Source organism: Amblyomma americanum, chromosome 1, assembly GCF_052857255.1.
Source record: "Amblyomma americanum isolate KBUSLIRL-KWMA chromosome 1, ASM5285725v1, whole genome shotgun sequence".
Taxonomy (NCBI): domain Eukaryota; kingdom Metazoa; phylum Arthropoda; class Arachnida; order Ixodida; family Ixodidae; genus Amblyomma; species Amblyomma americanum.
The window spans coordinates 144409740-144553918 of NC_135497.1; the positions used below are offsets into that span (position 1 = coordinate 144409740).

Consider the following 144179-nt stretch of genomic DNA (forward strand, 5'->3'; position numbering starts at 1 on the left):
ACCATCAGAAATTTTGCAGGGGTTGAAAATATTGCGATGCAGTCACCTATCTTTTTGCTGTAATAGTCTGTGACAGTTAATGCTCATGTGAACTACATGCTGACTTCAAAACAGATTTGTTAATGGTCTGGCTTTGATACACTGACTATGGTATCATTTTTGTCAAATATTAGAACACCTGCTTGAAAGACCTCCATCATTGATTTGTCTAGCTTCTAAAGTGCTTCCAACCAAATCAGTAAAGTGTATCCCTGTTTAGAAAACATGGTTTTAAACATTGTGCAGGCTCGGTCGGCACTGGGAGTGCAAGCAGTCCAAAGAAATCGCAAGCGGGCCGGCAACGGTTTGTGTGCCATGAGTGCGGCTATTCCACAGCGGTTCACACCAACTTCAAGACCCACCTGAGAACACACACCGGGGCATGCCCTTTCCAGTGCAGACTTTGCAACAAGACCTTTACTAGGAAGCGGCACCTGGTGGATCACCTTCATGCTCATGCAGACGAGAGACGATTTAAGTGCGTGCATTGCAGCAAGAGCTTCATCAGGAAGGCCAGTGTGATCAGCCATATTCGTATCCACACAGGCGATAAGCCATTCCAGTGCACTCATTGCAGCAAAAGCTTCACCGAGCGGTCCACTATGACGAAACACATTCGCACCCACACAGGCGACAAGCCATTCCAGTGCCCTCATTGCAGCAAGAGCTTCACCCAGAAGACGAATATGGTGACACACATTCGCACCCACACAGGCGAGAAGCCATTCCAGTGCCCTCATTGCAGCAAGAGCTTCACCCAGAAGATGAATATGGTGACACACGTTCGCACCCACACAGGCGAGAGGCCATACCAGTGTAACCTATGCCCCGAGGCTTTTGCACAAAAGGGGCACCTAGAGAGGCATGTGAAAACCCACAAGAAGTGAGCACTTCTGTAATATTTACTTTAGGGCACTTTGTAAACAAGAATTTAAATAAAAGCTGCACTCTTCTATTAAGCTCTTGCCTCGTTTGTAAGCATCCAGGGACGCACATGTAGACTGCCTTCATGCATTGCACTGATTGACAAGCTTCGCTGCCTTTTCATATTGCATTGGGCTCATTTTTTTGGAGACGTCTTCCACCAAGGACTTTTCTATGCTGCATTTTGCCATGTTTGCAAGAAGTGTAAAATTTTGGGGCCCGCATTTGCAGACAACAGTCGTCTAAGAAATCTCGTCATAAGCATAAACACTACATTGAACCTATTTGTGCCCGGTGTCTTCAGCTTTGTGTACTGGAAAACGTACGTTCTCGAGGTGCTTTCATATGTGCACATAATGAACCCCTAATTTTTCTGCTTCTGTATGTTCTCTGGAAGAGACATTTTTGGGTAGAAATCGGGTTTAAACGAAGTTTTAAAACATTTGTTCATGGTGCAAGAATTTGATAAAATCGGGTTTTAGCCAAAACCAAAGGGCCCTAAACATTTGAAGATGCGCATTCAGTATGAAGTATCGAGTAAACAGAGCTGGGACACTGCTGCATTAGTGTGCACATCAGTGATAGTGATAGCTGGGAGTTCAATCTTGTTGCTTGTCGTATTCGCATTTTTTAAAAATGTGTTTGAGGCAAAGTGTTGCGGAAAAAAATTCTGTGCTTACAATGCAACGTGTTGTGGGAAGCTCTCTGTAAACTTTGGGAGTAATAAATGCGTGCTCCTCTCTTAATAAGCCATGCCAGGCACTCATAAAAAGTCATACAGTGGCATATAACATTAGTTTTAAGCCACAGTGTTAGCAGTGTTTTTTTAATGACATGCTGTTTATTGCTGTCATGTGGGTGAGAAATGCATGCCAATTTTATAAGGGAACATCTATTTTTTTAGTAGTGTGTTGACTTAACGTTTAATCCATTGTGGGTCAGCGGCACGTAACGTCTGTTTTTTCATGAAATGAAAAATTGAAAACTGGTTCTTGGGGAAAGGAAATGGCACTGTATCTGTCCCATCTGGGAAGGAATAAACGAGGGAATGAAAGAAGAAAGGAAGAGGCGCCATAGTGGAGGGCTCTGGCATAATTTCGACTACATGGGGATCTATAACGTGCACTGACATCGCACAGCACACGGATGCCTTTGCGTTGTGCCTCCATCTAAACGCGGCCGGGTTTGAACCCGGGTACTCCGGATCAGTAGCCGTGCGCCCTAACCGCCACGAAATGTGGTTAAAACCGCATTCAGGAATACCACTTCGATGCATTAGTGAACAGTTCTTATTAGGGGCCGCAGCGGTGGCTCGGTTGCTGACCCAAAAGACATGGGCTCGATCCCGGCCGTGACAGACGCATTTAAATCGAGGAAAAACGTTAAGTGCCAACTCCAAGGGCCCTTCTTGGGCGTACATGCTCAGTGTCGGCGCTCTCGGCGTACGCCAGAACCGCTCTGCGCATGCGCACTGCAAGAGATGCGAGCGAACCTTGGCGAGGCGCCGATATCTGACCGTGCTAGATATTGGCGCGAGCTCACGGGCGTTCGCGTATGCGTCGGAAGCGGGTTCCGGTTTACAACAATCTGAGGATCGCGAGGCTCGCGGTGACTCTTTTCTTCATATGGCTTGAAGCTCTTTCAGGTCCCCCGAACTTTTCTTCGCAGTTTATGTTGTCCTTTCATCGCCCCCCCCCCAACTTCACAGCTTGAAATTCTCCCCGTCGGCTCGAGAGGGGAAGCGAGCCTGCGCCAGGAATATGGAGATGCATGCCTCTTTTCGACGCCCGTTCTTGCGTACGCCAAGAGCTCCGACGCTGGGCGCGTACGCCCGGGAAGTACCATTGGAGTTGGCACTTCAGATGCCCATGTGCTGCGCTGTCAGTGCACGTTAGCAAGCCCCGCGTCGTCGAAATTATCAGTAGCCCTACCACTACGGCGTCTTTCATAGCCTGAACAGTCACTTTGTGGCGTTAAACCCTATAAATAAAACCAAACCACTTCTCTACCAGGATATGTAATTGGGAAAGGTTATTAAAGCGACAGGGTTAGGGAGGATGTTCGGAGGAAACACCGTGTGCATTTTTGCGCAAATTCAGGACTGGTCAGCAAAGTTGTGACGTCACACGTTGTACTGTGGAATAAAAATGATTAAAACTGGAGTTACACTGTGACATGTGGTCATAGCATTACTAAAATCTCAATGTGCTATGTAAGGATGTAAAATACATTAATTACATTGAAAAGAAAATGGTGTACTTAGTTTGGAATTAATTGAGCCTATGAAGCTTGGGTCGCGAGTCAGACATGCTGCGCCTAGGATATTGAGGCATGCATGTTCGTACGTCTTGGCTAAGTGGTGACGTTGTGCGTCTTTGGTGTATCACGTGGTCTGGTATACCTACTTATGCATGCTAATGAGTCTGTGTAAGAGACAAGAAAGAGTGCATTTCCTGCATCGATCATGGCACCTTGATGTGCTGCCTTTACGTCTGCACCATTGTCCATTTGACGCATTCACATCCCTGGGCTAATGTTTTCCCCCTTGATAATGCGTTGTGTTTGTCAGCAGCTGCTTAGCGTTGTGGGGCTGGTTTGAAACCATCTATGGGCTTTTGTTGCTTTATAGGCCGCTCTTCGGAGGTGCTTGAGTACATACGACTAAGCTATTGGTAACATCAGTCTGAAAGGCAAGGAAATTTAATGTGCCTGTATCTGTAGTTCTGTTCGCATCTGAGTTTTCCTAATGAACTGTTGTAAGAAGGAGAAGAAACAAACTATGAAATGAGCCGCACCAGTTATTTCCTCGTTCTTCTGCGAGGAGATGAAGCGGCATTAAAAATATTGCTTGCAAAACTCCCAGCAAAGTACTGGGAGTTTTGCCGTTGCCGAAAATAAGCAGTTGCCAACACATATATTCCATAGTAGGGTACAACTAAAAAAAAAAGAAACAGTTCCTAACACTGGGCCACGGTCCGCGGCATACTGTGTTACTCCGCTGGCCAATCGCAGAAATAAAAAGGTATCAAATTTTTAATATTTGACTTTATTAAACAAGACAGGTATTAAAATTTTATAGCTTATAATTTTTCTCGTTGGTTTTTTGTTTAGATAACAAGAAAGGTTTTAATAACGGACTACATTTTTGTAGTGGAGGAAGCTTGTGCAGTGGTCGTGAATGTGGGCAGAGCTTCACTGCAGACTACAGAAGAAATATTCTGGAAGTAGTAAATAAATGCAATAACCAATATCATCTAGCTTACAGTGTTTTCTGATGACACCATCAGAGATCTTCACTGGCACGATGTCCATTCCGCAACATTTTAAGGGTTCATTGAGAAGATATTCTACTGATTTATTCTTTTGTTGTAACAATGCTATCTCTCATGTAATACCCCATACCAGAGGCCTTTAAGATGTTTTCTAAATATAAATAAAATAACACTTCAGTGGTGCATGCCTTTGCGTGCAGTACTTGCTCATGAAAGCGGCACATCAGGGCAAGGAAAATTTTTGAAATTTCTGGCAGTAAAATTGTGCACAATTATCGAAGCAAAACTTCGGAAGTTTATGGCAGTGCTTTTTTTGTGCGTCACTGAAAATTGGAGCACCGTTTCCACTTTGGCTCAATTCCACGTTTTGTATCTTAATATGCACCAGTCAAAAGCAGTTGAAAACATAATGTGCGCATAAAAGAGCTACTAACTCGTCCCACCATAAGTGTGTCGACGTCCATATTTGTTCCTTATTTTCAAATACATTTCGCTGTATCTGCAACAGATATAACTAAAACTTAGTGGAATTCAGAGTGGAAATTCGTTTCGTATAAAATAATAAGATTAGCTTCTGAACGTGTCCACAATCTTGAAGCCTGTATGAATTATAGAAATGGCCACGTTTCCAGTTTAGCTCTATAATCACAGCAGTTAAAGAGGCTGTGAAGGGGGCTTTAATAAAGTTGCGGCATGCGTGGGATATTGAAGCACGCCGCTTTACGAATAGTGTCCAGCAAGGATTTTTTAAATGCGCTTTGTAAAAGCTGAGTTATCTGTAGTTAAAATATGAATTTCAGCGTCTTCGCGCCTTTCCCTCTCCTCTGGTCACTCTTTGCACGCTGGAAGGTAGGCGCTCCTTCGCCGACCCCCCTCTGGGAGCGGAGCTTCCCGATCCGCCGGAGATAAGAGGCTTATTGGCCGCGGCCACGGTAGCTGCCTGACGTCTGAAAGAATCTAACCAATGGCCACCTCTCACCTTGTCTGCGCAGATGCGGGGGGCGGAGAAGGGTGCGAGTATGAAAAAGTCGCCGGGAAGGGCTCACCAACTTTGACGCGTTATTGTGGGTCGTCTGCTGCGTGTAGAAGAGTATTATTTGGCTCTGGTTTTCATGGCAACACAGTGCAGTGATTAAGTGAGTTAATGTGCTCTCCTCAGAAGGTGTTTCAGAGCCCCTTTAAGGACGCCCGTGATGGATGGCAGCCGCCTTGGAAAACATGCAGTAATTCCTCACAGTTGGTACACGTATATTGGTTTTTGATAAAACCGAGAGCGTCAGAAGTAACTAGGTCTATTCAGAGACTGCAACAGTTAGAGAAGCTTTCTACTCTGCAATCATATTTCTTTATCTGTGTTGAGTGTGTCACTTGGTTGGCATAGAGGAACATCTCAGTGCACTTTTGGTATCTGTGAGACTTGAAGGACCAATTTTCATGAATGGTGATGTCTGTAAACTTAACTCCGGTGTGTTCTTCAATGCGTCGTGTTTCTGCATTAAGTGCGCAGAGGCTAGTTGTGCTTTTGTCGGATACAACTTAAGTCTGCAGTGAAGCGCCGCCCACATTTAGGTCCGGTGCGCAGAATTCCGTTGTTCTGCACAATTACGTAGTCAGTTGTCAAAACTTCTCTTGTCAACTAAACAAGAAGCTAATCATGAGAAAAAAAAGTTATAAGCTGTAGAATTTTGATATCTAGCTTGTTTAATAAAGTCAAACAGTAGACAACTGATTTCGTTAACTTTTGAGACCGGCTAGCAAAGTTATACAGTATGCCGCGGATCGTGCCCCAGTGTTAACTGCTGTTATTTTAAAGTTATATCCTACTATAGTTGCTCCACAGAACACGCGAGAAACTGATGTTATTTTTCGAGTGATCACAAAAAACTTTAAATATTGCTCCTGGCCAATGAGAATGGAGAGGTAAGCACACTTTTGTTATGTTTGATGTTATCCTTGAAGCACCGATAGCCGTGGGAAGTCTTTTCTGATGTTTCTTTTGTAGCGCCACATCTACGGCATGCACAGTACTCCTTCCCACAGCTTCCCAAAGCACTGTTTTGGGGGGATGTCCAATCCATAAAGTCGTGGCAGTGAGCGGTGGTTCGCAAGCACACGACAGCAGCAGTATCGCGGAAGCCATTCGCCTCACACTCTCAGCTCCTTGCTGGTAGACAACCTCCGGATGGCGCGGAGAATCTCTCTCCCCCATTCGAAGTCTGACGCCTTGTCCATGAGCCCTGTAATTATGATTAAGCTCTGATTACAAGTAAACCTCTATTCGCAGAGCAAAGGATTACACAAGAACTCAACATGATACACAACACAGCCGGAATATACAATACAATTTACATGACACGTCAGTGATGTTTACAGGGAATGGGATAAAAAAATTGAGATCTAACTAGAGCAATAATAAGCAAAAGCGGACTGGTTGGAGTGGTAGGCCTCATTTTGATGTTTCCCAAGCATCTGCCCTGTTGGGCGTCTCGGAGGCTAGTTTTTGTGTCTTAACGCTCATGTGCATGCCCGGCCTTCTTCCGCTTGCGGTCTTCGATCTTTCGCGTTTCAGGCACATTTCACACAATCTAGGGCTTGCCTACATGAAGCAAACAGTCTAGTTCCCAGTGCTGTCTTATTTGCAGTCTAAACCCGCCGTTGGCTTTGAGGAAAGAAAAGGCGCACAACTGGCTCACTGGATCAGTGAACAGTGACACCATAGTCGAACTTTAAAGTACGTGGCGGTGTCCAGCCAACGTGTTTCGCATAACGCATTACTCAATCGGCACATAAATTGCTTCTATTAAATGACCTGTACAAAGCTATTACAGCTCTCGCTGTATAGAGGCACCTTTTCAGTTATCAACTGCTGCTTACATGTTCATTTGAATAAAAATAGAATATTGGCTTTGAGGTAGAGCATGTGAAAGATTTAAAATGCGAACGCGAAATACTTAGAGGGACCAGCGTAAAGTGGCCGAAGAACTACCGAGCTTGCCGTGTTACGCGGGCTTTATGGGCCATTTGTAAAAGAATTGAAAGCCTTACGGCGCACATGCTGGTGTAGATTTCTGAATTAGATGATAGCTAATATGCACAGGAACGAAGCGAAATGCTAGTCAGCATATCGCAAATACAGTAAACAGAGCTTTGGACTGGTTCGCGTTTATGTTATTTGAAAATAAACTAAAGAATAAAAACGTTAAGAAAACTGCCCTAAAATAATGCACTAATATAATAAACATTTAATATTATTGTAACTTCGTTACAAAACGGTTCCATTAAGCGACTACATTACAAAGCGTCGTCTTAATTTATGACGCGGTATTTCAAGTGGGTTATGTTAATATCTTTTAGGGCTGTTTTCTTTGCACACTGTAGTTTTCATTTAGACTGCATTTTTATCATTTGCAGCATATTTTTCTTTACTTTTTTATGTTTGCTTTTACGTTTCTTCACGTCCACCTACAGCCATCGTTGGCCGGCGTTATTTCCACTTGGGGCCGGATTACGCAGCTGTCAAAAATTCTGTCAAAAGTTATTGACAATGACATCAAAATGACGAAACGAAGAGACGTCACCGTTTGACGCAACGAGGAATCAGCCAATTACAGCAGCGCGGCACCTTGAGAGCATTTATCTGCACGGTGAGGGGCCGTCTGCTAAATTTTTGTAAAAAGACCAGAAATACTCAGCAATAAAAGTAACTAATATTTTATTTTGCCAAAAAATTGTGTTTAAAGTTGTAAAATATTAAGCAAAACAAAAAGCCTCCGAAGATGTACTTTTAAATTTGCTGGTGGGTAACTTTTGCTGCGCGGGGATGCGCTGACGGCGGTAAAACGTCAAGCCGCTTTGCACGAAAGCAGCCGATTCCACGCCGTGTTGTTTTTTTACGTGGCGTCTGAAATCGAGCTACTGTGCGGTTGACCGAAGTGCGCAGATTAATTTGAACGAATGCAGTGGAGGCTACGTGCCTACCGAGCGAACTTGCAAGGAGCACACGGAACGAAATCGACGAAGACAACTCGTTGAAGTCTGTGTTGTTCGGCTCTTTCGATCGATGACAAAAATGCCAATAGGTGAGATGTTGCAGTATGTGATGTGCGGTTGTTTGTTTCTTTTCCCTTGGGAAACAGAAGACGACCACGAAGTGCGATTGCTGGGTAAAAAAAATTGCTTTTCCAGCATAAGCGTGTTTTAAATTATTTGTAGCTGTGGCACAGAGGTGACCGCAGGAACCCATCCCTTCTGCGTGCTAATTTAGCAGATTGCCTCCAGCACCTACCGCACGCATTTGCTTACCATCGGTTGTGTGATGGGTTGTGTGATGCCGACGTGCGCCTCGTTACCAATGGCAGGCTGAAAGCCGCCCGTGGCAAATAACTGCAGTGCACACAACACCTGCCGCCACACCGACAACGCACCCGCACCTCCCAGTTCATCGGCGACTTCGTCGCACAGCCACTTCACAGTCTGCTTCTCCAGTCGAAAAAGGCGTTGAAACAGCTTGTCTGGCAAGTAAAACATCGCGTGTCTTCGTGTGCTCTCCTTCGCCATGCTCGGGCCGGCGCAGCTGCCTTGTATCGTCGCGTACATCACCGTCATTTTCTGTCACAAACGCAACGGTCAAATTGACTGCCTCGGGGCTGTCACAAAAGACTGTCAATTTGCTCCTGCATAATTAAGTGTGCAACATCACCACTTCTGTCACATCCGTGACGTAATCTGCAGCCACCAATGACGAAAAAAGCAATATGGCCGCCGGTCGCGTGGCTAATTGACCCGCTTTTGACAACTTTGCTATTTTACAGTTCCGTAATACGGTCTCTGGCCACCAAACCAATTCATTTGCTTTTGCTCTGCATCGAATGATGCATTGCATGGTGTCCTTGATGTATTTGTACAATCATTTTTTTCCCACATCACGGAACTACAATCTATGAGCATCCCTTAGCAAGAGTTCGTTGCAAACTGAAATGTTACCACGGGCAGGCCAGAGGACTGTTCCAGAACTGCTGGTAGCTTTTCTTTTCTTGGCCACCCTTGCTTGCAGGGTTTAAACAATGATGAACACTAATGATCTTTTCGTTGCTCTGCTCGTATGACGTCAAGCATGCCTTCTTTATGTCGACAAAAACTGATACGTTAACTTCAGTCAGGGCGCCAGTACATTATTAGCGCTGGTCTGTCGTAGTCTTGATAAGGTGTCTGTAGTTGCAATGTTTTTGCCTAGAACGTGTGCTAGTGTGAAGCATTAATTCTGAACCTTTGGATCTGTGGCGGCGGCGTCCAGAGGATCACGGCCTAGCAACGAGCTAGAGGTTTGTGATCTATTTTGAACAAATTTCATACCTTTCAAAAACTCGTAAAAACATTCAGCTGCTATCATCAGTGCGCCGGCCGGGTGGTGAAATTTGAAAGTATTTTTGTTCAGTCTTTGCCAACGATCTCGAGGCATATGTAACTGGTCGTCATTCCCCGGATAGCTGGAATACAGCACCAAGACCATATATGTGACGAAGCATCTGCCGAGACTATTGTGCCGTAACACGGGTGGTACTTGGCGAGGCACCTGTCCAAGCTGATTGCTTCCTTGGTCTACCAGGATGCTTGTTCTTTTTGTGGTCTTTAAGACCTGTTGTGGTCTTTGCATAGAAGGATATATGTAGAGGTGCACTCACTGATGCTGCATCTGGAAGGAACCTCGCGAAATGGTTCATAATTCCCGGAAGAGAATGAACGTCTGCTATGTTCTGTGGTCGGGGAAATTCTGTGATGGCCCACATTTTTTCAGTATGTGACTGCACACCCGCAGTGCCAAAAACCATGCCAAGGAAGAATCCTTCTTGGACCGATCTGCGTGAACTTCCTATGAAGAATTTCTGGTGTCGAGGTTATACCACAGGGCAGTCTTTGGTAATGGTACCTGCTGTGCGGTGTTTGAAGGTGGTGAGGATTTGGCACCAAAATCCTGAGCTTGCACCCAATTTTGAGAACATGATGGCTTCCTGAAAGCTTCCTATGATCAGCTTTACAGTTGGTAGTTGGAGTCGCTCTCATCACGAACTTGTTTAGTTCAGAGAGGTCAACACAAGTCCTGACTGCACTGGCTGACATCAGCACTATATCTTCTCTTCTTGCAGCGTCTACGTCTCTATTCTTAATTGTATCAGCCGTATTTATCTTTGTTTCGTGTCTTGCAGGTTCAGCGGTCGCTCCCGATTTGTTTTTCGGGCGACGATGGCAGCGCTTCGCGATTTCGGCAGTTCTTCGTGGCGTCTCAAACTGGCGCGCCGTTATCTCTCTCTCAAACTCGTTAGCGCGCTTATATCTTTTCGTTTGCGCGCGGCGTCTATCATCGCCTCTGGTATCAGCTATAGCTTTATTGTATATCTTTGCTTTTTTCTCTTGCAGGCTCAGCGATCGCTGACGACGCCTGTGTCCCGTTTCACATGCATGCGATTTTCGCCTGCGACACTGCAAATTCTGTCGGCCTGCGACTGGGGAGAGCCGTCGGTCTTGTCGCAGACGGCTTGCGATCGAGTTCCGTCCGGTTGGTATTCAGATTTCTGACTCTAGTGCCACACTCGCAAAGTGGCGACTCTGCAGCGGCGTCGTCTGCTTCTTGTCTGCTGCGCATGCGCACGAGTGCTGAGGCTTCAAAAAAATGTGACGTAACAGCCTCTCAATTCTTTTCTTCCTCCATGAGGCAACGCGATCCCGGCAATCCCGCCGACGACGGCGACGCCTAGCCACAGCCAGCCTAGCCCTAGCTGGCCTTGTCGCCTTGCGCGTTGCCCTTACGTATACGTGTTTACGATTTGACTACCGCTGTGTGCACTGTCCCTGTGCCGCTGAGGTGTACCGTACTTGCGCAGCAGCTGCATTTACGGGCTACGAATGTTCGGAGCTGCTGCTTAATTGTAGCGCTTAGGCTACAATAAATTGGAAGGCTTTCGCGAAGCTCACCCTGGCTCAGTTTCGGTCGGCGTTGCAGGCACACACGCACGTAGCAACGAGATTAGGGTCTTCCTATCGTGCATCGGTCGCCAATGGAAAGTTAAACACAGCGCGAACGGTCAATTTCCAAAACCCAAAGACCACAACATCGTCTGGTAGATTGCCAGCCGTCATGCCAAAAAAGGTGGGTGGCTATAATTAGCCGAAAACGCCTGAACGCCCTAAACATCCGGCACTCGGGCGCTCGCTGCAGGTAGAGTTCTACCAAGGTTATGTTTATTACAAATCTTGTTTTGGCCCACAGTTTTGACGTCCATGAGTTTTCTCGGCTGCGACAACAGCTTCGCTATGAGGGGACTGCACCAGATCCTGGTCGAAGTCAAACCTGAACTGAAGCCGCTACCCGGCGTCGCCCTGCTGGCCAAGTCGCACGGCCTCAAAGCACCGCCGACTGATCGCTATTCGTACGGGGTTGACTGCGACGAGGTCTACCCGGGCATATTCGTCGGTGACGAGTGAGTCCGTCGTCTTCAATTTTGATAGCGCGCCTGCACTGCTGCACGGAGCGGGCGTTCGTTCTGAATGTCGACCCTGTACTGCAGATATGCATTTGAACTTCGGCAACTGCTTGGCGCACCTTGTGGCTAACAGTGTTTTTGCATGCCGCGGTATGAATACTTCATCATGGGCGCGAACAAGTTTTGTTGCGGATTATGCTCGGCGAAAGCGCCGCGGTCAACTTATAGCGTCGCAGTTGTTCAGCATAAAGCTGGCACCATTTGGTTATTTGGGATATGTCGCTCTGTGACCACATGTAGTATTGAGCACACTTTCAACTGCTTGTGCACCTGCGATGGACAAGCCAAGTGGAAGTGTGTCAGTATGGATTTTCTCCATGGTTTGGGTTATACTGTGGATGTTGATGAACACCTTTTATTTGCCAGTTACAAACACCACATTATTACTCAGTGAAGTACAGCTATGCAAAAATCTACATGCTGTAAAGCTATTGTCCTACTACTAGCTGGACTGCCTTCCCACAAGTGACTGGATCACATATTAAACTAAAATAAGTGAGATTTTAATGAGAGTATTTTTCTTTCATATTGCCCCATTTGTGTCAGGGGTGGCACAAATAGCTAATGCCGTGGAAAGTGTCTGCACATCACTATAATTGAGAGGTGTGTGCTTATTGTCAATGGAATAGCAGTGGCATATGTAAGCTGAAGAGTAACCGAATTTCTTGTCATATTCAATAGTAAATCAACGTACCCGAAGGGTTTTATCAGGGGAAAAAAAGACCTGAATACTTTTACTTCTGCAATGGGAATATTTGCAAGTCTCTTGCTTTTAATTAATTGCTCTTCACTGCTTAAGTGTTGTGTGCATGGACTTTGTAGAGATGTATCTTATGATAGATGGGACCAATGTGCAGGGGTGCCGCACGCAACAAGCGCTACCTGCGTGGCCTTGGGGTGACTCATGTTCTCAACGCGGCAGAAGGCCCCCAGTTCGGTCAGGTGGACACCAACCAGGCATTTTATGACAGCCACGCCATTTCCTACTTGGGCCTGCGTCTTGTTGACATACCACAAGAAGACATAGCTGCACACTTCGATAAATGTGCTGACTTCATTGAGGACTGCCTTGAGCACAATGGTAAGTTGTCCCGTGCAATCATCACTGCTGATACAGCATTTCAAATCTGTGCAAATAACTTTATCCAAAATTGTGCTTACTGTGCTTGATGCAATGCGATAATGCTGTTGTGGTGATGAAGTAACATTGTATGGTATTTCAGTCATAAAGTAGTGCTCTTGTTGGCACTTGCTCCTTTACGCTCATGAGTTCTATAGACGTTTCTAGTCTCCATGGTTGGTACATCTCCATGCGAGGCTAACTGTATGCTGAAAATGATAGGCAACTTCAAATTTTTAAGAGCAGCACAAGCATGTCTGTTGTTTTAATGCACGAAATCCTGGTGGTGGAAACAGGTTTTAAATACCCACTGCGGTGCCTAAGTGGCTTTGGCATTTGACTGCCGATTCCAAGGTTGCAGGATCGAACCCGACCGTGGTGGCTGCATTTTGATGGAGGCGAAATGCAAAAAAACGCCCGTGAGCTGTATGATGTCAGAACATATTAAATAACCCCAAGTGGTCTAAATTAATCAGAGCCCTCCACTACGGCATCACTCATAGCCTGCATTGCACTGGAATATTGAACCCCACATACCAGCTACTACAGATTTCAGATCTGCAACCTTTGTCTAAATTTTAGATGCAGTTTACGGGCATACTTGTCGCATACTATAGCACTACGCTGCACTAGTTGAAAGCATATGCATAGCTATACCAATGACTGAAGGGAGTACTTTGGTTTTTAAACCCTAAAAATGTTTTCAAGTTTGCACATTTAATGGTGAGAATACAGCAGTTATGGCAACTGTGCCATAATGGCAGTCTGTAAACATCCTATGTGATGCTACAGTACGTGAGGAGCTTTTTGTTTTGCTTGTGCCTGCACTACCAGAATATGCAATTGAAGCTACCAACAGAGGTGTAGCAACAAACAGGAGGCTTAGCAACCAACAGGAAGCTTAGCAACCAACAGGAAGCATAGCAACCAACAGGAGGCTTAGCAACCAACAGGAGGCTTAGCAACCAATAGGTGGGTGGAGCTAATGCTTGATTTGAATAGTATGCAATTCATTCATATCATTTGTAGTGAAAGGAGTGACGAACAGTAAAGGTCGATCTGTCACAAATTTTGCTGGGTAGTTAGTGTAGTGTGCTCAGGTTTCACATCTTGGCCCCACTGACACACCTTTACTCTTGCCACTGCATCCAAAACTAGTACGGTTGATTCACAAGCTTAGAAAAAACACTTAAAAGACTCATAAGGGGACATAATTGGATTGCTGCCCCGTACTTTGCTTGTTTGTACTGCTGCACACACTGCTGCTGTCAGCTGTTCGCATGCACCGACTTTGTGCTGCTACCTCTGGTTATTGCCACTTTATGTCACATTCTTTCTCTTATACTTTTTTTGTGGCCACCCATTAAGGATGGAAATACAGTGCGCAGAATTGCTGGGGGTCAAATTGGCACAGACAGCTCTTTGTGTGTCTGTATTCTGGTTCCTTGTGTTCCTGCGCACTGCTTTTCTTGCGTGAACAAGTACGGACACAAAGTTCTGTTCTCCTTCTAACCTTCACGTTCCTGCCATTCAGTCTGCTGTTAATGCCTCCAACTTCTCACTACAAGTGCACGTTAAAGAACCCCAGGTGGTTGAAATTTCCGGAGCCCTCCACAACGGCGTCCCTCATAGCCTGAGTCGCTTTGAGACGTTAAACACCATAAACCAAACCAAGCTTCTCACTTCTGAGATGTCACGTCTCTGTGGGTTGCCCACACCCATCTGTCCTGTCCTGTTGCACTTTCTAATACATTGGTTTTGGGTCCTTGTTGCATATCTTCTCTCCTTGTTGAGCACAATATGGATGGCAGTGCACCAGTGAGTTACTTCCACACGTGACGTCACCTGGCCATAGTGAAGCTCAAGCCCTGTCATGATCGGAAGCATGCTCTTTCCTTCCAATCACTGTCTTGTGCCTTCATTAGCAGTTGCATTCTTTATAACATATATGTAAGAAACCAAGCACACTGCAAGTTCCTTGGCTTATGGTTTCATGTCTTGGAATTTGTTGGAACTGACTGCATCTGGAAGTGTCCAGTTGTTGAGTTATTGGGGTGTGAAGCTGGAAATTTTCAGTGACTTTAATAGGGGCTGATCAGTAATATTTACTAGACTAAGAATGCTTGCAGATCTGCCAGAAACTGTGAAAAGAAGGTATGAATGCAACATGATTGTTATGTGCAACAGAGGGGCTCACTTTCAAGGTGACAGTTTTATCTGCGACTTTCTTCGACCGAGTGTCATCTCGAATGTCTGCAGGAAAGGGAGGGGAAAGGGTGTAAGGGAAAGCACAGTGGCACGCACAGTGGCGACCACCTGCATCACGTGCACTTTGCTGAGCACCGGTGTGAGTAAGGGAAAGCACAGTGGAAACTGAGGGGAGGGGAGATTTGCAGCCACCCATGGTGCACATTCTCGGTTTGCACAGCAGGGGCAAGTACAGTGAAAGCTACAAGGCAGGGGAGTGTCGACATTACCCCACTATCTGCATTACATTACATCTGCGTGACATTACCCCACTAACCTGAACGCACAAGCGTCGACTGCCGCCGGGAGAAGGAGGGGAGAAAGCCTGCGAGGGCAAGGGCACGCCCACAATTCTTGCTGCTGGAGTAAGCTTCGTCTGCTAGGCTGTTCTCTTTAGTGTGAAGCAACCCCTGTGCACCATCTGCTTTTATGCATCGGAGGCCCAAGAAGCTACGAGCAATTGTTTTTATCTGCTGCATATAGCATGGTGATTCTGAAAAGAGCGTACATTTGGGAACTGCCTAGCATGCCCAAGAAACCAGTTGCAATCATTACTTATGAAAAGCTGATTGAAGAGGACCCTCGATTTTGCCGTGTTAATTTCGTTAAAGCAAATTCTCTCGACACGCTGCCCACAAATACAACCGGGGCCTGTACAGTCATGCTTGGAACGCTGCGTGTTTGCACCAGTCCAAAGCCGCAAGCACGCAGCAGATAGAACACGAAAAGAACACTCTCAAAACTCGGCAATAAATCTTGCTTCGCGGGGGGGGGGGTACGGAACAGAACAGACCAGCAGACGACGCTAGCTACAGCGGCATGATCGGCGCGCATGCCACGTTCCCTCTCCCGATTTCCGCTCTGCTTTGCCTCGGCACTGCTCCACCGGTCAGTTGACGCTTGCGTGTTCATGTTAAAAAATTGGACGGGTTGTACCCTGTGACACCTCATCCATCCATACCACATGACCCAGCCCCATTGAGTTCCTCAATATTACCCAGAGGGAATAGTGGCACTACCGTCTGTGAGAGTTTAAAGTCGTGTTTAAAACGTTTCATGTGAGGCTTTAGTATGTACAGCTGCATTTGCAACCTTATTTTTACTGAAGCTTTTTCATAGAATGTGAGCCAGGAATGAGACCACTGCTAATCCATGTTGTTCAACAGGGAAGGTGCTGGTGAACTGCCGCATGGGGATGTCGCGGTCTGCAACCATAGCCATTGCATACCTGATGATCAAGAAAGGAATGACTGTTGATGATGGTCTGCGCACCCTTCGCATGAACCGGGCAGTACGGCCCAACAATGGCTTCCTCTTGCAGTTGGTCCAGCTGGATGCCAAGCTGCGCAGCTAAGATTTCTTAACTTCTCTGGGACTGCATCAGTGTCTCATGCTCAGCAGGTGCATTGTGCAGGCAGTGTTCTGGGAAGGATTTCAAAACTGCTTCATGGCAACGATTCGTTCCTCTTCTTTATGTGTCCTGTTTGGTTGCTCTGTGATGCTTTTGTTGCTAAAAAGCTTTTGGTGGCTGCTCTTATGGCTGCCTTTTCTATTCTTTTTAGAACAGATGGCTGAGGAAATGTTAGTTATACTATTTATTCAGCATCAGCACGAATCTTTATCTTTCATGTGTTTATGGGTTCCAAATAAGTGAATGCATATTGGCTGTTATTGCAATGTTGCAAGTAACAGAATTTTATAGGTGTTGTGATGATAAAACAAAAGCTGTGATTGTCAGTTTAGAAAAGCAATGATATAAGAACATATTAGCAAGCATGGTAGTTAACTGGCCTGTATTGTGTAATGTGGTTGCACTATAGTGAGCATTTGGCACCTAAGTATAAGTGCCTAGTTAATGACACTTTGCTGTATACAGAAAGTATAGTGTAATATGTTCAGTCCATTGGTTGCTGTGATGAAAACTAGTTAATGACACTTTGCTGTATACAGAAAGTATAGTGTAATATGTTCAGTCCATTAGTTGCTGTGATGAAAAAAGAAAATTGCTGGGTAATACGGGAGTGCTTTCCTGAAAGCAGAAACTGTTGATTTTATTGTATAGATGTTAAGTTTCCAAGGCTTTTGACTGACGAGTGAGTTTTGGTTGATATTTTGTGCTAAGTGATCATTGTGTGGCAATGTATTGCACCTGGTACAATGAAAATCTATTGGCAGCTGCTGCAAGGTGCCTAATTAAGGCAGTTGGTACATGATTCTCGGGAGATGGAAAAAGCTGTGGGAAAAGAAGTGTGTCGACCTGTCCTAGCCATGCTTTTCACTTTAAGATTTGGCTGTTTTTGTTTAAAACTGTATGTTTGGGCCTTATTTAATTCCCATGCTTACCATGCAGACAATCTCTCTCTGGGGACCCTATTGTCATGGTACTTTGCAGGCATTTGCAGCTGCTGGAATGGAATTTCTGTGACACAAGAATACTGCATCTTACTATTCAAGCCCTTCATATTTCTGAAGTGTGCTTAATTTTTACACCCAATGTTTGGGTCATGTTTTAGCGCGATAGCATTAAAGGCCCTGTTACGCGGAAAATCCGGCATCGGCGTTGTAAGCGATAAATAGGGTGGCCCAGGTGGCCACCCCCAGAGGAGCAACCTAGGTGGGTAACACTGCTTGCAGTTGTCACAAAGCATACTCTTCAGCTTTTTTTGCATAAGTCTGTTCAGTTCGAAAAATGACTAGCGCGTGAGCTTTGTGTACAGATATTTGAAAGAACAACCGCAAATAATATATTTGTGAAAGGCATGTGAGCAAGGAACTATTGGTTAGCACTTTTGCTTTTCATTCATTCAACAGGCTGGTACTCAAAATCACCGCTTGTCTGTGCGCAGCAACTACAACTCCACATAATGCTACCTGTTTTCAATGTAATCAAGCTTGCGAAATATGGAAATTCGTAAGTTTAATCTAAAAAAGGCGTACCTGTTCTAATGTTCTAAGGCTTGAACTTTCATTTGATGGCAACCCCAGCTTGACATAAAACTAGACTGATGGGCCGGGAACGCGTACGTGTTTGACATTATGTCTGCGGCACTATCAGTTGTAGGCTGTATGCATGGTTATGTAGATCGCAAATTGCGAGGTTTAACATCCCGGAGCGACACATGGGCTATGAAGGATGCTGTAATGGAGGGCTCAGGATTAATTTAGACTACTGGGGTTCTTAAAGGGACTATGCAATGAATAAAAAGTCGCTTGTAAACGTTTTCAATGCTTAGAAATGATGCTAAGGAGCATTCACACTAAGTATGAGTCTTCGGAACTGAGCCGGCAATTTATTATGAATTTTTAAAAACCGTGTTTTTTAAAATTCGCGAACCGATCGGTGTACTCGTAGTGACCGATTTTGAAACTAAAATCGTGAAAAAAGACGTCACTATACCCATGATGTCAGCAGGCTACCACACGCTGTCATTCGCTGGAGCCACGGCAGCCACGAAGTCGCGGGTACACTTTTGGTAGCCGTGAAAATCGTCTGCTCGTGCCGCTGCGCGACCCTCTCGGGCAAGCGCGAGCCAGGGCATTGCTTTCGTGCATATGGTTTCAATTTTCCCCTGCCGCCTCCTTCTGTCAGGAGTTAGGGAGCCACTCGCAGTGGCACGCCGAGTCGCCACTGGCGTTCAGCCGATACGGCGTGGACGCATAGGGCTTGATGCCCGTCGCATCTGTAAGAGTGAGCAGTCGCGCCTCGAGGTCCGGTTTAATTACTGCTAACTACAATAGACGACAAGCAAAGAAACCTGACGCGCACTGCAATCATGCCGCCAACGCTGCTGCTGGGGTGCTAGGAGCGACAATTGGAAGTTGCAAAAGGAACGTCAGTGGATGACGTATTCATGGGCGAGGCCCAGTCCCAGAGCTGTTTTCTTAATTTTTTTGTGGTGCTCCTCATGTTCGAGTTGAGGGTGGAGAGGAGGAGCGTAATTTTTAATCGTCTATATCTTAGCTGTTATTGGTGCTAGCTTAAAAATTCTTGTGTTGGGGTGACGAGTGATGAAATGCCTATCTCTCGTTTGCTTTACGTAATCTCAATGTATTGCATAGTCCCTTTAATGTGTGCTGACATCGCACAGAACATGAGCGTTTTTGTATTTCGCTTCCATTGATGTACGACTGCTGCGGCCAGGATCTAACTCACGACCTTGCGATCCGCAGCCGAACGCCAAAGCCACTGAGGAGTGCCCGGGGGATTATCTCATGATTATTCGGGACACATATGCTGCAAGTCTTGCCTTCTGGTGGAAGCTGGGCATACAATCAGAATTCTGCTTTTAGGTGGTTGTAGCACCTTCAGTTTTTTATCATGAATGGTAATGCAAAATATTGAGGTTAACAAACAGTGTAAGTTACTTTTATAATATAGTTATTGCTGTGCACAAATTACCGGAATTTCTTTACTTGGCAGTTTTAAGTTTTTGCCTCGGTGTCTGCACAGGTTTAGTTTCCTTGCTTTATACGGATCAAGTTCCACAGCGCTTATTGTGGTCTGCTCCTCTGCCGTTGCTGTAGCATTTGCATAATTGAGCAACTGCAGCAGCCATGCAAGCACTTTGTCATATGTATAACTATACTGTTACGTTATCTTTAATATAAACTGTTTGTTCTTACACCTTTTAATCATCTGTTTTAAATATGGAGAGCTTGTGGCAGTGCTTGCATGGTATTTTTTCGAGCAACTAAGCTCATAATTTTTTTAAATACTTTGCATTGTGTTGAGCTTGATTTGGGGGGGGGGGGGGGGGGGGGGGGGAAGTCTTGCCTTGTGGTGGAAGCTGGGCATACAATCAGAATTCCTTTGAGCTGTCTTATATTTTTCACAGGCCATGTGTGCAGTAAGCTGTTTTGCCCAAAGAAATTAAGGTGCACAAGTGCACTTTCAGTTGTAGTTGCAAACAGCAAATTTTGCATTTGCAGTTTGCTGGCTTTGGCTGGTTGCTTTGCGAGCCAATTTCCATGGCTGGCTCATTCTGTGGCACAGATTTTGCACTGTATCGTGGGCTTAGAAGTTATGGCCTGTTGACATTGTTCATCTGGCTGACGTTCGCCTACCAGAGGTAGGCCATGCTCTGTACTTTTGACAGAGGTGGCTCACTAGCGTACTGCACAGTTACCAACAGCAAAGAGAAAATTGCATTATGGCTCTACCCTATGAGCACATTATCCTGCAATTCCCAACACCATGGAAGGGTTCCTGGTGCAATAGTTGGGCTGTGTGGAATTCTTGGTAAAACAAGATGATAAACATGGGACAGATAAAGGAACGCCATCTGCATGGGTGTTTTTTGCACTGTTTTACCAAGGATCGTAGCAAACTAAACTCACTGTTTTGTCACACCTTGTTGAATGCACGGAGTAAGAAAAACTAGGAGGCACACCGTAATGTCTGTCTCCCTATGGACGTTTGATGGATTTATCTGACTGTGCATTAAATATAACGTCACATAGGTGTGCTCTAACAGGTGCCACTGGCACTTTTAATGTTGTGCTTAATAACTGTGTCACAATACATTATTGCAGTCCACCTGCCACCTGTAGTGGCACTACAGTCAGTTGTATGCAAAACAAATGTAACTAAGCTGCTAATAAGCATTTATAATTTGCCACTTGGATAAACGAGAGCAAAGAACGAGTTCCTTTTTCAAGATGTTGGCTGAGTGATGCACTGTGATTGTTTTAGCATTTATACTGAGTGCTATGCTTCAGGCAAGTAGTATGCACTCACACTCTTGCAATCTTGTGTTTGTCTGAAGCAGTTGTTTTGGTTTTATGGAAAACCCCACTGGAGAAGCCTAACACTGCTTAGTAAAGCGTTCCATATTTTGTTGGAGTGTTTCTGGGAAATTTTAGTATAGCCCAGTATGTTTACAGGGCACCTCTTATTCATTGGTTTGAAAAACTGCATTTGCTTTGACATAGTTTTGAAGCAGTGCACTGTTTCATTTCATTTTATTACCTTAAAGGCCCCAAAAAAAGGGGGTGTTACATAAGGTATCGTGCAGAGTGATATTTTGCATGTGCACCTGTTACAAGCATGAGGAGTTAATGATGTGTGACTAGTGCCGCCGAATGTAGACATGGATCTCTGATGTTTTTAGAAACATTGTGTGTTTAATGCTCTGTGTTTTGTGTTGCATATATCCTAACATGCTAATTAGCATAGCGAATCCTATGGATTCAGGAACATTGCTGCATGTTTGTCCCCTCCAACAGATTCCATTGATTTGAAAGAAAATCTGTTGCAGTTTATGTATCTAAAAAGTTGGGACATTTTGGCTATACCTCAGGTTGACCTATTAGTATGTCACTTTCCTTGTTCATCCTTTTCTGTGCATAACAGACTGCCTGCTCTTTGCTGTTCCAGTCGAGGCACAAAAGAAGTGCAAAAAAACTTTTAAGGATACTGCAATGCGCTGGTTTGATTGTTGCCTTCTGAGCCTGCAGAGCATGACTTAGTAAGTGTAGTTTTAACTAAAGAAAAAAAGTTAATTAAAATGGGGTGGAAGCCATTACACTGCTCTCACTGAGTCATTGCGCTGCAGCTGAATCAGTGTTGTGTGATAAATTACTTCATTAGCTTTTTTTTAAGTGGCTAATGCATAATACTCTGTGCACCTCAGTTTTACTTAGCCTGAAAGTGCCTGAAACTGCAAAAGTTATCTTTACTGCAGCAAACACTTGGGCAACATTCAAAGCCCAAGATGTGGAATATTAGATGCGTATTCCTATTCATTTTTACAAAATATTAGACTTGTGGAGTGACTGATGTAGTGCAGACCAGTGAAAGTGACCCCCCTACCCCTTCTTTTTTGCACTCACAGTGTGGTCAACACCATCAAGCCAGGTAGTGGCCAGAAAGCTGTGAAATTGTGTGGAGCCCTTAACAGGCATAACTTTTAGCAAGAAATTTGCACAATGTCTGGAGTAGTGATGTCATACTTTAGCTTGAAATTGTGAATGTTGTGGGCGTTTGGTCTTGAGCAAGCTACACAAGTGATGCGGAGAGTTTGGTACATCCATTATTCTTGTGTAGTCTTTGAAGTATTGTTGAAGGGTAAGCATGCCTGTAAGAACATAAAATTTGACATGCTTTAATGTTTTTCTTGTTTGACAGTGCAAATATTCAATCCAGAAAGGAATTTAATAACTAATGGCATTAGAGCTGTACAAAGCAGTGCTAGTATGGAAACTAGCCGATTCATAATATTGTCATTGTAATTAATAACTAATGGCATTAGAGCTGTACAAAGCAGTGCTAGTATGGAAACTAGCCGATTCATAATATTGTCATTGTAAGTTCTATGCGACAGTGTGAAAGGTACAGCTTTTGTGGCCTTTTCTAACTTTTGGCATTTAGTGATACCACGAGTAGAGATTATATGGTAGTTCGTGGGCATTATGGCATGTTAATGGTCTCATGTTTTGCACTTCTCATTTTTTGCATAGTGGATTATTTATGGGAATGTTCCCACTAGTCTACTGTTCAGGCAGTACTTGTTGAACACCTCAGAAATTGTCATTTGATTGGTTCGCTAACTTAGACAACCTTTACCTCACTGACATATGAAGATTGCAAGCTTGGATCACTTTTACCTTGGGCCAGCTTGTAGCTGTCACATTTCAAAAATTCTTTTGCACTGTGGTACTAGAAAAACCTTTCCTGTAGCCAGTATACCATTCGCATTAGTTGGTGCAATGTGTGCATGATGCGCACTGCACAGAGTCACTGCACAGAATCAAATGAGCACCATGGCAGCATAGGGGCTCTAGCAATTATAAGCACAAGTATTATTCTTGTTCCTTTGTAATGTGTTTACTGGTTCCCTTCAATTGTTCATGTGGTGTCTTGTCATTTAATTCCCCCACACTGAGAATAGTGCTTGTAGGAACTTGTGCCTCATGGCTGCTAAAGCTTGGCATATTATTGTATGCATGTGTGTACCTGGTCAAATTGTAAGTTTTTTTTTTTGCCTAGTTTGTGCAGAAACAGTTTGTAGTGTGTATTTCACTACAGTACTGCTGGATTTAGCAATACAGGAAGAGCTACAGATTTAAACATCTGTGCATGCTGCTTAGCATGCGTCACATGAACTCGTGAAATTTCGAGTTTACATTGCACTAATATATACTATATGTTTATTTCTTCTCACTGTGAACAGTTATCTGGCTGAAGAGATTTTTTGTTTGAGTGATGTCAAGTAGCTTCTGTGCTTTTGTGGCACGTGTTAAATAATAATGAATGAAAGGTCTGAGCAGAAACAGCTCGTAAACAGAGAAGCACTAAGGAGACGTTTGTTCAATTATTGAAATCGGGAAAAATTTATTCTCAAGACTCTTTCTGGGTATGTTGACGTCTATACAACAGCAAAAGACATTTATTGCGGAGGAAATTGGAAACACGTGACAGCCTTACCGGAAAGGATGGGTTGCCACCGTTTTGAAGTGAATGGCAGCGTAGCGTGGCCTGTGTCAACACACACAGTTTACTTGGCGAATTGAAGCTGCTTATTGTAGTTTTCTTACAAGACGCTTCTGATGCTGATGTTTTATTGCTTATGTGGGAAAAAACCCACAGAAAGTATCAAAAGTAAATAGGCCATAACTATTCAGGAACTTCAAAGCACGCACGAGTTGCTTCAAGCCACACTCTCTCCTCTATAACTGTTTGTTGACCTGATGGAAACACTGGCACATAATGGAGTTGGTATATTGTAAGAAAACCCACCCTTTTGTGTTGAAGTAACAGTGTCACGAGTCTGGTGTATTAATGCTGACTGGGCGTTGCTGCTAAATTTTTTTTTAGCAGTGGCTAGTTGTAGCACTTGGAGAAAATCAGTGTGGTTGAGTGCAAATACACTTCACAAAGCTAGTCATGTACACTGTGCATACTCTATTTCGTACAAAAGGTAGTGCAGTAATAGCTGTTGCACATTTTTCGCCCATTACTCTAAACAACGCTTGGAAAGCATGTTTGGCATTTCCATGTCACAAAGTACAAATGTACACTTAATTTATAGTCTTGCATCAGACGCAACAAAGTACATAACAAGCACTTACTGCTGCTTTATACAGCCATTGTGCACCACCAGTGCATGACAGTGCTGCAGCTGTGTACGTGAGCTCCCCTTGCAACTGTGATGTTATGCATACTGTGAAGCCAAAAATGCCTCGCAGTAGTTGTGGTGTTTAATTATTGCCTGGTTTGTGTGCACATACGTAGCTGTAACTGCACTTAACAGGCACAGTGTCAGTCTCCCAACCTTAAAAATTGGCTATGCTTGTTCATCTTTTGCGGCGTATGGTCCGCTAATGGATAATGTGGAGGTACAAAGTGACACATATGTGCACGCAGTATGCACTGCCCAAAGGAATGTTTGCAGAAGTGTATTTAAAAGAAAATAAACTTGCTGGAACTGTTCGAACAGTATACTGTTGTTCTTTAATGCCAGTTACTGCAGATCTGAGGGCAGACTGCAAATGTTTACTTCCCGGTGAGAACTTTTTTTGGCTGCTTTTGAAAAAAACTGAAGGCACCTATAACTGTTGTGTGTTCTGCTACCACATTTTACCCAGATGTTGTATGCAGCTTGTGGATAATATGTAAGCAAGACCAACCCCTAGAAATGCAACTATACTCAATTTCGTACACAAGTCGATGCTGCAGAGGCTGCGGAAATAGTGCATCCGCGAAACCATCTCTCTCCGCCACATACCATTCGTTCCTCTTGAAGCCTCAGTGATGGTTTGGATGAAAACAAAGAGCGGTATAAAAAAGTGCTAGCATTGAAAATCAGTTGAAGCTATGAGCCGCGCAGTGTTCGGACCCTCTGGCTATTATGTTCACTGATGGTGAACTACTTTTTAGGCGCAGATAGTCAGAGCGATTCGCCCCAACCTACGTATTATACCGCCACATCATTCTTTCCTCTCGAAGAGTCTCGGGAGAAAAATGTGACAAGAGGTAAAGTGAAATGTGTGTTCACTTTGATTGTATGGTGAACTACTTTTTGGGCACATACTTAGCCTGCACAAACAGGTGCGCTAGCTTTGGCAGCATTGACTGCTATGTATAAACCTGAGTATATGTATGTATGCTAAGAAATGTATACTATGCAAGCAAGATCAACTTTTAGAAATTCAGTGGACGCAAGTTATAAAGATTTCTTAGCCAGTGAATGAATTTCATGGTCATCTACGAAGTTGTAGGAAAGTTAAAAATAAGTGATGCAACCCTGAAATATATTTTTCCAAGTAACATTATGACTAAGCTTCTGCCTTCTAGCTTCATCTGGGAAAAACTGGTAAGCAACCATCAATAAGATAATTTGAAGTTGAAAAAACGAAGAAGTACAGGATTCTGGGCCTTTGAAGCTCTGGGTCATGCAAATCTGTTTATGGCTGATGGAATTTATTTATGGCTGCGCAACCACCGCTCGCTATTTGTGGTGCGTATAGCGCAACTGGCTATTATGACGTCGGTGATGTGTCAGCTGCACGCCACCGCTCACGGGTCTATTGTACTTACAATAACAATCCCCACAACGCTTGTGCAAACCTCACCAAGTACACATACATTTGTCACTGACTGGTGGGCATATACAGTGCAAAGGTTTCCACGAGAGAACATATTTTAGAAAGAAATATAACCTCTGCTCTGTAGTTTGATAAATGCATATTAAATGGTGGCAAAATAATTTTCTCAAGCATGTTTATGCGCACACAATTAAATGTAAACTTCATTTAAAACAGCACACTGTGGTGCACGTGGATGATTTGTAACCTTAAAACACATAACCAAGGTACTACATGCAAACGTCCAGGGAGCAGTGTATGTAGCAGTACTGGCGCAATGTTATTAGCATTGCCATTAAACTCCCTTCCAGTCGGTTACATTCCACGGCACATACTTTGGCACTGCACTTACAGCCAGGAAACCTAATGATCACACTCACTTCTGACAGACACGATGCCTCATGGAGGCAACTGAAAATTCAGCATGCTTAAGGGGGGGATGAGGGTCTTGAAAACTTCTTTGTCAACATAACCTGTTGAAACTTGGCACACAGATGTATCATAGAATGCTGATTTCAAATATCTCACCTGGAAGGAAATTTACTGTAAAATAACATCCCAATTCGGTCATTTCTTACGGGTCTTTAATTGCTCAGTTAAAAAAGCTTTTTTAAGAATATGTAGACATTTCCAAAAGTCCACCGCACATACTAAAGGTTTCCTTTTTTTTTTTTAAACATGACAAATTAGCGATTGGGCCAATTACTGCCACATTGTTTTTTTTTCAACTTTGTTATTTATTTATGATCAACAAAACGACCTTACAGACATTTTATAAGCTTCAGGATGTGCTATGGGCCTTTGCAAGTGTCTGCTTATTCTTAAAGAGGCTTTCGTTAACTGATAAATTACTATAAAGGCCCGTAAGAAGTGACCTAATTAGGATATGTTAAGTTGCCATATATTTCCTTCCAAGTGAGATATTTGAAATCTTAATGCATATTCAAAATCAGCATCCTGTGATATACCTGCATGCTAAGTTACAGCAAGATATGTTAACAAATAAGAAAAAAAATTATAAGACCCTCTTACCCCCTTAAGTATCCTGGGATGGGATGGGCAAGTTTTGTGTTTCACTCCTTCAAAATCACTATGCTGCACAAAATAAATGCCCGCATGCTTCATATACGTCATTTTTATTATATAAAGTATTCTGCTATACATTAATCACTTTCAATAAAACAGGAATTGCAACAAGTGACGGGAAAGGTAAGACTGGAATAATTCTGCAGCTGACTTACATGTATGGGTGCCAACATGGTAAACAACTCCACTGGACAAAATCGTTCACATCCAACTCGATTGTGGGCATTGAACAATCTGGACACCCAATGTTCTGCAACAGGGAAAGGCTAAGCCCGCAGACAACAGCTGTGCGGCTTCTGTGCGAGGCATAGAAAGACAGACTGCACACAGCATGGTGCCACTTTGGTAAAGGTAAATATTTGTCTGCTATATCCAAAAGCAAATTCTCAGCCATTATATGCACAGTGGGCTCTTCCTGCCTGGTCTGTTACAAAAGAGGGGGACAAACTTCCCTTCATTCAAAACAACATTGTCATCACGTGATCAATTCCAAGGTGAGGTCACAGTTGTTCTCACCATTAAACATCCTATGCATGCAAAGTTAAAGCCTGATTTTTGAGTGAACCGACCTTGCACACACAGGCCTTAAGGCACTTTGAGGATGGTATGTTTAAGAAAAGTCCCGGGTATGAGCTACTGGCCAGGTGTCATGATAGGATAATGAAAAGAAAACCAGACTTCCTTACTTGTGTGATAAAACACATGAACAACACAACTGGTAAAGTATAAAAAGTTGCTTAGTAAGCACCTAAGCGTTTACCAGAACAAATATGTAGTAGAATAAATTTTTAAATGCAAATCGGTTTTGAGTGGCACCAGATGAAAGTGAAACTTGACCTGTTGAACACATGAGGGGCAGGAACCCTTGCTAAATGCTTCACGTAAATGCAGCAATTTTTCACCATGCAAAATACCTGACCAATATGTCTCAACAAGTAAATGCGCAATGCTCTGAAGTCATCTTTTAAAACAAAACAGTGGCAAGAGGAAACACTGACATAAAAATAGTTCTGAAAATTTTGGCCAACGTAGTAAGAGTCATTAAAGAGAACACCCGTAAAATGTTGGCTTCTGTCCACAGCCACCAGTGCATTTCATATTTTGCATAATTTAAGAAGGCTAAATAAATAGTAGAATCATATGAATGCTCAGCACAAAAAGAAAAAAAAAACATTACAAATAGCACACTTGAACACCTCATTCACGATGTGAAGGCTTGTAAAGAATAAAAGATGCATGTAATAAAGTAATGCATGACATGCAGCGAAGTAAATCACTGAGCAACTTCAAATATCAGAACAGTATAAAGGGTGGTAACTAAAAAGATAACGGGCATTACTGACATATCAGGTAGCTGGAAATAGACAATATAAATTGATAATATGCCATTTTGCAATCTCTCCACTACTACACTACGTTCCTCAATGCTAAATGAAATTGATAAAGTAAAGAAAGAAACACTATGAAATAAATCAACACGAATAGGTTGTGGTCCCCGACAAGTTTATATCAAACTGGTTCAATTTTTTGCAGTGACTGCACCAATGTTTTATTCAGATGGTTTTTGCTTGAAAACTATTCAGGACAAAAGAAAAGTATTCAAATTGTTCGTAAACATATACTTAATTTATTGGCAGAAGTGGGCAAATGCAGGCCCTTCAACACTCACTGTGAAACAGTACAGGCTTTTACTCAATTCAACAGTTACAGTGCCGACCCACATTGATGAAAATGACCCAGTAGCTTTAGTTTCGATTGCAGACAAAATGTAACCCTTTAAAGAGAAATGACTGCAACATGGGAGACCCTGTATCACTACAAGAGTAAAAATATGCCCATTATAAAAGCTACCACTATCATTGCTAGCAGTACTCATACCACATGGTCCGTGTTTATCTGTCCAGGTTGTGACAATTCACCTGTGCAAACTATGGCCTATTTGTGGGCTCAACCACCAACCACAAGGGAGCTTATGATAGGTGCATTTTCCCAATAAATTTAGAATTGGAATTTCCTGGATTGTCCAAAATCAGCTAAAAACTGCAGCCTACTGCAGTTTTTCGCTGATTCCAGACAATACAGGCAAGTTCCATGTTACATTATTTATAATATAACATTATTTATAATCTAACAATGTTACATTATTTACAATGAGCTACATCGTGGTCAGTAGTTGAGCCCAAATAGGCCAGCAGTGTGCGTAGGAGAATTTTCACAACCTGGACAGATAAACATGTAAAAGGCAGTATATATGTATTATTAAACAGTGGGTTTTAAAAGTGCCAAAGCTAATGTGCCATGCACTCTGCTGGATCATCAGAAGAGTGCAGACACACACGAGACAACGCTCTAGTATGGTGAAAATGCAAAATGTAATAGAAACTAAATGTCACAAATTTTAAGAAATGAGCCACTTTGATTCAGCTGTGTATTTACTACTCTCGGTGATAAATTACGAACAGACGACCAATCTTTTCAAATTGTACCCACTTTGCATTTCTAGCAATTGTATGCGTGGAGGGTGCCATGTTTTCTTTTACGCGACTGTGTATACAGCTCGTTTGGTCAAAAAGCCGTCGAAGTAGTAGTAGTAGTCGGCATTGCGTGTCGGAAATAATCGGGGGCTGCATAAAAAGAACTGTGTCATAAAAATTTGTGGTTCTAGTGATTGATGACTGACTGGTGTGTGACAGGCAAAGACGAGTTAATGAAATCATTGTAATTAATAGTCTAATGAAAAATGAAAAAATTGGAAAAAGGGGGGTTCAAAGGTGTCAAAATCCTCAAAATGAAAAAGCCAATACTTAATTATTGTAATTCAGAAAATTTAGAATGTGTAACTGATAAATTAATTGAAAAAAAAAATTGATGATGGCCTAGCTCTGTTAGGCCAGGATATACGTAGTGAAAGCGTGGAGACATCTGGTTCGGAACAGTAATATATGAATGGCGCGCATTCACTACATGCGCCTTTATTCATGATTAAACCTTCCGCCGCCGTGGCGGAGTGGTAACATCTCCGCCTGAAATGCCAAAGGCCCTGGTTCGATTCCCAGCCTCGACACACTTTTTTTTTTTTTTTTACTCAGTGTGCGGGGGTTTCATGGTCACGTGGTCGGTCACGTGGTGCGGAGCAGCAGCCGGTGGCATGGTGCCATAGCTGGTCATGTGGTTAGTCACGCGGTTGGTCATGTGGTGCAGTGTGACCACTGTGGAACTGCGAGTTCGTGGCCAATGTAGCTTTCGTTACAAAAATGCAGTCAAAGGTGTTTCCAAAGAACAGGTGATGGCGTTCTGCGAACTCCCCAGCAGCATTGCAACACGTTGTCGCATTCCACTCTTAAAAGCAAAGCTTAAGCGTCCTCCAATTTTTTGTTCTTAGCTCACTGCATTATGCACGACAGTCCAACCAAAATTTATGAAGCAGTTTTCGAAAATTCAGTTCGTAGGGTATTCCAGCCAAGCACATGTGCTCACTTGGTAGCACAACGAGTCTTTATGGTTACTTGAACACAACTAAAGAAGTCGCAAACTTGCACAACAACTGGTCATAAAATCTCAACACAAGAGCAGTTTCATACCAAAAATACTAGAGGGACATCTAGCACTGCTTTCTGCAGAAGCTGACAAAATGGTGGCTAAGTCACTGTGGGAATGCTGGAAAGTACACGGATCCTAATACAGCTCACTTGAACATCCTTATAACATTGCTATTTACTGATAGTTCATTTCATACCCTGTGCATACATTTCATTCCTACCTGAAAAGAAAGAGGACTTCAAGATAAAAGGCAAAGAAATCAAAACCATGGCAGGTTTAAAAGTATATTGCCTAACGTAGCAACATATGTAATTCATAGTTCATTGCAATTTACGCAAAGCAGTAAAACTGTGCAATAAGTTAGGTTATTTATGCACAAAATCAACTGTGCAAACAGTCTGCATGTCCACCAAAGCTGTATGTGAATGAATGATGCAACTTTGAACACAAGAAAACTGATTACAGAGAAGTAAGATGCCACAAGGTCATTCCGAATCAACTCTCTCGAGATCCATGTACTTACCATCACACTGTTGGTAGCTGAACAGTTACAGTGACAAACTGTCCCTTATTTGGTATGTTAGTATGCAACTCTATGGCTATGCATATAGTGACGTCCTTGCATGTAGTGACGAGCTAAAATTTCTACACTGCACTTTCAGGGCAACTGGTTATTCATGAGGCTCACATAATTCAACCATACTTTTGTTGTGTCCCGGTTATTTGTGACAAGGCTGTTTCTTGGGCTAGTTGGTTGCTCATGATTTTGACGAAAACATAAGCGCACAAGAAGATGCGGACATGCGAGAGACACGGGACAAAGAGGGCATGCGAAAGACACAGGGCAAGATATATGTTTCCTTGTCGTCAATAAAATTCAGCTGCAAGTTAGTGCTTTGTCCTGTGTCTCTCGCATGTCCCCGTCGTCTTGTGCGCTTACGTTTTCGTCAAAATTTATGCCACATTAGAATGCGCTGCACTCGTTTCTGCACAAGTCGATTATAAAGTTATCTATTCTTTTACATCAAATGAGGCAATTTCTATGGGCAACCATGCTTTGCTACACCGCAAACATTATCCATCTGCTGACATCCACTATGAGCTTGTTTTTGGTAATAAACAGACGACTGGGGCTACAAAAATTGTTTTTGCTAAGTTCAGAGATTCACGACTGGGGTCTTTAGTTAGATTTGAGGGTTTTGCTGATCGTGGTAGTGACGTGATGGTAAAGTCATGCAAAGCATCACCTTTGCCTAAAGAGCCCAGCTTTGGCCTTGGTTTCCCATCTTTGTTGTTCAGCACAAGCTTTCACACAAGAGAAATTTCTGTGTTCCGTGGAGATAACCAACACTGACTGGAAGCTGAAACTAGATGAAGAACCTGACAGGACTAAACCAGGGGACTTAATATTGCAGGTTTCGAGGCTAGGACACTGCACTGGAAGAAAAGATGAAACTCTCGAAACAACAGAGGAAAGCTGTTAACAATGAAGTAACTTTGTACAGACCCTTTCTATCCTTGTACAACAAACTATACAAGTTGCAACTATATATATATATATATATGAAGGAAGCCAACAGTCACCGAAACCAAGGTGCATAGGGGAATGTTTTTTTCCTTTAATTTATAGTGCGGATTAGTGGGAGAAAAATACTTGTTCTCAAGGTTCGCTGACACGCAATAAACATAAATACCCACAAGAGCAGCAGATTGGACAGCCGTCGCCGTAGCTCAGTTGGTAAGAGCACCGGACGCGATATTCAGAGGTCGTGGGTTCGGATCCCACCGGCGGCATGGCTGTTTTTTCTGCTGCTTTATAAGTAGTTTTCTTTAAATCAAAGCTTAATTGAAGTATTTTTCTCCCACTAATCCGCACTATAAATTAAAGAGAAAAAAACATTCCCCTATGCACCTTGATTTCGGTGACTGTTGGCTTCCTTCATGTATTTGTCAAACGAGCCCTTCATTTCCCTTAACTTGTCTGCTATATATATATATATATATATATATATATATATATATATATATATGTGTGTACATAAGACTGAACTTGTGTCCATATGGCTCACATCAACAGGCAATAAGAGAACTGTAACTTGATGTTTCAGAAACACGAAACTGCATTACAAAGACCTACAGTGCAACACCCAAGCACTGACATTCCGCGGCTATTCATAAACACTCCTATGCTTGCAAACCTGTAAACTCGCAACTGAAATCTGACCGTAAGCAGTACTAGTGCTGCGCGCAGCTTTAGTGTCATTTCAGCAGGAGTACAGACATTTCTGAATGTTAGTAATAACATCACAGTAGTTCAATTTTCCAAACCTCATTCATACTACAAAAACAGTTCTTCGCACAGCAGGCTGCTGTGTACTACAACAGTAAGTGGTAGACACCACTGAGCGATTCGTTACAAGATACCGCATTTACTCGCGTAATGAACTTATAGAAAGTTGACATCAATTTGGGGGACGGTTCATTAGGCAAGGGGAAGAAAGGTGACTGATTTTTTTGTGTGCATAATTTCATAGCTCTGTCTGTTCTGTTCTGTTTGTCATCAACGAAAGCACGCATTCAGCCACGTTCGTGTTGCAGGCGTTTAGCATCATTCGCATTGAAAGGTGTATGCTGTCTCATGGCATGATCCGGCGATTTTATGATAGTCTACAGCACTGGCCAATCGCAGGCAAATTGCAGCCATATAAAGCGAACATGCTGAATACTAGCCCCGAAGGACGTGCGTTTTTTTACGCAAGGTTAAAAAAAAAGCCTGACGGTTGTGAGTGTGTAATGCGAATGTTTAAGCGTTAGCTGTGGTGTGAAAGGGGTTAGGCATTTTCGCTCCTGATCTCGAGCTCGCCAAATTGCTTGAGGGTCTGAAGGTCCTCTTTCCTCCATAGCATTTTAGTGTAGAGGACGTTTCTTAGCATTCTGGTTTAAACTGCTATGCTCCTCTCTGATGCTCGCGTGCTTGCTGGCTTTCTAAGCACACGCTGGTGCAGCTGGGTGTGCAGCTGGGTGCGCAGCAGTGTGCAGAGCAAGCCACTGCTGCGGGCGCTCTGCGAAGTTCACCGAGTGTGCCACCATCCCGCAGTAGCTATTGTCAAAACATAAACACGCCACGATGTTATCGGCGCGCAGCATCTTGGCACGTTGCTAAGGAGGAATGCGTTAAGAAAAGCAAATGCAGTGGGGGGTGGGCTCATTATGCAAGTAAATATGGTAATTGTTGATCCTGCATGCAATCTCCCTTTTTAGGGCAGAGTAGCAGAAACTCCCTTAGAAAACAGATGATGGAATCGATGGCAAAGAGTAAACAGCGGTGCATGTGACACTCTACAGGTGAAAACATGTCTAGCAAACATGCCAATAAGGTTAACAGCTAGCAGATAGCCTGTCCTGACAATGACAGAGGCATCTGAAAAGTGCTCACTTGTCAAATAGCCACTGGTGAGCAATGCCATTCGGACATCCCAGAGCTTGCACAGGGCACCAACACTTATTCCACTCATGTGGAGCCGCGGGGATCTTCCTCAATCAGTGGCCGTGTGTCATCACAGCTGACCACACTGTCTGCCGCCGCCACAGGCAGAGGCGTCCGGCTAGTCCCTTCTGACTGCACAGACGTTGTTGAGACTTTTCGCCTGGATGTCGTGGCAGTGTGGACACTCAAGACAAGACTGCTGTCACCATGCACTGCTGTGGCAAGTGCTTCCTCCGATGACCCTGTCTCATGAGATGTGATCGAAGGTGTCGGCGGAGATGGCGGCCGGCGGCGGTGACGTCGCAGGCGGCGTGTGCGACGCTGGGTGCCTCGTCCACAGAAAGTGCCCAGGTCACTTTGTGTTCCTCCTGGGCCATACACTATCACGCCATCAGCTGGCACATGATACCTGCAATAAAAATGACACTGTGCTGAGCCTCAATTCTGGCTAGAAAGGGTCAGGAAGATGACAGGAGCTCAAAATGACTTCTGAGAGGGGTTCTGGGCCATGATGGTGCTTCAATAAGAAGAAATTATATGAAACTGACTATTATGAAACTTGGCCACGTTAGAATCAGGGATGTGCAAATACAGCAGACTCTCGTCAATTCAAATTTTAAGACCAGAGATTTTTGTTTGACTTATATCAGAAGTGCACCTTAATATGATCCAAGACTGAATGTCACTTGGACCTACTGCTCTATGCAAATGTAGCTAAATGCTTTAGCACAACATAAAATATGAGTGAAAGGCAGTGATAAGTTTTTTAATCAAGTGTGGTTGAAAAAAGGTATCAATGATGTGCTGTTTCTCAATTGAGTAAAAACCTCAAGGGGCGAAAAAAAGCACCCAATCATCCATAGGTCGAAAAGACGAATGGCTACAAAAAACCTTCCTGAAACTGTTTTGCACTGCAGCAAATTTAATTGATGAAAAAATGTGCAGTGGTTGTCTGCTTTCAAGTGAAAAACTGTGTGGAAACGACGGTTTTTTGCAATTCTGTCATCTTGAAGTGCATGCCCACTGTCAGAAATACTGTTCCAAAACAGTATGGCCTTCTGCAGCCTCCTTCACATGCGGTGGTGTCCATGTAAGGAGGCTTCACCACACAACGAGCAGCTCGTAATGAGCGCGCATTATCGACGCACAGGACAACGTGGATGGAGGCGAGGGGAACGTGCATTTGTGCAGGAACGGGAAAAAAAAAAAAGACCCACCAATAAGCATCCGAACCGGCACGCAGTAGGGCTTAGTTCGCAGATGCGTGTCTGGCAGCTGCAATAGTCACGGGCTGGTAGCAAAGCTCAGAAAATGAAACTATGTCTTGAGGGGGCAACTCCGATCGACACAGCCCCTATTCGAGCTGGGTAGGAGCTAACCGGTTGGAGGGGTCTGATTTTCAGTTCATGCATCACAAACCTGACTCATTCGACCTCGGTCGCCACAATTTCGTGCGCTGGGAGTGTCTGAGCAGGACAAAAAGTTCGAATTAACCAAATTTAAGAGAAATGGTGGGAGAAATTAAGCGGTTTTAAAATGCATTGAAAATATAGCCAGCTAACCAAAATTTTGAAATTCATTTGAATCAACCAAAAGTCCGAAATATCAGAGTTTGAATTATCGTGAGTCTACTGTATTCATATTCAGCATATTCAGATAGTCGAACCAGCATATATCGAACTCGCAAAAAAACGCCTACGAGTTTGATATAATGTGTAATTAGATATGAAAGTAGCAGTAAGTTTAACAGCATACAAGCATACTGAGATAGAAAAAAACTGAATTTCTTTGACAGCCACTTAATGCCCGCGCAGATTACTGAGACAAATAGTGGTGAATTTTTTACGTTCCTTCATTTTCATAGCCTCGGCGACAACACATATTTCAATGTTATCGATGGACTCCAAACAGCTGAGAACACAGCCATCTATCAACGCGTAATAGCAACAAACCATGCTAAGCGCACAGAGCACGTCGAAGCACAAGGGCGCATGTTCTTTCAAATCCTTGTCACAATTTGCATCAATGGTGTCCTCATTATCTGCAACGTCGGCAATGATGTCTTTGTCCGCAAAGCTCTCTCACGGTCTCAATGTCGTCGTTCACGGAGACAAAGTCGCCTACGGCTGCCCATCACAAATAGCACCAGCAAATTCGGACAGCTGGTTCCACAAATCATCAAGACCTGCGACGGCTTATCGAGCTCGCCCCGAAAAAAGCATTTGCTCCGTCTACTACAGGAAAGTAAAGACCAGAATGTCGGAAGCAGATCTATATAATTTTGTCTTTTGACGCCATTCCATGACCAACTCAGCATAGACAGCGCGCCTAAGAGATTGATTTTTGGGTCTCTTCCAGTCCTCGGATCCTGCAGGAGCTGACATGGCTCACTAATATTTCTCGTGGTTCCCACAGCAACCAAGATGATGGTGGCAAAGCTTTAAGACTGCAATAGGTGAAATAATTCTTAAAGGAGTATAGACAATTTTGGTGGCATATTTTCTTCTCTGTAGTGATGCGCAAGATGTTACTATACACGGATCACCATGTGGTGTTTGCCTATGACCATAATAATTTATAACCTAATTTTTCTCATGCTGTTTCGGTTTCAACAGCTCTGCGATGTCAAAGTTGCATTTAGGTCACATGAAGCATGCAAAAATAGCAATATAATCACTGCTTCTTCATTCATTGTGATTCCGGCTATTGAAGCAGGCTGCCTTTAGCGTTGCAGTGAATCAAAACGAAGAAGCAGTGATTCCACTGCAGCTTTTTCATGCCTCGCATCACCTATACGCAACTTAGACGTCACAGCCATCATTCAGCTGTTGAAATCAAAAGCAAAACAGCATAAGAAAGAATTTTGATTATAAATTATTTAGTGGTTGCAGGCAAATACCAGGTGGTAATCCATGCATACTAATGCGTTAAGCATCATTACAAAGGAGAAAACACGCACCCAAAAATTGGGTTACTATACTCCTTTAACCGCTCGAGCTGAAAATTTTTTAAACAGCTGCAAGTGGATGGCACTGTACAGTGGGCACTTTCCGGCAAGAATTTTCTGCAAAGCTGATGCAACAATTAAGTTACAGGCATTGTCAGTCATTCAACTTGAGTTCCTACTCACCACTACACCTCCCATTAAACACTTAGCACCACTTCCTTTACAGGCTCTGCAGGACTCTGGAATCATTGGAAGGTTACAACAAATCTCTTGTACTGCTGCAATGCCTTGCAATTCCCTGAGAAGACAATACTGCTTAAAGGAAATTCATGCGATAGTCCCAGCCCATTAATTAGATTCGGGCAGACGACAACTTACATAGCAAAACAGTAGGCAATCAGTACTGGGATAGGGATAGACGATACCTCATTGTTCTGCAAAAATAGAATGCACCACACCTGTGATCACCAACGGCAACGGCATAAGGTGGCGGAGGCTCTCGAAACCAGAAGTCCGGTGGCGCACTGTCCACAAACAGTGGAGGCGAGTCCATGGGACCTTCGGCAGCAGCAGCCTGTTGCTGTGCCAACCGCAATGCATACAGCCGGCATGAGCAGCTGACAGCCACCACAACAAGCAAACCACAGAACAGCGATCCAATGATGGCAGCTGTTATCATGCTGTTCCTCAAGCCTGAAAAAGTCCAAATGACCCACACCATTCATAGACGTACCACAGCGATTTAAAAAGGTTACAAAATATCAACAGTTCACTTTTGTGCATGCTAGCCAAAACCTAAAATACCAAAATAAATATTTAACGTTAGCACTGTTAATTCGCAAAAACATCGCAAAAAGCACACATGAATTTTAGGATGTGGCTGTGCGAGACAGCACAATTAGGGAAAAAGAGGTCCAGAGTGCACATGCATGGAATGCTACCATGAACACTGGTACCATGAACACCTCTTAACAACACACTAAAAGCCTGGTTTTAGCACAATCTCCAACTGTATTATTATTCAAAAGGAGGCCCTAACAAAATAATCAATTATGAAAACACGAGAAAAAAAAATTCATGCTTACCGGGCATCCCAGCTAAGTGACCCAAAATTTTAAAGAACAATGACTGTCCTAGACAAGCGAAACCAACCCGGTGCTGTTGACGAGTCATGTGGCCCAGTCTGCGGTATTTTTTCATTCTGTGAATTTAGCTAATTAGTGAAGGCTAACTAGGCAACTTCTTAAATATTGGCTTTGAGAAAAAATGAAATATGAAAACTGTAGATCACCTTGAAAAACAGCCAGCTTAAATGTTTGCAACAAGGTACCATTTACATACCTTTTTAATGGCTCCAACAGAAAGTGCATGAAATTCAAAATCTGCCACTTTTCAGAGGTGTTACTTGGGCACCCCAAGATGTGAGAGAAAACTCCGCAACACTGTCTCCAACAGGGAGTTGGTGTTACACTAAGCATGGGATATGAGATAAGCAGATTTTTCTACCAGAGTTGGTTCTGCATCTTGGTTAGTACGTGCTACAACACTACAACATGCATGTCTGTTTTCTTGTTTCCTCAGTAATGCTGCGGTACGCAGTAACCAAGCAGAAACGAATATTACAACTCACAAAGTAGGAGGCTAAAATGAAAGAAAATTATCAATAGCATGCTTTTGTAAGTCAGGAGTGCAGCACAAGAACACTTAAAAGCCAAAAAGAAAAACACTAGGGACAATATACCATGTGTATCCTCATGTACTAAATATCTGTGAAGAGTCATACGACCAGTCTGCAGCCCAAAAACACTAGCCACTTGTCAAGCCACTTTTAAACACAAGACACAACATACACTAAATAGAGCGGCCATGTGCTCGTGTGTTTGCACCAAGAGTGGATGACCTTGTAAATGACAGATTGGCAAGCAGGAATTTTTATATCCACTTGCCGGCACAGACCCACCCAGTTTCACAGACTAAAAGTTATGTCTCGGTTGCCTTCCCTTGCCAATTATGCATGGTCACGTGCGCCACTGTCAATGGATAGGTTAGATACGCCACAAGGCCAACATCTGTACTCCAAGGAAGGCGGTCACACTACCAAAAACCCAAAATTCCTGCACAGAAAAACAAGATGCTTTGCGATAGGCTCCAGATGAGAAAATATGTGAGGACTCATTAATGCCAAGGACTCGTACAGCTTCCACAACAGGTAAAAGCTCCTGACATAGCGCTGACTACAGGCTTGCAGCACTGTGAAGCTAATGTTGCTAAAGTCATGAAGGGAGTTATAGGGCCTTCTGTCATGCACCGAAAACACTAGCACTACTGCCTAATATAGTAGGCCACCAAGGGTGGAGGGCACTTCCTATTGCACAGCTATACAGGTGTTGCGGACAATCTCTGCTGCAAAAAAAGATTGTGGCAACTACCAAAGGCCACAGGAAAGAAATTTCCCCATGAACCATTATAGTCGCCTCCAACAGTGCAGACCCCTTGTCCATGTCCCTCATGGATCTTGCCTCCATTGAGATGCTGATCGCCAAGGCTCGGGAAGCAAGAGCACAACGCGAAAAAGAGCAGCATCTCAAGCAAGAGCTCAATCGGCTCGTATAACAAGCCGAAATCGTAAAGCAATGACAGGTGCATGTAGACGCCACTGCTACTGTCACCACCATCCATGAGCACCTGCGGGCAGCAACTCTTTCTGCAGCTATCTGAACAGTCATTGGTAATGCAGCCACTTTTTTCTAGCCCTACCAAATCATCAAGCATTACAGGCAGGAGTTGCATTCACGAATAATAGACTCAAGAAGATTTCCACAGGAGGGCAGACCAGAGACACCTGCAGATCTTGCAGTGGAACTGCACAGCCTTCATATTCTTCGAATTCCACATGAACTACACAGCCAAGGCCAGCAAACCTTGCATCGTTCTGTTACAAAGCACCAAAAAGCTCCCGATTGCCAGGGCTGGGGCACGATACAAAAAAGTATCTTTGATACTGATACAAGGTATCGAACCAAAACTGATTATTGCCGATACTTCGATATATCACTTACTAAGTCGCCAATATTAATAAGCTGGCAATATGCTTTGCTCTGGGAGAGAACAACAGTTATTTCCACAGCACTATGTTTAAAAGACGTTTGAACGTAAACTTTCTACTTTCTCCGTTAAAGGCTAGAAGGAAGGCAAGGAATATAAGGGCTAAAAGTTTTTGTTAGGCAAAACATATTTTGCTAATCTCTGTTATTTAATCTTTTTTTTTTACTTGACGGCAGAAAGAAACAGCATTTCCTGAAACCACCAGTCAGAAATAGCCCTGTGATGCAGCCTCGCATTAAGCGAAGAGAATGAAAAAAGACCGTCTACAGGAGCACGCAAGCACATTGCCGAGTTCTATTTTATGAAGGTGCCTTTTATCAATGGATAAGAGTAAAGCATAGCCACGTCGACTCGAGGACCCTAGAGGTATAGTTACGAAACTGAGTTTCACTAGCGCCTCTTGAGGATACGGCTTGTTGTAGCGCTGCTGCTCCAAACAAAAGTAATGCGTCAGGTGATGCATTTGGTGCTGCCGGCGCTGATGACCCCATTGACCCATGTGTGGAAAAATGCATGAACTTTACCATGTTCACAAAGTAAACAACAAATATTTTGTAAGCTCCTGAGCATGAACGCAAAAGTCTTACATTTCTGTTGGCAACCACCGCAAATTGAAATCGCCGTAAAGGGGTGTTGTTTCTGCCATAACGGTGAGCATGTCTCCTTGTCCCTTCCGTCATTGAGTGCGCAGAAGTGCAACATATGTTTCATCTATCTGCCAAACAACGAACTTAGGGTGAAAGACGACTGACCAGGTCAATGGCATTGGTATGGTGTCTTCCTAATTTTTCCCACTTTTCAGTGTGCTACTGCCAGAGCGAGCACCGCCGGCCCAAAGTCGGACCCACAGCAACATTCTTTTTTTGAGTATCTAGTTACACGATACACTAAAAATGTATTTTTGATACCACCAAATGTACCAAATGATAGTATGTATCAAAGATACATTTACCTACAATACTGCCCATGCCTGCTGATTACATGTCGGACTACAACAATCACAGCATCACGACCATGCAAGTACAGCTCCCGGCAAACAGATATACCGTATTTACTCGCTTAATTTGAGAACCTTTTTCCTTAAATTAAGCTTCAAAAAGGTGGTGCGCAAATTGCGCAGAGATTTCGTGAAAAAGTGCTGAAATCTCTGCAAAGGTCATAACGTGCAATATATATAGGGTTGTTCGTTTTCCCGATTTTTGCACCCCGAACGTGTTCCTAAAATATCGGGTAAAACCCGATTTTTCCCGATTTCTGAAACAACTGTGCCCACGGAATTGCTGTGCCTCCAGTTGGCGCGCAGGCGAGAGGCGGCCAAAGCGGCCGACAGACAGACAATCGTTGACTGCAGGCCCCGTGGCGCCATGTAACGTCGGAGTCCCGAACACAGCGCCCGCAGCTTGGGCACGCGCAGCGGCGATATTTACACGTCGTGCATTCACAGCACTGCTGACTAGCGTTCACGATGGGAAGAAAACGAAAGACATTGGATGATTGGTGCAAAGAACACAAGGATTTACAGACTACAACAAAAGACTCTGAAGGCAACCGCGCGCTGGTGTGCAAGTACTGCAACACCGAGATGGTCACCGATCCAGCGAAGAAGCCCTACGACCGAATTCGCGAGCATCTCGCGTCATCGCGTCATAAGAAGTTGAAGATGGCGGTCCATGAAGCTGAAAAGGCGGGAACATCTCAGCCAACGCTCTTCGATGTTTCCTGTAGGCAGCGTGCTAAAGAAAATGAAGCGGATGGCGTGATTCACGACTTCGTTCGTGCCCTGGCATACAGTGGAATCAGCATGCATCAGGCGGACGGACCTCTGGGGGATTTCGTACGCAAATACTGCAAGGCCGCTAAAACTATGCCAACTGGACAGCGACTTCGGATTAAATACCTGAAAGAAGCTTTTGACAAGGACATGGCGAAAATCCGTAATGATATGCAAGCCGTTAAAGTGAGTGTTATCGTTGACGAATCCCCTGACATAACAGGAGTGCCTACCATTAACACTCTGTTGTGCTATTATAGTCAAAAAGCAAAAAAGAAGCAGGTTTGTTTAGTCGACGTCGACAGAGTTAATGCTTCGAACAGCTACACAGTGGCCCGGGTAGTCGGCAAGGCTCTCCTTACTGTGGGCAAGACGTGGAAGGATGTTGTAGCCGTACCCACAGATTCCGCGGAGTACATGCGAAAAATGGTACGTGAGATCTGCGAAGCTGAAGCGATCCACATCTTGCATGTAAAGGACTTAGCCCATTTGATCCATGTGAGCGTTGACCATGCGATTTCGTCACCTTGCGTGTCTGATGTTCGATCCGCAGTGATCAAGTTTGGAGCATTATTTAAGCACGCTAACAAGCTGCACCAAAAGTACATCGAAATATGTGCCTCTAATAGCCTGTTTGGCGCTGATGCAAAGAAGCCTCTTTCTGTAGTTCCGAACAGATGGCAAAGCTTCTACAAAGCGCTTGTTGTCACAGAAATGTGGAGCTCATTAACAGAACTTGTTGAATGCTCGCATGATAGCACCAAAGCGGAAGCTATTCGAGCGATACTTTCTGAAAAAGAGGTTCTTTATGCAAAGGCAGTCTTAATGAGAGATGCACTCGAGCCTCTTTTAGATGTCCAGAAAACGCTTGAAAGCGGAGAACTCCTCATGCCAAGCTTCGATCACCTCGTACACGTCAAGCTACAGCAGACTGTCAACGAGCTTTCCACGATGATCGGTAAAAGTGATCGGGCGAAAGGTGTTTTGTCTAGGTTGCCTAAGAGCAGTGTCATATTAGTAAAAACTTGTTGTGAAGAGTTTTGCGCCAAAATCTCCACAAAATGGGACTGCACGTTGAAACGGAACGTCTCAGACAAACAAGAAAACCAGTTGACATTGTGGAAACTGGGAGCCGTACTCGATCCGTTCCAGAAGCGGCTGCTGAGTCAGTCGTTCGATGACTACCGACCTCTCTTTAATTCCGTGATGGACGATGTAGGCTCGCTTCGAGAGGAGTTCAACCAGTACTTGCTGGAAGCAAGCCCCACAAATGAAGGTGTTGAAGTGATGGACTTTTGGAACGACGCAACTGTGCGTTATCCAAGGCTAGCAAATGCAGCGTTATCATTGTTGTGCCTAGCTAATGGCAGCTGTGACGTTGAGCGAACATTCTCTCAGCTAAGGTACCTGCAGAGACCAGACAGGTCTCGTATGGAAACCGAGATGTTGCGCATGCAGATGATTATGTATGTTAATAAGGACGTGTAGAACGTCGAATGACCAGCTCTCGTGAATAAAATGTTTCTTTTCTCAAAACTGACCATTGCCTCTCACTGCGAGTAATACTTAATTACCAAAGAAACGCCAAATCTTGCAATATTTACTTGAAAGCAGCCCAAAATCTAGCCCTAATTGTTACCCACCGGTTAGAGCAAATCGAATAAATTATTAGTTTGCCCGATAAAACCCGAATTGCAGAATTTTTCCACGAAAAACCCGATTTCTCCCTTATTATCAAGCCGAAAAATAACGCCCGATTTTTACCCCCCGAATTTGAAAAAATATAAAACCCGAAAACGAATAACCCTAAATATATACAATTTATTGCCACCAAAACGTTTTTTTCACAATAAACAGGAGGAACAGCCGAGTATGTCGCATGGAAGCTGGTCGCATCTCTTTTCGTATGCATCTGATATCCTGGGCCATGCCATGGACTTGAAATGAAAGCCCCCAACTTATTCAAGATGTTAAAAAGAATCAGAGCTATTGCTAGCCTTTACGGAGATATGGTACTTCAAGAACTACGCTGGCACGCATACAATGAAATTACATTATTACAAACAGGAGCTATAGAGCCACCAAAAATGCTTACATCCATATTCATCACTGCCATCTGGGCAGTCTGTTACCCGGTCACAGACTGTATCTTCAGCAACACACCGTCCATCACCACAAAGATAAGCTCCTCTTTCTGAACGGCACTTTTCTGGTCCTATACACATGAAAAAGAGGGGAGGGATAACACACACACAAAAAATATCAATTCACCAGTCACATAATCAGATTATGAAAATCAAAGGCCAGAACACAAAGAAAATGGAAGGCAGCCTTTGCTGGCTATGGATTCTGTCAGTGCAGTAGCAAAATAATTCAGTAATGTAAAAAATTGTAGTCTTTTTCTAAAACAGGAAAAAAAAAAAGGAATTATTCGTGAATGCGAAATCAAATGAAAAGCGTTAGCTAAGCTGTTTTCATCTATGCCTTCAACTATGCTTTACATTATTATTAATGACTATTATTAACAAGTACATTCGTTATATCAGAGGTTCAAATTCGTTATATCCAAATTTTCACTCCCAGGTCCTAAACTCGGATACCAACGTGTAAATCACGAAACGACGATTCGTATGGTACCATCCGCATCCCTCCGCGACCACTGGTTCACCCACCATGGCCCTCCGAAGGTCACCCCCCGTTACGGTTTCGAGGACCAAAAGTCATCGGTACGAATCCCTCACACACTAGGCTTCAACTCGACTAACAACTTTGTGCGCCGAATCATGTCAATGCATTTGTTTAAATCTCGGACGGACAAGAAACGTTCGAATACGAGTACTAAGAGCTAATGCTCTAAAAAAATTGACATCCTACATCTAGCAAGGCCCATATCATTCACAGCTCAATCCCCGTAAGAAGTTATCACTGTAGTGCACATTCAAGTGACTACTATACAAGACGCAATATGAAGTCAGTAGAGATGAACAGATATCTTCCAAGGATGCCAGACATGCAGATCTACTCCACATCTGTTTCAAAAGAAGTACAACAGAAACTGTTGACACTTTTGTGGAAAACAAGTTGATTTTCCAAGTCTCGTAAACTGTGAGAAACAGGGGTACCTAATGCATGAAAAAGCAATGTAAGTTTAGATTTGGAGCAGGTTATTTAAAAATAAAGCCTGAGGTCTGAATTACAGAATGCAAAGCACTAAAGTACGACAGCAACAAAAACAAGTTTTCAAAATGTTGCCGCAGCATACTGACAACCACCCCCCCAGGACGCAGTCTACTAAGTGATGCATTACATTGAAGCACAGTCGCCTCATCTCAGTTCCTTGCAACGAGGTGCAACTTGTAAGCCTTTGTACAAATACTGCTCCATGTTCTGCACATTTTACTGCTGCTCTGCATCGAAGTGTATGCTCTCACAGCACAATGTTGATCGGACTGATCGTGAACTGCAGCTACTTGAGTGAATATGCCATTTGCAAGTCAGCACAATACTCAGATTACGCAAATGAACTTGCAGGAACATGATTTGTGCAGTGAAAATGGGAGTTTCCCTGGGATAAATGGTCATGTACGGCAGCATCGCATCAGTGAGTCGCAAAAACAGTGCATCCCAGATGTAACTTCACAACGCTCCAGGAGTCAAGCTTGCTCGGGGCAGTCGCTTGCTGATCACTTTTTTTGTGATGCGCCCAGTTTACAAATTTGCTCAGGCACTTGGCGTTGCAAAAGAAATTATGCAGAAATGCATCACGTTTCCTTACATCCGTCCACTTGTAATGATTTTTCTCACACTCTGGAGTTTCTCTGATATCACCAGAAAGAAGATAATGTTTATGCTCATGCTTTGTCCATGAATAATCAATGCCTGGTAGCATTCTCATTCAGCTCTCCTAAAACGGCCTGCAGAGCAGCTGCACCAACACTTACCACAACCAGTTTCATCTGAGCGATCGGCACAATGAGGCACACCATCGCAGCGATCCTGGGCCCGATAGCAACCCACTCCAGATGCGCACATGATCTTCTGCTCACAACCAGACACACAGCCTTGTTCATCCTCTCCATTTTCACAGTGAAATATGCTGAAAAAGCAAAAACAGATAGTGATGTGGAATAAGGCCGCACAATAAATACAATCAAACAACACAATAGAGGTGCTAGGGTTGACGAAAGTTACAAAACTCAATTCCAAAATAAAACAAAGCTACTTTTGCAACATGTGAAGGACTGGCTTGAAATGGCAAAAAATTATATACTGTGTCCTTCAGTTCAACACCTTTTCCTTTAAGTTTACATGCTACAGTCAACATGAGCTGCCAGATCCATGCTATCAATTAGCAGCACAGCTGAAATCACAGAACATAAATCAGGAAGGGCAATAGAAATAATACAAAGCTTTAAACATTCCCTCTCAAAGAGACTTGCTGCTCTCTACCATACAAGGGTCACACTGTGCTTCAACAATTTCACTACAAGCACAGCCAATTTTTCCCCCAAAATAGTTCACAGCTGCATTTTCTCTTGGCTCTCGTAGGAAGAATAAGGAGCAGGAGAAACTATACCGTTTACATTATGAAGTTTTTTCCATACATAAGAACTTAAATTCGTAAAGAAATTCAAGAGAGCAAACCCCTTTCAACCACACCAACCACCGAATTCACAAATGCACCCTGACCATTCCTCCAAGGAGAGGAGGAAACAGCCACTCCTCCATTTAAGGGATTGTCGGGATCACAGAATGCCGCTCAGTGTTTTCTTCAACGAGGAGCTCCTTGAGAAACCTTCCTCCACCGCGGCTCCCCCAAGGAAGAAAGAATGTCATATGGGGACGAGATTAGGGCAAAAAGCTGGTCATGAAAATGGCACGTCACTGCCCATTACTTGTGCATTTTGTCACATTGTGCCATCTAAGAACCTTCACAAAGAACCTCGACATTCACAGCCTGGTATAAACAATGCAGCACTGTAAAACAGTCAGAAACCATTGCTGCCGCCATTGCAGCTGATGATGTAGAGCCTAAGTAGTCATTTTGTTTACGGGTATAAGAAATCCCCACAGCAAAAAAATGACGTGGAGTTTACCATGTTTACAAGTAAACTAACGGTCGAAGAGCCCTCAATGTAGCATCTGTGCTACCTCGAGATTCTCTACAAAAACTTCCAACTTTTCCCTACACTCAAAGAGTGGAGGTTGGAATCTGAAATTGTTTCTGAAGTGCAGCCAGAGCAAAAAGCCACTACATCAGAAGACTGGTAAAGGCTAAATCAATTTTTTGTTTGGGCATATTAAATGACATAATTTTACTCCGACTACGCCCATTATAGCGCTTTACAAAAGTTGCTTTCTAAGTGCTTTGTGCATTAAACTGGGTCAAAACATAAGCTCACTAAAAATAACAATTTCAAATTAATTCTGCCAAGATCACTATGACTGAACAAAAAGCCTTGGTCCAGTATCATATCATAGTTCATAAACTGGCACTGCCTTAATTTCCTAATGCAGCCGACGACGAAAAATTCGGACCCATGATTTTTCTGGCACAGTTTATTATTTGGCACAACATGCCCCATATAGCCAATGTATAGGAGCACCTGAAATTTCGGACGCATCGCAAGCAATTTCTCAGACTTCATTCACAGTTGCCGCAGCACTGCTGCCAATTGCTAAGTGGCCATATAATTCGTATAGTGGAACTTCGTTAATTCAGACTTGAAGAGGGACCGAAACCTTGATCTAATAAATTGGAATTCAAACTAAAAGAGAGCCTCTTCAACGACGGGGCTGATATCTCTGCAGGTTCGCACATCGCGCAGACATGGTTACAAGCTGGTAGTGCACTTGGATGTCGTCCACTGCTAAAATCTGGATAGCAGTCAAAGTTTGCGGAACCTATCTGCGCCGAGTTCTTTGGTCCTGAATACGCAAAGATGCAGCAACTGAACGCATGGGAGACATAAGACTTCATGAAGATGGTGAATGGAAGAAAATGGCACTGCCTTTCAAAGCGAGCAGCTCATACCTGCGACTAAACACAAATCCCCAACTTTTCTATCACAACGCCATCAAAACTTGTGCTTTGATGACAAGCAACACAAATTTTATTAAGCGTAAGCAACAGAAGAGTGCATACAATAACATATATACAGACAGCTTTGAGACTGCTTTTCGACATCATTGCTAGTCCTAATTAAGAAGGCCAATGCCGACTGGAGGGCTTGCTTCGGCCATTGCTGGTTCTTTATTATCGTTATTGTCATCTTCGCCTATTCGTTTAGAGCCCTCCACATAGTCCGTGCAGCGCAATTCCCGCAGTGGCAGGCTCACTTTCACATCTGACGTTTTACCCAGCCGGCACGTTTGTCCGTGATATGCCGATGGCAAACAGCCATAGAACGCTTATCTTGCGAAAGCGGTTGTCGCCCATCATCTGTGTGCACAACACGTGGCGAGATCTAAAGTCATATGAAACATCAGAATGTGCACAAAACTGCTGACCCCTTTCTCTGCCATAATGGTGATTAGAAGTTGGTGAAATTAGACTTTTCGAACTGCCCAATTTTTCGGATCTTTTCATGGTACGTACAGAAACTGAAAAATCGATTGTCGACTGTAAAAGAGAATATTTCAGTATATTTACATGTTAAAGAAATATGAAAAAAAAATCCTCCAAAAGCCACAGTTTTTTTGTCTTTCCATGTAACAGCATTGAAAACGTGTTGCCGAAATTCATTCATAAATCTTCCGAAAACAATGTTTGCAGCCCTACCAGAGCTCAAATGCTAGCAACAAAGATTATTTAGTATATAAACAGGACTGATATGAATTCCTCTTCAGTCAATCAATGGGTAAAAAACTTATCTTATGAATGCTGTACAGACGTGGACAGAATACCGTAAAAACCGGACTATAGGTCGGACCGGAATATAGGTCGACCCCCTAACTAACCAATTCTAAAAATGAAAAAGATCTTTTTCAATGGGAAAAGTACCGAATGGGAAAGTCCTTACTTTGAAACAAATGCGACTAGAGAGGTTGCACAATGGTGACAGTATTTAATTTCATTTAAATGCTGCTTGTATGTACAGCCGGCAAATTTTTTAACAATATCGCGCACCAATCGGCCCGCGTGTGTGTTTCTGGCACAGGCAAGTACGGCGCCGTAGAGCAAAGCCCTCCTCTTGCTGAATCGCCGCAACCAGGATGGCGAGCCTTTGAATTGCTCCCTCGTGAGTCTAGAGGCACGCGCGATCTCTGCCGCTTTCACGCGGATGCATTCGGCAGTCACAGGCAGCGATCTTGCTCGCAGCGCAACGTTTCCTTCCTATTCTCGATACACTACGGTCTGCCCACGAAATGATGTTTTCTTCTGGTTGCTGCAAGCTGTAATACGCAGCTTCTGCCTCCGCCAGTACTGAATGCTCTTTTTGGATACTCCAAATTCGCGCTGTGCGGCCAGGTTCCCGTGAGCTTCCTCGTACTCAATCGTGTTTTTCTTGAAGGCGACGGTAAATTGCCGTTAGCTTCCGCTATGCATCTACTGAAACGCAAAATGGCGGCACTGCTGCTGATGGCGATGGTGATGGAGGCTGTTGACTTCAGCCACCCATTGTTGCAAGACTTCCGTATTTTTTCCGCCAATGACCGGAATATAAGACGGGGGTCAACTTTTCACCATAGTTTTTTGAAAAAAAAGTTCGACCTATATTCCGGTTTTTACGGTAATACGGAGCACGCGACAAGCGACGCATCAAGGAGAAACTGCATCTAAGTGCCACCTATCAACGACAGAAAGAAACACTTGGCTCTCTGCACGCAGCGAGATTACCCGCCACCGAGCCCCTATCTTTGCTTCAACCCTGGCGTTACCTTTGCTCGAAAGATGCTGAGCTGTTCCGAGCAATTCCGCCAGGTGATGCCTTCCTCTAAGCGGGCTGAGTTTATTGTCGATGTCGCGTGCCGCGCGCCAAGCTGTGCTGTGCTACAAATTGCGCAGGCACGCAGACTATACGTTAAGCAGTGATGCCGATAGGCCTGCGGCAAACAAGTGGGTCTGTGCCCCGGCGCCTCTCTGCGCGTGCCAACACGAATAGTTCCCGACGCTCATGCTAGGTAGCGCAGGTCGGTAGGTAGGTAGGTACGTTCCTGTGCTCCGTATTATTCTGGCCGTGCCTGTACATTTATGTTGATATGGGTTTCTGCAGTATGCACGAAAAAAAGAAAGAACATTAGTGCAGACTCCCAGGCCAATGTTGTTCAGCACAAATAGTGCCCATATTGCAAATAAAATGCAAAAAATTTTCCTTAAGAAACACCAAGCTTTACCTGGATGCAAGTGTTCTCCAAATGCACATAAAAATATTTTTATAAGAGAATGAAAATAAAACAAATGCATTATACTGTTTTCTGCTCCTTATCACCGCAAAACTACAGGTACAGATTTTGCACTCACAATCAATAGAGGCAGAGAGGACCATGAATGAGAAAAGCCCACAGCAAAAGACCATAAACCACAAATTTGTATGCTAGGAAATTGCAGCTCTGTTTCCTTTTGCAGAAAATTTTAGAGTAGGACTGCACACAGGCCACACTGTGGGCACAAGTAAATGTCCCTGTAATAATTTTTAGTCGCATGACAAGGTGCAATGCAGCCATGCGAAGAATTCTCAGCAGACCTGTCGCAGCGTTCGCTGAGTGGGTCATAGCAGGTTGTAGACGTGGGGCTGCACAAGGTGCGATTTGGCCCGCAGAATGCACAGTCCAACTCGTCACTCAGGTCAGGGCAGTCTGGCTGCCCGTTGCAGCGTGCCTTCCGATTGTAGCAGCCGCTGCCTGTGGCACAGTGCAGCATCCCAGGTGGGCAGGCACCTGCCGGCAAATCCATCTCTGCTCTTCCAAATGCTTTATACCAAAAGCGTTAACACACAGAGAGCAGGAAAGCCTGCTATACACCCACACAATTATAAGCACCAACGTGCTTCTAATCCTGTGCAGAAGCAAGTGCCCGATGAAAGATGAAAAATCAGTATGCTCAGCTAGATTAATTAATATCAATGCAGCAGGCATAAAAGTGAGAATGGCGCTCTACACATGCTTACTGCGGTGGACTGTCACACTGGCAAGGCTGCAACAGAAAAATAAATGAGCCAAGGATGGGAACAAAGAATGAGAAGGGAGAACAAAGCTGCAGATATGTGCTGTCTGTTCCTAATGTTTCTAAACAGAACCATATTACAAAAATGAAGACACGAAAGTGCAGTGTCTGCACTCTTGCGTCTTTTGACAGCATAAAACTAATAATAAGCCAGAATAACAGTAAAGCCAAATATCTCAAATGATTTTCAAGCAAATATGATTTGACAGCCTTAGAAGATAATGTACAGATCAAGACTCACTTTATAAAGGGGCTAATACCCATTAATTCCAGAATCATTTCGAATCGGCTGTGAGTTCATCATTAATTGGTCACAACATTGTGTTAAAAGCAACAGTAAACTTACACAAGAGCTCGTCTGACTTATCTTCACACTCGGTATGACCATTACAAGCCCAGTGTTGAAAGATGCACATCCCATTCAAGCACTGAAACTCATCTGGTCTGCATGATGAGGGCTGCTTGTATGTGCCTGCAAAAGAAAGGGCAAACAGTATGAGACAAGTGACACCTCAGTACTAGCACCCCCTTATTAGTGGCCCAGTTTCCTCTAGGGCACTACAGGCCCAGGTGAACTATGCGCTTCAGCACTGGACTACTACTATGAGCATTACACTCATTTCAAAGGTTAGTGGAGCACCTCACCTACAGTATAAGACAACTGGAAGCCTCGGCCCTGAGGCACCTGTATTGAGGAGGTGTGGAACTTGATCCACACTTTGCTGCTTCGCGAGACAAATGGCTCAGGAGCCTTACGGCCGCAGTGCACCCGCTCGCCCCCATTTGGTGTTGGGCCCAGCTTGATCCAAGTGCCTCCACAACAAGGGTTCTTCTCACAGTCTTCAAGGCCTCCAAGATCCAAGTCATCAAAACTAGAAAAGAAATGCAGGTAGAGTCACATCAGAGGTCTCCCCAAGTGATGGGCCATTTGAATATGAGCTCAAATTTTGCATGTGGTAGATTTATATGTATTGGCCAACTGCAGCTGTAATTGATAAGCAGAGGCAGAAAATTTGTGAAGGTAAGTAGTCTTCACTGCTATTAAGCACCACTACCACCATTAGAACCACAGCAAATTTGCATGTGCGCTGTGAATGGTAGCTTAGCATGACTAGGTAACCTTGGAGGTAACTTGGTCATACTACCTTCCACGGTGGCCACAGCTCAGAGCAAAATACTGGTCACCAGATTGTAAACCAAACTGCTCATACAGTAAACCTATAAAATGTAAAAGGTGTAGCTTTCACAAGTACAGAATGCTTGATCAAAAACAAAGTTGCCTTACACAAAATCTGTCCACCAAAAAACCTCGCGCAGCGGAGCTGTCAACACTGCAAAAGAAGCCATGCACAGTTTTGGCACATCCCCCAGAAGGTAGTCAACTAAAGGTTACAGACCTAACCCCCCAACTTATGTCTTGTGGTTTACTTTTATCGCCACAGGTCCCACTGTAGACCAGGCCAGTGTAGAATTAAACAAAAGAAAGCTCAAGTTTAGGTAAAGTTTACCTTATTGTGATGATCTGGTCATGGCGGCCAATGATGAACCAGCTGCATGACGTGTGGTTTGAGTAGGAAGCTGGATATCCTGGGCTGCTGATCTTGCCCCTTGGACCAAGCCGCCTCTGTTGCTGGCACGATCCTGCACAACACAATAGCAATGCGAGAGTGTTTGTACTGCAGCCCTGCAACTGTCCATACCTAGGCAAAATAACACCGTCCCAGTGTAATGCTGCCATTGTTCCTCATGAATGCTAAAAACATTTGCACCCAGTCACCAGCTTTTGCAACTCATGGACAAGCATTCTGGCTGTACAAATCTTACTTACTCCCCACAGAATAAAAGCCCAATCACAGGTCAGCACGCCTTGTCATTGCCAGCCATGTGTAAACAGGGCCACAAGAACCTTGCTATTGCTTTTTTCAAGCAGCCAAACTCGACCAAACTTCCATTAAAAGCTTGTTCTGGCTATTATTATTGTTTATTATTTATTAATACTGTTAACCCTCATTTGAGGGCCATTACAGGAAGGGAAAAATGAAAATCACAAGAATAAACATCACACTATAACCAGAACAGCACGCACTAAGACACGGACACGAAGGGAGACACGACACACACGAGCGCTGACCGAGACGGTGTTCACTGGGGCCTTGCAACGCAGTAGCGCATCAACTCCTTCAGACACGCACCTATCTGATTCTGCCGCCGGTGCCAGCCTGGACACCTGCCTCACCAGGCTCAGAAGTTCTGCGGGCGACCTTTTGGGTTCCGTGGCGTACTTCGGCCCCTGGGAGAGAACACGACGCACTTCCGTAGGCAGCGACACGTTCCCTGCGGTGTGGATGACATTCTCTGTCGTGTGCTTCTTTCTGGCCGGTGATGCGCGTAGCTGGAAAAGGGTTTGGTGCCACAGGAAGTCAGCCGTTGCGTTCGCTAAATTCGAAAACTCTTTCCATTTCTTCTTTCTATGTGGTGGGGCTTCGGTTCTTTGCAGCAGAAGAAAAAGACTGCGCCTGTAAAACCGAGCTTGTCTATTCCATTCAGCCTTCAGGATGTGGCAAATTCTTGAGCAATGGCCTTGCGAAGGCAGGAATCCTCCAAACAGCTGCAGAACGTACGTTGGAACACGTTTTTCTTTGTCTGTCCGTCCATCCATGTATTCTCGTCACCTACATTGCTGTCGCCGTATGCAACGCACGATCATTGGCTTTTCTCGTCAAAGAAAAACGTGTTCCAACGTATGTTCTGCAGCTGTTTGGAGGATTCCTGCCTTTGCAAGGCCATTGCTCAAGAATTTGCCACATCCTGAAGGCTGAATGGAATAGACAAGCTTGGTTTTACAGGCGCTGTCTTTTTCTTCTGCTGCAAAGAACCGAAGCCCCACCACATAGAAAGAAGAAATGGAAAGAGTTTTCGGATTTAGTGAACGCAACGGCTGACTTCCTGTGGCACCAAACCCTTTTCCAGCTACGCGCATCACCGGCCAGAAAGAAGCACACGACAGAGAATGTCATCCACAATGCAGGGAACGTGTCGCTGCCTACGGAAGTGCGTCGTGTTCTCTCCCAGGGGCCGAAGTACGCCACGGAACCCGAAAGGTCGCCCGCAGAACTTCTGAGCCTGGTGAGGCAGGTGTCCAGGTTGGCACCAGCGGCAGAATCAGATAGGTGCGTGTCTGAAGGAGTTGATGCACTACTGCGTTGCAAGGCCCCAGTGAACACCGTCTCGGGCAGCGCTCGTGTGTGTCGTGTCTCCCTTCGTGTCCGTGTCTTAGTGCGCGCTGTTCTGGTTATAATGAGTTACCAACTCGCCCAAGCATCTGTTTTAACAAACATCACACACTTCCAAAGCGTAATACAGGATAACAAAAAAGAAGTAGGACTATTCTAACCACTGTTCGGCTATCTGATGTTTAAAGGGACACTGAGGAGAAATAGAAGTTGGTTTGTATCGATAGAATACCAGCTCCTGATCACAAAAACTCCACTCTTACTGAAAACAAAGCTCTTGTAAGGTAGAAAATAGCAAGAACCAAAATACAGGTATCGCCGCCACAGGCCGATCTCGCAAGCACAAGCGTGCTGGCGTCATAGGACAAGAAACGCCACCTTGGAGGAATTTTCCTTCCTACATGGAGGTAGCGAATCTCTGGGGCTGACGAAGGAAGGTTGCACGGTTCAATATTGAAGTAAGTTTTATTTTAAAACCGATAGTGCACTTTTATCACTTAAGGAAGATACACAAAAGACAACCTGAATGTTGGAAGCAAAAAAAACCAATGCTTGGCAGTGCCACAGGCAGCCAGGAGAGTTTCGATTTTTTATAGCGCTTCGCGTGAATGAGCTTTGCGTGCACCGTGGTTTTGTTTTTGATGCGCCTCGATTTACAAGCGCCGAACAGCAGAGGAACTCCAAGTGCCGCTTCAAGTGCTAGCTAACCTTTGAAGGAGTCTGTTAAGGCTGGTCAGATGATCACCACGGCCGATGAAAAACTATGATGGCACGATGGTCAGTGATCGTGCAAGGCAGTTCGCAGTATATAAAGAGCACTGGCGTCTTCGCACGCTCGCCCGGCGAAACATTCCCGGCTGTGCCAGTCAAGTTCAAACTACTGAATGGAAAATCGTTTATTAGGAACGGGAGACAAGGTACAAGGCAGTTAAGAAAAACTGCTGATTGCCTAGCTCTGCTAGGCCAGGATATACGTAGCAAAAGCGCGGAGACTTCTTCATCGGAAGAGTGCATTCACTAGATGCGCCTTTATTGACAGTGAACCTTGAGCTGTTGTGGCGGAGCGGTAGAGTCTCCGCCTCAAACGCCAAAGGCCCTGGTTCGATTCCGAGCCTCGGCACAGGATTTTTTTCTTTTTCATTCAGTGAGTGGGCGGGGGGGGGGGGTTCAGTGGCTCCCATAGATGCCGCCACCGAATACGTTTGTTAGCGGTTAAGCGCAGGCTCTGTTAAGGCGTGTTTATATGCCGGCTTAACGCGCGCTGCACGGCGATGTCACGTCGGCCAAAACGAGACCCTCTATACTCCAACTGCGCTTGACCGCCGACACGTTCAGCGGCTTCGGCGTACACTGACCGCACTGGCGGAGTGCTTCGACCATGTCTCTATTTCGCACCGAGTGCGCCAGCCGCCGCTGGCCCGGCCAGACCGGTTCGGCTCCGCGGTGAGGTACGCGTTGTGACGTAATTCAATAGCTTCGGCAGTTCGGCGGAGCTGTTCTTTTCGGGCTCTCGCTAATTTAGTCCATTCACAGTACACATCTGAAGGCACATGCAAGTGGGCGAGAGAGCCCGATTCAGTGGACCCGTTGGATCCAGAGGAAGCCGTTCAAGCGTCGTGCGTCAGCTTTAGTTTCAAGCTGCCAACTTTAAACGCGAGCGCCCTAGAGCACCCATCCATTTTTTGTGGCAAAAAATAAAGAACCTGGCCCTTGCAACCGTGGGAGACCTCGACGCCGCCTGCTGCACCGTGCAACCGCGCCGTTCAAGGAATCGCAATCCGTTGGCCCCAAAGCACCGGCCGGCCTCCGATGGGCGCAACGCGCCGACCTTGTCCTGGCCCTCGCGATTCCCAGCACTGGGGTTGATATCTGATTAGCAACGGCTGCTCACTGAGGAAGGGGGAAACGACCCGCCGGTGCCTAACCTAACCGTGCTCTCTCAAAAGCATCGCACACTCTGTGGGGCCGAGGTCGCTGAAATGCAGGCCGGAGTTTTTGCGAGAACTTCGTCGTCGGGTTCGGGAACTAGATCCATTGTAATGCTGGCAAGACGCCGGTGCAAACGTAAACGAAGCGACGGTAGCGACCCCCGATAGATGCCTTCAATGTGCGGCGGTGGTAGGTTTCAATTTCGGCAGCTGCTAGACCGCACCGCTAGCGGCCAGAAATCACGGAGTCTGCGTTTACGTCATGTTTCACGTCACTCCGTCCTGTGTCGTCATAAGAGTTCTCCGCGACATCATAAGAGTTCTCGAGTTTGAATCGCAGCGGCGGGAAAAACTTTTTCAACTTGGAATCCAAATTTCTTTGAAATAAATGCATCTTTCGCTCGCGGACAAGAGGCAACAAAGCCATGAAATGCCAAACTATCAGATTTTGCTAACAAAAAAAAAATTGATAGAGTTCTCCTCAGTGTCCCTTTAAGAAGTTTAAATAATGCGGCGGCCACGTATCTATGAAGGCGAAATGCAAAAGGCGGCCGTATGCTGTGCGATGTCAGTGCACGTTATAGACAGCCAGGTGGTCGAAATTATTCCAGAGCTCTCCACTACAACCCCTCTTTCTTCTTTCCCTCCCACCTTCCTCCCTTCCCTTACCAAGCGGGTGTCCGCTGAGATGTGAGATAATTACTGCGCCATTTCCTCTCCTCAAAAACCAACCAAAATCACATTTGAAGCATGTGCACCAGACATTCAGAGGTCCATGTAGAGGCCCCAGAAAACAGAGGAAAGTGTAAATTCTGAGAGGATTTCACAATAATGAGTAATCATCAGCATCATCATCTTTATTTTCATCTTCATCTATTTACATTAGGATGTAGGGAAGAGCGCCAGCTTTCGAACAAGACCAAGGTGGCTGCTTAGGGGACCTGATTGTGGGGAGCAACGGGTGCAAAGTTGAGATGAATTTTGCTCCACTTCGTATTTTTTTGCCAGCATGACTAGCCTGAAGTTTCCCTGGTGTAATGGTGTAATTTCAGTTAATCTATTCAGAAAGAACTAAAATATAGAGCTATGCTATCTTTTTTTTATGGCCAAGTCAAACATATCAAGTTTTGTGAACAATGACTGTCACCTAATTATATTTGATTATTATGGTGTTTAGAAACAACTGAACATTTTTATATGATGATGTACCTTAAAGGGGCCCCGAAACACATTTTCAGTGCATTGTTTTGCCCGTTGGTTGCATAGAAGGTGTTATAGTGATGCTATTAGCATCAGTTGTACCACGTATACTCCTGTTTTTAATATTTTAATTAGCTCGCAAAAACAAATTCATGGCGCTGACGGTGTCACCATACAGTGGCGGTTTTTAGCATCAGATATGACATCACGGAGGGCGAGCTTTATGATTGGACAAAGAGTAAATATACTGCAAATTGTGTTAATAACTAGAGATACGTTTTGTCAAGTTCTTGTGTTCTATATTACATTAACAAAACCAACTTGTTTGCCCTAGATAAAAGCACTGTAAAGCAAGTAAAACAGAAATACACCACTAGAGACTCTGGCTACTTTTTGCATCGATGGACTTTGCGCCTCTCTGTAAACATCCTACGACCTATCACTAACACTTATGGGTACTCTCTATGTATCTGAGAGTGGCTTTGCAGAGTTGTCACTAACACTTATGGGTACTTTCTATGTATCTGAGAGCGGCTTAGCAGAGTTGATCCGATCGAGCCATTGCACCCTATAAGCGTTCGTTTCGGTCCCAAGGAATGATGCACTCAGTTCACATTTAGCAGACAGTGCGCATCGTCAGCTTGTGGAGGATCACCGGGCGGAGGCGCCAAATGGCGGCACGTTCCCGTCAAGATGGTGCCACGTTCCCGTCAACAGTAGGGTGCCTCGATGCGTGCCCGCTCTCCGCTGAGGGTGGTGCCACTCTTTGAAGGGGTCGTCTCCGCCAAAACCGGTTCTCGGGAGGTGCCGCCGCCATTTTCTTGCATTCTGCTCCCGCCGACTCCCACGCTAGACACGGAAAGCGGCATTCTTCATACAGTCTCTTTGCAGAATGGCTGGGTGCTGCGTTCCCCAATGCACTAACAGCGCTAAAAATGGCTGGAGGATGTTTTCGTTTCCTAGAGACCAAAAACGACGTCTTCTATGGACTTTGAAAGTGAAGCGGGACAAGTGGCAGCCGACGAACTACTCCTGCATATGCAGCGTAAGTACCGGACTTCTCTGCAGTGCTGAATTTATTTTGGGGCTTATGTCAGCTTGTCTGTGCGACTCTTTCTGATAACCAGACGTGCGATTCTGTGTTCCTGTCGGAGGCGCCATATCATGCTTTTTCAGCCTTTTGATATTTGATCGCTGCAAACGGATGTAGTCTCTTAATTAGAGCTTGGGGCGATATGGAACCTCCGGCGCATTTACGCCTCCGTTCATTTCACTTCGCATCACGAAATAAGGCCCAGCCTTGCAAAAATATTACGATCTTTCTCAGCCACGAAGCTTGAACAGCAGTGCATCACGCTTCCTTCACAAAAAGCCATCGCTGCCCGCTTAATTTGACAGGCACATATAGCAGTGCGAAAAGTGAATCCCGGAGTGCAAAAAAGCATACAACGCGATAAGCTTGTGTTTCTCCGCGTTGCATCAAATTCAGATCTTTTATACTTTTGTTCGCACAATGTTATTCAAGACATTTATTCTAGCTTATCATATGTCACGGAAGTAGCTCATGGAAATGAAAACAAAAAAAATGAGTGTGAAGTAATCTCTATTTTGTGCATGTGTGCGGATGTGAGCCTATATGCGTGCTGATGTGCGTTTGTTTGATTTTCTTTATTTATCGTAAATTAATCTTATTTGCCGGGGAATAAAGCATTTAAATTAGCAACAAAATTTTTTCGTCCAGGCTCACTCTGAAGAATCCTGTTTTGAACAAAACCGGGCAGATGGATGGAAGAAGCTGAAGGCGAATGCAGTACCAACGGTTTTCCCATTCAGGGGTAGGTGTTTCCCAATCGATTCACTGCCTGATTCTGTATAAGTACATACATTCGTTGCTAACAAAGTGGTGGTCGCTCGGAAACACTTGATGGGCATTTGAGGCGCTGGCCCGGCATGGGCGACTTATTTCGCCTTTTACACGTTAAGTGTTCATGTATGTATGTATCCATTCTGCTTCTCAAGTTCTTATGGAGAAGAAACCTCCCAGTTATTCAATTCTACTGTCGATCGGCTCACGCAACAACCTTCATCTCAAACACCCACTTAACCCATTTCCACTTGAAAAGGCAGAATCGGTCGCCTTCTTTAATTAACACAAATGTAATTAACCAAGGCGACACAAAATAATTCAGGGAGCGGGGAAGAAATCAAGTACCTATGTGGACCTTTTGGCCCCAACCCTTAGATTTTTTCGTGTGGAAAACTAAAAACTGAAAAAAAAAGCCGATACGCTGGTCACGCCTTGTTTTCACTTTGCTCTTTGCCTTGATTTTTCATATTCCGTGATTCCCGCATTTTCCCATTACTTAACGCTCAGTTTGATCATTGGTTTGTACATCTTTCTGCTTCCAGTTGCTCCAAGGAAGCGAAAACCACCTAGAGACAGAACGCAGCCTGTGCCCACATCCGTCAATGAAGAGGTGAACAACCCCGCTGAAGGATTCCACACCGCATCAGAGGCAGATTTCCTCGCCGAGTCAACTCACATGGTATCACAAGATACGTCATCGGTCAACCTCCAAGTTAACAGCTCATATGTAGAATCTTTGAACGTCGGAAGTCCAAGCTCGACAGATGAAACACCCACAGCTAGTGAGACACAAACGGATTCTGCTGAGTTGAAAAAGCAGTTGGTAGACATGGAAAGAAAATACGCCATGCTTCAAGAACATCACACAATTGCTAAGAACACAATCCAAAAGCTCAAGAAGCAAGTTCCATAGCATGAAAGCAAGGCTGATAATTTCGCAAAAAATACACGGTTCTTGAATGCAGACCAAATTTCCGCTCTTTCTAAAAATAGCACCCAGAGTCACACGTGGTCTGTGGAGACGGCTAAGCAAGGGTTGCAAATTAAGTTTGCTTGCGGAACAACCGGATATGAGACATTGAGGAAGTTGGGCTACCTTCTTCTGTCCAGCAGGACGTTAGCACGGAGGATCCAGGGACTGACGCTCCTTCCAGGAACTCTTCAAGAAGTTTTTGGCGTCATGAAGTGCAAGGCTGAAACTATGGAAAACGTGGAAAAAGACTGCGTGCTGTTTCTAGGAGAGCTGGAAATTGCTACAGCGTTTCAACTGGACCGAGGTGAAGATGCCCTCCTTGGAAGTATAACACTTCCTTCGAAGCCAGAGGATCCCGCCAATCACGCTTTGGTATTCATGTTGGGAGGAATCAATCAGCAGTGGAAGCAGGTCATCGGCTATGAATTCACTGGCCAACACGTGGAAGGTGCCCTCTCAAAGACTATGTGCTCGACATCGTCCAGCGCTGTGGCCAGATCTCCCTCAGAGTCCGTGCTGTCACATGTGACATGGGATCAGCGAATCGAGCGATGTGGCGAGAATTAATATTCACAGAAATTCTACCACTGTGTGCTCAATACCACATCCATGTTTGGACGGTAAAGAGCTTTTTTTCACTGCTGATGCAGCATATGTGTTGAAAAACCTATGAGGGCAACTTTTAAGCTCTAAAGTCTTTGCACTGAGCGATGCCACCGTGCTCGAAAACAACCTCCCATCACCTAACGTGAAACTGGAGCATGTCCAGGCACTGGTGGAATATGACGCAGAGGGAACTTAAAGTAGCCCCTGCCCTATCGGAGATTCATGTCAGCTCCGGCCACTTTACAAAAATGAAGGTTGGAGTAGCTCTTCAATTCTTCAGAGAAGCTGCACTGGCTATCAGATTTTTGGTGAGAGAAGGCCCGCTTGACCCATCTGCCGAAACAACAGCGTGGTTCTTGGATCTGGTGTCAAAGTGGTATGCCCTCATGTCATCACGCCATCCCACTTTAGCTTACAGCGACCGAAACATGGAGAAATATTACTCTGCTCTGAAAACCTTGCGCCTGGCAGCAGAAACAATACAAGGGATGAACATGGGCACCACCTCTCAATGGAAACCATCCAAAGCTGGCCTGCTTATTTCCACGACAGTTGTCCTTCGCCTCCAAGAACTTTTCCTGGGCAGTGAAAGCTACGAGTTTTTCTTAACAAGCAGGCTGCTTCAAGTCTGCCTCGAAAATCTTTTTTCAGTTGTACGCCTAATGAAGCCAGTGCCGACGGCGTATGATTTAAAATGAGCTCTGAGGCTTGTGAGTGTGAGCCAGTCTCTGCATACACTGCGAACAACAAGCTATGAGCTTGATGATCGAAAGTACTTCGTCGACCTCCTTTCTCAAGCAAAGAAGCAGTGCTCAGAAAATTTGCCTGAAGAAATAGACGACTCTGAGATTTTGTTCATTGAAGAGCTGACGTCAACGGAATGTTCAATTTTATATTACCTTGGAGGCTTCATCCTGAAAAGCATCTTAAAGTCCATATCTTGCTTCCAGTGCAAGGATGCCCTCATCGAAACTTTAAGCAATGATTATGCCGCTTTGACAGTTCTCAGGGAGTATGTGAGTGATGGACGGAACTTGATTTATCCGAGCAGTGAAGTGATCCGCACTCTCAAGAACTACGAGGAATACTTCACAGGCACTGTTGCATGGTGTAAGAACAAAATACACACGATGAAGTCCCCGCTGAAATCTCTCACAAAATTCTTTACGAAGGCAGACCGCCCATGCCTGAACACATGCGCAAATCACAAGGAAGCAATAAGCAAAATGCTGATAGCCACCTACACATGACTGCGGCTACGCATCCATCTACGTCACTACCCAGCCACACGTGCTGGTGGTCACGGAAGCAAAACTTGTGCTGGTGTCAGTCTTCCTTAAAGACGCTGTAATGAGTGTGAACTTTTCGTGCGCATGCACATAAGCGTGAGAGAAACTTAAGTGCAAGAATCATAAGCTGTGTTATACTTGCAGTGAATCGTCGTTCGTAATCATTTTGTAGATATTGTATCTGTGCTTTAAGATATTAAATAATCGTTCTTGCATGCTCTTGTCTTTATGTTTTGACTGCATAGTGTATACATGACAGTTTGCCACCATTACATAATACTGCAAGTGGACGTAAGCATGCCATGGGTTCGAACTTGAATATGCAGCTGTTCATTTGGCATACTTCACTTTCTTTCCGCTATATCCACACGCAAGCGCAATGATAGCAAGTTCACGGCGCAGGTATGACAACGACGGCGAGCAGTTGCCCATCCAAAGCAAAGATACCCGCCATAATTTCGCTAATCGTCTCGAAGTAGCGAAAACATCAACGAATCTTTACTCTTACTCTTCATCCAAACTAGAAAAGGAATGATTACCAAAGGTAAAGTCCAATTCAAGCTCCCACTGCAAGCGGGGCCATCTCTATCTAGGCACGCCACGCAGCAAACGCGCGCCTCGCGACCCGCGGTTGCAAGAAAATGGCGGCTGCGCTAGCAGACGACGCGGTTGTCCTCACCCTAAACGCAGAGCGGGCGCGCATCGAGGCACCCTAGTCAACAGCACGCGCTCCTTGCTCACCGTGACCAACCAGCGCGCTAGGGGCGATGGTTGGCGGTAAGCAGTAGTGGTACGCGCTATGCTAAATGTGTCTGATATCTTGCGCAGGCTGCCACACCGTCGCAGTATCTCGCGCTCGAGATGGGACCCATAAGTAAGGGAACGTCACTGATCACTGTTCTCTTCTGCGTCGTCGTGGTGACGACGAAGCATCGCTGGGTCAGCTGGGCGTTCACATGGTTGTTGTAACCATGCAAACAGCGTCGCCAGCCTTGGCATGAACGACTTACAGAGAACAGGCAACCATGGAGTGTAAACTTCCGCCACGTGCTAAGATAGGCTGTTTTGATTGGTCGCACAGTGTGTCGTCATTGGGAGAGTGAAATGGGAATGGGAAGCTGCGCGAAAATAGAGTTGAGGGCAGCATTTTGTTTACTTGTATTTTGAAATTTCTTCCTTGAATAACTCCCGTTGCTGTGCATCGGTTCTCGTAATTCTTTTTGAGTCAGCATCTGTGCGACATAAAGAATCCATCTGAAGTGTAACCGGCATCCGTTCAAGCGGTGTTTCGCAGCCCCTTTAATAGCAATACAATCAGCATAGCTTCGCATGGTAGGTCTTTGGCTACAGCTCCATTTTAATCGGAACCAAAAAACATTGAGGGAAAGTGTCTTAACAACCAGCAAAAAATTTCCTAATTACGCCTCAGTTATTGTCCCATAATATGGGAACTAACGAGATGTGCTAAAACTAATCATATTTTTGAAAACAGGAAGAAGAAATACATACACATAAAGAATTTCATTAAATTATCTCTAATAATAAAATTTTCATTTTTAAGACCCGCATCTGCTCTTAAAATGTTTCGGTATCTAACAGAAAATGTTCAAAACAAGAAAAAAATAAAGTAAAAATGCAGCTATGCTGTCCTGCAGTGGAAAAATTATGTTTCATGCACAGAGATTTTTCCCACATAATTCCAGTGCTTCAGTGGTGTGACAGCGGCGCAGAGCAGGGAACTCTTATCTTGATTTCTTTTTCGGTACCGAAACCTAACATATGCTACCGCGCTTAGTTCATTATACTTAGTGGCACAAGCAGAGACATATTTTTACATTGTTTTTGGTCGTCCCACCATATTATCTGCTACCCCGCTTGAAAAGATGTGTAAAAATTTTGAAGCTTTCTGTTTAACCTAAAAAAACTGCGTAGTAGTAGTGTATATATATAAAACGGCTTTTAACAATTTTTAGCCCCTGCAACAAAGCACAGCTTGATTGTTAATCAATGCTTTAGGGTTACAGGGCGTGTGACTTGCTTTCTTTAGGTGTTTTGTTAATTGCACAATCGTGGCAAAGACTTGTAGGTGTATTTGTATATAAATTCCTTGGAACAAAAAACTTCTGTTACTTTTTCACCCATCTACCAGGCCAAGGGAAACATACTACCTAGTAATTTATTTATTTAACAATATCAACTTCTCACACAGGTTTAGTCGAAACCCTTCTGAACAGGATAGTGAGAAACTAACTCTCCAGCTCTACTCAAAAATGGTATCTGCGAAAGGGTCTGCATATTTTTTACAGATCACTGAGCAATAATGCAATGCAATCAAAATGTTGTATGAGTGCCCACTATCTGGAGAACGATAATTATTTTTTTAAATCCCAAAGTAACACTGTATGTAGACTATGAGGCATGCTGCAGTGGAGGGCTCCAGATTAATTTCAACCATATAGAGTTCTTGAATATGCAATAAAATCTCAGTACACAGGTGTGTTTTCATTTCCTTGCAATCAAAACAGCTGTAGTTTGGACGAACATTCCTTAGCCTCAGCAGCTAAACACCACAGCTACTAAACAACCACAGCACAAGGGAAAAAATAATCACCATCTCTGTAGACTCTAATCTGGAAAGGTTGTGAAAAGATGGAACACTGAGAAAACTGACCAGGCAGTGCTCCACAGAGCAAAAGAAAAAGTTTCACCCAACAGACTTTTGTACCATAAGTTCGTTACAACATATGCACCAATGCATTTCCTGTAAAGGAAACCACCATTAATGCTTGTTTTGTTTTACATATTTAAAGAGCATTTATCTCATTTTGCCCAGCATATTTAACCGGCAATGAGTAATTCATTTTATATGAATACAGATTTTTAACTTCTGAACACTGCCATTCTACGTGCACTTTAGCTACATACTTTACACAACAGTCAATAGCATCCTGTATCCTCATACCAAAATTCATTTTGTATTATTTTTTAAACCTTCCATTTTAGGCCCGCTTAGGTTATCACCTTGAGTTTGCAGCATTACTGCTTCAGTTTTTACTGCATTACTAAACCCAAACTAATACTACTTAGTGCTTGCCAGTAATAATTACAATGTTGGGCACTATTGCGGACAACAGTGTTTGCAGCATTACTGCTTCAGTTCTCACTGCATTACTAAGCCCAATTAATACTACTAAGTGCTTGCCAGTAATAATTACAATGTTGGGCACTATTGGGGACAACAGCTCCAGGATGAGCAGCAACTGAAGCCGACAGGTCCTTCATAAGCTAGCGCCACCAGTCCATACTTGTGGGGGTGATAGCTGGACTCATGCGCTCTCATGTATGGTAGTCAAATGACGTGACTGTTAGAAGACATGGCACCTGTGCGCCTGGATTGCTTTTCACATGTCCCGGAAGCTTCCATCCCCGACAATACACTATGACCCGTGAATATGCCCATCCTTGCCTTTTCATTCTCATAAATTACTAGCACCAAACGCCCCGCACACAAAACATTTAAAGCGAACAACTACACTCATTAAGCATACGGTTCTCCAAACGCGTTTTCAGCTCATAACACCAATCGTTACCACTCTTTCCGGAGTCCAATGCACCTGGTTTGTTAGCGCCGGCTACTACAATGCCTCAGTATAAACGATGAAAGCTTGTAACAGTTCCATGCAAGCAAACGACGCAAAATTATTCAATTTTAGTTCTACATGAACAAGTACCTAACCATTACGCGCAATCGCAACTTTCACTGCTAATGCACGTTTCGCGACTAAACGTAGCTTACTCAACGCAACACATACAAGCCCAGATGCGCTCAAAAAAAGTTAAAAAAAAAACAGAACAGTACCAATATCGGCTCCTCCGCTAGATTGCAGCAGGCCCCGGACAGATGTGCTTCCAGAGCAAACCACCGCTGCAAGAGTTGGTTTGGAGGCGTTACAGGAGCACAGCCAATTCACTAAAGCACGTCACATGCAGTACTAGCCACGGGACCACCACCTATTCAACGAGACTGTTCGAATGCGCATGCTGCGGTGACAACTAAGAAAACACACAGGGAATTAACGTTAAATGCACGCGGAATCAATTCATACGGCCTTCAGCAGTTCCCACGATCAAGTGCGTTGAACAGCTGTAACATCGCTCCCGAGCCTCATAACCGATTGATGATTAACTAGCAAATCTAACTTACAAATTAGGATTAAGATCAACGCTACCAAAGCGTGAACTCTACAGAGAACAGCTTACACACTGCAAAATACTTTCTAAGCTCTAAAAACTACAAGATACACAAATTATTAAGCCTACGCGAAACCAGTGACTCACCTGCCAGCAGAAGAACTGAGAAAAGCTGCCTCATGTTTGCAAGGTGGAGATTTCCCGGCCGCACAGATGCAGACAGACAAGACCGATGGTCCTAATCCTCACTACTGCGCTGCCTTCGTGTCATAAAACTGCACGGACACACTCAACGCGCACATTATAGCAGCCCATTTCAGACTTTCATCTCGCAGACTAACAATATGTACTCTCAATTCCAGCGCTTTCCTCACTTGGACGCTAAGGATGGAAAGATACGCAATGGAAGCGAGAGTAGTAAAAAACACGGTCATGTGACAAAAGCGTCATTACACGTGGTAACCAATAGAAAAACCGAAGAAGCGCACAATGCCAGTTTGATTTGTGTGGGAACCGCTTTTTTTTTTGAACTATTGTGGCACATGCTAAACTTTTAAAATGAGTTACAACAAAACACATCTGAAGAACCAGTTGGCAAAGGACAGTTTGCTCACTCCGGGAAACTGTTATGTCCATGCGGATGCACTGAAGTCACGGCGCTGGTAAGCATGTCGGTACTGCAACACGATGACACTGTTGAACTTGTTGGTTGTGTTGGGTTTAATGGCGCATAAGCAACCAAGGCTATCATGCTCCAAGCTCAAGGTATCAGGAATTGGTTTATGCAGATTTTTACAGATAAAATCTTATGGCTAAGTAGAAAGCTTGAAAAGTTATTTCCTTCTACACAGTATTCAGAACAAAAACGACTTATAAATGGCTAACATTAAAAGTTGTAAAATGTTCAACTTGTAGCGCACTTAAACGAGGAGACGTAAATGAGAAGACATGCACAAAGGCTCAGCAGGACTTGTGGGTGGGCTAGATGATTTGCGGTTTAGAAAGCGGAAAAGCGCATTGACAAGGCAAACAGCAAGGCAGGACAAGGGACAGGAAGCGCACTGAAAACAACCACCAAGGCTGTCCCTTCTGGTTCTGCCTTGGTGTTTGTCTTGTCGATGCGCCTTTCCATTTTATAACACACGAAGGCGGTTTTTCTTCTTCTTCTCCTTAGTACACATGGCACATACCCACACAGGGGGATTGGCCAAGGATCGATTATCAGATCGGTTTCTAGGCACGTTTTCTTATCTTCGTCCTCTTTCTTTGAGTGCGCAGTATTCCAACAAGCATACCGAACTAGCCGTTCAGGCTCGGTACGACGACGCCGGTAGCAGGAGCCCTACGAACGTCAGTGTCGCGTATTCTCCGATTTTACATATTAACTTTGCCAAATAAGTATTCTGAACAAGTATATGTGGATACGCACGCGTAGATCTTGCTTCTCGAGCGTTTGAAAGCCCGCAGGACAGATAGCCGGGTGTAACGTTTCGCGTACTGTAGTGTGTAGCCCCCAGTTAGAAAAAAAAAAAAAAGGTGGTCTGTGGGTTATGCTACTTTATTTTTTTTTGTAAGGAAGGGACGCAGGTGGGAGTGAAAGAGGAAAGAGAGGGGTGTCGTAGTGGAGGGCTCCGGAATATTTTCGACCAACGCACTGACATCGCACAGCACCCGAGCACCTTTTGCGTTTCGCCGCCATCTGAACGCGGCCGGGTTCGAACCTAGGTACTCCGGCTCATGTGCAGCGGTCGACGCCGGTGGCGCGCTCAAAAGCCCGCAATGATAGAAGCAAGCTTCGGGGCACGATCCAACCTTACTAGAGCATGGGGGAATATTCATGCACTGGTGATCCGGTGTGAGGTACCGGGCGCGGATTTTCTGCAGCACAACACCTCCCATAGAAGGTGATGCATCGTCAGGCTTGTGCATGTGTCGCATGTGTTAACAGGCCATCGTCATGTTAAAGGCTGCGATGCACAAAACCGTGGACAACGACAAAAAAAATGCGTCATGAACCTGAACAAGTGCCTTGTTTTTCGAATCACTTGGGCCACTGTCACTACTTAATAACCACCAAAATGGGTTTTTGCACTTTTTATAAAATAAAATGAATGGCATCTTTTTTCTACAACTTTCCATCCTGGTATTGTGGTGCCGCAATTTCAGTTGGCGCCCTCAACTGCACTGAAGATCTAGATATATATTTGTCATCAGCTGGTGCTACAGCTGATATTAGATGCACGCAAGGAGAATGCTGCTGAGAGCCTTTTTGTTGGGTCATATAATTGGCCTTTCCACTTGTAAAAGTGTCTTGTCTCCTCTGCTTATGTTCTTTAAATTTCATCAGAGCATCCACCCTATCCACCGTGTAATGTTGAGTTGTCTTTTCTATTTGCTAGTAGGGACATGCAAAGGCCCTGGTGTGTAAGTTCAGAGGTTGTGTGTCTCTGTATACACACTCCCCATTGTGTTAGCAAACTGTCAACTTGCAGCCATTGGCTGCGTTATTTTCATGTGCAGATGACCACAGACTGTCAATGGAGGGGCAGTAAACTTGACATTGAATTGTTTAGTGCATGAATTAGTGCCCCCAAGAGAAGCGAAGAACATCAGTGACTGTGTTCACAACAAGCGCAGTCTGTCAAAAAAAAAAAAAAGGAGCAAAGCTTTTAGCAGCAGATTGATAGGCTTGTAGAAGTGGGATTCCCTATGATGATGCTTTGCGGCATAGCAGAAAGCCTCGTGCTAAAGGTTAAGCGGGTCAAAGAAACTGAAACCAAGCCTGAAGCAGTGACAAATGACAAGAATTTTGCGGTGTTCTATATGTTCGTCGACTCACCCACAGCCTTATGGAGAGTGGCAAGGGAAACGGCATCCAGATGATTTGCATGGCACCTAATAAAGTGAGAAGCATGCATGCGTGAGTCAGTAAGCAAGAGGGAAAAAAAAAATCAATATGCCAGGTCATACACCAAACTAAGTGCTCTGAATTCATTCAAGTAGTTGTGTATCACATTTCTCTGTCTTATGGAAAGCACTACATAGGACACACAGGCAAGGTGCCTCAGTGATCGGACAAGAGAGCATCGTCACCACTAGAAGAGACCCCGGGCACCAACCTAGTGGTTGACTGCAAAAAACGCACGCACCCAATAAATCTTCATGATGTGCAAGTGCTGAAATAGAATGGAGACAGGCTAACTCACGAGGTGTTTGAAGCATGAGCCATTCAAGAATCTGGTGAGCGGCGTGTCGGCACGATACCTGTGGGACTATCGAAGGCAGAAGTTTGGTTTTTGCGCGGCGCAGCAGGCAGATAAAAAAAAAAATGCAGGCACAAAGATACAGATAGTCTGAGATTCTTTTTATAAAGGCATGGAAGTTTCAAATAAAAAAATTTTTAGTTGTCAGCGCAGCATTGGTTCCTTCTTTGTCTTTGTTTCTTCTCTGCTGCAGTATGGAAAAAGTTTTCAGAGCACTGAGTACTTTATGGCAGTCTCATACCTGAGGCTCAAACTACATCTGTGCGATCGCCATAATGCAGTACTATGTACATACAAGGAAGCACAGAACACAATGGTGGAGGCAGTGGATGGAAAGACAAAGCTTTGCAGTGTGTAGTAACTCCTTAATGTGTGGCCTGTTTAAAGGAAAGAAAAAATGGCTGGAAGTGTTAGGTCTAATGTTGGATGCAAAGGCCAACAAAAAGAAGCACTATAATAAGCCTGTAGGAAATCAGTTCAGTTGTTCCACTTTATGAAACTTTTTCCTGGAAAATACCTTCAGGCATCTGTTATTTGGATTTAATATATGTTTGCCAGGGGACTTGGGTTTTCTAAACTTTGTGTAGTTTATATTGAGGTATGTGCAGATTCCACATTTAAATTTGTGAAACATTCAGCCACTATTGCTGAAACAATTGTCAACCTCTGCTGAGGATGATTGCCAAAGAACTTTGTATGGGACATCCAAGGAACAAATGTCCTCCTTTCTGTTTTCCCCTTTTAAAAGTATGAGCATAGGTGCAAACATTATGAGAGGGAACACATGTGCTTGCGCCAATGCAAGCCTGGTGTGTGCCTATTGGTGTTTTAGAAATTGGAGGTATGCCCTGTTGCACTTTCACATTGTGTGCTATGGGAAATGGGACAACAGTTCACACTAAAGTGCTTGTTTGGCACATATGCTGTTTTAAAATTTGGACACATTGTTATTCATGGCCATGCGGCAGGGTTGAAGTGGCGGGCCTCCAATATTTTAAACAGCCACAGACCCGCCGCTGTGGCTCATTGGTTAGGGCGCTCGGCTACTGATCCAGAGTACTCGGGTTCGAACCTCACCGCAGCGGCCGAGTTTCAGTGGAGATGAAACGCAAAGGCGCCCCTATGCTGTGCGATGTCTGTGCAGGTTAAAGATCCCCAGGTGGTCTAAATTATTCCAGAGCCCTCCACTACGGCACCTCTTCCTTCCTTTCTTCTCTTAGTCCCTCCTTTATCCCTGCCCTTACAGTGCCTTTCAGGTGTCCCCCATATGTGAGACAGGTACTGCGCCATTTCCTTTCCCCAAAAACCAATTTTCATTTTCATTTTTCCACAGGAGCATGGCTGGCCTGCATCAGCACATGCCAACATGTTTCCTTTCATATTGCTCGCACTTGTAATTTGAATATGACAGCTATATTCATACTCTATGCTGCGCTTACGTAGAATCTTTTTTCATGGTTGTATATTTAACTGAGTTGGTTGCACTCTCTTTTTTTCTTTCAGCACCCTAGCAGAGAACGTGATCATTACTCATGTTGAAGGACTGGTGCGGCAAAGGGGCTACCCACATATTTTGACAGATTTTGCTGGGACCCCTCTAGCAGGTCAAGTGGACAAGGTAGTAACTGAATATGACAAAGATAATGTGGTGAGTGATTACACTAGAGTAGTGGCATTCTTTTATTTCTGTTTTCTCTGTAGTGCTCTCTGGTTTTCAGAATTTACTCATGGCTCTTTGAGTTGTTTTCTTATTCATTGGCACTTTGCAGCGTATTCTATGATTTCATGCATGATTAACTAACTTGCTGATGCTGTTTGAACCAACAGTGTCTGCAACACAGAACATTATCATGCAGGCGTAACACTGTGCTGTTTTGTGCTCAATGGCATGACTTGCAAGCCTTGCTTGCACTTGGGAGGCTTCTACACAGCATAGAGCCAATGCACATACCTGCCATATATATCACTGCATTGCAGAACAAATATAATGCTTAGCAATGAATGTATCGAAACATTTGTAGTAGACAGTTTCATGTTTTTACAAACTAACTTTCTCATGAAAAGTTCAACAAGTGATGTTAAGTCCCCTGTTCTTTGTAGTACAACAGAGAACTTATTGTCTAGAGTACCTGATTCTGTAGATTCATTTCCATGTATAGGTAATTTGATGCTGGTAACACCTAATTTGTAGTGGTAGTGCATGCTGGCAAAAGCAGAAACTGAAAAAGAATGCGGAGCCAGCTGCAGGGCATCACTTTTTTTGTTAATTATTGTGACTGTTATCATGACCAATATCTTCACAGTGTAATAGAGTAACCTTTGCATTATTTCTACAATGGTATGACATCTTTTTTACTTACTCTTGCAGAGCATAGGTGAGCTTAAGGCAGAGATGGATAGCCAGTGGCATCTTACCGTTACCTTTTACTCCTTGACATTCTCTGGCGGCTAGTGATAGGACATGGCAACAGTGCTTTTACGATGGTGCTCGCACTCCTTCCTGGCAGAACATGTCACTGGCAGTCAAGCCCACATGGGTACTGGCCCCCCTCCCTTAAGCAAGAATTTTCTTTTGAAGAAGCACTGCTGCCAAAAAATGCATGGTGAATATGGGACCACCCCCTCCTAACCATCGCCCACAAGAGTTACCCATAAATTCATCCCTGTGATGAAAACCACTGATGCATGATGTTGTCATGTAATAGGGACTTCTGGTGTTCCACCAGCCTACCACTCGAACGTTTCTCACACCTTAAAAATGATTGAAATGGGTGCTGATACTGATAATCCTTTCTCTCCCCCCCCCCCCCCCCCCCCAAAAAAAAAAAAAGAAAGGACATCTTGCACCAGTCATGTGGAGGAAGCTGCAGTGCGTGCGTGAGGTAGCAGTGTATTGTACGTGTTTTTGGATGCATACAGAACAGTTTTATGCAGTTAAGTTTTGTTTATGCAATGAAAAATTAGCCTAGTGAGATACTGTTATTTACTAATAAGTGATTGATTTTGTTTTTGACTTTGTTTTGCTTCATGAATTTTTTTTTATCTTAGGAAAGACTGGATGACGCCACTCTGGTGGTGCATGTCTACTATCTTAGCTATGATGAGACTGGCTTAGAGGAACTTGAAGATGGTATGGCAGCAGCAAATCATTGGGTTCTTCCATCAGTGCATCTAGAAGGGCTATGGGAGAACCTCATCTATGAAAGTCCTGTCAAAAATGAGGTATGAGGTGGTGGGGGGAACCACATGTTTGCATGCCAGTTATGTTTGTGAATGGTAGCATGCACAGCACTGGCCAATCTGTGTGTTTCGACTGACGCGAGTCTCATTGCCGCTGTCCTTATGGGCAGTGCACTTGTGTCTTACTATGCTCATCTTTTAAGTAGTGCAAAAAGCACTTTCTGCGTGAGATGACTTCTTTTGCAGTGATTTGTGTCATTTTTCCTCGTTCTTGTTGCTGACAGGCATGTGTTCTAGCTGATAGTATGTCACATTAACAACACACATGTTCAAAACTTGTATGGCCTTCCTGAAAGGCGACTGTTGACAAAATGAAGGCTTTCCTCAAATCTGTAATGCCCTCTTCTATCGAGCTTCATGAAGCGCTTCAGCAAGGCTGAGCTAGAACCCGGTACATCTAAGTTGTCATCTTGCTTGTGCCTGTTTTCAAGCCAGCTGTCTATTATAGAAGAATTCATAAACAGGAAGATAATCTGTCATGCCTACATCTTGACCAAATGCTGTTCTGCACAGGCAGCAAGAAATTTTCTCTCACCCATAGGCTTATGCGTCATAGATATCTCTCAGCTGGAGAGAAAGCAGAAGCTGTTTATGAGCACACCAAATAAGTGTTCTCAAGAAAAAGTAGCCAAACATGCTGCATTGCTCCCAGCGTTGAGATTACACCACATGTGCTGCATGAGCTGCCACGGTGTCTCAGTGGTTATGGCGCTCGGCTGCTGACCCGAAAGACGTGGGTTCAATCCCAGCCGCGGCGGTTGAATTTAGATGAAGGTGAAATTCTTGAGGCCCGTGTACTGTGCAATGTCAGTGCACGTTAAAGAACCCCAGGTGGTCGAAATTTCCGGAGCCCTTCACTACGGTGTCCTTCATAGCCTGAGTCGCTTTAGGACGTTAAACCCCCGTAAACAGAACCTAACACGTGCTGCATGGGCGGCGGTGCGTGAGGTTCAGTGTGAATGCCCCGCTCGCTTCTTGCAGCTCACTGGCGATGCTCACAGAATGGAAAGAGCGGTAGAAAAAAAGGAATAAAAACGTAAGGTCAGGCGTCCATTTATTCTCACTGTTCCTTTGCTCCGGTTGCTGTTCGCTGACATCCTCATTTCCAGACTTGATCTCAACATTCACCTCATACGATAGTGAAAATTCCATTTTCCATGGAGTTAATCAAAGAGCCAATTTTAAGATTTTGTACATTTGCCGCGAGGAATATTCATGTCAACAGTCCAACAAACTCATCAGTATAGGTGCAGGGACTCCGGAATTTTTTTTCAGTGGGGAGGCAAGACTTCGAGCTTATTTTGTTATTTATTTATTTAATGCTCATTTACATAATATATATATTAATGTTCAATGCTTGATGCAAACTCACGTTGCGGTGACGATACTCCAGCAGTCAGGAAGAGAACGAAGAGGCTTCCAAAATTAACTGTTTAAGGGGCTGACTCACACCCACTAAGAACTGAATTACTCAGTGGCTACGATACCTTCAAGCATTCTCGGCGGTCATCGAACTGAATGCCATGCAGTTCTTGGTCGTGTGCAATTTAAAGCTGGCAAGGAACCTTCGAGATAAAGAACCAAAAGCACCTACAAGAATCTGGAAAAATGTGGAAGCATTTGCACGCAGCAACAATCAATGAAGATAAGTCTGGTCGCATCTCGCATTACAAAACAAAATGATAAAGCCGCGTGCCGGCGGTTTTGAGTGTGAACGAACAAACGGGGCAAAGATTCACGGCAATATAAAACGAATTGAAATTCGAAGCTTTACGCACAAGCAGTGATCAATTGCATTAAAAAAGCCTGTGCATAGTTTGTTTGAATTCTGCTAATCATGATCATGTACAAAGGTGAGACAGTCGGCTTCTGTTGTGACATGACTGGTTTAGGCTACTCATATACGAAATGCTTTACAACTGGCTACGAAGCCAAGTAGCTCGGCCCCACTGTGATTTTTATTGAGTCGTAGAATTGAAGTGTTTCAATTGTCCCTGTATAGGTGCATCCACAAAGAGGCTAGCAGAACTTCCTCTAGAAAAATTACCTATCATCACTGAATGGCCACCGCTAGCAACCACTGAGCCCTGGTGGTGTCAAAATTGCACATGTCAAAAATGTGATGCAGTGCAGCCCCTACGCTTTCAATAATATTTACGATGCGAATATGAGCTTGGATAGGCGTTTCACAAAACATTTTAAAATGTGAGCTTAAAAGAGGGGATGGTTAGTGAGCTATAAATTTTCAAATTTTCTATACCTCGGCTTCTTCACTCCATGCCTACCATGCTGCTGCTGCTTCTTCCTTAGACCGCACTTCTCCATGGAGATGCGTTAACAACGGTGCCGATAGCAACAGGGATCCTGGAGAAACTATCCTATTAAAAATTGACAGCATTTTCATCTGGTACTGAAACTCAAGCAGAATATCTATGTTGTGGTGTCCGTTGATGCTCCCAGGACTGAAAGGGGTTGTGAGCTACAGAAGTACTATTAACAGCCTGCTGTCCATTTACTTTCGTAAAAGTTGGCACCAGTTTATGATTTTCTTTTTTCCTGTAATTTAACTGTAGTTTGGTAAGTCTTGTGTGTGTGACGTATACAGTACTACATGCATATGTCAGCTGAAGTGCCTACAATGAGATCCGTCATTGCTGTTGTCAGTCAAAATGCAGAATGGCATTGCAGTAACAGTGCTGGTATACCCAAATGACTACGGCATAACATCGTGGTTGTAGCACTTAAAAAATAACTGTGGTAGACTCACATTTATCGCATGTTACAAGTGAGGGTTTTTTTTTTCTTCTGATCTTTAGGCCCCTACATGTTACACAGTAAAACCTTGTTGCTGCGTTTCTGGTTCATGTGCTCATAAAAATCGCGGGCAATAAAAATGTCCCATAGAATTATACTATTTACCCTCCAGTTAATACGTTCCTGCATAGCACGATTTTCTGGTTACTATGTTCAAAACTTTTGAGAAATCCTGATCGTACAACCCACTGCGGTGGCTCAGTGGCTAAGGCGCTCGTCTACCGAGCTGGAGTACCTGGGTTCGAACCTGATCGTGGCAGCCGTGTTTTGATGGAGGCGAAACACAAAAGACGCCCCATGTGCTGTGTGATGTCAGTGCACGTTAAAGATCCCGAGGTGGTCCAAATTATTCTGGCGATGCAAATATTTATTCTTGACTTGCAGTCAGCACTTACAGAAGCTGGCTAGTTCATGGATTTCTGCATAGATGAACAATCTCAAAATCTTTCTGGAACGCTCACTTGCTGTCTTGATTGCTTTCCACAAATAAGAACGCTGAATATTAAAATACGTGTAGTTGGTGATCACTTGCACATGAAATGAAGCCAACATCCTAAATGGGGCAGCTGCATTGTTCCCTGAAAAAAGGATGGCTGCACAGAGCTGGAGGTTTCGAATAGGTTGCTAATGCACTTTTTCTTGATTTGATCTTAAAAAATGTTGGCCAGCTCCATGTTCACTCTGGAGTTGCAGCAGTCTCCTGGCAATTCATGACTACTTCACACCTCCACTACGGCACCTCTTCCTTTCTTCTTTTGCTCTTTCCTTTCCCCCTTCCTTATGGTGCAGTTCAGGTGTCCCCTGAGGTATGTGAGACAGTTACTCCGCCATTTCCTTTCCTCAAAACCAATTTCCAATTTTCCTGATCGTATAATACATTCAGGGACCAGCTGCACGTGTGCAAACATATGAGTGGTTCGAATGTGAGAGCACGCGACACGAGCTGAAATGCAGCTGTTATTATCCACCAATCCACCATTGTTACTTCTCTGCAGTACTGTGGTGCAAATGAGCGAAGCTTAAAAAAAAAAACATAATGTCTTTACATGTGAGTGGCCCATTCACGGAAATGTGACTAGAACGCCCTAGAGGTGATCCTTCGCAAAATCTATAAGCGTGCCCTCGACCTCCCCATAATAACATCTAATCAACAGCTCATCAATCTCGTGATGACCAACGCCTTTGGGGAGCTACGTGAGGCGCACTTAAACAACCAATACTTGCAGTTGAACAAATCCTCAGCCAACAGAAGCCTCCTAAACCGCCTGCACATTGCCTACAAAGTGCATGCAGAGGAAAGGACCAAGGTCCCAGGGGACTGGCGCCACGCGCTACAGGTCCAACCTCTGCCGCAGAACATGACAAAGGAGACTCACAAGGGCCGTCTAACCGCGTGCGCGACGGCCCTTAATGACCGCTGTGGCTCTTGCTACGGAGTCTTCTACACAGATGCTGTTGGCCCACACCACGGGGCATGGTATACGGCTGCAGTAATCCATCAAAACATGTACACTCAGGGACTCACTTTCCGTGCCCCAAACATTACACACATGGAGGAGGTCGCCATAGCACTCGCCGCTGCAGAACCAGACTCCCGGGAAGCCTGTGGAAATGTACAACAAGGACGCGTATCTCAATGCGCCACCCATATTTTACATAGATGCAAGTACCGGGATCGCCCGGACACACGTGGTGTCGTCTGGACCCCAGCACATGCGGGACTAGAGTGAAATGAGGCTGCAGACGCCTGAGCCCGCGCGCTCAACCACCAAGCATTGCTTCGACACTCGCTGCCTAAGGTATCGGAACCTAATCTGGCTGTCACTTACAAAGAAATTCAGTTATATCAAACACAGCATAGCTGCTTTCATCCCTCTGCGAAAGGGCTAACCAAAAGTGAAGAGCGTTGGCTCCTTCGCTTATATACCAACATGGTACTGCACTTGGCAGTGCTGCAATATTTTTATCCGGCTTTTAAAGGGAAGGTGAAATGGTTTATTGAGAATTTGAGGTTCTTCAAGAAATCGAATCTATGAAGCTTCAAAGTAAAGCATGCCAAGTATTTTTTCGCCAGCATATACAATAGGGACGTAATCGCCAATTAAAACCGCAGCGATAGTCAGTCTTCTCCTCACTACGTTAGAGAATTGTGGAGAAACTCGTGATGACGTCATTGTTGCCGAAATTTCAGATGTCCGCTACCTTCGACCACGAGCTACAGTGAGCTTTCCAACACCGCCAAACAATGCTTCGTGGGCTTCACCGTCGGCGGCATTGGTTTAATTCCTTGAAACATCTGTTTATTAGCTGGAAACGGAGCGTCGCCCTATGTGATGTCATTGTTGCGGCCTCTGCCCATCGCTGCGCACTGCATAGAAACCTGACCACCTATGCGGATTTATGCAAGGGGGCGAAGCATTCGTAAACGAAAAGGAGGGCTAATTTTGCCATTGCTGTAAACAGACCAGTTGCGAAGTTTCTTCCTCGCCGAGAACAACAAATGCCTATAGGAATGCTAATCGAGATTTTTATGAAGTGAAAATGTAAAATGTATAAAATGTACCTCATTCAATAATTAAATTTTTCAAAATTGGGGTTTTTGAATGATTCTTTATTAGGATATTAAGTTTTTTTTTTGCATTCTTTAAGAAACATATCAACAAGGTTTCACTGTATTTCTTTCCATTTATTTCATCTGCAAAGTTATTTCTGCTTTTATAATCACTGAAATAAAGAAAAAATTTAAATAATGGTGTATGAAGGTGTTGCCCTGCATGGTTTGAATGTTATTGCCCAAACAGCTGCTGAGCTATTCTTCTACGGCCCTGTTGTTTGCTGACAAGAAAGTGGACCCTAACATCATATCATGGAACAAAGTTGTGCTTTTACACGGTGAGACAGGTTCTGCATGCCATTGCATGTATCGTTGCATTCAATCTTGTTACTGCAAGCTACTCTTGCATTTTGCTGGTTGCGTGCTTTTGAAGAGGAAATTAATGTAACCACTGCCTTTCAGTAGGGCTCATATGTATTAAATGGCGGGAACAAAGTTCTGTTTGGTACAGTGACATGCTGCATTTAAATTCCTAAATTTGTGCAGGTTGAACCACTGCTTATGAACTTGGCCATGTCTTATGGAGATTATATGCTGCAGAATCTAGCAGTTATTTCTGAGTGAACTGCAGGGCTTCTTCAAGTGGCTAAATTTTCAGTCCATTCTGTATACCTGAAAAAGGGCTGTTGTTCCATGCTGTGCCATATTTTTTCTTCTTAGGCTTAACATTTTTTCTTGTAAGAGTAGGTGGTTCTCAGTAACTGTTTTATTTATTTTTTTGCTTGATTTATCTGTTTCTGAGACAAAATATAATTGCATTAGCAGCTGACTGGGCTTTCTGTGCAATCTTCATTCCTGAACACTGCCACATCTACAATGCAGTGCTCTAACATCTTGGAATGTGAACATTTTAAGAGGGGTCTGTCATAATGGGGAGGCAAACTAGAAAGAAAAGAATGTGACACTCTGACCAAAGGAACTGTGGTGCATTATGTCGGTGCGGTTGCTTGTCTAGCAGTGTGTATGTTTGTGTATAAGGGTGTCATAGTAACTTCTTTATTCCTCGTCTTGATTACAGGACCTCCTGGCACAGGCAAAACATCCTTGTGCAAAGCCCTTGCACAGAAGCTCACCATTAGGCTACGCTCTCGTTTTTCCCAAGGTCAACTCTTGGAGATCAACAGCCACAGTCTCTTCTCCAAGTGGTTTTCGGAGGTGTTTACAGTGTTTACAATTTATACAGGTGTAGCCATAGCGGGCTTGGTGCCGTGATGATTGAGAGAAATGAGCAACTTTTGCAGAGGATATCCAGTTATCTACAGCTGCTGATGAATAACCTCTCTTGGCCACTGTGTGTTTAGTGGGCTGCATGCATGACAAGCCAATTACTAAATCCAAATATCTTTATAGCATCTAATCATTGTGTAGCAGTAGCTGCTTAGGTTTGTATGCTTGGTACTGTTAAGCTGTGATACTAGTTAAAAAATTGTGAGTCGTGCTGCAAGGGATACTAGAGACGGAGACATAAACAAATGCATACCTGGTATGATGCTATATGTCAGTCTTGTATTCTTACAGTGCGATTCACAATCTTGGCCACTTTCCAGCCCAACCCTTTGCCTTGCCTTTTGTACTGCATTGTCTCAATGGAGTGTATACCACTCCTTCCCCTGTTTATTTTTCAGAGTGGAAAATTAGTAATGAAAATGTTCCAGAAGATACTGACCCTAATTGATGATGGCACTACACTTGTGTTTGTTCTCATCGATGAGGTAGGCACCTGTAACATATTTTCAAAAATTTTCATTAACTTCATGTGTAGTAAACACTAAAAATGAAAATCTGTTTTTCTTTCAAGACCATTTCTTTTTTTATTCTGTGACTGTCGTATGCTGAAAGCTGAAAACAAGTTAAATTCCAGTAGTACTTGCAGCTCCAGAGTCATAGAAGAGCTTTATAGTTTAGTATGTTTTCTGAAACTAAGCCTGCCAGCAGCCTACAAGGTGCCAGCAATCTTCAGGGCAATATGTTGCTGGCATAGATAGAGTTTTCTGAATTTTTTGGAACTGTTTTTACCTGTCTTTGTTCATACTGCATGGGTATCACTGTGTACTCCTTGGACAAAACTAACTGAAGGCTGGGCATAACTTTATAAAAAAATTCCTGACACTATTTGGTCTGCTGCTCGTAAAATATAGTAACATGAAGGCAGTCAGTTTTTGCAATAATGCCATATTTGTACATTACGGCTAGAAACCCTATAATTCAGGACTGCAATGATATGATGTGGGGAGATATGGCGATGCTTGCTTATGTGATGGTTTACATTTTGAACCAGGAAAAATTACCGAAGGTGCATATTAATATCATACACCTTTAATGATTTTTTACCAAATTTTTAATTGTACTTTCATGTTTTCATTTCTTCACAGGCTGACATTGAATATGCTAGTTGTGACTCAGAATTTTTGCAGTTCTTCAGTTTTGAGTGCATTTAATGTGTGTAAAGAGCTTCCTGCCTCCTTCTCCTTTCTTTTTGTCTGAGTATTAGCCTTTACTGATTCGGCTTGTATAGTTTATAAAATCTATTTTTGTAGGTTGAAAGCTTGGCCCACTGCCGAAGTGCCGCCATTTGTGGCAATGAACCATCCGATGCCATTCGTGTTGTCAATGCTTTGCTGACACAAATTGATATCTTGAAGAGGTAAGCAAATTTGAATGCCAATTGCATTTTTTTTTCTTTCTGCCATGGGATTACAGCTTGTAATGCATCACAGGAAAGCCATTGTGCACCATGCACACTTTTGCTTGTGTGTATGGCCATAGCTTTTCTATGTCTGCTTGTTTTTGGAGTTAGGAGTAGGCGTAGTAGCTGGGTATGAGCCTGTTGTTTCATTTTTAATGCTTTGTATGCTAACTGCTCAAATATTTTTGTGCACACAGGTATTCTGCTGAAGTTTAAAACAAATAGATGAGCTAACTGTTCAGAAGTTTCAAGTGCTTTGGCCTGTCCGAGCAGTTGTTCTTGTGACATACCCAGAATTTCTAGACAAGCGCATTTTTGTCAACAGGAAGTTGTTTTTAACAGAATGGAATTTTTTTGCATCTTGCAAGATTGCACTGTAGCAATCAATATATTCACAGATCTCTCCTTGAGATGCTTGTAGTTTTCTGCTATTTACTGTCAAAAATGCACCCCATTGGTTTACTATGGCAGTCTTAACTACTCGGTGCAAGCACAGGACAAACTTTAAAGCGATTTTGCTAAGCATCAGAAGGTTAGCCATTCTCATCAATATATTATCTTAAAAGCCCTGGCCAAAAAAAGCATTGGGTGCAAATGAAAATTCCCAGTGGTGTTTTTGGAACCAATTAGAATGCCTGGAGCATTACAATTAAATGTTCCAATTCGACTGTCCCGATTGGTCACAAAACGTAGTTGGACACCATTTGGTTTCATTTTGAATCTATAAGAACTGTTGACTTAACTGTTGTCTCCCAAATGAAGTGGCAGCTTGAAGTGGGCCACAGACAGGCATGTATGACACATAAGCATAGGAATACTAAAAGCCTGAAGAGGTGACACAAAACCGGAGTGTTCAATCTATGTCCACTGGAAGTAGCTTCGAGCTTATACTATGTACCATTCATTGGACCCTCCCCCTGAAGCCAGTGATGCTGGTCCATTGAGTTAAGTTATTGTAGTATTTAATCAGGACCGCACAGTGGTGGAAATGATAACAATCAGCAGATTGAGCTGCCAATACCTAGGGTTCTTTGTTTTCTGGTTTTATATTTTTTTTAATTTGGGGGCAAAACATCGGGCACTATTTTTCAAGTTGATAATAGAGGAGTAGTAGTAGTAGTAGTAAGTGTTTAATGCAAAATTAAAACAAAAAGGAAGGTAAAAGATTTTTGCTAACCCCGGCATCTGCCATCACTACGGCGGCGGCACCTGAGCTGGGGCAGCGGAAATAAAGAATAGCAGAAATCAGGTTTTCCGTGGAAGCATTCTGAAATCCAGTTTTTTTTGGTCTAAGTTTACAAACTGTAATAATTTATTCGAGTTATTTTCAATTGGAGGGTCACAATTAGGGTTATGTTTTAGGCTCGTAAGCGGGGAAAATTGGAATTCTCAAAAAAAATATTCCGGAATTCAACGTTTCTTTGATAATTCATAGTTACTGGTAGTAGAGCTTGGATTTGTTTTGGGACATAAAACATTTTATTCACACAAGCTGGTCATCGACTTTTTTACACATCCTTGTTAACATACATAATTATCTGCATGCGCAGCATTTCAGTTTCCATACAGGACCTGCCAGGTCTTTGAGGTATTTCAGCTGAGAGAATGTTCTCTCAACATCACAGTCGCCATTAGCTAGGCACAACAATGTCAACGCGGCATTTGCTAGCTCAGGGTAGTGCACAGTTGCGTTGTGCCAATAGTCCATGGCTTCAACACCTGTATTGGGAGGCTTGATTCCAGCAAGTACTGGTTAATCTACCTGCAAAGCGAGTCTACATGGCAGTCACAGTAATCAAGAGAGGTCAGTAGTCATCAAATGACTGACTCAGCAGCCACTCTGGAATGGATGCAGTAGGCTTCCCCAATTTCCATAACGTGAACTGGTTTTCGTCTTCGGCTGAGACATTTCGCTTCAGGGTGCAGTGCCATTTTGTAGAAATTTTTGTACAAGATGGCGCCATGGCACCTGCAGTCTAGGATTCTCTGTCGGCCGGCTCTTGCCCGCAAGCCAACTGGGGGCAGAGCGGTTCCGTGGGCACTGTTGTTCTAAATATCAGGGAGGAACATGTTCAGGGTGCAAAAATCAGGTAAAATTGGGTTTATGAAAACGAAGAACCTGACTAATACTGTATTTACACGATTGTAAGTCAAATTATTTTTTTAATCTTAAAATTCGAAAAGGGGGGGGGGGGGGGGGGGGGTCGCCTTACAATTGAAACCAAATCATAGCACCATAAATGAAGGCGAGACAAGCGAGATATCTGGGATGCTACAGCGTGGTTGCAATTCTGTTTGCTCTACTGCTCTACCCAGTAGCGTTCGTCTATTCTGCGCGCTTTGCCGGAACGATTTTTTTTTTTAACTGTGCACTTGGCGCTCAAGGAAGTGTCGATAGTTGATGGAAGGGCCACTATTCCAACGGTTCCAATCGTGGCAGCACCAGCACTCGGAAGGGCAGCGCTTCCGGGGAATGTCGCTAGCTGATGGAAGAGCCTGCGCCGCTCCCGTATAGCACATGCATAGCACGCATAGCTACTCTTTGGCTTTGTTTGACGCATTCGATGGCTGCCGGCCACGTTTTTACCAATTTTTAATGTAGTGCTTCGTCAGTGGTCATTTGTGCTCCGGGTCCGGTAAGCGCCAGGCACTTGTTTACGGCTACATTCAAGATGGCTGTCATTCTTTACGCCGAAGAAACGTACAACTGCGTACGAGGCCGTAAGTTCGACATCTCGGAACGGGCGATACAGGTGTGGCGGCTGCAGCGAGGCAAAATTTTCAGCTGTTCCTTGTGATGGCATGGCGTGGTTGTTTGCCATGTGGAGGATTTCGCTGGACCACGACGTTGGAGCGACGTGCTGTGACCCCGCAGCAGCGATAGCAATGTCAGCGCTAGTGAAGCCTGTTTCACATGCAAGCAAAAAATGCTAGCAAATCCTGCCGCTGTGGCGATGAGCGGCGAGGTTCCAATAAGTTGGAAATTTTCGCTGCGGCATGCCGCTCAATCACTTGCATGTGAACCAGCCTTGAGGACGAGTAGTCCAGTGACTAATACATTTTAATGTGAGAGTCGTCATTGCGCACAACCGGCACACCGGCACCCCGGCACTCCCGCACTGTCTCCGCACACAGCGGCCGATGGCGGTTGCTGATAAGCGGAGGCGGCCCGCTGACGTTATCGCATTCTACTCTTAGAGCCTGAAATGATTTTGTTAGGCATATTCTAGTGCCATAGATGTGGTCTTTGTGTGTATTCGAGTCAAATTTGCAAGCTCTGCGTGGACCATGTAATTAAGAAATAATTTTAAAAATCGCTGCTCGCAGTAGCTCGCAACCGATTAGGGCGACACACCTCACCGTGTGTCCCTTACCCCAATGACGCCCGCTGAAGGGTGTGCCCACAGGCATGGGTTTCATTTTTTTTTTCCTGGTGCAATATGGGGGATCCACTTACAGTTGTGTAAATACGGTATCTTTTTCCGAGAAACTCATTACTTCTTACATTACTTCATTACACAGAGCAATATGGAGATCTCGGTCATGAAAATAATTGGCTTCCAATTGGGTCATCCAATTGGGAGGTCCATGCTCCAATCGGAATGTCCAGTCATGCGCTCTATTCGGATCTCCCAAATGGATGATTCAATTGAACCCAATGAGATTCATTAGTCCTTTTGGCTAACCTATTGAGTCCATTTGATTCCATTTAGAATGCCTAATCGGACTCAATGTTTTTTTCCCCAGGTTGGCACATTTTTAATGCTTATGCAACAATTACACTATTTAGCTTGAACCTAGAAAACGATCCGATTGGAACCCTAGGAACCAGTTGGGTGATCCAGTTGGAAGCATGAAAACCTGTTGGACTCTCCAGCTGGAATCAAGTGAACTCAATTGGGCTCTCTAATTGGAATCAAGTGAACTCAATTGGACTGCCTATTTGGATTCATGAATCCAGTTGGCTGTCCTGTTGAATCCAGTTTATTCCATTTGGATCCAGTTGAGAAGCCCATTTGGACCTAATGGGTTTTTTTGCTGGGAGTATCTTACAATATTCCACTGTTGCCTCACAATTATTAGTGATGTCCAAGAAAGCTGGACTTGAACAGGTTCTTTAGCTAACCTATGTCAATTACAGGCATTGAGAGCGTCCAGAACAGGTTCTTTAGCTAACCTATGTCAATTACAGGCATTGAGAGCGTACCAAATGCTACTCTGGCAGACAGGTCCTTGTGCTTTCCCTGCCAGACTGCCGACTTGTTTCTGCTGACATTTCAAATAGAAGTAGCATTGAGTGCTCCTCTGTGCTTAATATCACATTTAGCTGTGGCACTTGCCTGTTTATGAATTTCGATGGAGGCGAAATTCTCCATTGAAAGACATGGGTTCGATCCCTGCCGCAGTGCTCGAATTTCGATGGGGGCAAAATTCTAGAGTCCCTTGTACTGTACAATGTCAGTGCACGTTAAAGAACCCCAGGTGGTTGAAATTCCAGAGCCCTTCACTGCGGTCGCTTTGGGTCGTTAAACCCCCATAAACCATAAACCTTGCCTGTTTGTGGCAAAGCAAGCCAAAATTCAGCGGCATCACTGGAAAAGCCAGGCGAAAAGAGTAAAACTCATCAGTCAGAGGTGGTGGTGCCATCTTTTATGGTACGAAACTGGCACTGGAAAGACTTCCACAGTTTTCTCCCCTAGAGATAGACATTGCCACCATTGCTCCTACCATGAAATTCAGCTTCTTTGGTCTGGCCTACGGCATAAGAATATATTTAGGTGTCGACACTGACCACCTGCCGCGGCAGATAGGGTGCAGATAATGTTCACGCTCTTGTACATGCGCTGACTGCAGCGGCATAGGGACGCTGCGGGGCGTGGTCTAACCGGGTGCTGATTGGAAGACGCAGCTAAGCAGCGTGCCCAGTTTTCGGTGGCATTTTAAGTTGTGTTTGTCTATGTTTTGTGCATCGAGAGCGCATCTCAAGGTGCAAACGTTAGGATCTCGCTTCAACATTGTGGTGGGCACCGTGCACGATCAAGGTTTGTTTGAACTAGCCTTTTGTGCTGCAGTTTGATACAAGCTGCAGTGGTCATTAGAAAAGCGCAGGAGAGGGTGAACAAACACATGAGGGCGTACGGGCTGACGTCTCCGGACGGCGGTATGGAGAAATCGTGGAGAAAGCCTCTCAATTATTCCCTTTCCGCAGCTATTCGTCCTATCCAGTGGTGACTGGAACCTACTGCAGGGGCAGCGGGGCCAATAGTGCAGGGACAGAAGAGGCACTGCTACCTTCGCAGAAATGGGCCGCACCTATGGCGGGTACAGAAGCGGCATTGATTAATCTGGAAGTCGCTGCAATGCGCGCTGGTCTTTGGTCCCCACAAATCCCCGCCTGCGAGGCAGTTCTGGCTTCGACACTGAGATTAGCCTGCCCAGATATCTGAGTCTCCCTACATCGCCTCGCTCCAAGGGCCAGAATTTCGCTTCTGGTGACACCAGTAGCCAGTGTTGACGTGACGCTGAAGAAATGCTGACTTGTGGTTCGGCCTTAAGAGCTGGTATAGCTAACCATGCTCGCAGCAGTCGTGTGGATGCATGAAAAAAAAAAACCAACCTTGCAGTGAATCGATTTTAATAACAAGCTCTGAAGGACCACGAGGCAGTGTCCGCACTGCTGTTCAGCCCATTCATGTGGTCCTAGCAAGTAGAACACAAAGTAGTGTAAAATGACCCAGTGTGGACAGCTGTTTCTGCCCTTCTGTGCCTTGCCTCACTTAAGCAAGCACACGTACACACCGTGGCACCAAACAGTCACAACACCTGCAGTCTGGCATCCATAGCTTGACAACTTGACAAGCCTACATCGTGTGGCGCCATCTGTCGGCATTCAAAAGAAACACTAGGAGCAGCGAACAAGATTCGTCAGGCGGAGTGTCACCACTTAAATGTATTCTTTCACCGTGGTCTGGCCTCACCATAGATGCCGTACCCAGATTTACATTGTGGAAAAATAATAAAAGAAACAGTGTAAATACTGCTTTCAGTTGTGGTAGTAAAAACCCACTGCCTGTTATTTACCCAAGAGAAGCATTTATACATGCTTGCGTGCGTGGTGCATTGTTCGGTACTGTGTGTTGGTCAAGAAACAGGATTTTAATGTCTGTGCAATGCAATACTGAAGTACTTCATACGAGTTTGCTTTATAATCAGATCAGGAGGATTCATGAAGGCTGCCATGCTGTTATGACATGCTTCTAAATTATCATATTCAACAGTATCATATGAGCACTTTAATATATATATATATATATATAAAGGTAAAGAAAATGAGGGGCCCGTTAGACAAACTTATGAAGGGAGCTAACAGTCACCAAAACCATAGTGCATAGGGGACCTATGCACCTTGGTTTCGGTGACTGTCAGCTCCCTTCATATATATATATATATATATATATATATATATATATATATATATATATATATATATATATATATATATATATATATATATATATATATATAGCACGGTAATTTTTTCAGGAGCTGAATAATGGCATTCTTTTGCCTATCTCATCATGCTCTAATGTGGCTCTACTTGCACAGGTACTTATTAACGAAAGGTACTGCGCACACATAGACATGGACGACAAGGTTTACACAACAAAGTTAACGCAACAAACTTTGCTGGAAAAAAACAAAATTTGAGGAGAAGCAAAGATCAGGTCGCATGTATACTTGCTGAGGCATTTTTCGTAAGGAAAGATGAGGATGACTATGTCAGTGACCCGTCGATTAACTTGTATGAAAAAGAAGGCAGATTTTCTAACTGCTCGTAGTCTTAGATATGGCATTTCGAGGATATAAAATGTGTTTTTTCTGTTGAATAAAATGGTTGCGAGTCAGTGCTTGTTGTGTTAACCTTCTTGTCCTTGTCTGTGGTCGCGCAGTACCTTTTGTTGAAATGTCTGACCGACTCGCCCAACAACGCTCTCTCTAATCTTGCACAGGTACCCAAATGTTTTCATTCTGACAACTTCCAACATCAGTGGTGTCATCGACCTGGCTTTCGTAGACAGGGCAGACTTCAAGTATCACCTTGACTATCCTAGCCAGACATGCATATCAAAGATATTCATGTCCTGCATGGAAGAACTGAGAAGGGTAGGTCATGCTATTGTACATGTGCTTTAATTTTTTCTACTGGCCAGACTGAAGTGTATCATGAACTTATGTTCAACAGAGCCACAGAGTGCAGAGGGGAAAATTGTTCATGGAATTTTTTATACTCACTATTTGAAACATGGAACCAGTACTGCTATCTTGACCTGCTATTGTGATGTGTCCACGCTGTGGGTACACCCACTGATTACAGGTGCTATGGTTGGGAGCTTTTCATATACAGCATGCAGGCACAGTAGACTCGCAATAATTCAGACAGATAATTTGTGCTTTTGCTTAAGACAAATTTCGAAATTTTGGTTGGCTGACTAAATTTCAGTTCATTTTAAAGGCGCTTAATTTGTACCCCGATTTCTCATATATTCAGTTAAGTCAAACTTTTCGTCTCCCTCCAACGCTCCCAGTACATGAAAAAGCAGCGACCGAGGTCGGATACGTCAGGTTTGTGGCGCTGTGTGACCTGAAATTGCGGCCCCTCCAACCGGTCAACTCGGATGTGGCCCAAAGCAGGGCTGTGTCGACTGGAGTCGCCTTGTCGCTGTGTGGTTTCGTTTTCTGAGCTTTGCTACCAGCCTGTGACAGTTGCGGGTGTCAGACACGCTTCAACGAGGCAAGCCCAGTCGTGTGCCGGTTCGGCATGTTGCTGGTCTTTTTTACCGTGAAAGCACTACTTCACTAGCAAAGCTGGAAAACCCGAGGTATGTGTGAAGCCTGAGCTTTTGACGGAGCGCCAGGGGTGGATGCCTTGCGCAGCTGCTTCGTCCATCCTCATTGTGAGAATGAGACGTTCAGCTTTATTCTGTTGTTTGGATGCCACGCAAGCATTTTGTTTGCACAAAGCGCTGGCCATTCTGTACTCAAATGTCCCACTTATGGCATATCCATTTCTTGTTGTTTTTCAAAGCTGTCTGTGCTGCTCATCAGCTTTCTTTTGCATGTGTGATAAAAACTTGCTCAGCAGTTTCGGTAACACTTCACTGTATGTTGCAAATGCTACACAAGCGAAGGCCTCGCAGTATCTACCGTATAAACTCATGTAAGGGCCGAGTTTGTACCGAGTTTTTAATTCTGATGTGAATTTTGAAGGTGTGGCCCATACACGAATTAAAAAAAAAAACTTTTTATTTCAATTACGGTTGAGATTGAAAATTCGTACCCCTGGTTTTTCGGACACGCTTTATCATTCGGACTTTTTCACGGCACCACGACATGGCCCATAGAGACAATGTAAAAGGGCACCTGAAATTTCGGCCGCACCGCAACTGACTACTTGATTTTTCGGATCTCATTCGCCATCGTCGTCAATGCCCAAGCCACCATGTGTTGTGTGCAATGAAACCTCCTTAATTAAAACTGCAAGGGATATCAAAATCTTCATTAAACAAAATGAAATTCAAGCTACAAGGGAGCCTTTGAAATGATGGGGCTGATATTCTCCGCAGTCAGCACATTGCACATGCGCAGTTTCGAATTCCTACCATTCTTGGACGTCGTCCACTGCACAAACTTGAACAGTAGTCACAGTTCGCGGAGCTTATCTATACCGAATCAATCTTTACTGGAACAGGTAGCAGCGAAATACAGGAACAGGTAGCAGCGAAGCGCGTGGGAGGCTTACGGCTTTACGAAGATGGCGAGTGCAGAAGAAAATGATGATGCATTTCGAAGTGAGTCTGCAGTCTTTTGTACGACGACATCTCACATGTTTCATTCAGAGGATGGAACAGCTTTGATACACCTCCAGCTATGCTAAAATTAAGCCTGTCCTCAACCATTCCATTAGTTAAGACAAAAATAAAGTAATCCCCTACTGTGCGTGAGGCACTGCTGATACTGCTGTTTCAGCTTGCCTCGCAAATTCTGATAGTACTTTCTTCCCCTAGCTCCTATTATACGTGAAACACTGAATACAAAGAAGGCTGAAATCAGTACGCTTGATTATGCTGGTGGTTTACACGTCTATAATGTGAACATCATTGGCAATTTTCACGGCATAGAGGGGCCATCTCAGTTGATTCAGTATTGTGCTTCAGAGGACTGCTTCCAGGTTCAGCCTATCTGGAATTGTGCTTCTAAAATTTCGCGATAAATTTACAGTTTTTGTGCTGATTGAACCAACCTCATGTGAGTCAAACAATCTCTGTTCTCGATGGAAAGGAATACAGTCGCCGACCGATTTTTCAGACTTGGCAGGAAAATGGTTTAAATAATCGAACAGTCAGAAAGATATGTGACCTTAAAAAAAAAAATCTGAAAAAGCGGCTTTAAAAATCGCAAAATCCGTCATTTCTTATGTTCCACTTGCAAGCTATAATATTGACTATCTCAGCCATAGCCAGGCTTTCGTCATGTCCTCACCACCTCACGTCATGATCCCAGACATTGTGACACGGTCGCAGGTCATGCCACAAATGAATGCAGGTGTCATGTGAAGCAAGAACAGTCAATTTTTATAGACAATGCTCAGGATCACATGAACCCGTCCGAATGCACCTACCCCCCACCACAACCACATCTCCTGCCCTGCACTGCAGGTGGCATCATCCAAGCCACAGCAGATGCTGCAGCTGTTCTGTTTCACTAAGCGATCACGTGCTTTTGTAGGCCATTTCGATGGTAGCGGAGTGCACCATTATGGCGAGTGGCAACGATGAAAAACAAACATTCAAGCCTATACAAGCCAGGCTGTCCAATTCACTTAGTCAGCGCCTGCAGACTCTGTTTAAATCCAAGATGGGGCCTTTCACGGTGGTGGAGAACCAGTTGGTTGTGAAGCAATGCCCACTCACACCTATATTAGGCCGAAAAAACACTTTCATTTAAGAACAATCACAATATTGTTGATGTCTATCTTAGTCCGAAAAGCCAAACTTTTGGACTCCAGAATCTGAAATATCTGCAAGTCTAAATTATTGGAGTCCAAAAAATTGGTCAGCTACTGTAAACGAAAAACAATGAAATTGCTGTCCGTGATTTGAAAATGGCTGGGAAGAGCGTAGGTTGTCAATGTGCTCTTTGAAGAGAATTTAAAATTAATCACATCAATGATGAAGAATTACGTATAGCGAGTGAATGGCAAAACCCGGTGATCAGGTGAGCAAGACCTGGCGATTGTCAATTTGCCATGCTGCTTCTCACCAAATAAGGTAGAAAAATTTGGCAGTTATTGTCGCTTGGGTTTTCACTGATGAAGCTGCAGCCTTTTGCATTTTGTCATGCTCATGAATTTTATTAACCATGTGCTACATTAAATGAACATAGATTTTTATGTATGTATACCAATGAAAAGTGAGACCAATGAGGTTACCTGTTTCCGTGCACTGTCTTCTTGAAGCAATTAGCTGTACATTGTGCCCTTAGTTTGTTAGCATGCAGTGGATGGAAGGCATGTAATGAACGTAAGGCCACTATGATACAATTTTTTCATTCAATTCTATTTGATTCTTGTCATGCATCTGCCTGGCTGATTCCAGAGACAGTGAATGCATTGAGCACTCAAAGTGCAGAAATGAGCAGAATGGTATGCTACTAGAAAAATATCATTAAATCTCCCACCCCTTTTCGTGGACAAGAAAGCACTATTTCACTGTATATGCATGCCGTAATAAAGCCTGTAGTTACAGAGACTGTCTCTGAAAACTCTTCGTGCATGAAATGTGACCATTAGTGGTGTTCTTGGCGACAATTTTTTTTTTTTCATATGTATACATAGGCCCCTTTAATCCAGGCAAATCATGTTTTTAGAAATATTAAGTGTTGGGTGCCTAATAAGAACTGTGCTGTCATGGTCCTGCAAGCGTTTCACTGCAGCATGGAATTCTGTTCGCATGCTCTGTCTCTACTCTTGGCATCAAAAAATCATGCCGTGACATTAGCAGCTCTTCTGTCGTTAACTTGCAGACATCCATGTAACAGCGCTCCCAAGAAATATTTTACAGTAAAACTCTGACAACAGTGTTGGAATGCACGAGTGGTTCGGAGCAAACAATGCGGTTCCGCTCGCCGATCCTTCTTGGTACACTGCCACTGCAGTGTACTTTTTGTGAAAATCGCCAATTTGCCAGGCATCAATGGAACAACGTGGAACCTCATTTTATTTGTGAAGTGCTTGAGCCAGTGCCATTAAATGTTGGTAGACATTATACCATCTGCATTACATTTATACTGATATGTCTGAGTGTGTCTTTTCCAGGTGTCCGTCATAGACGACGTCTCTAGTTTACTTGAAAGCAGCAGTGATGAGAAAAATGGTGAACTGAAGGCACTGTTCCGCTCCTTGTGCAGCAGTGCTGTTGGCCTGAGTGGGAGGCAGCTACGAAAACTGCCCTTCATTGCACACTCCATTTGTTTTGCGGTGAGAACTCTTTTTTGAATTTGCATGAAAAAACATGAAGCCATTATGTGAGGAGATTGACGCATGGGCTTAATGTGTCATTCTTTTAATGCTTTGAGTTGCACTAAAAAAAAAAAAATCATTAGTAATGTACTACCACGCACATTTGACTTTTCTTGGCTCAGTTCCTAGAGAACTTCTGTCATACACGAAACAATTCAGTTGGTGAACGGGCTAATACAGCACATGTGAACAGGTTTATACGACTTGCTTAAACAGCATTCATTTTTATCTTCGATACCGATACTCTCAAAGATTGTATTTCCAATACTGATATGAGATAACGAACCATAATTGATTTCCGGCACTGGTACTCGATACTGTATCATCAATACTTCGATACACCACTGAAGTTGCTAATAATTGCTAGTGTCTGACATGGCACACTCTGTTTGAAAGGGTTGAAACGAATCCAGCCGCACGGATTTCTTTAAGCTCCACTGTCAACGTAGCTAGTTTCGTGAAAACTTTAGTATTGGAATGAAGCCATGGTGACATTGACACGATCACTTCCATACGGAGCCTAGCAAAAAATTTTTTTTTAAAGCTGATGTTCTTCATGCGAACAAGTCTTTGAGCACTTGACTACATGCAAATAAACTTGAACCTGTTTCTTGTTCTCATCGTTTGTTGCTACAGCTTTACTGTGCGCCTGGAGAAGCGTAAAAGTTATTATGCTACAGCGTATACAGCTTGTTCGGTCGAAAAGCCGTTGGCATAGTCCGCACCGCGTGTCGGAAATAATTGGGGGCTGCGTAAAAAAAGAACAGTAATCATGCCAACCGTTTCCCACAGGATGTTCCGGATGGTGTCATAAGATTCAGCGTTTCGTGCAACATAAAGTTTCTAGTTATGTTAGAGCCTAGCTCGTGGCAGGGATTTGAAACGGTGACCTATAATCGGGGACTGTGTAAAAAAAATAGTATCATGGTAATTTGTGGTTCTAGTGATTGACGGTTGTTGTGTGATAGGTGATGACAAGTTAATGACATCATTGTAATAAAAGAAATAAAAAAAAATTGGAAAAGGGGGGTTCAAAGGGGTCAAAATGTTCAGAATGAAATGCCAATGCTTGATGATGCTAATTAAAAAAATTGTGTCTAAGTGATTGATTATTTAATTGTAACAATTAAAAAAATGAAAAATGTGTTCAAAGGTGTCAAACTGCTCAGAATGGAAAGCCTAACCCACTACGCTATTGCGTAATAACCTTAAGGCAGAGCTTAAGTGTCCTCTCCAATTTCTTCCCCAGCACTGTGTTTAACAGGTGTTTGAAGTTGAACATTTTCTGTTAAAGGCTAGAATTCAAACAGCAAAAAAAAATGAGAGCTGAAAGTTTTTGAGGCAAAACTTATCTTGCTAATCTTTCTTATTTAGATGTTTTTTTAATTAACAGCAGTAAGAGCAACACAACTTACGGTGCAAGAGCTCAGCTTCAAAAATTTTTTTCTTGCTTCAAGCAAAAATACTTTTTTTAGAACTTTAGAAATGATAGGTAATAAACTGGCTTACTGAACCCAGCTTCATTTGTATTTTTACTTGGACTACCTCAGGGTAAAATAAACGGCTGTTTATGGTTCAAAATGCACTTTTCTGCAACATGGCATTTTATTTCACTTCCACGTACTCAGTTTCATCAGCTGTAACAATTTTGTAAGTAATAGACATCTAGGGAATGAAGATGGCGATTTCTTAATTTCAAAGCGATGGTTGAGATGTTTTTAAAATAATGTCTAAATAGTGTATTTTTTATATTTTATTTAAATTATAAATAGGATTTTTATACCGTCAAAAAATACACGATCTGAATCATATCGAAAGTCAGAATCTGTGCAGATGTCATTAAAAAATTTGTGGGGTGTTTTCTAAAAATTTGGATTCTTTATCGATTATTGAGCAGTGCCTCGTTTCGCTCCATTTTGAAACATTCAGATGAGCTCACCTCACAATTGTATATACATTTTTTTTTTGGCAAAACTATTTTAGGCTTAGCTTAAGCACGTTGTGGTACATTTTCATTTATATTTTTAACCAGTGATTTATTCAAGCCCAAATTTCGGACAGAAATGCCATTTGTTGGCAAAATTGTTTTATACCACATTCGTTGGGGTACTTACCTTAATCGATCAGAAGAAGTCTGATGCTCGCATATTCTGCGGCAGCAACAAAACAAAACAAGATGCTCTCAGCGGTTGCACCAGTGGCGCTATATCGTTTGTTGACCATGGAGATTTGGAATGTGAGATAGCTTGTGGCAGGCTTGAAGACATTATTTTGCAAGTCTTAAAATTTAGTGCAGTTTTGGCCATACAAAGTTTTTGCGACATTGGTAAAGCAGCTGAAAAAGCATCTTCAAGCCTCCCGCAAAACACACTTCCCTGCTTTGCCGAATCTCCATGGCCGACGAACAAGATGGCGCCGCCAGTGCAACAGATGTATCATAAAATAGTATCGAAGATATATGTATATCTTCAATACTGCCTGTGCTATGCAGCTATGTGCAGTGCTTTCACTTGTGCATGGTTGTTTAACTTTACTTGTAGACGGCTCAGCTTTATTATTATTATTATGTATTATTCTCTAATATTCTTAAGTGTGTTCAGGCTCTTCTGTGTAATGAAGAGATTTTTTTAACACTGTGAAGCCTTGGGACCGCTCAGATTTTTAAAGGAGCGTGCGAAGACACACATGAGAGTTTCTGTTGTCATCTATTGTCGATTCCAATAAGTTGACTTTGCTGGAGGCTCACTGGTGCGTCATCCTGCACCCCTGAAAGTCTAAGGGCGGTCCACCAGTGGTTCACTACGCACAAAGATTAGGGCCCCAAAAATCAGTGCTGCAGTGAGCTTGGTAATGTGTCTTGTCAAGAAAGAGAAACTTTGCTGGGAAGCTGGAAACATAAAAAGTGTGACATCAACACAGGCATTTTTCAAAGCGCTAAAAAAAAAAACAAGACGAGAAAGAACAGACAAGGACGAGTGCTCGTTCTTGTCTGTTCTTTCTTCGTCCATGTTGTTTTAGAGCTTTGAAAATTGTCATACTTGCACCAACTTGCCCGATCCACAGCACTTTTCAACACAGGTAGCACTGGCTGCGTATGCCACCACATTTGCAACTGCAGCATAGTTTTTTGACATCACAGCCAGTCTTGCACAGAATTTATCTTGTATGCATTTAGTGCTGTTGAAAACTAGCTTTCAAGTGGAAGTTTTTTTTTAGTTTAAAGTGGCTCAATTAACCTCAGAATTTTCTCATATAATGCCAGGGAACAAGGCGCTGGGTTATGCATGATTAATTTGGGGTGGTAATGGCAGAAATAACATAGCAAAGTGAACACGACACAGGATGATGTAGATAGGCAAAGCATTGGTCAGCACATCTGTTTCTTACTCGTGTTGCCGCTGTCTACTTTATGGGAGCTCTTTTTTTTAACCAAGATTTGTTGCCTCAGGGCATCAATGATGGCCGAAGGTGTGATGGAAGATGTTGTAATGATTAAATTAATGGAAAAAGGCTAGCTGGAGTTAAAACGGTGTTTCTTTAAAGGAGTGGAGGTACAAAATTTTTAAGTTTATTTTTGCTTTGCAATTATGTGTAAACATTGTAAACATTGATTGGCACATGGATTTTGGCAGCACTTAATAAATAATCTATAATTGAAATTTTTTTTCCTGTGTAATTTTATTTTCAGGTGCCACGCAATTGGTGCGATGTCACAAGTGAGTATGAGACCACAGGAGGCGTACACAAACTGCAATATAACCACTGCTGTGTCAGTTTAATTTATTCAGACTCTTATGTTAAACTTCTCCAGAACCTGTAATGGTAGCAAGTGAACAAAGAGCTATTATATTGCACTTTTTTGTATGCTTCACTGATCTGGTGCTCACTTGTGACATTGCAACCAACTGTTGAAAACGAAACCAAAACTACATGGAAGAGTAAATTCAATTGTAAGTTAGGTGCTAAGCGTAGGCGAGTTTCAGTTTGTGATTCATGTTTACATATGCCTTACGCATCATTTGAAAGCCAAAATGCACTACAATAATTTGGTGTCTCTTTAAGCACTTTATGTATGCAGTCATTTTTAAGCAATTGTTTTGGTAGCAACTGAGAGGTATTGTGATCTTTATTGGAAACAATTTTTATTTTGATCAGTGATTGTCATCACATCTCTAGCATCATCATGTCTGTAGCATATGGTTAAAACAGTGGCATGTAGAGCCACCGCATTTTCTGGTTTGCTTTTGCAGGATTCCAGTTCTAGTTGTCAGATTATACTGTGATCACTTCTACTGCGCATCACATGCTAACGGTGGCCCTGAGAGCCTGACTTCTTTTGGAAGCCTCTATTTTTGTTCGCGCTTCCAGTGTTATATTTCGCATTTGGAAGTTCAGCATCTGTTACATTTCTTGACATTGTACTCATACTTTTCTCAATTGAATTTCATGGGCTGCATTAATTTTTCAGGACAATGCACTGACACTAAGGACATTCCTGCTTGCTTTATCAGAAGCTGTTCATCGTCAGTGGCAAGGAATCGAAAAAATCATTGCTTCTAAAGGATCTCTGTAGTATCTATTTTAAACATGTAATGCCTCCTTGTTTTATTTCTAAATCACTGCCTTCACTGTACAGCCAAAAGCATGGCTTCGCGGTGTAAATTGTGTAGTTATAAGCTGTACTACATAGTCATCATTGCTACCACAATAAAAAAATGTTACATTTTGATGCTTTCTGTTTTTTCTCAATGCTCTCGCTGACACATTTGTCATAGTAGTGGGATGAAGTACTATCTAATGCATTGTTTCATTTAGTTTAGACATAACATGCTGTAGAACTGTTAATTTTGTGTTTTTGTCAGCACTGAGTGGTGACCCTGAATGACGATGAAGAACTATAATAATAACTTCTTTATTTCCATCAGTGATGGAGGAGACTGTGGGTAAAAGTCGTTTTAGAAGCAAGCAACTTGACTATAGCCCGCAGCCTCCTTTACAAGGCAAGCAACATAATTAAAAACTTTGCGCAGAATAACACAGGACGGGAGGGAGAAACACGCACACACGAGCGCTCGTGTGTGTGTGTGCACGTGTTTCTCCCTCCCGTCCTGTGTTACTCTGCGCAATGTTTTTAATTATGTCGCTACACCGACTGGCCCAATGTTCTACCCTATTAAGGCAAGCAACGTGAACAGAATATAGACATACACAGAAATTGACTTCTATAAAATATGTGCAAAAAATGAGGACAAAGAACGCAAATTACATAAAGATGCTCTTCAATTACTTGAGAAAGATTGAGTGACAAAAAGTTCACGTAATGGTCATACATGAGATGTATAAAAATCAGGACCTGATTTTTGAAAAGTATTTAGAAGTGTTGGTAGTGTGTATATTTTTTGTGTAGAATAATTGGTTCGCGGAGTGACTACCTTCCACTGTTCCATGTATCTTGTGGCGCATGCCACATGTATGTCCACAGAGCTTCATAGAACCTGTCTTGCAGCCAGTAGATGCCACGATGTCTACAAGTTATACGTAGATGTATGAGAGGAGGTGGAGAAATGGGTATCTCTGGGTAGTACACCACAAATGCATTGATTTCGTGACAAGCACCATGGCATTAGAGTGAGCTTGAGGTGTGTACGTTGGGGATATCTGTGTGGGTACATGTATCAGAAGAACTACGTTGCATGCAGTGATTTAGGAAGCTAAAGCATCCTGCCTGTATGAAAATTAGAGGAGCCGAATATGCTCAGGTTTGCGCTATTGCACAGGATTGTGCATTAGTATCTGCACAGGCCTTGAATTCGTCTGTTAAAAAGAACAGGCTGTAATGTTATCATAGCTATTGTATGTTTTACTAATTCTGTTTCATTATTTGTTGCTGGCACCAGAGACCTCAAATTAGAAGTTTTAAATTCAGATTGGGACAGTATAATTGAAAAGCGGTAACCTTTTGTATCTGCTTGTTTTGTTGTGAGAGCAAATGCTGCAGTTCTGTAAACGGGCTACAAAGACAGGTTGTGCTGACAAATTGTTTAGTAAACAAATTTTTTTATACTTTATTTTTCTTCATGTATGTGACCATCCACAGTCATAGCATTCTCATGTACCTTTGTATGGACTGTAAGCATGAAATGGTTCTACTGACGTCACAGTAGCCGCTGTATATGCTCAGTGGCATTACAGCATGGGGTTGCATTCAGTATACAATGGTGCCAGTAAGACATGAAGCCAATAATTTTATAACAGGCACTGCTTCTACTAGTCTCCATAATAACGTTCTCCGTATTTACACGATTGTAAGTCGACCTATTTTTTTAAATTTGAAAATCCGAAGTGGGGGGTCGACTTCCAGTCGAAATGAAAACATCGCACTATAAGTAAAGGTGCGAGAAACGAGATATCAGGCATGCTACAACGTAGTTGCATTTTTGCTGCGCGCCTCCGTCACATCGCTCTTGGTGCTGGCCTTGAGCAGCTGCTGTGTCAAAGCTCAGAACTGTCATGCCCTCCCCGCGTGCGCGGGCGGCTACCGATAAACAGCAAGCTGGCACCCACACTCTCCATACGTGGCTGCTGACTCTGGTTGCTGATAAGCGGCGGCGGCCCGATTACGCATCGCGTTCTAAGGGAAGCTAAGCGTCCAACAAGTTTTCTTTTTACTTCCAAATGCGCGCTCGGCGCTCAAGGGAGCGTTGACAGTTGATGGAAGGGCCGCTGTTCCAATCGAGGCGGCGCCCCCACTCGGAACGGCAGCGATAGCCGTCGATAGCCGACAGAAGAGCCAACCCCATTCACGCGTAGTTTCTCTTTGGCTCTGACGCATTTTACTACTTCCAGCCGCCTTTCACAAGTTTTTAATGTAGTGCTTCGTCAGTGATCATTTGTGCTCCAGGTCCAGCAAGCGACCGGCGCTCGTTCACGACTACATTCAAGATGGCTGCCATTTTTTACGCCGAAGAAACGGAACAGCCGCACGCCGGGCCGCAAGTTTGACGTTCGCAACAGGTGATACAGGTGTGGCAGCTGCAGCGAGGAAAATTTTCAGCTGTTACACGCAATGTCGTGATGTGGCTGTTTGCGAAGTGTGGAATTTCGCTGAACGACGTTAGATTGACGTGCTGTGGGACCGCAGCAGCGATCAGGATGGCAGCTCTAGTGAGGACGATGGCGCAAGTGTGGACGAGTACTCCAGTGACTAATACATTTTCGTTTTGGAATGTGCGCACGGGCATGCCCGCGCGCGGTAGCCGATAGCGGTTGGTGATAAACGGCCGCTGGTTAATGCTATTGCATTCAACTATTCAAGGCCAAGCTTAAACAACCTCAGAAGTTTTTTCTTATTTTTCGGAAATGTGATTTGGGGGTCGACTTACAATCGTGTAAATACGGTAGGTTTCTAATAGCTACCATGCACTTTTTACAACTGACTGCTGGAATGCTAAACGCGGACTATGCGAAAAGTGCTGTTATGGGGGTCAGCAGTGCTGCAGGTGATGCGGATTTTTAATTCTGATCAAACCAGGAAAGTACATCACTCTAACTTGTTATTTAAAAAAGCAAGACTGTCGTAGTATGCCATGTCTGCATCAAATTCCAGCCGCAGACTGCAGTCATGGCCTAGTAGTCTGGGCGTCCGCTTCGGCTGCGGGAGGTGGTTGGTTCGAAACCCACCGCCGGACACCCACCGTTAAAAATGGGTACAAGCCCCCCGGCCCAGCGTCCGGCTTGCTCAGGGGTGTGTGCTTGGAAGAGGCTCCGTAAACCCCGCTGCGCCCTTTCGGGGGCAAACCTAGTTTTGAACACTCAGCCTGCAAAGGTGGTTCATGTATCACTCCCATGTGAAGAGTTCAACTCAAGCTCGTACGCTCTAACCAGTGTGTCTGAACAGACTTGAGGTTCAAACCGATCAATGCATGTGGTCCTGGGCAAATTGGTTTTTCCGGCTCTCCGACTTTGCGAGAAAAGCGAGAAGCATTTTGCGGTGCGCATTTAGCATTGCAGCAGTCCAGTCTTGTACACATTACAGAAAATAAGTAACCAATTACAATTACTCCATCTGAAATGTCTGATTACAGTACGTAGGCAAGTGCCGCCCCAGAAAAGTAACTGAATAATTATAGAAGAGTGATAGATTACTAATTGCATTACTTTTCATCATTTTCACTTGGATGACCAAGTGGCTTGCGTAATTAATGCTGGTTATCTGTGCATTTATTTCCAGCATTTGTGAAAGCCTGCTATACAAAACAAGAAACTGAGACAGATAAGCGAAGCATGACGAACAGCCATGTTATTCTGTATTTCCACAGGCTGTCGCATAATAATAAGATGGCAAATAACACATCAACGTGGTTTTCTCTGCCCCTTACAAGCTTGGCACTGATTGAAAGCACGAATCATACTCTGAAAATCACGTCATCAAGTACACAAATGCACGAGCAAACTTATCTGTAAGATCCCCGGCCCTCTCCTGCAATAGTGTTTACAATGGAGAAACATGAAGATGCTATAAAGATATAGGCCCGGGCCTAAGAACAAAACTTGAACGTACAAAATCCAGCAGTTTCTTGGCATACCATTGTAACAGTTAATTGTGGTTGTAAACTGCTGTTTAACAAAACCAAATTTCTTGTATACAGCAAAGACAAACTGGAGGAAGAGATTAAGCTTTTTTTTTTTTCTAAAGTGGGAGAGGTGTTTGTCAGCACACCCTCGGTTTCACTCCTTGATAAAGAGCTGTGATTTCTGGATGGACACATGCAGTGTTTTTTTTTTTGTGTGTGGAAGGTAATTACTGCCGTCTTTTCTGCGATTTTCATGTCTTAATTACCCTTTGACTGGGATCGCTGTTTTCATTTTTGACACTGCTTTGCTGCGAATGGTTTTAGCTGTCTACACTGGTTCCATTTTTTCACCTTTTTCTCTTTTGACACAGCCTGACTTAGAGATATACGATTCTGCGTTGATAAACACGGGTTATTTGTTGTTTATTCCAGGCTATAGGTCGGTTTTATATCTATTTCCTTGTTTTTTGTGTGTGTATATAACTATGGCGTGTGCTGTTAGTAAGCAATGCCTGCACGAAGAAATACAGCGTGTTCCAGGAGACTTCTCTCAGCTAAACTGGTGAATTGTTTGAGCTTAAATTTCGCACACGAATGGCGTTTGGTCGGCAGAATTGTTTTATAATACATTCGTTTGGGGTACTTGCTTAAATTGGTGAAAGAAAAAGTCGGATATTTGCATTGTCTGCGGCGACGACCAAACAAAACAAGCCCTTATCTCAGCCGACCTCGTCGGCAGCGTTTCGATGAAGGCGAAACGCATAGGCGCCCGTGTGCTGTGCGATGTCAGTGCAAGGTTAAGGTCCTCAGGTGGTCGAAATTATTCCGGAGCCCTGCACTACGGCACCTCTTTCTTCCTTTCTTCTTTCACTCATTTATATCCCTTCCCTTACGGCGCGGTTCAGGTGTCCGCCGATATGTGCGACAGATACTGTTTCCCGAAAAAACAATCATTTTATCTCGGCGATTGCACCGGTGGCGCCACCCCGTTAGTCGACCGTGCAGATTTAGAAGCTTCTGTTTTCGTATTATGAAAAATAGAAACGTTTCATTGGCTCGGGACGCGCCATATATGTCCGTGCATATAGGCTATGTTCGCGCCACGAGAAACTTGCTTGAGCTCCCGCTTTTCTATGAGGAACTAGTTTGAGTACACTAAGCGCCGGCTCTCGATCGGCATGTCCTGACTCTGCGCTAACATATTTTGCCAAGAAAAACATGCATTAAGAAGCGAAACCTCGCCTACCACAAGTAAGTGACGGCCGATATTCATGCTGACAAGTGCAGTATGCGGGTATTTGCGTGAATTAATTCATTAAGTGGAAGTCACTTCTGCATGCAATGCGCGGCCACCACCAGTCTTCGAAGTGAACCAAACGCAATCCTCGGCGAGTACGGTTAACATAAGTTGCGCTTGTCGAAGTACTTTGCGCTTTTAAATTGTCTCTGACTCTCCTAGCTACGAGAAATGTGCAGAGTGGTCACAGCAGCGGACTGCTGCGTTGTCACTTCGCGCAAAAAAAGTTCCCTTTCACATTTCAATGCACAGGTAGCATAGGCTTCCGCTGTGCAAAACCCAGCTTGCTGCATAAATTGCTCCCAGTGAGGGGACAAATGGAATTTCGGCCTAGCAGGCAAGCTCACTTCGAGTTAAGCGCCTTCGGATGCCTCGGATCTCAAATGAACTGCCTGCGTAGCTGCGCCTGGCTGCGCTACACAACCACAAAGTGATCAGTGAAAACTACAATCATGAAAACGAAACTCAACAACAAGAAAATCCAATCCGTAGCACAGTCAACAAGCCACTAGATGTTAATCCAGTTTGCTGTCTTCCTAGCATGCCTCTGGCGTCCATGGTGGGTGAAACGGAAAGCCGCCAACTTTCCCCCTGCGCTATGAACTCTATGCTGCTGCCGTTCGCTGCTGACTCGTCGCGGTTATGGTTATAGTTCTTGAAGGCCATTTCAAGCTATGACGTCTTGACGACATGGCCTGCGTGTGTGTTTGGGTGGGTGTGTGACGCGAGCAAATATACCCGACTTTTGAAGTTTTTAGTTCGCTTACCATGGATGGCATAACTGGTTTGAACGAACATTTGTATGAGATACGTAAGGCCTTCAAGCTTGCATTTTGCTCACTGAAAGAACAAAAACAGGTGTGGGAAAAATGTATGGACAGTGCCCGGCCTCAGTTGGCGGCAATCGTCACGCTGAGGGAAATACAGGTCAACTGCCGGACAGCGAAACTCTCCGGCAGCGAGCTCGTGACAAAGCACCCGGACATCCGGCAACGTGTAGTGCGCTGCGTTGAGAACGAGCTGTTCCAGGAAAAGACGAAGTTGGAGTCCGTTATGTAAGTAGAACTTGAACTGAAAAACTCTGCCCCCAATTCTTGGCCAATCCCCTTATGTGGGCATGTGCCATTGTGTGAGAGTAACAACAGAACTTGAACTCTCGCTTCCAGCTTCTCACAGTGCGCACCTTCTTACGGGGACTTGAGCCAATGCCTGGAGTGGCTCCTCCAATTTTTTGGACTAACCCAGCTTTGTTTGTAGATAAACATTGGCGGCTTTACAAACTGCAATTTTTGTTTACTGAGCACCTTTTGTCTAGAATTGCAGTCTCGCTTAGGTCTGTGCAATGCGTCAGCAGTTTGCAGGCTGCACTAGCTGTTTGCTTCGACCATACGCGGCCGCTATATGCAATGCACTAATCTGCCAATCTGCTAAACGGTCTCCTGGAGGAATATCTGTTCCCGTATTCAAGCCATGTTGCAATTTTCAGATGCCTCTCAACAAAGCAAAAAGGCAGCAGTAGGTGTTTATTCCCACACACTTGATTGGAGTTATTCTGTCCGGGTCCTTGATTATACACCGATTTTCGCTGCTGAATTTCTCGCTATTGGTTTGGCCCTTCAAAAATTTCCCCGCAATATTTCTCAAGCTATTCTCTCGGGCTGCCTCTCAGTCTTGGCAGCACAAGAAAGTTCGGCAACTAGTCTCTTGCACTGATCCCTAATGTGCTTTGTGCCACGTCATGTCCAAGAAGTGCGTTTTCTGTGGATCCCAGGGCACTGTAGCATTACTTCAAATTCGATGGCTGATTTCGCTAATCAATGGCCCTGTTGGCCATGTCGTTCCGAACCTCACCCTGTTGACCACGTCCCGTTATGAGCGTTACCAAATACACCATTACCTGAGCCATGAGCCCATCCTTGGTACAGCGGATTTCGAACATTTAAAGTTCCCATGGAACACACGTTCTTGTGCATCAAGACAATGTGAGGTTTCCATGATGCTGTTGCACTGCAGGATACCTCGCCTTAATCTATATTTATGCCATTCTGGGTTCACGGCGTTGAATCTATGTGCGCCATGCAGGGACGTTGAAACAATAGATCATTTCATCCTCTACTGCCGGCGGTTTGCACGGCAGAGAATTCCGTTTTTAGGGCTGCCGTTTACTCTTCCAGTCCTCCTCTCCTTCGGTGCAACCATCAAAGGGCATGCCATTAGGCAGGCGTGTCAGCTTCTTCACTAGTATATTATTGAAACCGGGAGATTTTTGTGTTTACTTCTCGATGCATTTACTTTCCTCTCAAAATTATTTTCTTTCTCATTAATTCTTTAAAATATAGTTATTCAACCCACACCGCATTGTTTCCTCGATTTTCATTCTGATTTCCTCAAGATCTCTCAAAATTCGTGATTTTCTTTTTCTCTCAGATTCCTCTGTATTTATGAGCCGCTTGAGATAAACCTGGATGAGTTTTTTTCCTGTTTGGATCTGCACCGAACCCTGGCCAATCCCCCACCGTGGGTATGTGCCATCGTATTTGAAGCAACAACTACAACAAGTAGATGTGCACTTTCACTACGGTTAAGGATCCAGGAAAAGTTTGTAGTAGTGAGGAGCAGGGTGTTCAGCTGCCGAGCCCAAGGATTCGAGATTGAATCCCAGCCGCGGCGGCCGCAGTTCGATGGAGGCGAAATGCAAAAACTCCGCTGTGCTGTGCGATGTGAGTGCTCACCAAAGAACTCCAAGGGATCAAAATTAATCCGGAGGCCACCACTACGGCGTCCCTCATAGCGTATGCATCGCTTCAGGACGTTAAACTATGGTCCGTAGAAACCCTGCGTACCACACCATACCAGTGTGCGAGGTTCTCAAGGAGTCTTGGCGTTTTTTCTCTTAAGTAAGCATGTACAACGAGTTTTTAGTGTGCAGTCTTTAAATTTGCCTGTTTTTTTTCAGGAAAAGTTTGAAGAAGTCTCAGAATATCTTCAGCGGTGCATGTCAGCAAGCTATTAAAGTCTACGAGAAGCTGTCTCAGGATCTAAGCATTGAAGACATTTGTTACAGGGGTGAAATCTATCCTTCGCTGGCCGACATGCTGGAATGGATAACATGTATCGAGCAGCAGTTTAGCAGCCAGTATCCTTGGGCTACTTTCTTTTGCAGTGCAGTGCTTTAGTTTGGGTTCCGGCTACTATTTTCTAGCCTGGACCTGTTTTTATGTCTCTAGCAATAATAGAGTTGTCTCTGTGAGGAATCTAATGCAATTCCTCTTTGGTGGCATGTCGTTCTGTCTGTGGTCCAACAAATTTTTCTTTGCTGTTTGCCAATGATGCCCCTTTCAAAAACCTGGTCATAACCAGAATACAGAAGCTGGTTCAAAATAAAACAGTAACCAGGGTGCCATCAGAGACCATTGCTCTGTAGCTTGAATGCTGTGAGTGTTTGCAAGGACTGAACGAGACAAGTACTGTACATGGTGCAACTATCAACTGAAGTTTTATTCGACAAGAAAGGACATAATAATGGAAGCGGGTTCCATCATTGAGCATGTGTATAACTGTTTTCCATTATCAACTGTTTGAGCTATTTACCTATGAATATCATCTCTCGAGGCATTGGGGCTTCTCAAGGCGTGCTGATGCAATCTTCGCGCATGTTTGCGGTAAAGAACACCGCCATGATCTCTCTGCCTACTCTTTCTTTGCACTTTGCCAGAACACTTGCCAGAAAATTGGTTGTCTTTTCTTGTGAGGATTGCAATTTTTCAGTCCTGCAAGCGTACCTGGTGTGCTGATGTATTTCAGGTTTCTTGAATTCTCCTGTAACCTAACATTTAATCAAAATTGCCGTTTGGGCGAGTTGGTGTGACATGATTCGAAAAGACCAGCGCAGAAACAGACAGGGACACGAGAAGAAAAAACACTGACGACAGGACGAGCGCTGACTATTAGTCAGCGCTCGTCCTGTCGTCAGTGTTTTTTCTTCTCATGTCCCTGTCTGTTTCCGCGCTGGCCTTTTCGAACCTAACATTTAAACAGCAACAACCGTATTGAAGCTGCAGAGCAATGCAGTACCAACTAGCCTCTTTTGTCATCTTGCTAACATCAGAGCCCGTCTCATCCAACCTTTCTTTTATGCCTGTGCGCATGTGTGAATATGCATGAAACATCTATACTAATCATGTCTTGAAGGCTTCATGCAGTGTGATGCACTTTTGTATTTCCCTGCAGAACACTATGAAAGGAACATAAAAAATGGTGTGCATCTATACTCCATTATTTGCAGCGCTGTGAACGCTGTGGCGATCTGAACCTGTTGGAATGCCGTGCGCTGCAAAATATGTTGCTCCGTGCCTCTCACCCCATGATTGGCGGCTCCATCCCTTAGCAGGAAAGAGCACCAGTGTCCAGCTTCTGTATGCACGAGACTGTGCCGGCTTGGCAAACACCATGTTTATGAATGGTGGCGGTACACCACTTTGCAGCAAGCCTCCTTAGTGCTGTGTTCGTGAGGACTTCTGCTAATTTAACCAATGAATGAAACGCTCGCTGTACTTTCAAAGCACCATCATACTGAACTTCCTTTTTAATTACTGCAATAATTGTTTCAAAAATAGTCACAGCACTGCTCAGATATTCGAAAGACTATTTGTTGTCTTCCTTGGCCCCGATTTGACAAGAGCTCTACCATTCACAGGGCTGCAGACAACTTGTGAGATGAAGTATATGTGCATAGGGACATACAGTTGAATCCCGGCACAACGAATGCCGCTTCAACGAAATTTTTGCCACAACGAAGTATTTTTCATTCCCCGCGAAATCCCCATAGGAGTTAATGTATTAAAATCCCTCGAAAACGAATTACTTTGTGAGCACTCATTCGCTTCTACGAATTTTTCGGGAGCCTTCACCGGTCAGTGGCCCGCCTTTCTTCAAAAGTTGGGTGTTGTACGAGATTATTCCCTGCTAAACCAGTGGCTTGGAGCAGCTAAATAATGTACCGAGTGTATGTTTAATACATATTCATGTATTCTTTATTAAAAAATTTGGTCGGAAGTCGTTTATTCGTCATAGGGAAGCAACGAGGGGACTTGGCGCCGTGCGGAGGCCGCCGGCCGTACGAGGGCCAAAGACGAATCCAACTCTAGTCGCCAGCCTGGCAGTGAAACACCACTGCTGGCAGTGAAACGCAAGCAGGCCAAACTCACAGATTTCTGGCAATAAAACTATGTTTTGCTGGAGTTATTACCTTGCATTTTTGGTTCATTTCTCGACAACGAAATTTCTCGCGCATCCCGTCGATTTCGTTGTAGCGGGATTCAACTGTAGCTGTGAGCTGAATTGCTGTTGCACACAGAGTTACTACTTTAGGCCTAGGATGACTGTTAATTCTGATACAGCGTCAGTTGAGCAGAAGCGGTTGGTTGTTTGGGGGATGAGCAAGCTTTGCATCGCTACATTTTTTTTGTTTGAAAAAAACGTTCTTTAGTAGCCTTTGTGTAATTTCCCTCTACAAAGTGATCCTTGTGCAGAGAAAAGTGATTGATTATTATTCATTTATCCTGCATTTTGCCTGCCAGTGATAATTGTTTGGGGCATAGATGTTTAGGCACTATAAAAGTATTTAAGTGGCTGAAATGAGCCTGTTCCATTCAGAAGTCTGCAGAGATAAAAAACAACAAAGTAAGTGAACTAGTGCTGAGAGCAGAAGCAGTGAACTTACTTTCCAGAACAGCATTCGTATGAAGAGAAGTTCTTATGTTGTAAAAGTGGGTATGCCTGCTCGTTAATATGAGCCACATTTTGTTTTGTTGTGGTATCTCTATGAAAATTCCAGATATTGTAAGCATTATTGTAAGCATTCCTTGGGTTTTATTTCTGAAAACTGAGCGCACATTTTTGGTGTTTATTTCAGAATGCATTTTTGTTTTTTTTTGTGAATATTTTTTATGTATAAATTACTGACTTTTTTCAGTGAAATAGTGTGGTACTTTTGTGTGGTCAAAATTCACTTAGAGTGTATTTTTCTCTTTTCGTCAGACCTCGCTGTCGATTTTCCAGCAGCTAATGCACATATAGTCATACTTATAGCTTTCCTTCTATTTTTATTATTTATTGATGCTTCCAAGACCCCGATATGGGACATTACATGAGGGGTGAGCATGGGTACGGCAATTATTTGTGGCTTGCTTGTGGTAAACGTGGAAATGATAAAACAACTTCAATGGCAATCTTGAAGTGAGCAGGATCATTGATTAATGCCAGATGGCTGGGAAGGCCATTCCAGCCCTGAGCAGTGCGCACGAAGAATGACTCTTGGAATGCAGTTGTGCAGGCACAAGGTGGGATCACAGTGTTAATTTGGCCTGTAGGTGGTTGGTGCACTGTTTGGATGAGCTGACTGTCATCGAGTGAGATGTGAAAAAACTTGCAGTAGAGGCCGAGGAGTGAAACTCGGTGGCAAGAAGTGAGAGGAAGTTGTAACCGGGATTTCGGGGTGGAGTAGTACGAATAATTAACCCGAGTGGTACGATTCTGAACAGTATTTGAGAGCTCTAGTAAGGTTAGATTGGTCTGTATCAAAAATGCACCAAGAATAGCACTGGCATATTTAAGTTTAGGTCACAGAAGAGCTTTGTAAGCTGGTAGTTGTACTGAAGAATGTGCCGTGGGCAGGTTATGGTAGAGGTATTAACAGTTCAATTGGGAGGATTATATGGTTTATGTGGCAAAGCTTTGATAATCATCAGTGAGGTGAATACATACCAAGTTACTTAGACGGGTTGGTGTGAACAACAGTACTAAAGTTAATTTTGTAAGTAGGGGGTGCATAGTTTTGGCGACGATAAAATGTCAGTACCGTCTTAGTGGTATTCAGAGACATAAGCCATATAGTCCACCATTGTTGTATGCAAACCAGCTCAATTTGTAGGGCTGAAGCATCGAACACGTTATTTATGGGGCGGTACAGTACACAGAGTTCTGCAAAATGTGGATGGTAGAGGTTACTGGAGAAGGCAGATCATTAATATAAACTAGAAAGAGTAATGGGCCAATGACAGTGCCTTGAGCTGTACACCTGAAAGAATGTGTGAAAAAAAGGACAAATGACTATTACAGGCCATGTGACACGGTGACAACAACCTTGACGTGAAATGCCCTTGCGCTTTAGGTTAAGGAAGCTCAAAGGAGTTCCGAGTTGGCTGTGTGAAAGGGGTGTCATAAAGCCTTGAATCCAGTTGAGAACTCATGGATAAAGGTTTAATCGAGAAAGCTTTAATAAAAGGCGGGAATGAGGTACTTCGACAAATGCTTTCTCGAAATATAAAAATATAGCACTGATTGAGATGTGATCAGGATTGAAATGAATTTCATGAAGGAACTGAACTAGTTGAGTTTATAAATGTCCTTTCTGAAAGCCATGCTGGCTTGGATGACAGAAGTTGATACACGATAGCAACGTAGCGACCTAAGAGTAAGTGACATGTTCCACGATTTTAGAGCATACACTAGTTAATGAAATGAGTCTGTAATTACCTGGGGGTGATCGGTCGCCTTTTTGGAGGCTGGAATGACCTTTTCAATACACCAGACAATTGGAACGGGACCAGTATCAAGCGACTGCTGGAAATTTACGGATAGGATAAGGCTCCAAACATGGTTAGTGTTTTTTGAAACATTGGAGTTTATTCCATCAGTACCAGAGAAGAATGAATACTTTAACCAGTCGATTACTTTAACAATGCCGTTTTCATTAAAGGTAATTCCTTATCAGTGGGTGCAGGAAGGGCAGAAAATATGAAGTGTAATTAGTGGATTCGTTTTCAGAACGTGTTCAAGGCATTCGCTACATTGGATATGGCTACTGATGAGCCGGAGTTGTCAAAGAGCATAGTATTAGTTAGGCCCATGACGTATGATAGGGTGTTGGTTTGTCTTGCAGAGGAGGAAAGAACATTTATTGAGCTCTCAAATTTGTTTTTGATGGCTTCAGATGGTGTCTTCCTTCTTCGGTTGACACTCCATCTTTTTACAGGGTTGGGGCCCTAGTCTAAGGCTCCACTGAGTATGGCTGCGCCTTGCACTCTGTTTATCAGACCCTTTTGAGTCTCCAGGTGTGTGCTGGTCAGCATACCCTCCCACTGTTCCATATTCGGGTTATTGACTATCATAATGATAGGCGGCCCTATCTTTTGACAGACCCATGACGTATGATAGAGTGTTGGTTTGTCACCACACCATGGACATCTTGCCTCGTGCTGTGTAGGAAACATTTTGCTTAAGATATTAAGGTTGGGGAAGGTGCCTGTTTGGATTAATCTTCATGCAGCTGCGTCTTCCCTGCTTAGTCTTGCGTTGGGTGGTGGATATCTTCTTCTTACACCTTTGTAGTAATTCAGTATGTCTGAATATTTTAGTGTTACTGGTTCGGGTTCCTCGTGGCTGTATGCATAGGGTGCTCGGCTTGTATGCCCTTGAGCCACTCTATCAGCCACTTGGTTTCCCTTTACTGCTGTATGCCCTGGTATCCAGATAATCTTGTGTTTAATGTTTTTGTCGGCTGGGTGGGTGTCTATAATGCGTAGCGCTCTGCTCCCTTATCTGCCATTCATGTAATTTCGACTTACCATTTGCGAGTCCGTTACGATTGTCGGGGATCTGCCGGTACGGTTGCCTTCCAAGATTGCTAGAACTATCGCCGTCTCTTTCGCTTCCACTACTGTGCAGTCCATTAGTGACGCGCTTGTCACTTCTTATAGGTTTTTGTTTACAATTGTGGCTACTGCACCGTTGTTGTGGTCGTATCTCGCAGCGTCGGTGTATGCAACGTTGTTTTTCTCCTCTAGCCTTTTTTGCACGTGTTCGACCCTAGCCTCTCTTCCTGCCTTATGTAGATTTGGATCCATATTTTTTGGTATCGGCGCGACATGTATTGTGCTTCAATACTCTTCAGGCATCTCTTTTGTGGCCTCGAGTTCCTTTACTAGTCCTTTGCTGCAGTATCTCCTTAAGGGTACCTTTCCTGCTTTGGTTTGTTTTAGTCTTTGGATTTGGTTGCTCATTATCGCCTCCTTTAGCTCGGCGAAGGTATTATGTATCCCTAGCACTAATAGTTTTTCAGTTGATGTGCATTGTGGCAAATGTAATGCTGTTTTGTATGCCTGCCTTATTCTAGCATCAATTCTTTGCTCTTCCTGCTTGGTGTGGCTATGGTAGGGGAGGCTGTATGTTACTCTGCTGATTACGAGGCTTGTGACCAGCTGGAGCGTGTCTTCTTCCCTCATCCCCTGTCTTCTGTTGGATACCCTGTTTATCATGCGTGCTACTTGCGTCGTTGTGTTCTTGAGTAGCGCCAGAGTGTGGTTGCATCTTTGGTTGCACTGGAGCCACATTCCTAGTATTCTTACGGTTGTCTTCTCTGGTATCAGCTGCTCCTCCAGATAAACCCTTAGCTTATACTCTTCTTCTTGCGGCACCGTCTGGTTCATCTTGCCTCTCCAGACTCTTAGCAGTTCTGATTTCTCTGTCGAACAAGCGAGGCCTCTTGCTTTTACGTATTCCTCTATGCATGTGGATGTTTCGTGTAGCTTCTCATCTTTTTCTCCGAGCGAGCCTCGGTTTAACCAGACCGTGATGTCGTCGGTGTACATTGCGTGTCTGATTCCTTCTATCGTTTCTAGTTGCTTGGCCAGCCCGATCATTGCTATATTGAAGAGTAGTGGGGAAATTACTGATTCTTGGGGGTTCTCTTGTTTGGAGTGCGTATCACCTCGGATCTAACTTCTCCTATTCCAATCGTTGCAGTCCTATTTGATAGAAAGGCCTTCACGTATCCATGGATCTTTTCCTCACAGTTTAGATTATCCAGTCCTGTGAGTATGGCTTCATGGCTGACATTGTCAGAGGCTCCCTTTATATCCAATGCAATGACGACGTGTTCTCCTTTCCTCGGTATATTGCTCAGTACTGCTTCTTTGAGTTGTAGAAGCACATCTTGCGTTGATAATTTCGATCGGAAGCCATACGTGCTCTGCGGATAGAGATCGCGGTCTTCCATATAATTTTGGAGCCTCATCATTATTGCCCGTTCATATAACTTTCCTAGGCACGAGGTTAGGGAGATTGGTCGAAAGTTTTCTACTTGCAGCTTTTTTCCTGGCTTCGGAATCATTACCACCTCTGAGTGCTTCCACTCTTCGGGCACTGTTTCCTCGGTCCATAGTTTGTTGATGTAGTTGGTTAGGTCTGCAACTAACTCGTCGCTTAGGTTCCTGATTAGTATGTTCTTGATTTTTTCTGCGCCCGCCGCCGTGTTTCTTGTTGTGTTCCTTATTGCTGCATATACTTCCTCCCTAGTTATGAGTATGTGTAGGGTAGGGTTTGCTGCTCCCTTATATCTTCCCGCGTATGCTGTCGGATTGTCGTTTCCATAGCACTTCTGTCTTACTTTTTCTATTAGTACTTCTTTGGTGCCGTGAAACTGATGTACCAGCCTCTGTATCACCTTGTTGTTTTTGGATTTGGTCTTGGCCGGGTCCAATATGTCCAGTAGACGGTTCCACGTTTTTGCTGTTCTTAGTGTCCCACATAGAGAATTGCTAAATTGCTGCCAATTGGTTCTGGTTAGCTGCTCCGCATATTCCTCCATCTTCTGGGTGATCTCGGCAATCTTCTTTAGTTTCCTATTTAATTTTTGTCTTTTCTACCTCATAGTGAGAGACTGTCTTGCCTCCCATAGCTTCAGCAGTCTGGAGTCCACTTCGTGTGTCTGCTGTGTGCAGTCAATTTCTTTGATGTAGTCCTTTTGTTTTGCTTGCAGTTTGCCACTCCATTCTTTTATGGATTGTATTTCTTCCTTCGAGAGCTCCTTGTATGCTTCTCTGAAGGTGTTCCAGTCTGTTATCTTTGCAGTGCCTATTCTTCTCCTGAGGTGATCTGTACCAATTTGTGTTTTGATTGTGAGGTGATTGCTTCCTAGCCCTTCTTGCATGTTTTCCCATGTTAGCTTGGTTTGCACGACAAAAGTTAGGTCCGGACTGGTGTCTTCCTGTACGCTGTTGCCAACTCGGGTTGGGACTCCTGGGTCGGTTATAAGCTGGAAGTCATCTTCGGCCGCCTCTTTGGTGTCGCTGCTTTTTTTGCACGTGTTTCTATACCCCCAACTGGGGTCCCTTGCATTAAAGTCTCCCACTACTACTAGGACGTTTCCTCTGGCTAGCTTTTTTGATTCCTGGAAGAGCCTTGCATAGTTTTTTATTTTTCTGTCTTGAGGGGCTGTATACGTTGACTACGAAAATGCTGCCTCCCCTTCTTCTTTTTCTTGGTATGATTTCGGTGATCCCATGGTCAATCCCCTGTTTGCTATTTTGTCGTGTGCTATGGACACTAGGTTCTTGTTTATTGGGAGCGCTGTTTGACTCTCCTCTTCCCCTTCCTGGAGCGTGTATCCCTGCAGGCTAGGTTTGTGCCTTTTAATTTCTTGCAAGGCTATTCCATCCGGCGGAGTCAATTGTTTATTTATGTACTGATGTAGCCGCTCTTGTTTTCTTCTAAATCCTCTGCAATTCCATTGCCAGATTTCTAGTTTTTTGTCTTGCTGACCTTTGTGTTGTCTAGCCATGATTAGTTTTCTAGGTTTCTTTTTTGGTCAAATTTGGACACCTTGTGTTCTTTCTTGTTTGCGCATGTTCCTAATTTTCGTATTCTGCATTTCTATGCATTGTTCCATGAGGCCGAGTTTCTGCATCACTTCGGTCATGAAATTCTTAAAGTATTCGGGCATTTCTTCTGGCATTTGTCTTGGTGGCGACGATGACCTAGGAGGGCTAACCGCCCACATCTCCCTGACTACTCTTGTTAATTCTTCTATTTTCTTTTCCAGATCTTCCACCTTCTGCTTAAGGATTCTGTTCTCCTTTTCTGTGTGGGTCTGTGTGTTTTCTTGCCTATTATGTTTCCCCGAATTTTGGAACAGTGATTTGGGAGGGCCTGCGTCCTGGCTCACCTTGTTTCCATTGCTGTTGGGCTTCTGTTTCTTATGGTGCTGCAGAGCCCATGCGGCGCACGTCCGCACCCTCCGCTGTCTCGACGGAACTCCTGTCTTGCAGAAACGTTTTGGGTTCATTTGCTGCATGGCAGGGTGAGTAGTGGAAAAGAACCGGCATTTAGTTTGCTTTGAAGTGTTTTCACTGTTTAATAAAAGTAACTGAAGTTAAAAGATGGAGTCGTTAGACAAAAATGGAAGTGCAACGTCACTTCTAAAACTGGGTTGTCATGTTATCGTTGAGTTGTTGCACTAGTTTGAGTGATGGGGTGAGACATCAAATGGTCTGCGTGCTGACAGCAGTGATTAGACTGCCGCTGAACCGTTGTGGTATGGAGACTATCCCACTTTTTCATGGCGCTTATGTGTCTAAATGCAGTGAAAATACCTTACCACTCCCCAAAGCGACTGGTGACAGTCAATAAACAGCGCTTCACTAAGAAATGGTGAGGAGGTAGAGCCTTTCCATCTACACAGGCATGTAAAATTGTGGAGCAATGCTTCAAAACACACGGCACCACTTAAACCAAAAGTACAACTGTCTCATTATGTTTCTGGCTTCTATATGTTGTTAATTTTCTCCTTTGACTGAGTGTACTTCGACTCAGTAGCCTGCTAGTTGTTGCATGTTTGTCAATGATGCTGACTTTTTTCGGTTACAACCAAATTTCAGAAATTGAATTCGGCATACTTTTATCGGTTCTTTTCGGGTGAAACTGAAATGTCCAACCCCTAATTATATTTGATGTGGTTTTTTGCGTAATGCGTTGTCCTCCTATTTCCTGAGCTGCTTGCGTAGTATTCATGCAAGGGAACTACTCCTGGAAGAAACAAATTTTGGTGACGATTACAAGGTTGATGTCTTTGTCAGGGAGTGGAAAGACGACGCAGCATTGATGGAGTCTCTGAATGGTGAGTTCTCACTAATTTAGTAATTTCAGATAACCAAGAAGCAAATTTCCAGTTGAAAGCGCAATCCTGTCTCCAGTACCATGTAGACTGCTTCGAACCTCTCATAGTGAAAGTCTCTTTGTTACTGCCCATCCGCTGAACATTGTAGAGCATTGTAAGGGCATAATTCCTCAGGTGTGCACAAAGAAGTGCGAGACGTGGGCAAAACACTAAACAAAAATGTGGGAGTGGGAGGTGTGGAGAATGCAGATTCGTACTTCCTGAAGATAATGGCGGCATGAGATCACTGTTGTGCTGCTTTGCTGAGCCTGCAACATGTAAGCAGAGTCCTGCTTTCGTACGCTATGGAAGGTGAATGATTTGACTTGTTACAATGCCTGTGGTGAGTTTGTTGCAGTACTGTTGTTCCTGACCTTAGCAGTTTATTACATCATAAGGACCTACCCTGTATAGTAGTGTCACTGATTGTCGTACCATTTCCCTGGTGCAGCCTTGTTGTCAATTGTGTTCTTTCAAATTGTGAATTTTTTAAAGCATGTCTGTTGTGCAAAAATAAGGAAACTTGCTGTGAACAGTAATACTGTGCATTTGAAGAGTTTTGTTTGCAGTTGTAAACATAACAACCGGCAACATTAGTTTCTTTTTATTGGATCTTTTTTCTTTTCTCGGACGTTCGGTACTGTCGTGCATAAACTTTTTTTTTCTCAGGCCACAGAACTTATCGACATTATCCGTCAGTATCTGCCAAAACTGATTTGTGTATCGTGATGCACTTTCTCGTTCAAGCTGCAGTTCCTCGTACTTCGACCTGCGAGATTTAGGGTTCACTAATTAGCTGGAAACTGCATCCTTGGAAAAAAAAATTGCAAAATATGGACCTTGCTAAAAAAACAGTAGTTCACAGCATACAAGTATTATTGCTCATATTTCTTTTTCTGTTAGCATTATGAGTTATGTTCATAATTCCAACTTGCTTCACAGCATTGGAAATTTTCTGAGTGCTAGTGTAGTATATTTGTAAACAGCTTTGTCCTTGTTTTAGACTAAAATGGAACTGAAATGGACTGTGTTTTTGAACTTGGATATTTTTCTCTTTTCAGATGTCTTGGCAACAGTAAAATTTATAATTGAAATGACATAGGGAGGGTTGGAAAATAAATCATGACATCTGCTGGATCAATTTCTGCTGTAGTTCTTTCTGTACTTCTTTTGTGAAAGACATTGGGTTGTTAACATGGCCCTTCTTTAACCTGTATTTTTCTAAAACCATAAGCTCAAGCTTTGGGAGCTGACCCTCGGAGCAAGCGGTTTTTCGGGCTGCCGCGAGTGCGTGGAGAAGCTTACGCTTAAGCTCTTCTCTGTTCCATGAGCACAGTACATCTGCACTTGCGCTTTCCATCACAGTTTTTCTCTTCACACTTGGGCCCCGGCCGCTCTGGAGAAGCGCCGTGGTTGGTATTCGGTGCCACCAGAAAGCTGCGACGCTCACACTACATGCCAACTGGGCTATTTGGTGCAGGTCTGAGAGCATGATGCGCGCCCATGCTGCCGGCGCGACCGCGGGAACTGCCCGCGTGGTCGTACTGGTTTAGTTTGTACCTACGAGACATTGATGGTGTTGACGGCACTTCACGTCGTGGGATTACCATGTTGGCAACCAACCCTTTGGAACGGGTGGCGAACTAACAAAAAACGGGAGTTCAAACACACAAGGTCTCTAGGCTTGTCCGCTTTCGATCAAACAGTCATTGAGACCCTCTGCGTCCACCAGCTTTGAAGGCGCTCCTTGGTGGTTGAAATGTCTAACCCACTTTCGCTCTGCTTCCATGACGCCCAGCACCTCAGGTAGGGTCGCGCACTCTCTTGGCTATGGGACAAGTTTCTCGCAATAGAGCGCTGTGTTCCATCGTCTCTTCGGTTTCGCCGCAGGCCCTGCAGAGTGCAGCTTGGGCAGCGCTCCCGCTCGGGCCTCGAACAGCAGCCCGAACTTTGACAGGACGTTCAGACGACTTGTAGAGTCCAAATGACCAACTTTGCCGCACCGACGACATATGCTCTTGCGTACCTTGAGAAAGGGTTGTTAGCGAAGTGTGTAGTAGATACTCAGCGGTAACACGTGCGTTCTGTAGGTGCAGCAGGTTGCGATGTAAGGTAGGGCAATGGTCGTAGTTGGTCTTGGCCAGCACTTGGTGGTCCAACTAAGGTCGCGATACGCGCTCATACCCAACGCGCTGCACGGGAGCTGCCTCTTAAGATAGCTTCCTGGCTTCACGGAAAGCTTGCTCGCACTGCCGAGCAAGGGCTACGGCGCGCGACAGCGTCAGAGAAGAACCAAGAGAAGGCGTTCCCGTAAATGGGGACTAGACGTCTTTTCCATCAGCTGTTTCTGAATCGTCAGCCAGGCTCTCAAACCCGCAGTCACCGACAAGGTTACGAAGGGCAGAAACAACTCATCTGCCGTCTCGCTGGAAGTTTGGACCTGGCGGCGAAAACAGTGACGGGCGGCGATCAAGTTTACGGAGGATTAGTAGTGCGCCGCCAGGAGGGACACTTCAACGAACTCGTCAGGGCGAGGCGCTTCGTCACCGCATTGGGAAGGCGCAGCCGAAGGCGTCGTAGTTGAAGACTGCAGTAAAGTGCAGAATACTCGGTGACCTTCAATGCCCAAGCAATTAAGCAGAATGAGCTTCCGTCGGTCCGCGGCCGGTGTGGAAGCACCCGACACCCCCATGTAGTTGCGGAACACCAGCTTCCATTGCTCCCAAGGAACAGGAATGGTGGCGGCGGCTGGAGACCCGAGAAACATGACGGAGGTAAAAAGGCCACTTCAAAGTCCTTTAAACAGCATCCTGTTTGCCAAAATATGTTGCGTCTTCCTAGGCATGCAGGACAAGGGCACGAAGCACATACCGTCCGTTCAGCAAACAGTTCTGTATATCTGTGCGTGTGCCGCGCTACTTTATAGCACTGAGAAGCCTCAAAGCCCCGTTATATAGCCTTGCCCCAGCCGTGAGGAATGAGGACAGTCGCTATGTGATCAGATGTCGGGAGACAAACTGTGTACAGCCCAACCTTCTGTCTATTAAGCGCAGCACCCGAGCAGCCACAAAGCCGCGCTAGACACCCAGCCCCAGGCGTTTGGCTGCACTTTCTGCACTAGTTCACAAAAGTGCCGTGTCAGTGTAGTGCCAGTTCTTGCGGCGCGAGTGTAGCCCGACACTAGTGCTGTCGGTGCAGCGGCCAAATCGAGTGCAAAAGTGCAGAAACTTTCGTCTGCTGCGGCCATGTACAGTACGTGTTGGTGTTTGTCGCGTGTTTTCACATATGCGCGAGATTGTTCTAGCTGCATTGAACGCTGTGCATTTGCTCCAAGTGGCACATCTCGTGGAGCGTCTATGAAATTTGTTAATTCCAAAAGTGGTGAAGAATTTGACAGCGTTCTTTCCGTTGCGTTGTGCAAAGGGGCGCAGGCCGGTCGACCGTCATGCACTGATTCAACGGGCACTTCGAAGAGGCAACAATTATTTAGACAGGTTATTCAGACTACCGCTCGAGACGATCTTTTACAGTCCATACGCGGGATTCAGGCTGCTTCCGTTCTATCGAAAAGTGACTACGGTTGTCCGCCAAGAGTTGCCTGATCTATATTTGAACTCAATCGCGTTCACTTTCGGCAGACGGTGACGGCGACGTGACTGTCAGCGGCTAAGTAGCAGGCGAAGGTGTGGGCTGACGGCGACCTCAAGCCCAGTCGCTGTCGTAAGCGGAGGTACTGAGCGGGTCACGAACGTTGCGATCGCCCACGTGTTATCAAACATCTCACAATCTTCCTCTTATGGAAGCGCTCCATCGTGGTGCGTCTGTAATAATAATTGCACACAAAATAGAAATTGTGTAAGCAACGTGCGAGGCTGGACAGAAAGACGAGAACCCGTACGCAGTGCGTACTTACGTACGTGCACCATGCCAGCCAGTCGCTTACGCGCGTACACAGGCACGCGCACACACTCGCAAACACTCGCGCATACACACACGTAGGGCCCGGCACAGATGCCGCGTCTCTCACGGGTACGCAGCCGTCTCAACCGTGGTCTCAACGCTGCTCACTGAAACAGGCATAGCCACCGTAGCATGACCGCGGAGCCGCCTGCTACGGAGCGCGCCAAGCACCTTGCACTACTTGCACGAGAAGAGAACTCGCCGGGAGGCTAGTGCAGCAGTGCCGAAGAACTCGTGCAGCACGAGGCCAAATCGAGTGCCGAAGTGCAGATGGCACTAGCTGCACTGTCAAATCGAGTGCGAGAGTGCCGCACTTCCTGAACTGGTGCAGAAAGTGCAGCCAAATCGAGGAGACCTATAGTGTGGCAACATGCTGGTCTAGTGCAGCCCCCTTTTCTGCTGCAAAGCCCCGCTGGAAAATCTGCCCCAGCTATGGAGAGCTATGGAGAGTGAGGATAGTCGAATAAGAGAGAAAATGACAGTGCAGCACCTGATCAGCCGCAAAGCATCGCTGTACATCATGTACCAGCCGTGGAGAGTGAGTGTAAACATGTGGCAGGATATAAAGAAGGAACCTGCTGTATGCAACCCCCTAGCTCATGTCGCGTTCTACATGCAGAGCCCTGCTACACTCGGCTCAAGCATGGCGTATGAGGGCAGTCGCTATGTGACAAGATATGGCAATGAAACATGCTAAGTGCCGCCCCTGCTACTGCTGCAATCAACGTGCAGCACCTGAGCAGCTGCAAAGTGCCGTTGACACCGTGACCAAGCCTTGGAGATTTAGGGTACTTATTATGAGACAAGGTATAATAAAGAACTTCCTTTGTGCAGCCCCCTTCTGCTACTGATTACGTGTAGCACCTAAGCATCTGCGAAACCTCGCAGGACACCTTGCCCTAGTTGTGCAGAGTGGATAGTAACGTTACAAGAGATTTTGAAGCAACATGATTTATTTTATTTATTTATACGTACTGCAGCGCAATTATATGCGCTATGGCAGGAGTGGGAAAACACAAAAATGCAAGGAAACAAAATGCAGCAAAATGTACAAAGTGAGCACTACAAAAAGTTAAAATCACAAATGAAATATCAAACAAGAAAGGAACTGTTAACGACAGGGTAAGAATACACAGCTATTATGCGTCTTCAATGGCAGTAACAAAGTTTTGAAATGGACAAGAACGAATGGACCCGGGTAGAGAATTCCAGGCTTCTATTGAACGGGGAAAAAAACTGAATTTGAACAAATTAGCATGCGCAAAATACGGTAACAAATTAAGCTCGTGATGACTTCTTGTAGATGATAATGGTGCAAAGTTAATGTAGTGGTTAGCTGACAGCCTTACTGAGGAATTGACGACACAATGTAAGAATTTTAATGATTCAGTGTGGCGACGGACAGACAGCGTGGTTAAATTCAATGAGAGAAGTGTAGAAGAGTGTGAGAAATCGCGATCATAACGATGACATATAAAACGCACAGCTTTCTTCTGGACTGCTTCTAACATGTTAATTTCGAATTGCTTGTACGGGTTCCACACTACAGCTGCGTAATCAAGAACAGGGCGGATTAGAGATTTATACAACAGTAGCTTTGTGTCTTTTGGTGAATTGGGTAGCGTGCGTCGTAGATAACCTAGTTTTTTTAGTGCTTTATTACATACGTAATCAATGTGTTTAGACCAAGACATGTTATGCGTGAATATGAAACCAAGATATTTGTACTGCGAGACCCTATCCACCACACGGCCATTGAAAGAGTAACTAAAATGGGAAACGGAAGATTTGTTACAAAAGGACATGAGGACGGTTTTGTCGAAATTAATTCTCATTTGCCAGGTACTACACCAACTACAAAACATAGCAAATGACTCTTGGAGGTGACGATGATCATTAGGGCCATTAATTACTTCGTATAAAACGCAGTCATCAGCGTAAAGACGAATGTTAGAAGAAATGTTATGTGGCAAGTCATTTATATATATTAAAAAGAGTAGTGGTCCAAGGACGGAGCCTTGAGGCACACCTGACGTTACATCAACAGCAGTAGAATGAGAAGAATTATAGGATACGAACTGGGAACGAGATGGTCGAGTGCAGCCCCCTCCTTTGGCCGCCTACTGCGTGCGGCAGCTGAGCAACCAGAAAAGCCTAGCTGTTCACACTGCCTTAGCCTCGAAAAGTCAGGGTAGTCAATATGTGACGAGATCTAGTGAAGGAACTTGCTGATTGAGATTCGGCTCCTCCTCCTGCCGCCTGTTGCAACTGGAAACCGTAATTCCTCGCGTGACACCATGCCCCAGCTGTGAAAAGTTAGGGTAGTCATTATGTGACAAAACAGAGTGAAGGAAAACGCTGAGTGCAGCGCCCTCCTGCCGCACACTACGCGCGGCACCTGAGCAGCCGCAAAGGATTTCTGGATGCCCTGCCGTAGCCTTAAAGGGGCTGTGAAAGTGGGTCTCATCAAAGATGTGATATGCCTAGGATGCCAAAGGACGCTGGTTCGCAAATATCCTCCAGCAAGAATTTTTTAGATGCGTTTTGTGGAAGCTGAGTTTTCTGTTGTCAAAATTTGAATGTCCGCGTTTTCGCGCTTTTACCTCTCTCGTCACTTTTTGCATGCTGAAATGTCGGCGGTCCTCCGCCGGCCCCTCGTAACTCGCCCAATCCGCCAGCTGCCGACGCGAGCGCTACATGACGTAACGAGCCCCCTGGTCGCCTCATTGTAGGTGGGGAGTGACAAGCGCGGGTTCGGGCGAAAGCCCAGCACCGCAGGTCGCCGCTAGGCGCGGAAACGGGAGTTTTAAAAATTGTATTGTAAATTATCGGCTCGCTTTTGAGGTCTTGTACGCGGCATGAACGCTCGTTGGCCTGTACTCTACATAATGCGAGCATTTTATAGCCAACATAAAACACCCTTTTCAGGGACCCTTTAAAGAGGGATCGTAGTCATTATGTGACGAGATATTGTCAAGCATGTTGATGAAGTGTACCCCTTCTGCCACCATATACGTGCGGCACATGAGCAACCGCAAAAACTCGTTGGACCCGCTGCCCCAGGCACGGAGAGAGAGTCGTCATTATGTGACAAGATAATGTGAAAGAGCCTGCTGATCGAGTGCAGCCCCCTCCTGTTGTCACCTACTGCGTAACGCATGAGAGCAGCCGCGAAGCCCAGCTGGACACCCTGCCCTAGGCGTGATGAGTACGGATGTAGAGAATAATCTAGATGGAACATGCTGATAGAGTGCAGCCCACTCCTTGTGCCGCTTACAATATGGAGTACCTGAGCAGCCGCAGAGCCCTACTAGATACTCTGCCCCACGTGTGGAGAGTGACAAGATACAGTGAAAGAATATGTTTGCAGCTCTCTCCTTATGCCGCCTACTACGTGCCCCACCTGAGCAACTGCAAAGCCTCGTTGGATACCCCTCTCCCAGTCTTGGAGAGTGAGAGTAGTTAGGGACTCCGGAACAAGGGGGTAAGGGGGGCGGTCCCTCCCCCCAACATTTTTCCAGAGAGGGCAGTGCCCTCCCCCCCCTTCCCCCCAGTCTCCAATTGCTTGCTATTGGGTCAGATTTATGACAATCGAAACACTTCAGTTCTAGGACTCTTTTAATGCAAAACACAGTGGGGTTGAGCTATGGCCGTGCGCTGATATGGTGGCGCCAGCAGCGACCACATCGCCAGCGCCGCCTCGTGGCACTCGCCGCGTACGCTCAGTCACGGCCGGTATCTCGAAGGGAGCTGCTGAGTCTGTGTGCTGTGCTGACCTCGCGGATCCCCCCTCCCCTACTCCCCCACCCCTGCTCTGAGCAGTGATCTCCGCAGGGAGCAGCAGAAAAAAGAGTCGTTAATCCCCCTTAACACTGAAGCGACCAACGAAGGGAGAGCGCGCGCCCACCTCGAGACTGGCCGTGGTGGCCTTGTACATTCCTCATGCCCGGTGCGTCCGCGTCAGCCCGGCCACATAGCAGACGCGCACTGGCCGCGATGCCATTCTGAGTCAACGCCTGCTCCTCTGCGGATTTCAACGCATTGAAAGCCTTGACGCCACCGCATCTACATTTAGTTTCAATTGCTTTCAGGTTGAATAATAATAATTAATAATTGGTTTTGGGGGAAAGGAAATGGCGCAGTATCTGTCTCATATATCGTTGGACACCTGAACCGCGCCGTAAGGGAAGGGATAAAGGAGGGAGTGAAAGAAGAAAGGAAGAAGAGGTGCCATAGTGGAGGGCTCCGGAATAATTTCGACCACCTGGGGATCTTTACGGTCACTGACATCGCACAGCACACGGGCGCCTTAGCGTTTTTCCTCCATAAAAACGCAGCCTGATCACCGATTCAGAGCAACCATGATTGTGTTGCAGTCCCGGCGGCACTGCAATATCCAGCACCGCAGTTGAGCATAATGAGATTAATTAAGTACCTTTACAGTTTGAGAAATAAGTCTGATTGAATCAGATAATAAAAACAGCTATGTAATTTACATCCACTATTTGAGTGGTCGGCTAGAATTGTGAAAAACGCAAACTTACTTTACTTTGTGTGTTCCCGTCAGAGGAGTATAGCTCTAAGCGTACAAAAAGACGATGGGTTTCTTGCTGAGTATCTTCCACAGTTAGAGGACTTTCATTTGAGGAATTTCATGAAGGCACCAATTACATCAATTATTTTGGTCGTATTTTTGTTTTTGTAAATACTTAACACTAGAAAGGCCGCCGCGGTGGCTCAGTGGTTATGGTGCTCAGCTGCTGACCTAAATGACTCGGGTTCGATCCTGGCTGCGGCGGTCGCATTTCGATGAAGGCAAAATTCTAGAGGCCCGCGTAATGCGCGATGTCAGCGCCCGTTAAAGAACCCCAGGTGGTTGAAGTTATCTGGAACGTCATACTATGGCGCCCCTTATAGTCTGAGTTGCTTTGGGACGATAAACCTAATTAAAATCAAAAGATTGATTCCAGAAATTAAGGGTTTAGGGATGTTGTGAAATCCAAGAAATATATAAAGGGAAGTTTGAACGACTCTCTATTTTTCTTTTTATTCGTCCAGAACAGGATTTGAGATCTCAGAAATGCAACAAATAGATACAAAATTTTAAACTTTTGTAGGAAATAAAATGATGCAAATAAATAAACAAAAGCTTAGGTGAAACAATGTAAAAAACGACAAGCACACTCAGAAGTACGACGTCGCTCCCACAGCATACACACGCAAGAAAAAAAAACGAAACAAAATTGACACGCTGAACCACAGATGAGCATAACAAACGAATAACTTCACCCTAGACCATTTCCTGTGAATGACTGAGCGCATTCCTTCCCTCTTGGCGCTTTTGGCTACACCGGAACGGGCGTCGAAAAGGGGCATGCATCTCCATTTCCCTGGTGCTGGCTCGCTTCCCCTCTCGAGCCGATGGAGAGAATTTCAAGCCGTGAAAAGAAGGGGTTGGGGGACGATGAAAGGAGAACTTAAACCGCAAAGAGAAGTTCGGGAACCTGAAAGAGCTTCAAGCCATGAAGAAGGTTCACCGAGAGCCCCGCGATCCTCCCATTGTTATAAACCGGACCCCTCTTAAGACACGTACACTAGTGTCACTTACTCTAGCGTACACGAGCGCCCGTGCGCTGACGCCGATATCTAGCACGGGCAGATATCGGCGCCTCACCAAGGCTCGCTGGCGTCTCCTGCAGTGCGCATGCGCAGGCCGGTTTTGGCGTACGCCAAGAGCGCCGACGCTGAGCGCATACGCCCAGGAAGGGCCCTTGGAGTTGGCGCTATGCCCAGCCCCCTCTTGCCGCCTACTAAGCGCGACACATGAGCAACCGCAAACCACAAAGCCTCGATGGACAACCTGCCCCAGACATGTGGAGTGAAGGCAGATGCTATGTGACAGGGTAAGGAGGATGCTGATCGAGTTTCTCCTCCTCCTTCAACCGCTACTATGGAGAACACCTCAGCAGCCGCAAAGCCCCTCTGAACACCCTGCCCCAGCCGTGGAAAGTGACGGGAGTCTATGTGACAAGATATAGTAAAAGAATATGCTGGTGTGCAGTCCCTAGCTTCTTGTGTCGCCTGCTACATGCAAATCCTCGCTGGGCACCGTTAAACTTTCCTGCCCTCCTACTGATGGGAACGGCGGTTAGCAGTACGAAGAGCACTTCAGGTCTTCGTCCGGCGACACGTTGCCGGTTGGGGCAGCAATTCCAACTTCTTACGACAAAACTTATTTATTAAAGACGGGACCGAAATACAAGGCAGCGATGACAAGGCAGTTTAGAGAAAGGCTGATAAAAATGGCCGAGCTTGAGACTCGGCGCGCTCGTTTCAAGACGTTGTTTCCCACGGGTTTTAACCCCTTCGATAATTGGGCGGAGCTTGAGTAATCTAGCTCTCGCCCAATTTTAACCAACCGCAGTGCAGTGGCACCGTATGTGCAAATGGGCGGAGCCCAGGGCTCGCCGGTCCGAGCCCAGTGGACCTCGCTCCTCCTGGAACGTGCAGGGCGCGTGACTCCGCGTACGCAGCTCGCTGCATGCGCATTCCACCGATTTCCACGCATCGGAACTGCCGTCTCCGTTGACAGCAAAGGAATGTCTTCCGCGGGACAAGGATAACTGGGAGCCGGAACAGAAAGGATTAGTGCCGCAGCTCACCCTAAGCGCGGGCGTCACGCCTCTACGTACATTCCTCGATTTCCCCCCGGGCATGACCGCTCCTGGCAACAGGTGCGGGGGGGGGGGTCCCATCGGTCCTGTGGGCTTCCACTTAACACCTCCCCACCAAGAATGTTGGGGGGACACTTGCTGTACACACAACATACCGAAGCCCACAATAGCGCCAAGGATGCGGCCTTCAACAACATACAAAACGCGCGAAAGCACAAGGGTCCGGGCCCCTACTGGCCGCTGTACCAGCACGAAAAAAAAACAAAAACCAAGGAGGGGCACTTCACATCCTACTTATGGCAATAGCGAAAAGAGTACGTTCACAAGGATATCTTGTTGCATGCGTCTACACTCAGATTTACATATTTTTCTCTTTGCGAGCAAATAACAGTCGAAACACTCATCACACAAGGAGTCCATCATTAAAGCACTTGAGATGGCAGTCCACAAGCACTCACACACACACTCAGGTTGGGCCACCATCCCGTACGTTCCTTGGCCCGCGATGTCTGATCTATCTACCTAGCACAGGCGGCTCCCTGATTTGTTCCTGGGTCAGATGCGTGGGCTCATGTAGTGTGGATTCAAAGGTGCAACTCCCACTTTGCAATTCCGGAACACCTTTTATATCCCCAAACTCTCCGTCAGACTCAAAAATTACGCCTACGTTGTTCACTCTGGCGTAATACTTTCGTAGTCTATTGGCGCGCACCCACCGCTCAGAACCATCTCTGAACTTGACAACATAGCTGTCGGGTCGTCTATGCTCTTTAATCGTTGCTGGGCCCACCCATTTAGGTCGCATCTTGTTCTGCTTGTTCGTATCTAACACGAGGACTTCCTCATCCTCACAGAACCCTTTGGCCCGTGCCCTTAGATTGTATTTCTCCGCATACGCTTTCTGCAGCTGCTTGATTTGGTGATCTACCCTCTCTGCTACTTCAGCCATTTGCTGCCGCAGCTTGATCAGATACTCTGACGTAGCCTTATTTAGGCACGTAGGTGGTGTCCAGTTCCCTGTCCATGTCTTTTGAAGGATGCTTAATGGGCCTTGAGGGACGCGCCCATACATAACATCAGCTCGCGTTACGTTTTCGACCGCTGCTCTCGATGTCATCTTTGCGTCCTGCTGGTGACGACCTAGCTCATTACCAGACCCTACATTGGGCCTCTTCTGTGGGAAGTTCCACTGCACGTGACCGAATTTACCACAGCCATAGCATTTTGGTGGTTCCCTGTACTCGTCCTTGGATCGATTTCCTTGATTCCGTGGCTCGCGCGGCTTTGCCTCATACTTTTTCGGCTCCTCTGCAGCCCTTTGACGGCGCCCACGCCTACTGTCTTCATATTGTTCGGCAAGTTGCGCAAACTCCTTGGGTTTCAACCACTTATCTGTCTCCTGTTGGAGAATGTACTCGTGCATTTCGTCCGGCATAATCTGCTTAGCGCGGTCTGCCACCATTAAGGCCCGAACGTCCTCTAATGTTCTCACTTTCCTACTTTGCAAGTAGTATCCAAGCGTTACGTCCAATTGGGTGACAAACTGACCCCAGCTTTCGGCACCTTTTCTACAAGTGTAGAACCTCCGCTTGTATTCTTCAGCAGTCAATCTGAGCTCCGCGAGTACTAGCTCCCGAATTTCCTCGAAACTCATTACCGTGTCGACCGACTGGCTAGCCACGAGTGCCCGAGTTTTTTCATTCAGGAAGGGCATTATAATTGGCCCGGCGATGTCATTCGGGATCTCGAAGGCCCTTATGATATTTTCGTCGCTTTTGAGCCATGCAGGAATGAGGTTTTCCGACTGTGGCATTGGCGCGAGGACTGCCCTTAGATCATCCGCGTGCCGGCCCAATTTTTCCCTTCTGCTGCCATTTCCCGGGGTGCTCTGACCTCTCTGAATCAGCGTCTGGAGCTGAATTTTTAGGCTAAGAGTTTCAATCTCGAGCTCCTGCTCCCTCAAGCGCGTGCTACCCTGGCTGCTGTCACTCGCCGGGGTGTTAGCGCTCTGCCCATCCATAATCGTCACGTTCTCCGTACATTCCCCGTCAGAGTCCGTGTCACTAGCGTTTTGACTTCCCACGCGCAGCTTCTGTGCTCGGCTAGTGACTGACATCGCGTTCCCGGAGAAAACGGGAAAGGGCCCACCTGTGTTCTGCAGAGTTCTTGTTCGTGCTGCGCTGGGTCGGTGTCTGTCTTTCCGCTGTCCACGTTCAGCTGGTAGCGGAAGGGGTAGGAGTCCCACCGGTGCTCACTGCGGTGCCCGTCACGTCCTCCAGGCCGATGAAGTCGCCAGCCACAGATGCCGCCGAAGACGCCGCGCTTCGCTCCGTCGATCCGCTTCCTCGCTGTCAGCGCTGACGTGGAGCCTTGACTCCGAGGCCTTGCACACGGGTATCGCCTCACTTGGACCTTGGTCCCCGGGGCTTCTCACCAAGATGTTGCCCCGTCAATCTTCCGGAAGGTACTGCCTCCAACCGCTCAGGAAGCCGCTCAGACGAACCTGGTCACGGCACCAGTTAAACTTCTTTGCCCTCCTACCGATGGGAACGGCGGTTAGCAGTACGAAGAGCACTTCAGGTCTTCGTCCGGCAACACGTTGCCGGTTAGGGCAGCAATTCCAACTTCTTACGACAAAACTTCTTTATTAAAGACGGGACCGAAATACAAGGCAGCGATGACAAGGCAGTTTAAAGAAAGGCTGATAAAAACGGCCGAACTTGAGACTCGGCGCGCTCGTTTCAAGACGTTGTTTCCCACGGGTTTTAACCCCTTAGATAATTGGGCGGAGCTTGAGTGATCTAGCTCTCGCCCAATTTTAACCAACCGCAGTGCAGTGGCACGGTATGTGCAAATGGGCGGAGCCCAGGGCTCGCCGGTCCGAGCCCAGTGGACCTCGCTCCTCCTGGAACGTGCAGGGCGCGTGACTCCGCGTACGCAGCTCGCTGCATGCGCATTCCACCGATTGCCACGCATCGGAATTGCCGTCTCCGTTGACAGCAAAGGAATGTCTTCCGCGGGACAAGGATAACTGGGCGCCGGGACAGAAAGGATTAGTGCCGTAGCTCACCCTAAGCGCGGGCGTCACGCCTCGACGTACATTCCTCGATTTCCCCCCGGGCATGACCTGCTCCTGGTAACAGGTGCGGGGGGGGGGGGGTCCCATCGGCCCTGTGGGCTTCCACTTAACAGTTAGGGTTAGCCGTTATTTGACAAGATAAAGTGAAGGAACAAGCTGATCCAGTGCAGCCCCCTCCTTCTGCCGCCAACTACGTGCAGCGCTGCTGCATAAAAAAAAGGTGAGGGGGCCAAGTACCTTGAGGAACCGCAGAACCAAGTGGTACGGTAGAGGAATCAGCGTCATTAATGCTGACAAAATCAACACGAGAAGGAGGGAATCCATGGTTCCAGTTAATAACTGCACGATCAATGTTCAGCACACTTAGTTTATGTTATAGCAGTGAGTTATTAACTTTATCGAATACTTTAGCAAAGTCAAGAGATATGCAGACAGATGAAAAAACGGAGTCCAAATAGAAGTGCAAACGTAAGCGAAGGGAAGTAGTTGAATGTCACAAGAGAAAAAGTTTCGGATGCCATGCTGTTAGAGAGAAATTGTTATCCTCCAGAAAATGAACAAGATGTGTAAACATATGTACAATTATTTTGAATGCTATTGATCTCACAGATAAGGGTCAATGGTTAGATGGTTCTGTTTATCTCCGGCTTTATGTACTGGTATGACCACAGCAGTCTTCAGTAGTACACCATGATGATATGATTGTGAGAATATGAATTTCATGATGATAGAACTGTACTATTAGCAATCCGTATAAAGTTGCCATTTATACCATCAATTCCGCTAGAAGATGTTACGTTCAAATCGATGATCGGTATGATGGCTTACAAGTCGAACATGGTGGTACCCATAGCGAAATGATCGCACAGTTGGAAATCGGGAAGTTGTATAACATCGGATGAAGAAGAAAACAGACTTAACAAAAGCATCATTTAAATTTTAGTATAGTAGCACAGAGGTGGTTGGGAGCAAGTTTGCCGGTGGGTACAATGACTACACTTTATTGGTGTTTTCAGGTTTTATTATGTTCCAGAAGCGTTTTGGATTAGTTTCAGAATGTTCAGGAGGGTTACATTGAAGTAGGTGGATTTAGCAGACTTCAGTGCTCGTTAATATGCTGATATGCTGAAGCAGCTGTCTTGTACGCTGTTCAATGGGCAGGTTTTAATGAATACTTAGCAGTTCGAAGAAGTATTTTCTTTCTATTATAAAATCGTTTTAAATGCCTGTTATACCGTGGGGCGTGGCTATTGGAGTACACACGCCGAAGAGGGATAAGACGAGGAATCAGTTCGGACACTATTTCAGTACATGCACCAGTTTGTTTCTACTGAGCGCTCGAGATAACCTGGTAAGAAAATATCAGTAGAATTTCAGGTCGTTCATTTCTTCGAGGAAGGTTTACTAACTCCTCTAGTGTCGTTCGACTTGGAAAATGGACAGGAGGCGTGCTTGGAGATGATGACAGCAGAGTATATTTTTACAGCATACATATACAGACAGTTAAACTGGAAGAAGCAGAAATGAATTTACAAAACAACAAATTTTGCGCTACTTTACTCATCGACCCGATGGGTTAGAGCCTAAGTAGCACCACGTTACATGCTGATCATGGAGCCCCAGCTCAGACTGGACTGGACTGCATCCGTTCGCATGCGTTTTTAAGCCCTTAACAAAGGAATAAGGGCGGTCATTTTCAGTGGCCCGCCCTAAGCATCAATTCTCCAATCAAAAATAACATGCGAGATGGGGACTACCCCTTGGGTTGGGCTTAGCCTCGAACCCAGGGTCTCGTTAACACAAACCAAATCAAAAGCAAATACGCCACCACTCTCTCTCAAGTAAGAGTGTCCACACACTCTCCCTTCGGAGCTATTCCGACTGTCCTCAGGCACACCGCCACCACCCGCTTTCCGCTCACGTCGCTCGTCAAGTTCTTGACACTGATGGGCTCCCACCCATCATCAGTCTGCGTCGCCTATCAGCAACAGAAGAGGATGCAGAAGGGCCACGAAGCCGCCGAACTACCGACGGCGGGGCACGGCTAATAAGCATGAAAGGGTCTGTCTGCCGCTCCGTCAAACCAGATAAGGAACGGTCCTGTTTTCCCACGGTTTGGGTGAGTACGGTTCGCCATGACAGGTGTTTGTCACTGCCTTCCTGTAAATACGCTTTTGCTCACTAGGCACTGCGGGACGCTGCGGGTGCCTCTCCGATGATGGCCTACGTCGTTAGCGGGGGGGGGGGTGCGTCAAGCGACCCTATTCATTCCCACTATGCACTCGGGGGCTCCGCTTGTACTGAGGAACCGCTTCCGCGTGTGCCGGCGTCCTGCAAAGGTACGCAGCTGGAAAAGAGCGGCGGCCTTACACGCCCCCCTCAGAGTATAACCGGGCTTGCTATCAGCTCGTTTATGATTACTAACAAAGAGGCCGCAACACTTTCACTTCACAACTGTGCCTCCCGGGGCACAGTTTCTCCTGGGTACTCGAAACTTCGAGAACCAAATCAAAGCAACAATCAATAAAAACTATAAAACGCCACATTGGTGCATGCTGCTGTACAGATCACTGAACGGGCAGCCACATCATGCACTGCACAGTCCACATTCAGGGCCCACACAAAGCCGCATTGTTCATCAATATTCACAGGTCTGCGCACTACACTCACGGAACACAGGCTGAGCGTCCTCATAATAGTCTCTTGCACAAATCTTGACATCACCAAACACTTCCGTGCGCAAACCACGTCGGCTGAATGGGAAAATTCACCCCTGCCGAGGCCGGCCTGGTTGCGCCACTCGACCTGCCACAAAAGCTGACCGCTGGGCTCTCGCTGCAACGATATCGGGCTTACCCTTCCATGGCGGCTTAGGAGGCGGAGATGGCACAAAGCCTATTCAATCCAGTTTGGCGGTGATTGGCAGACTGCCATCTTTGATGCTCAAGTGATCCTGATTACAGCCAAAAAGGCGCCGCGAGTGCAGGATTTCTGTGTGGCGCATTTCAGCATTTGTGCTGAGACACTCTGTGTTACAAACTCTGTCGCCGAATAGGCCCACTCTTCAAGGTCATTGCGTCTGACTATGGAATCGCTACCGCTGTGCTTCAGAACAAACGCCCCATTGGCGGGCAATAAGTCCACGAGGACCTCATCTTGAGCACACCTGGTCTCACTGGATTGGTGAACATTTTCTGTCCCCAGTACCAGCTCAATATTAGCTTTGTCCGGAAACAACTGCCGCGACTGTGTTTTGGCCGCTCTGAAAGTGCGCTGGATGTACCGTTCGTGTTTTCGCAACTTTTCTCTATCCCCATTTCACTCTTAGCACCCTTCAATAGATCAATCTGGAGCGCTGCTTTTCCTGAATGTTGTTTTCTAATCTGAAGTGATAGAGCTTCTGAGGATTCTGCTATTCTGGCCTAGTGCCTCTGTCGTCACATTTTCAGGGAAATCATTGTCAACCTCTCCAGTGCTCTGAGTATCAAGGCCTAGGTCTGCATGGTCTTTGTCCTTTAATTCAGACGTAGTGCCATCCTGCCCGCCGCCTATATACCTCAGCTCAAGGTTTCTTAGCTCTTCTTTTTCATTCCACTCAATCTGTCGCATTCGCTCCCAGAAATTAAATTCAAGGCGACGAATAATATCTCGGCCTGCTTCTGATAGGGTAACACCTTGAAGAGTTTTCCATTCGGGGACAAATTCATTACGTCCGTTCACGGCAGTCGGTATTTCCTGCGCCTGTGGATCCGTTACTTTTCCTTCTTTCTGGCTCTCTGCTTCCGCCAAAGTTTTAGGTAGCTCGCTATTAACTGCACCAACACTCTGAGCTTCAGGGCCTAGGTCTGCATGGTCTCTGCGCTTTCTATCGGACGCAGTGCCATGCTGCCCACCGCCCGCATAAATCAGCTCGAGCATTTTTAGCTGTTCCTGCTCCTCCCATTCTATCTGTCTCATCCGCTCCTGAAATTTCAACTCAAGGCGGCGAATAGTCGTTTGTCCTGCCTCTGAGAGAACACCTCGAAGCGTTTTAAATTCTAGGCCTAATTTAGAACTGAAGGAGTTCTTAAGACTGAAATTTTTCTCCATGTTGGTCACGTGCTCCACACCTGTACCCTAAGCCTTCAGAGTAGCAACCATGCCAACCTCGACAAAACGCAAGAAATCCCACTCACCCGACGCAGGTCTTCTGATGTCTGCCGCCCAGAGCCCGGATGATGCGTCCGCTCTACTTGCTTCGGTAGCAGCCGAGGTGGAGTCGTCCCTTGACAGCTCCTCGCTGCTCCGTGTCGGATGGCCTGTTGTCACTGCGATGCCTGCCCTTGGTGATGAGACGTGCCGAATCCTGTCGGCTGCGCCAGTAGAGTTTCAAGGTCGTTCGTTTCTTCGAGGAAGGTTTACGGAGCCTTCCTCGAGTGTCGTTCGGCTTGGAAGATGGACAGGAGGCGAGCTTGTAGATGATGACAGCAGAGCATATATTTACAGCATACATATACAGAGAGTTAAACTGGAAAAAGCAGAAATGAATTTACAAAAGAACAAACTTTGCGCTACTTTACTCATCGACCCGACGGGTTAGAGCCTAAGTAGCACCATGTTACATGCTAAGCATGGAGCCCCAGCTCAAACTGGACTGAACTGGACTGCATCCGTTCGCATGCGCTTTTAAGCACTTAACAAAGGACTAAGGGCGGTCATTTTCAGTGGCCCGCCCTAAGCATCAATTCTCTAATCAAGAATAACATGCGAGATGGGGACTACCCCTTGGGTTGGGCTTAGCCTAGAACCCAGGGTCTCGTTAACAACACAAACCAAATCAAAAACAAATACGCCACCACTCTCTCTCAAGTAAGAGTATCCACACGCTCTCCCTTCGGAGCTATTCCGACTGTCTTCAGACACACCGCCACCCCCCGCTTTCCGCTCACGTTGCTCGTCAAGTTCTTGACACTGATGCGCTCCCACCCATCATCAGTCCGCGTCATCCCTCAGCAACAGAAGAGGGCGCGAAAGGGCCACGAAGCCGCCGCACTACCGACGGCGGGACACAGCTAATAAGCATGAATGGGTTTGTCTGCCGCTCCGGCAAACCAGATAAGGAACGGTCCGGTTTTCCCACGGTTTGAGTGAGTACGTGATGTTCGCCATGGCAGGTGTTTGTCACTGCCTTCCTGTAAATACGCTTTTGTTCACGAGGCACTGCGGGACGCTGCGGGTGCCTCTCCGATGATAGCCTACGTCGTTAACGGGGCGGGGGGGGGGCGGTGCGTCAAGCGACCCTATTCATTTCCACTATGCACTCGGGGGCTCCGCTTGTACTGGGGAACCGCTTCCGCGTGTGCCGGCGTCCTGCAAAGGTACGCAGCTGGAAAAGAGCGGCGGCCTTACAATTTCTAAAAAGGAGCACAGTTATTAAGGGACACAAATTGAGCTTTGTTATAGTCGCTAATGGTCTTGGAGCGTTTTGACTATGGTGCATGCGATAAATCGAACGTGTCGTGATCGCTCAGGCCAGACATATGTATTACGTGTGACATGGTATCTTCAAATGGTGTTAGTTCAAGATGTAGACAGGCGGAGAGGCTATAGATACTAAAGGCCCCAACTTCTAAAGAGCGGGTATGCGAGCCATGGTCTCGCCCGACGAGTGACAAATCCAGTCTTCAAAAACACCGGTTTATTCCGGATACACAAAAAGCACTTTGCAAGGACACAAAATTGGACGACAACATTACAATTTCAATATATACATATTTAAACTCTACGCGTTCAAGAAACAATGGACCATACAAACATTCTCACAACAAGCTAGCAATTTAAAATGTAAACAAGGAATATGAACTCTTCATGCATCTTTCAAAAATATAAACGAAGAGACAAACAGGAGTCAAAGAGCTTAAGTTGTTAATGGCGAAGTGGCAACAGACGGAATTGAGGGCCGATTTTATGGGAGGGACTAATTTTAACTCATGAACAGTGTCAGACTGAAGAAAGCGTGGCTGCTGGATCACTTAAATTTATTTCAATTTTTTATATAGTGTTGCCTGATGACAGGAAAGAAGAGATCTTAAATTGTTTTGCAACAATTTTTTCTAAGCACCCGAAACTAACAATAGTGAAATGGTGTGGTGCCGCGCCGCGCTCACGTGTTCTGCTGTTTTGGCCAACTTTGGATTTTTATTTATTTTCTATACCTCCAGTCGCCGAAGCATTATAGAGGGGATTGGGTTTACAGAAATCGTAAAAAATGAACAGCGGGAATTTTAGCGAACACACGCATATGATACAAAATTTATGAGCAGTGGACTAGCTCACAATACAAACATTAGCAAAGCTAATCATAGGGTAACGGAAGTAGCACAAATTTTCGACGAATAAACTAGGACACCATGCAAACATGAGCAAAACGTATCACGGTAAGAAATAAGAATAAAACGGGCTACTTGTGAAGAAAACTAAATAAAATCACAAAACAAAAATGCAGACAGTGACTGGCAAAAAAAATCGCTTATTTACACGGTGTCTACAGGAAGGTGGTTCTAGTCACTTAACATATGGCACGATTGAATAAAAAAAAGTGTGTGGCAGTGACTCACGTGAACTTTGTGTTGGTGATCAACAAGTGACGACCGATGCGTTGGGGTTGATATAAAGGGGCTGACGGGACGAGTTTGTTTATTTTACTTTGCTGCGTACGCTTTTTTGTAGCGAGAGCTACATTACAGTAGCCACTTCGCCACTTCAGCATGGTCGCACTTTCGCCGTGGTTGCACCTTGGCCGTGGTAGCATCGCTCGGTGCGCCATCTGGCATGACGTCACTCCGCCGTTGCATCGTCGTGGAGCAGACGCCGCTCGCCTCGCCAGTTGTGCGCATGCGTAGTAGAGGGAGGGGACTGTCGCAGTACTTATACACATACGGTTCGGCGTAGCGGGAGGCGAGCCGCGGCGTTTGTTCGGCGTCGCGTCAGCGTCTCTTCTACCGGCGTCGTCGCTCGGAGCCCGCAGGAGAGGGCGACCAAACACATGAGGGCATACCAACTGGCGTCTCCAGACGGGGGTGGGGAGACATCGTGGGTAAAGCCCCTCAATTATCCCCTGTCCATAGCAAATCATCCCATTCAGCGGCGATGGGAACCTTATGCGGGGGCAAGGGGGACAATAGCAAGGGTACAGAAGGGGCGCTGCTGCCTTGGCAGAAACGGGCCGCGGCTTTTGGCCCCACCAATCCCCACCTACGAGGTATTTCCGGCGCCGACGCTCAGATCTGGCCTCGCCAGATATCTGCGTCTCCCTGCGTCGCCCGCTCTGAGTGCCGAATTTTCGACACCGGCGACGCCAGTAGCCCACTCGCTGACGCGACGCCGAAGAAACGCTGCCTTGTACTTCGGCTGTTATGGAGAACGGCTGAAACGATAGGCTATGCTGAACGGCTAGGCTGAAAGAAGCCAGACTTCGGCGTCGCAACGAAACAAGGACGAGACAGCGTGCAGAAGAGACTGAAGAAGAGTGTGTCAAACGCCTCGATAAGCGTCGTAATGACGACACGGCTAGACGAGCTCGCTTAGCCTCCGACAGTGAAACCGCGACGGCAGAAGGCGACATGCCGAGTTTGGCGTCTCTGAAGGAAGCCAGACTTCAGCGTTGGAACGAAACAAGCATAGACAGAGATTAGCCAAGTAAATCATCAGTAGAATTACATCGTTTAACAACAGCGAAGCCTAAGCGTCGTCGTGGCCTGTAGCTCTCGCTACCTACCAGGTTTGACCAGAGCTAAACCACAGCCAATTTTTTTTCGCTCCACTGTACTTCGCTGTTCCTGTCGTGAAGCGTGTGGCTGGAAACAGCGACATTGCTCTCGGCGACTCCCCGTCGCCCGTGTGAATGTACCAGTCCGTAGCAGAAGATATGCTGCCCCCTGACCCCATCGCTCAGTATCCGTGGGGGGCTCGAGCCCTCCAGTCCCGCCGCAGTAAGTAGGCGCGTATGGTGAAAGAACATGCTGTGCGCAGTCCCCTCCTTGTGCCGCCTGCTACGTGCAACTCCTGAGCAACCGCGAAGCTTCGCGGACACCCTGCAACTGCTTATAGTGTGAGGGTAGTCGTTATGTGACAAGATATGATGAAGGAACATCCCGTGTGCAGCTCCCTCCAGTCGTCTTGTGCGTGCAGCACTGAGCAGCCGCAAGCTCCGGCCCCAGGAATGGGGAGCAAAGGCAGTCGCTATGTGACAAGATACAGTTAAGGAACATGCTGAGTGCTGCTCGTCCTACTGCCGAATACAACGCGCAGCACCTGAGCAGCTGCAAAGCGCCGTGGACACCCTGCCCCAGCCTTGGAGAGTGACAACAGTCCTTATGTGACAAGATATAAGACGTTTTAGCATACCGGAGACGTATTCCAGTTTACCAGACTTCTTCTGCGCACGTTGAGTGGCTTCCCCTGACCCCAACGACGCTGCCGAACTTTATCAGTAGCTGTGTCTTCAGGGGATCCGAGGTAGTGAGGGAAAGCTCAATGCCACTGCGCATGTGCAAGATGGGTCCGGTAAACCGGTATACGTCTCCGCTAGTACTTCTACGGTATGCTAAAAACGTCTATAGTCATATATAGTGGAATAACATGCCGATCGAGTGCAGCCTCTCTTGCAGTCCACTAGATGCCCCACCTGAGCAGCCGCAAATTCCCGCTAAACAGGCTGCCCTAGCCGTGCAGAGTGAGGATAGTAATTACGTGGCGAAATATAGAGAGGGAACATGGTCGTCTAGTGCAACTTCCTCCTGCCACCTACTACGTGCAGCACGTGAGCAACCGCAAGCCGCTAATCCTTCATGTACATTTTGCCCCAGCCGTGCGGATTGAGGGCAGTCTCTATGTCACAAGGAATACCATGCTGCATGCAGGTCTCAACTTCTGCCGCCTATACGTTCGGCACCTGAGCAACCGCAGAACCTCGCTGGACACCCTGCTCGAGTGGATCCAGCCGTCGAGAGTGAGGGTTGTAGGTCATCATGTGACAAGATGGCAATAAAGTTGGCAACTGGAGCGAGGCATGATCGAGTTGCGCACACGGGGTGGTCACTTGGTCGCGGCATAAAGCTCTCCATGGTTTTAGGGAACTATGCGTTGCGTGACTGACGGCTGAATGTGTCTCATAAGTAGCCCATTCTTTAAAACGAATTCTGGAGGACCTGCGATGCATCCGCTTTGACAACGTTAAAGCAGTAACCGCATGAGGCGAAAATTCGCGGCGACACGCCGCGCGATGGCATCGCGCGATGGGCTGAGGGCCGCCGAAGCACTGTCGCTCATCGCGTCGCCCAGGTTCTGGGTTTGCAAAAAATTTCGCCCATCGCCCGGAAGTGCCGTGCGAGACTAGCCAATGACGGTAGGCCTTGCGGGTGCGTAACTTCCGATCCGCCTTGCGCGCGAAAGTCGACTTTTTTTTTTTTTCAGCGGGCTTTCAGCGGAGCAACAGCCGACGCGTCCCTCACCATGGCAGCTATGCAAGAATTTAATGAAATGCTCATTAATGAAGTTCAAAAGTAAAGGGTGTTGTGGGTGTTTCCTACACGCACTGTAAGTCGCAAGAGCGCAGGAATGTCGCCTGGCGCCTCATCGCAGCGTCCCTCGGGCGCACGTTTCTGCGTCACGTGACTTTGTGTAGACTAAAAATAAAATTATTACCTAATTATATTTTTCAATGTTTTTATTGTGTTTTATCTTGTATGAAGCCTTAAGAGCGTTGTTCTACGCGTTAATTAACGCAAAATGACTGAACGCTGAAGCGGCCGCAATCGAGCAACACTGAAAACGCGCCGCTCCGACGCCGAGTCCCGTCGCTTCGTGCGGTTTGCGCCAGCGGCAGCGATGGGCGACGGCGGCGTCAACGCGCGACGTATCGCGAAGGAATATCGCCTCATGCGGTTACCGCTTAAGACACACGCTCTCGGGCAAGCTCTGTACAAGCACTGCACATATGTGCGCGTAGCCAGAGCCAGAAACGCGCGGTGGAAACAGAGCGAGAAGGCTCAAACACGCTACTCGTAAATGCGCTGCGGAGGGGTTGGTGTGCACCAGCAAGAACAGCCTACGAGATGCTGCTCCTTCCAGCAGCAGGATTTGTGTGCATGCCCCAGTCCTCACCCGCTTTTTCTCGCCTTCGCCATCCGACGCCGCAGCGCCAGGCGGTCGACGCACCACGGATATTATTAAAAATTTGGATTACTGTACTTCATGCAGCAAAAACTGTTTTCGTTCATGCTACTTTTAAACGAGAGTTAGGCTCGGCGTCCATTTTCTAGCGTACCATTACTTTTATCGTCATAGTCGAGCGCGCTGACTGCTCTAGACTGCTCTATGCGCGATGCGCTGACATATGTAGGCTTTGGGCGTAAAAAGTTACCGCACTGCGATTACCGGCGCCCGGCAGAGTTCAAACAGAAGGGCGCAGTGTCGCATATTATAGAAGTGCATGCCTTGGAGGACTTCCGCTTTCTGTAACGTTTGCCCCCGAAAAACAGAGACAGCCCCGGGTGTGCTGTTGCGCGCACCACACCTAGCTTCTCCGGTGAATTATAGGCGTCGAGCGCGCTGAGAAAGGGAAGAGGTCGTACACACACTCTCGTTCCCTTCGTATACACACTCCGCTTCCACTCTCCCCGAAGGCCTGAAGAGAGCGCGTGCAGTGGAACACAGCGCCAGCAACAGCCGCTGCTCTGCAAGCCTTGGTGAACCGACTTTCTGACGAACCGTCGCGCGCTTAGCCTACGGGTCTTCGAAGGCAATTGGGACAAACAAAATTTGAAGGATTGATTTATTCTTGTCAGCTTTTCTTTCACATCCATGCACCTAGAACATGTAAACGCATTTTTTATTGGCACCTGTGACTGGCATTTATGTGCTGCTTTCACTGTAAGCAACGTACCGTTGTTATCGTACTCTCCCAGCCTTGTACTGAGGGTGGCAAGCGACCTCTCACACCCTAAGGAAAAATAAATCATGCATAGGTGACATTATGAATATATTGCGTGAATAGAATATTTGAGGCTGTGTCCGAACATCGGGAGAAGTAGTTAACATGTACTTACGTTCGGTGCTGCAGCTGTTTGGGTCAACAGCTGCGAAATTTCGTGACATGTTAGTGCCGGTTGTCATTGTGCCAAGACGAAATATCTAACGTGTGGCTTTTGTACTTACTCATTGTGAAGCTGTCTATATCTGGAAATAAAATACACCTGCAATTAGTTTAACGAAGCGGTTCGGAACTCATATTGACCTATAGATGACTTGCACGTGACATCGCTGGCACCGCAATGGTGCACTGCGCACACCCTTCACGGTGCACGCCAAGGCAAGTGACAGTTAGTAGAGAAGCGCGCAGTTTTTCACCTCGCTACACGTGGCCTCCAACATGGCGGGCACCGTCAGGTTGGTGCAGGCCACCTATAAAGAACTTGATATTAACATTCTTTAGTGGTGGAGTATCGCACCGGAATAAAGCGCGAATGGCGGAACGCGTGGCTGGGTGAATGGATGAATAAAGCGATAAAGACTTCACCTTCGTAGTGGTGCAGAGGCAAGCGTCACGGCTCATGAGATAGAGGCCTTTTTTGTCCATATTTGTTATTTAAATACGACCAAAAATATATAGGCTTATTTGAGAATGTTTAAAAATAGATCATTCCTTTCCTGGCTTCTCTGACTACTTTACAGGCTCGCGAAGAGAGAAGCGTGTGTGCGTGCGCGTGCGTGCGTGCGTGCGTACGTGTGTGTGTGTGTGTGTGTGTGTGTGTGTGTGTGTGTGTGTGTGTGTGTGTGTGTGTGTGTGTGTGTGTGTGTGTGTGTGTGTGTGTGTGTGTGTGTGTGTGTGTGTGTGTGTGTGTGTGTGTGTGTGTGTGTGTGTGTGTGTGTGTGTGTGTGTGTGTGTGTGTGCGTGCGTGCGTGCGTGCGTGCGTGCGCGTGCGCGTCCGTGTGTGTTCGGGCAGGTGTCATGAAATCACAAGTTTTGCAGATAAATACCACCAAAACGCCGTTCGTCATTTTTGAAAGCCGACTGCGCAGACTGACGTTCGAAATAAAAATACTAGGCAGTGCTTATTTGACAGCATGAACTATTGGACTATTAGCACTAAACGCAGGAATATTTCTCGGAGTTGGTTTGTTTTAATAAATCGAGCAATTTAAGAATCGAGCAATGAGGCTACGCAGTCTATTGTTCCGTACAGCCACTTACTGCTCAACAAATCGGCATGATGGGGCCTCATTGCTCCCCATCATGCCGATTTGTTGAGCAGTAAGTGGCTGTACGGAACACTAGACTGCGTAGCCTCATTGCTGACCAGCCGCGGTGGCTCAGTGGTTAGGGCACTGGGCTACTGATCCGGAGTTCCCGGGTTCGAACTCGACCGCGGCGGCCGCGTTTCGATGGAGGCAAAACGCTAAGGCGCCCGTTAGCTGTGTGACCCAGGTGGTCGAAATTTTTCCGGGGCCCTCCACTACGGCACCTCTTTCTTCCTTTCTTCTTTCACTCCCCCCTTTATCCCTTCCCTTACGGTGCGGTCCAGGTGTCCGCCGATATATGTGAGACACATACTGCGCCATTTCCTTTCCCCAAAAGTCAATTTTCATTTTCATTTCCTCATTGCTTACAGGCATGTAGCGCTGCTCCTCAGGGCACATCTGGCGCGACGGGGCAGTGAAGCGTTTCTCACGCGCCTTGTATATACATTGCCACTCCCCCTCAAAACCTATAGGGCTGAAACTTGGAGGCTCAAGAAAAGATATAAATTAAACTGACAACGCAGCAGGCTCTGGAAAGGAAAATGATGGGAAACCCTAAGAGACGAAAAGAGGCCTAATGTGGATTAGAAAAAAAACGACTTATCCCTTTAAGGCGCTTTTTATGCAGTTGCATACATTGTGAACTCGCAGCTTTTTAATAAGGAAGTAACTGCTTATTAGTATCCACCCAAGCGCTACCATACGGCTACAAAGAAATGCTATACAACTTTTATAGAAACTTCCAAGTTGAAGAGAAATTCGTCCTGGTCCGGGATGCGAATCTGAGACCACGCCCTGTGCGGGGCAGTTGCTCTACCAACTGAACGATGACTTTTTTTCTCTGCTGGAGCCAACCAGGACGGCTTGCAGATCACATGTTAGGGCGAGAATTTATTGATAAACTCGAAGTGGGAGCGGTATTGGTCATTGGCATCCACCCAATCACTGCTGCACGGCTACAGAGGAAAGCTACACAGCCTTCGCTTCGGTGGATGCTAATCAGTAATTACTTCCTTATTGTAAATCAACTCCACTTTGGGGGATTCCACACACGGCGGACCAACTCTGTTCCCACTTCGAGTTGTTGATCAACATGCTCTCGCCCTACCATCTGATCTGCTAGCCGCCCTGGTTGGCTCCCAGAAAGAAAAAAAATAGTTCTGGTTAGCTCAGTTGGTAAAGTGACTGTCCCGATCAGGCGGTGGTCCCGGGTTCGAACCCCGTACCTAAGACGCAATTTTTCTTCGACTGCGAAGTTTCTGTGAAAGCTGTATAGTTTTCCTTTGTAGCCGTATGGCTGCGGTTGAGTGGATGCTAATAAGCATTTGAAGATTTTTTTTTTTCGGAATGAGCCAAATCCACCTAACCGGAGAAAATCGCGAAAGTTTGAACTGTAGCGCTATCCAAACTGTCATATGATACAATTTACATGTTAGAGCAAGTCTACACCGCAATTTAGTGAAAAATTATGCAAATAATTTAGTCAATATCAGCATGTAAACTTTGGATTTGGCTCTTTTCGATGTGAAACTGGATTTTACCTAGTTTTGTCCCGGGAACTTCATTTCTACAGTTGTTTTCAAGATCTTTGTTACGAAAATAATACTTAAAATTATTATACTTTGAATACAGCAGAAGAACAATTAGAACCTTCATTGTGTGCAATCAGGGGTATCGCTGGGCTTCAACACAATTGCGAGGCTTCTGTCGCAAGCATTGGGGTGAAATCAATCTTTTTTATTTTTCGCACTAGCTAGAGTGTATGGGATGTAGAACATATTTTGGTCACTATAGCATTATAAATTTATGAGTGGTAGCAAAGTAGTAGACGCGTACAGAACGAAAAACGACAGGAAAATGGCTAGTATTGTCGTTTCCTGCTTGTCTATGCTCTTTCGCTTGCAATAATGAATTGAGAAAGCCACTGCCAACTAGCCCTACTAAATACTTTAAAGGGGCTCTGAAAAAGACTCTAATAAAGTTGCGGTATGCCTGGGATGTTGAAGCACGCCGCTTCACGGATATTGTCCTGCAAGAATTTTTTAAATGTGCTTTGTAGAAACTGAGTTATCTGTAGTCAAAATTTGAATTTAATTGTCTTGGCGCCTTTCCCACTCTCGTCACTTTTTGCTCGCTGGAAGATCGGCGCTCCTCCGCCGGCCCCACCTCGAAAGTGGTTATTGGGCGGGAGGGAGGGGAGCGATCATAGGGGGAGTAGAGGGAAGGGGGGGGGGGAGCGCAGCCCGGTAACTGCCTCCTTGTGCAGGGGAACACCGCAACTGGGCGGCGCGGGGAGGGGGAAGAAAAGAGAGAGCGGAGGGGAAGCGGGTCTGGTTTACCCCACCTCCGTAGGCGCAGCTTCCCGACCCGCCGGAGCTAAGCGGCTTATTGGCCGCGGCCACGGTAGCTGCCTGACGTCTGAAAGAATCTAACCAATGGCCACCTCTCACCTTGTCTACGCAGATGCGAGCGACGGAGGAGGGTGCAAGGATGGAAAATTCGTCGGGAAGGGCTCGCCAACTTTGACGCGTGATTGTGGGTCCTCTGCTGTGTGTAAAAGTGTTTTATTTGGCTCAGGTTTTCATGACAACACAATGTAGTGATTGAGCGAGTCGATGTGCTCTCCTCGGAAGGTGTTTCAGAGCCCTTTTAAGTTCACTGTAGCAGTTTAAGTTCTTCGGCGACGGAGCTAATGACCACATTGTTATTGTCGTCTTTTGGGTTATCTTCCACTGATCTCTTCATATCCTTCGCAGTCGATGAGAAAGTAGTGCTGGGGAAGGCCACGCTCGAAACAGTTCGACCTACGAGCGTCAAGCTGGCAAAGAAGGCTGTCGCGAGTAGATTTGGCTTATTTTGATCCGTACATCAGAAGGATCTGGCTTACATTATATTTGGATTTGCGCACAGGATTTGCGCGCAGGCTTTCTAGGCTTTACAGGGCACCTTTCTTTCTCACAGCTTTTGCAAAAGTAAGATGTATGGAGAGCATTCCGCTACAGCAAAATTTGGCTT

At 45.1% G+C, this 144179-nt stretch overlaps 4 protein-coding genes across 5 annotated transcripts; 3 read left to right on the forward strand and 1 right to left on the reverse strand.

The window, feature by feature from the left end:
- Positions 1–10989: 10989 nt before the first annotated feature.
- On the forward strand, positions 10990–24570 carry LOC144113808 (dual specificity protein phosphatase 3-like). 2 transcript variants are annotated; one of them, XM_077647141.1, is made up of 5 exons: positions 10990–11379; positions 11500–11710; positions 12631–12854; positions 16307–22326; positions 22406–24570. In XM_077647141.1, the coding sequence occupies exons 2-4, from the start codon at positions 11511–11513 to the stop codon at positions 16492–16494; spliced, it is 612 nt and encodes a 203-aa protein (XP_077503267.1). In that variant the 5' UTR covers positions 10990–11379; positions 11500–11510; the 3' UTR covers positions 16495–22326; positions 22406–24570. The 2 variants fall into 2 exon arrangements, with proteins under 2 accessions (XP_077503267.1, XP_077503268.1); XM_077647142.1 differs by lacking the exons at positions 16307–22326; positions 22406–24570 and adding an exon at positions 13728–13915.
- An 8298-nt stretch (positions 24571–32868) lies between these two features.
- Positions 32869–66467, reverse strand: LOC144113806 (uncharacterized). Its single transcript, XM_077647140.1, has 10 exons — positions 66261–66467; positions 65782–65847; positions 52335–52467; positions 51472–51698; positions 51173–51298; positions 50348–50540; positions 45602–45756; positions 43756–43875; positions 37243–37477; positions 32869–34246 (listed from the first exon to the last, which is right to left on the reverse strand). The coding sequence occupies exons 1-10, from the start codon at positions 66292–66294 to the stop codon at positions 33862–33864; spliced, it is 1674 nt and encodes a 557-aa protein (XP_077503266.1). The 5' UTR covers positions 66295–66467; the 3' UTR covers positions 32869–33861.
- Positions 66468–66565: 98 nt separating this feature from the next.
- Positions 66566–97037, forward strand: pch2 (pachytene checkpoint 2 protein). The gene is made up of 10 exons (XM_077647143.1): positions 66566–66775; positions 70880–71024; positions 72425–72598; positions 78232–78322; positions 79063–79199; positions 79670–79756; positions 80582–80688; positions 87741–87894; positions 92105–92266; positions 96777–97037. Exons 1-10 carry the CDS (start codon positions 66672–66674, stop codon positions 96879–96881), a joined length of 1266 nt encoding a protein of 421 aa, XP_077503269.1. The 5' UTR covers positions 66566–66671; the 3' UTR covers positions 96882–97037.
- A 5653-nt stretch (positions 97038–102690) lies between these two features.
- Positions 102691–116313, forward strand: LOC144113810 (AFG2-interacting ribosome maturation factor-like). Its single transcript, XM_077647145.1, has 4 exons — positions 102691–103233; positions 105135–105314; positions 115021–115133; positions 116234–116313. Exons 1-4 carry the CDS (start codon positions 102947–102949, stop codon positions 116272–116274), a joined length of 621 nt encoding a protein of 206 aa, XP_077503271.1. The 5' UTR covers positions 102691–102946; the 3' UTR covers positions 116275–116313.
- Positions 116314–144179: the final 27866 nt, after the last annotated feature.

Excerpts from the sequence above, each read along its gene's own strand:
- pch2 (XM_077647143.1), top strand. The coding sequence starts at position 66,672 with ATGAGTTACAACAAAACACATCTGAAGAACCAGTTGGCAAAGGACAGT. Across the intron at positions 71,025-72,424 it reads AATATGACAAAGATAATGTG|GAAAGACTGGATGACGCCAC; the intron begins GTGAGTGATTAC and ends TTTTTATCTTAG. Across the intron at positions 79,200-79,669 it reads TCTCCAAGTGGTTTTCGGAG|AGTGGAAAATTAGTAATGAA; the intron begins GTGTTTACAGTG and ends TTTATTTTTCAG.
- LOC144113808 (XM_077647141.1), top strand. The coding sequence starts at position 11,511 with ATGAGTTTTCTCGGCTGCGACAACAGCTTCGCTATGAGGGGACTGCAC. Across the intron at positions 11,711-12,630 it reads GGCATATTCGTCGGTGACGA|GGGTGCCGCACGCAACAAGC; the intron begins GTGAGTCCGTCG and ends ACCAATGTGCAG. Across the intron at positions 12,855-16,306 it reads GGACTGCCTTGAGCACAATG|GGAAGGTGCTGGTGAACTGC; the intron begins GTAAGTTGTCCC and ends GTTGTTCAACAG.
- LOC144113810 (XM_077647145.1), top strand. The coding sequence starts at position 102,947 with ATGGATGGCATAACTGGTTTGAACGAACATTTGTATGAGATACGTAAG. Across the intron at positions 105,315-115,020 it reads GAGCAGCAGTTTAGCAGCCA|TATTCATGCAAGGGAACTAC; the intron begins GTATCCTTGGGC and ends CTGCTTGCGTAG. Across the intron at positions 115,134-116,233 it reads ATTGATGGAGTCTCTGAATG|ATGTCTTGGCAACAGTAAAA; the intron begins GTGAGTTCTCAC and ends TTCTCTTTTCAG.
- LOC144113806 (XM_077647140.1), bottom strand. The coding sequence starts at position 66,294 with ATGAGGCAGCTTTTCTCAGTTCTTCTGCTGGCAG. Across the intron at positions 51,699-52,334 it reads GACCAGATCATCACAATAAG|TTTTGATGACTTGGATCTTG; the intron begins GTAAACTTTACC and ends TTTCTTTTCTAG. Across the intron at positions 37,478-43,755 it reads TGGCAGTGATGAATATGGAT|GCTTGAGGAACAGCATGATA; the intron begins GTAAGCATTTTT and ends GGACTTTTTCAG.